The sequence below is a fragment of the Eubalaena glacialis genome, chromosome 12, assembly GCF_028564815.1.
Source record: "Eubalaena glacialis isolate mEubGla1 chromosome 12, mEubGla1.1.hap2.+ XY, whole genome shotgun sequence".
NCBI lineage: Eukaryota > Metazoa > Chordata > Mammalia > Artiodactyla > Balaenidae > Eubalaena > Eubalaena glacialis.
Window position 1 is genome coordinate 60,582,792 of NC_083727.1, and position 144,179 is coordinate 60,726,970.

Consider the following 144,179-nt stretch of genomic DNA (forward strand, 5'->3'; position numbering starts at 1 on the left):
AGTACATAAGAAGACAAAAGTAATCTCTGTTCCTTGTTGTATTCCTTCAACATATTTATTAGATAGAATATGACTTATACATTTACATCCCACAGCAGTATTAGTGCAGTTCTCACTCTTGTTTCAAATCCTGTTTGAAACAAGAGTGTAAGATCCTAGGGGCTGGGAATTTACAAATAAGTATATATGAAAACATGGTCATTGACCTTATTGATCTTCCAAGGAGAAGGAAAAGGAAACTTGTCCTAAAATTTCTGCTGTGTTCCACAATGTGTTTCCAACTCTTCATTAAAACCTGGGTGATCTCTAAAGGTAAGCAGCAGTAATACCAAAAATAAGCAACCTATTTTTTGTTTTCATGCTGAGAATTATTTCTTTGGTGACATTCTACATCTTGAACAATAATTTAGGGATTCAGGAGAATTATCAAGAGAGTTAACTAGTAGAAGAGAATAAAAGAATAGAATCTACTTATTTTTTCTTTCACATAGTACAGAATTTTGAAATTGACAATAATAATTACCCATCAGACATGAGAAATTGGGACTTCCCTGGTGGCGCAGTGGTTAAGAATCCGCCTGCCAATGCAGGGGACACGGGTTTGAGCCCTGGTCCGGGAAGATCCCACATGCCATGGAGCAACTAAGCCGGTGCGCCACAACTACTGAGCCTGTGCCCTAGAGCCCGCGAGCCACAACTACTGCGCCCACGTGCTGCAACTACTGAAGCCCATGCACCTAGAGCCCGTGCTCCGCAACAAGAGAAGCCACCACAATGAGAAGCCCTCACACCACAACGAAGAGTATCCCTGGCTCGCTGCAACTAGAGAAAGCCCGCATGCAGCAACGAAGACCCAACGCAGCCAAAATAAATAAATAAATTTACAAAATAAAAAAATAATTATTAAAAAAAAAAGAAATGAGAAATTGTCATAAATTTTAAAATGAAGCCCATCGATATGATTTGCAAATTTAATGTAAAACAAAACCTGGGTCTCAATGCTTTGCCACCAGGTGACACTGACTGTAAAGGATCTTGTCACCTAGTCATTCAGAAAAGGCATTCTTTGGGGATAATTGTGCAGACAGAAGAATGAATGAGACAAATAAAGGAACAGGGAACGGGTTTTTGCTGTTTTCTGAAGGCAAGTATCATTTCAATTTATAAGGAAATCAGTGTTAACTGAATGACAGGTTAATCTTCTTTTCAAAAGGGAAGATATTTAGCACTAAAAGCCTCATTGTTTTGGTTGAAAGAATGCTGGTTCCATCCTTTACCCAGGAAAGACTGAGCCCCTAGACCTAAATCTAGTTGTTGCTGTTTATTTCCAATAGCCTTAGGCAAAAATACTTAACCCCCCATGCCTCATTTTCTCCATCTGTAGAATGGCAGTAATGATCCTTACCTGTCTTTCAGGAATGTTATGAGGCTTAATTAGTTGTTTGTAAAGTACTTTGCAGATGAAGAACTCAGTGTAAATGCTAAGTGCCATTATTATTACGGCAATCTTATGTTCTGTGCATCATTGCATTTTTTCTTTTCAAAATATTGCAATTTTCCATCTGTCATTTGTATTTCATCAAACAAAAGCTAAATTCTTGAACTTTCTCAAATTACCTTGCTAAGAAATGTATCTAAGTAAAAGTCTCAAGACCATATATGCACACAGCACCCAAGCGCCTTGAGGCAGTCTCTCAAAACTCATCACTAAGCAACGTTGCATAGTCGGTGTATAACTATTTTCAGAAATTCTCATGGTCCTGCAAATATTATGATACCAAAAATAAACAAAAATCAGTAATGACTTGGTCTCCAAGTATGATCAGAGCTAGATTTTGATCCCATAAAGTGAAAAGCCATTCGAGGTGATGGGGAATTTGCCTCCCTTCCCTCCTCACTTCCTCCCTCCCTGTTTCCTTCTTTCCTTGCCCCTGCTCTTTTAAACATATAGTCAAACTAAAGCTGTGTAGTATGAACTGGATCTGAATTCACAAATACTTTTCTCTCATGTCTAAAGTCATGGCTCACTGTGTCTTCTTGCCTTTTTTTTTTTTTTAAAAACATAGTTTTTCCAATCCTGTTTCCCTTTTGTTTGGGTCTACTTTACCACAGCCAACATGGTGAGCATCAAATAAAGAAACATTAGTGGGTCTAAGCACAATTGTCTCCCCAATCCATGCATTTGATAAATGTCCTGTTTCAGCTAAAAAAGATGTATAACGTTTCCTTTATACTAAATTTAGGGGTGAAAATCTTTAATAACTAAAACTGACTATAATTTCCTCCTTTCGACTGTTCTATTTCAAGGTCTCATAAATCCTTTTTACTGATTAGTTTTACACAGAATGCTGTAGAGCTCTAAACAAGAAATTAAACTGAATGGCAGGTGGATTTTTTTTCATGGTCTTTCAGCTCACCCAGCAAAAAGGAATTTTAATGGGATGGTTGACTTTATGAGCATTTCTTCTTTTTAATTTTTTGTAATTCTGCTACCGTGTGTGTAATTTTGTGTCACTTAGCTTTTATTCTGAACTTAATTGCAGAAAAGAATAACAAACATCTTAAAAATACTGGCTCACTTTTATTTTTGCATCTTTGAAGTGAATATTCTGCAGTCACATGTTGATATACATCATCTCATAAGAAGAAATAATGAAATTCCTTGTCAAAATGATTGGCATATAATTATGAAACTGGCTTCAGAATGGAATGTCAGGAAAGTTTTCTTCATCAAAGTTTGGAAATAGATTTTCCACCTCTCTTGTATATGGGAAAAACATGTTAGCTTTTGGTTTAGGTAATTAATACACTCTTCCAATAATATTCTTGAACAGGAAAAATATTTTCTACTATATTAACACCCAACATGACACAAGTAGTTACAAATTTTTGACACATAAAAAAGGGATCACAGATGTTTGGAACAATTTGCAGCTCCTGCTTAGAATTTTATTTATTTATTTAATTTTATTTTATTTATTTTTTGGTCCTGCAATTGAGGGAGAAGAGCTAATTTTTCAAAGAGGAAAAGGAATAGGTGCCTTATCCCTGAGGACTCATTTCCTTTATTTCTTGGGTGCTGACGTTCCTAAAATACTCTGTTCAGAAGGTTTTCACTCCCATTCAAAATTGTGGGGCACAGTGCATACAGATAAGAGATCTTAGAGATCTCATATTTCATGGTCAATGGAGAAGACCACATGGAGAAAACCCACGTGTCAGCAACAGTGACTCTAAGAACCGAATGGCCAATAGCTGTCAAGCGTGGTTAGAACCATCAGAGGGAAAAATGACTTTGGAAATGCCTGGAGTTCCCTGCTTTGTGACCATGTGACCCAAACTCTTAAGGGACAAGGAACATATCTTTAGGAGCAGAGGCTCAAAGAGAAGTTAAGTCTTGAGGAGGAGATAGAGAAACGGAATAAGTGGGTACTGGTGACCCTAATTTTGCAACTATAAAACATAGGGAGATAGCCTAGGGGAGAAACATACAACATATGAAAAGCTAAAGAATTCTAAGAATACTCAGCTAGATGAAAGATAAATGCTAGCAGCAGCTACAAAGAAGTTAAGGAGGAAAATGTGCTGCTTTTTAATCTCGTTTAAACCAGAGTAAGTAAAATGAAGCTAGTTGAAGGAGCCATCAGTTCTTCAGAGAATATGTATGAGACATGGAGAGGACAACCATGTGAGGCCAGTACTGCGTATGCTGTTGGCTTTCTTCCCCCAGGAAAAATTTGATCCAACATTGGTAAAGTAGAAGTCCTATCTATGCTGGACCTCCTGCAATCAGTGATAAACTTGTGTATACTAACTGTTAAATCACATACAGGGAGTTCTTGCTTCTTCTTTAATAATCCCTTTGCTTTTAGAATCTCAGGTTAAATAACTTGATCTTCACACCTTCAAAATGGAAATGTTTTCGTTATTGTACTCAACTAAACACCTGGTGTTAATCCAAGAGCTCAGATACAGATGGCCTTGAAAGATGGTGCCAATCCGTTTGTTACACAGCCTCCAGTCACCAAGCCAGTACTGGAGCATGGAAGGAACGATGATTAAGCAGAGTGATCCTGGTTTATTACCTCACGAAACTGTTTATGGTAAAATAACCTCAGTGAGTAGATGATGTAAGGCTGCCTATCACTGTGTTTCATAAATGAATGCTGCTATTATTATCATTGTTGTTATTCTCATTTCAGTATTATTATAGTCCAGTAAATTTACCAATTTTCTTCAAGTTAAAATATCACAGCTTTTTGTAATATTTCTGTATCATTCCTGGGAAAACTTTAAAATACTTTGCATGATAATACTGATTAGTCTCAGAAAAGTGAGCTGAAAATCATCCAACACTTCCCAATTTCCGATTTACAGCATATGTGATCAAGGATCTGCTTTTATAATTGTACATTACTGTATTATTGTGGACTATCTTTGCTTTAAGAATGTCTTACTCACTGTCAGCTAAGGCTTTAAAGCAATAGTTCTCAAATGAGGGGGTGATTTTGACCCACAAGGGACATTTGGAAAAGTCTGTACATTTTTGATTGTCACAACTAAGGTGGGTGGTGCTACAGGAATCTAGTGGGTGGATCCAAGGATGCTACTAAACATCCTGCAGTGCATAAGAGAGCCTTTCACAACAAATAATTATCTGGCCCCAAAGATAAATAATGCCAAAGTTGCAAAAGCCTGCTTTAAATATGAACCGTTGCCCAAGATCTGCTATTTAGAAAACACACACTGTGACTTGATAATAAAAGTCAAGCTTTCTTTTCAAAAATATATGTCAGTAAAGAGTTATGTCCAAGTTTTCAAATAATAATTTTTCACTTCTGTGTTTACAGAAATGATAAAGGCAGACTAGAGCACTCAGAATCTCAGGTCATCAGATGCGTGTGTGTGTGTGTGTGTGTGTGTGTTTGTTTTACTTTAAATGCATTCATTCATTCATTCATTACTTCTTCCATTATTTAAATGTAAGAAATATTTCTTCCATTATTTAAGTTCCTTTACTAAGCAGAAGATTGGCTGAAAAATATGCATTTATCTGGCAATGGGGCAAAATACAGTCCATACCTTTTATTTACCTACTAATCTCAATATAACCAGCATCAAAACTATGGACCTAAATAAAATCCTAAATACAATCTTGCTGCTGACTCATTTGAAAGATTTTAAAAATGGATTAAATACTCACAAATGTCACTTGGGCTCACAAAAGTCCCACGCATGAGCACTGAATTGTATCCTCTTTGCTTCTCAAAGGCGCATTTAAAGCTTTCTCTACATCTAAGGCAGCTGACAGTTGCCGACTCATTCTGACTGCACCTTTTGGCTGATTTTGAGTGTGTAAGCAATCAGCCATGTGTGCACCTTTTACAGGGCAAAGTGATTGACAAAAACTTGGAAATAATCTTTGGCTCAACTGCCCTTCTCTGTGAACAAAGAGTAGTTTATCCAGTCGTCTGGAAGTTACAAGCATAAGAGCTCTGCTTTGCCCTGTTTTACCCTCAGATAAAGAGCTTGAATTTTCAGTTAGATGTTACTGTTTGCATAAAGCTATTTTTTTCCCCCCTAAGACAGGATAAATGTACATGTGTTGTCATTTTAGAAACACTGATCAGACCCCGAAAATGAAGTCCCTTTATTCCCTTCAGAGTGAAAAACAGGTTCTTGTTAGATGACTCTTACCAACTGAGCTACTCATGTTGAGAGAAAAAAAAAAAGAAACCAGAAAAAAATCATCGCCCTGACAATTGTACAAAGGACGACTTTATAGGAGACCTTCAAACACTGAAAATCAGCCACCGCTCCTGCTGACCATGATTGAGACATCTGTATTCACTTCACACTGACCCAGGCACTAATCAGCCAGGAAGTGCAACAAGCACTGGCAGAAAGTATACAAAGATAAAGTACCAAATGGTATGAATATTAAAATCATAAATACAATAAAACAAGATAATGAGTGTCCTCAATTATAATAAAGCTAAAGCCCAATTAAAACATAATCACTGACTTATTATTCAGAATTTTTTTAGAGATCAAATTTAGCTGATTTGTTACACTCATTTCCCTTTAAAAGATTTCATCATCACTCTCTTTTTTGCATATCCACTTTAAGAAGATTCATTTATCCATCTAATTGAATAATTAGGCTTTTTTGATTAATTGTTTTAAATAGTTTCATGTCATGGGTCTCTTCTTACTGAAATGCTTTTATATTATCTTCTGTGCCTTGATGTTCCTGTTACAAATTACAAGTAATAACATCTTTTCACCTCTCCCTCTGGTACATCCAAAGAGGACTGGATTTAGTTGGAGAGTTTCCTACTGGTTCTTCTCTCCATCCCTCACTTTCTTTTCTGGTTCTCACAGCTGCAAGGGTTTCTGAGCGTCATCATATGTGATAATTTTAAACAACTAAGCTATAAAGCAAGTGTGGCCCTCTACCTTCTTATGTTCATCCCTGCCATTGCATACAAGATTCACAGCTTCAAAGGTTTCCCCAGGGGTCCTAGCCCAGCAGAAAATCATGATTATAAGTGACATTTGAGTGGATTTTTAGAATTAGTTTATTAACAATTACATCCAACTCAAGGCTCTTTATTAACGGTATCAAGACAGTCGCCCAGGATAGAACTCAGTGCGGCTGTGTTATCCTGGCATGGAAGCAATTTCTCACATGGGAAATGATCTCAAAGATTATCTGAAGGTCAGTATTGGGAGATGATACCTTCTTCTAAGATTAGAGAGGCTGAAGTCATGGAAGCCAGTCTGGGGCATGGGGGTGGGCTTCACTTTGCCATGCCACCTTGCTGGTCCCTTAGACCAGAATTTCCATTTGAGAAATTAGGCAAGTCTTAGGGCTTGACTGCAGCGTATCTTTGACACACTTCTCCCACTAATCCCACTGTTACAAAGGAAGTCTGGAGTGAAGCATTTCTGTTGCCTTGAATACAAACTAGGTCGTCACTTGTCCCTAAAAGTGATTTAATTGACTCATAATCGTTTAGAATATTCCTTGAATATTGCTCTTTTACCAACAGACTGGTGCATTTGTAAATTGCTTCTTAAATATAAACAATTCATATGTGACAATTTTATAAATACGGCCCTAGTGGAATCATTTCAGCTTCTCTTATGAGCCAGAAACTGAGACATCTCAAATAGCAATGTGCTCAGGTGAGAGCATGGTACGATGTCTGTTCTGTTTTCAGGAGTAAATTTTATCTGCCCTGAAGTAAAATGCAACGAGGTGAGACCATTTATGAATCTGGATTAGAACATCTAGTTTTGGATTAAATCTAAATGGAATTGAGCCATTAACACTCTGGGAAGAGGGAAGAAAAACAGCTCTTTTTCCTAATGTTTTATCAGTAATCATGCCATCGGGGAACAAATGGGGGAGTAGCATGATTATCAAAAAAAAAAATCTGTGATTACAGAGTCCAATTATGGCTATTTCATATATTGATTAACCTGCCTTTTTTTTTTTAAAGGTAATAACTATGTTACCATTTGATTTCTAAGAAAAGAGCACATTTTCTCTTAAGGGTTTGTAATACTGAAGGTTATGGATAAGTCAAGTATCAGGACAAGGTGATTACTTAACATCTGTGACCAAGTAAAAGGCTAAAGGAGAAAATCAACCAACATCTGCACTGTCAGTAAAATACTTGGCGGAAAAAAACACAAGTGAAGTGTGATTAATCACCGTGGATGTATGATTGAGTCAATTGACTGTTACTTTTTCATGATGATTAATCAGCTACAAAAATTATAATTGTCCCACTTCTAGTGGCTGCATGCTGTGCCCGATGACATCAGCTGGGGCTATAGATCCTCAATGTGTGGTTTTCAAAAGAATATGCAAATACAGCTGAGTAAGGAGGGGTGGGGCTTCAACTCCATTGTCAGAAACACCACGGAGTCCTCACCCTCCTATTATGGTTGGAGTTTTCTTAGCAGCTTCCAGAGAGGGCAGTTCTTGTGCTATTATGAGTATTTCATAACCTCATCACCACCACAAGGGAAAATTAGAGAAACCCATTTCTGCAAATTGGCCATTGTGATCTTGTTCGGGAGATGATCAGATCCTCAGTGACTTATTTTCTTCCTTTTCACTGATTTCTTTTGTGATTAGCACAAATATATGTGCAAGGAATGATACTCTGTAGCAAGGAGTGGCTGGGGACCTGGGCTTTCAGTTCATTCACACATTTCACTCCTTCAGCACATTTCTGGAGCTAGTCGAAGGATCGGGGTTACAAATGTCCATCAGAATTTATCTAGGAACATCGGTTTACTAGCCATGACAGTGTGGTGAAGTGCGATTATCAGAATAGGCTTGCTTGTAAGTGTGAAGATGTTTGTAAAGACTATTTTCCACAACATTCCTAAAACCTCAAGGCTGTAATATGTTTTTGTCGTTGGCTTTGCACACCTGTTCCTCACAGGGAGTTCAGAGAACAATCCAGTACAGAATGAAGCAAAGCACCCATTTTCTCTACAGGTTGGGGTCTTCTGGTATCGCTGGCAATGACATGATAGTGTTGAATGAAACTCTTCATCATTCTACCTGATCCACTCTTCTTGTAAATTGATGGTTATCTTAAATTCACGGTTTACCTGAAGGGCTTAAGGTACTAAGGTCTGACACAGTAACCTGATTAATGAATTATCCCAAAGCAACTTTGTCTCATCAAGCTAGATCCAAATATACTATTGAATTCCACAGAAGGGCACCACAGGGCAAGAACCCTGGTCCTCCATGCATTGTAGTTCACTTTCACTATCTTTCACCCTGAGAAATCAAACTACTTTCAGAAAATGTAGTCCACTTAAGGCTGGAAATTCAGGCTGTTATTTAGACTTTCAAAATGGGCCGATTTCTTTGAAAAAATCCTTAGAGATAACATCTTTAGAGAAAAAATCATCTTTTACATTCATTAAAAAATGACAGGGATTTCAAATTTCTTCTCAGCTAGTACTAAGCAGACAATACCTTTCTGAGCCTTCAGCTGTACATAAAGTTCACACTAATGGTCTGTAATGAAGTGCTTCATTTTTGCACATCCAGCATTTTCCCTTTAAAGTTCAAGAAACAGCACAAATTTGTCAACACTGTTCCCCTTTTAGCACATTGACTTCACTTCTGAACTGAAGCACTAACATGCCTAGAAAAAAATATTTAGTAATTTTTCTACTTGTGGGTCTTAACATATCTACAGATTCCAATGTGGTTCAAAGACACAGCCTTTTGAACACGCATCCCCCCCAATTTCTTTCATTTTAAATAGGAATTATTAACAGCTCTCTCTTATATACACATGTTCTCAAACCCACAGAGGCCTTCAATTTTATTAATATGAATCACTGAAGTCTCTCTAACTTCTTGTATTTAGATAAGAAAGAGAAACGTGGGAGCTCCAGTCTCTTGAGCTTTCTCTAGGTACCTACTAATTGTTAATTATTAGAGACTAACTAAGTCACTGAAGTGAGTCATTTGGCTGGTGTCTCAAATGCTGTCATTTACTACTACACAAATCAGCCTGGTGATAGAGTGTCTTTAAATTAGGTTACAACCATGCCGTTATTGGACAGGGAGTAATTGATAAAACCATTAGTAACACTTGTAGAGATAACAGCTAGCAAAATCATGCAACCATAATTATTCCTAATGGATACATGCTATAAATTGTGGCAAGAAAAAATCTTGCATTATCTTTCAATCAAATCTGACAGTCTTGGAAGATTACTGTAGACTAAATGCTTGTGTATGAGAAAGTGACCTATCAGAATCTCTTTGCTTTTTCTTCTCCTTCTTTCCCATCAAATTATGGGTTTTTCATTTGTAATTTCTTTCTCTGATAGCTTTCAGTGTAAGTAAAATGTAGGTCTTTTATTGGTTGTGTTTTTTGTGGGTTTTAAAGTATCTGTATTTTTTTCAACGACACATAAGACACTACGAGGCATTTCAAAACGTTAACACAGAGACAGTTACAGATTAAGGCAAAGAACTCCAAGTTACGGTTTATTTTTCAATAGCAAAACTTACTGTTTGGCAATATATAACTTTTCTCTGAATTTTGATGTCAATATTCATTTAGCAAAGAAAGATCTCCGGTTGTAATAAAAATTTCTATTTTTGGCTTACTTCGATTCTTTGATTTAAGAATGCAAAAAGATAAATCTCTATGGGGAAAATACAGAGATAAGTCCAAACTTTAGCAAAGCTTTCTTACTCTACTGATACCCTCTATGATGTGGCATTTCCAAGACATACGAACATGGCCAGCAGTAAGTGAGGAAAACATACCTACCTATTTTCTGAGTTTAGAATTGTTTAAATGTATAAATAAAAGTTTCATGGTTTTTTAATCTATTTTGTTGATATGATAATCATCATAGGTTGAATAAAATCTTTCCAAAGACTTCAGTGGTTTTCTATATCTCTGTTTCCCAGTATCAAGAGATTTCAATTTGTAAAGAGTTAGTGATTATCTTACCTAAACTTCTCAAGAATCAGAAATATAGAGAATTTAAATAATTTTCTCAGACTAAAAAAAAAATCTTAGTTTAGGCAAATCTATATCTGGAACTCAGTTCTCATGGGTTCTGTTGAGTGTTACTTTCCATTTTCACAAAATTGTGGATACTCTTAAACATGAAATAGATTCTATGGGATCTTGTACATGATAAGTGTTTAAAACATGTTGGTTGACATACTAACAAATAATACAAGTAAAAATTTTGAAGGTGAATGATAAATATATGGTATTTTTATTTTCTCTTAAAACTGGGTTTTAAGAAAGTACTTGGAGGGGAAACAAATAAGTTATAAATTACTTACACATGCACACACATGCAGGTCTGCACAGCTGTTGGTCAACTCACTCCATTTTTCCTATTCCTCTCACATTATTCTTAAGTACATAGTAGGCCTGGATAGAACAGCCCCTTTCAAACAGGGCTAACACTCAAAAAGAAACTCACAGATTACCTTGTATACATGTCATCAAAAGAAGAGAAAGCACATAACAAAACATGCGCAGGCAAAAAAAGTACAAAATGAAAAAGAATAACTCCAGTAAATAACAAATTTCAGACAAATATTTGTCTTTATTCTCATAATTTAAGGAGAAAATTATTACTAAAAAGTCTTAAATGAGATATAAAAGCAAAAAGAAACAATGATAACACACTAGAAGAATATAACACATAAGCTAACAGAACTCAGAAGAGAAATTGAGTCAAACAATAAAACCATTTCATAAATTAAAGCTACAAGATGAAGCATAAAGACAGAATAAATACTGCTGCAAACAGTGTCATGCAGTTCAGGCTTGAAACAATTTTATAAGACAGAATGTAAAAGAACAAAGAGAAAAAAAGAATTAAAATGAACATTATAAATATTGGAGAAAGTTAAAGAATATCCCATGTATACATACTCCTGTCCCTAAAGAAGATAACAAAGCAAGTGGAACAGAAATAACAAAGTTGTAATAGAAGAAAACTTTTTTTTAAAAAAGAAAGAAAATAAAGAAAATAGAATACGGGATATCTAAATGCCACGTGAGATTTTTGGGGGAGGGGAAGTGCATTATTAAAACAATCAACACTCAGATATATTCTAATAATTGTATTTAACTGCAAAGATAAAAAATTCCATCCTATGAGAAAAAGGACCAGAAATATTAAATAATCTCTAAAAGTTATGGCCAAAAGTGTTCACAGGCACATTAAATTTCCAAAGACAATGAATGAATGTTCATTGCACACTGAAAAAACAACTTAAACAACTTAAAAAGTTGACCCTAAAAGGTTATGACCAGTCCAATTATGGTCTATGCATAAAAGCAACAGAAAGATGTTCAAAACCTTCAAGAACCCCAAAATAAAGAATATAGAGACCTTTTTGAAAATAACTATTTAATGAAAATACCTAGCCATTAATCAAAATAAGGAATTTGAGAATGAGGAATCTGTGGTGTAAAATTATTGGTATAGAGCTAAGTGGAAACTGATATTTTAAAAATAATATACCTAACAAAATATCGAAGATTGTCAGGAAGGGGAGGTGGAAGAAAATGTAAGGCTACTCATTTTCTTTATGTAAGGTTGCTGGGAAAAGATGTAAGTTTACTTAGAGTGAGGTTATATACTTGCAGGAAGTTAAATCAGTGAATAGGGTTCTATTAATTTTTGTTATTCATTCAACAAAAAAGATATTGATCAAGTTCTTTTATTTCCACTCCTCTAGGTGCTAAAATCAGTCCAAGAATAAAACCTTTGTATATACTTAAAAAGTTAGGGGGGGAGGGGGGTTTAAAAACAATAACAACACAAATCATTACATAAAATAATAAACTTAAGACAAAATATCTGCTATAGTAAAATAGAAATAGAATGCATTTACCTTTTAAAAATAGAGTCTTGCTGGATGGCATAACATAATTCATTTTTATGCGGTATATAAGACACTAAACTAACAGAATATCTCAGAGAGTTGGGAAATAAAAGAAATGACAAAGACCTAAGGTAGTAGAAGAGGAGGAAGAAGAAGAGGAAGAGGAAGAGGAAGAGGGGAGAGAAAGCCAGGATCTCAACTTCTAAAATGGTTTAAATATATGAAAAATGCATTATAAAAGACCAACTTTGTAACGATAAGCATATAAGTCACAATAAAAACACAACTGTAATAGAGAGGTGCCAAAGGACAGAGCATCAAAATGTATAAGGGAAAGATCATCAGGATTATAATAAACTATGGGAACACATCTCAGTCCCTAGCAAAACAAGCAGATAAAAAATAAATATAATTAAGATTAGCGATAGGGGTAATTGTGTACTTGAAATTACTTAGTTTTCAAGTGCCCATTGACTATATATGGATATTACTTAAAATCAGACCATAGAGAAAACCACAATAAAAAAAGGATAAATTAGGAGGTTGGGATTAACATATACACACTACTATATATAAAATAGATAACCCAAGAAGGACCTACTGTACAGCACAGGGAACTGTACTCAATATTTTGTAATAATCTATAAGGGAAAAGAATCTGAAAAAGAACATATATATATATATATATATATATATATATATATATATATAAAACAGTTATATATAAAAAACTGAATCACTGTGCTGTACACCTGAAACTAATACAACATTGTAAATCAACTATATTTCAAGTTTAAAAAAAGTACAACTAATATTGATTACATTCTATGATTACAATGTAGTAAAACTAGAAATTAATAATAAAATCATAGGCAAAAATCCCTATAACTTGGAAATTTTTAAATATGAAATCTCTTTAAAAATACAGAAAAAGTAAAAAAAATAAAAAACAAAGAAACTACATACCAGATTGGAGACTATACAGAAAATAAAATTGTATGAATATACTTTACAGCAGAACCTGTAAGACACGGCTGAAGCTACGCTCAAAAGAAAATTTAGAGCATTAATATTTAGGAATTAGAAAAAGATAACTAAAAAAAAGAAAAAAATTAATTGAGATAAAAGCAAAAGATAAACTGATTGAAATTGTAAAATAGGTCAAAAAGCTTCCCCTCTGAAAAAAGAAAAAAAATTGATCAATCAATAACTAGTCAAAGAAAAAATTAGGAGTGATTGAAACATGGAGAAAATGTACATTAGAAATAAGAATTTTGTTATAACCACAAATACAGAAAAAAGTAAGAGAATGCTTTGCCCAATTTTGTGCAAATATATTTCCAAACTTTATGAAGTAAATGAATTTCGAAAAGTTTAAATCAACAAGAATTGGAGAATGACCCTTGTCTCTTTATTTTGGCATAATACTCAGATACATTTTATCTCCATCTTATCAGTGCTGTTATTCGTGATGCTTTTGGCACCAAAATGTAAACTCTGTACAGCAAGCTCATGCTGAGAGCTACAGACCTGGGGACTGTTTCCTCCATGGTAAGAGAAGATAGACTCGCAGTATCAATTGGATAGAGAAGTCTGAGAGCTTCTTTCCTTTTGTTTAATTGAATAACTAATTCTTGGAAAATTCTCCAAGGTTTTTAGTGACAAAATAAATAACATCAGGCATTTCTCTTATTATTTAATCATAGAAATATTTTCTCTGTTCTATTTAGATCTTTATAATGAGGCAATAAATTTAAAAAATAAAGACAAAACAAAAAATAACAATGTCATACTAGGTGCTATACCATGTCCCCTTCATTCACATTTGTGCATTAATTAGGAGTTTTGTTTTCTACTTTTCCTTCCTTTTGAAAAGAATGTTTGAGAGCTTATATTATAGGTACTTAAAATACTAATCATTTCCTTTATATATGAATAGATGGTGCTGAATTTATCCCTTGAAAATTAAAATACCATTGTACTTCTATCACCCTCTATCCTGTGCCACAACTTCCTCCTCTCGTAAGCTCCTTTCTTTCCAATACCCACATATTTCATTGTTTTTAAGGCAGCAAGATTTATCCTGGTAAATATCACTATAATTTTCAACTGGTAATGTAATTATCATTTTTTTGGTGTTTTATCAACAATACAATTACAAAAAATTGTGTAAAAATTTATGTCATTTAAGTGTAACAAAATCACATTTGTGAACTTTAAAGTATCTGCAAGACAAGCACCTATTCGTTTTGTATCATTGGGTAATCCATGTTTTTTAATAAAGATAGGTAAAAAATAAGATGAGGAAGGAACCACTCATCAAGTTCAAACTCCAGCCCTGTTTGTGTGTAATTAGCAAACATCATCTCTTGAGTGTTACTGTGGTCCAGTCATAGAGGAACTGAGGGAAAGTAAAGGAAACAGGTACCCAGGCTCTGACATAGAGACTATATAGCTTGATAAGAGGAAAGAACAATTATTGGAAATAACCTTAAAACTCTTACGAAGCTCATATAGAACAAAACAAATGTAAATATTGAATTTTGAGCAACAAAGTCCAAGAGAGATGGAATGAAGTAGGTAGGGTTAATCAAGAGATGTTTCAAAGAGTAAAAAGATATGGAAAAGATTATTTAAGAAGAAATATTGTGAATATAATCTTCAAATGTGCACTTGATTTTTTTGTTTTTGTTAATCCAGGGTTCTTACAAATCCATATACATTAGCAGATTAAGTACAAAACAAGCCAATTTATTCTTATATTTACTTATGTGATAAATCTCAGAGCAGTAATCTTTTCTGGTAAAAAAAAAAAAAATGAATTTCAAATATGTTTCCATAACATGAAAGTCCTAATATATTGCCTTTTAACTGATCATTTTGATGTGTTTTATGACTGTTAACTTGTTAATTTTCAGTATACCCCTTTGAGAAAGATAGAAGAGGGAATTATTATAATCCCAGTTTATTAGTCAGAGAGTGAATCAGAGAAAGGTGAAGCACCTCATATCGGGTCACACAATTGGTTAGTAGCAAAGGCAAAAAATGAACCGTGTCAGAAGTCCCCAGCCATAGGCAACCGTGGCTGCCTTCAAAACATCAATCAGCGAATGTATTATGTTTTTTTAATGACATGTTAATGGTTTTAAAAAACCTCTCCTGGTTTAGAATATAAACTGGTATGTGAATATCACAAATTAAGTCAGTTAAATTAGTTCCAGTGAAACCCTTTGTCCTTTAAATGAAAAATTAACCAACTTGGTACATAGATCAGAGCCAGACTAGCTTTAATACACTCAAATTCATATAAACCTCACACTTCCCTGGAGAAAGTTGAGTGTCTAAAGATTTAATTCAAGTTCCAAGGTCAAGCTAAATAGATCTGAATTTCTTCTTAAAATGAGAGTTTCATTCCAATAAGTGTCTGACTTCAATTTGCTGCTTCTTCTCATATTGGGATGGCGTGGCCCAGGTCACCAAAGAAAGATCAAATCACACAGAATTGCGGAGGAATGCCCTAGAAAGGTTATTCTTCCACTGGTCAGGCAGGGGGCAAATAAGCAATTAAGTGAGCAGCTCTCTCCAAGAAGATGAGGCAAGGTGACAAGTTGTCTGCTTTGCATGGGGAAACTTGGGTGAAGAGTGTCCTACCTTGCTGTCCAGATGCTTTCAGTAAACCTGAGAGCTTTGATTGTATTTTGTGGGCTTATAGTATTGTTGAATGATATATGACAAAATAAAGCTATTATAAATAAAACGAATGAAAAAATCAACACATTTCTATTCTGCTTTTTTAAATGCCGTATCAAAAAGATCAGATATCCAAACGTGTAAACATATATAAAAAAATCTCACCTTAATCCCTAATTGATAACCATGCTTCATTTTGCCTGAGTATCCTCTAACACTAGGTTTTGTTTTTGTCTTGTTGCTGTTTTTTGTTTGTCTATTTGTTTTAAATAATTCCTCATTGTTTGGAAGTGTTCTAATAAGGCAAATGGCTGAAGTTTGCAGTTTTGTAATGGTTTTACAGATTTGAGGCAGTGGGTGGGTGGGCAGTTTCCCTGATTTTTAATTCACATTTTATTCTAAATATCAAAAGAGATAACAGGAAAATGCTGAATGGATAGAATCAGGTTTGGTTGAAATTTCTAGCAAAGTGTGGTCCTTTGGTGCACTAAAAGACTTTTCAGTAACAGTGATGGCAATGTATATTTTAGTGACAGAAAAAAGCAATTTTCAAGAACTTTATTAGTGAGGTAGTGCCATATTTTTAACGTAACCTCAGATGAGACCTTATTAAATTGAAAAAAATGATGAATCTCCATTAACAGCATAACTTTTAATCAAGCTCTTAAAAAGGAACATTTAAAGTCATAACTTAAAAATAGCAAAGTCTTGATTTTGTTACTAAGAAAATCAGAACTTTGAAATACATTTTAGAGAGACATACACTCTCAAAAATACAGGAGGACTTCTCTGTAGAACTTTAGAAAGTGATTTCAAAGACAAGCACACCTAGATAATTAGAGCACACGTAAAAAACTGTGAGACCATGAGTCGATGGTGCTCTTCAGAGACCGTGTCAAACTAAAGAAATTGCAGGAGATATTGCTGAGCTTGAAAACGTGGCAAGGTTGAAGACAGGAAGTCTAGGACCGACTGGAACCTGAAAATGTGAGGTCTAGAAAAAAAAAATCACCTGAGTAGAGTTAGTTGAAGTATTTAATATTTTAAATGGCACAGATAATAGCAACATGAACTGCTATTTTCAGGACCAGGAGAACATAAATGTCAATGAAAAGAAAACAGGTGCAGAACACACGGAAGTCTCATCCATGCCGGGAAGAATGAATGTGCAGAAAAAGAGATTTCACAAGAAGGAATATCATGGTAAAACTCCTGATGTGAGCTGGGGCAGAAGGCATGTATCCTGAGCGGAGAAGTGGGTAAGCACTCTCTGAGTGTACAGACCATGCTCTTCCCACTTTCCCTTCCTCCTAGTCCAGAACCTGGCACCCAGGAGCAACTCAATGTCCTTGTGACCTCTCAGCAACCATCACAGCTCATATGTGATGAACATTTAATGAAATCAACGTGCTGGTAAAATTAAGAAACATGACTATAGTTATCTTATCTAACTTGCTCTACTTCACTAACTCAAATTGAACTTTAAAGCTAAATTGAAAGAATCCAGCATTTAAAATCAAAGATGTTATCTTTCAATGAAAGCCCTGTGCGTTGTTTCCCACTAGCTCTGCAACCAGTTAAATGAATTCTGTGGATCGAAATGTGTTCTCATCAAATAAATCTTGGAAACTACAGACTATACTCTCCTCTTGGAGAACCACAATGCTCATGGCTTATTAAAGGCCCTGGGAAGTTTTTCAGTAAAAAATAAATGCCTGCTAATTGAGTTGAACCCGGTGTTTCTAAAACTTTTCCACACTTTTTTTTCCTTGAGGAGGTGGGATTACAACTGCTTATTGACATCTCAGGAAGTTAGAAGACAGTGTAGAATGTGATGATCTAGAGTAATTGGTCCTTAGTTACCTTTGATGCCCCAAATATGAGGGGTCCATTCAGTCTAGAAACTTCTAGAGATTTAGATCTCAGGGGATCTCAATAAGCCTGGGTGAAGTCAAGAAATCTGGACTTGCCTAGTTAATCTAAATTCCTTTGAAGTCTACAAACCAAACTTGCATTACCAGGAAATTAGCAGACCATTTTCAAAGGTCTGGAAAGGATCTGGCTCCCTAATGATAATTCCCATCTTTTCAGATCTTTCTCTTTGTTACTTTCACCAGCAATTTGACCGTACAGACACCTTCTTAATCTATCTATTTTATCCACTCTGGTCTATTTCTTTTTCCACCCATTATGGCTGGGTACTTATGTTATCCTCTGAACTGCTCTTTCCCAAGCACCTCAGTTTCTTTTTATTCCTACACTTAGCTTAATCTTCAGCCCTTCTGTATTGGATTGCCAGAGCCTTTTCCTCAGCCTGAAAACACGTTCAAGTCTCTCATCCTAGAAGGTGTTCCCTTGATTCATAACTAGCTACTGCTGAGCTTGATCTTCTGTTTTTCATAAATTTCTTTGAAGACTTGACCACCCACACCCACCATTCCCATCTCTTTGCTGCCATAACTTTAGGTCTTACCCTCTCAACTCCTATAAAATTATTCTCATCAAGTTACTAATATACCCTGAAACTAAATGCAATAAATATTCTAAAGACTTTACTTGAGTGTAGTTTTCCCTTCATTTTTTTACCTGATTGGTTATTTGTTCTATGTTGAAAGTCTTTAATCTCCCTGGAATTTATGGTACCTCACACCCATGGTTTTTCTTCTATCTCCAATTGTCCTTCTCTGACTCCTTTGTGAATTCCTTTTCTTTCCTTACCTGTAAGACTTTGTTGCCCCAGTTCCATCCTTAGCACACTCGTCTTTTTACTTCGGACACCCTCCCCAAGGATCTTAATCACACTTAGCTTGAACGGTTTCACATTGTAAACTGATGTCTCCTGCATTTACCGTTCAATTCAAGCTCCTTTCATCTCTTGTCTGGATTACTGAAACAGGAGGCTGACTAATAATAGTCTTATCTCTGGTCCTTTCCTCAGAACATCTGTCCTCCATTTGGCCAGAGTGATCTATCTACATTCAAAGGTGACTCCTCTGTTTCTCATATCTTATAGGATAAATTCAGAGGAGACAGGAAACTTGTGTCTGTCTACCTTTCCAACCTCTTTTTTCTCTAGTCCCTGCCTCATTGAATGGCTTGTTTGTGCTACTCTGCTTATGACATGTCATTTACTGCTTCTCTTCTTTGCTCATCAAGCCTGTGAAATGTGCTCAAAGACAACTACTCCCCGCTCCCACCACCTCTGTGCATCGTTCAAAACTCAGCTGATATGTCACTTCTTCATAGAAACTTTTCCTACCCCCCCAGGTTGTCTTAATTATCTTGCCTCTGTGTATGGTTTTACTACCTATAGTTTGCTGTATGTAGTTTGTTTCAGTTACTACACTGTAATATAATTATAAATTTTTGTCATTATTTCCTCTCCTAGATTGGGGATTCATTAAGGTGAAGTGTCATATCTAATTCATTTTGTATCTCCAGTGCCTGGTAACCTTGCCTGAAACAGAGCAATTGCCAGTAAATGCTGGTTGACGGTAGTGTTGAATGAATGATAAGAGCTCAGTTGTTCAGGCCTGCTGTTACACGGAGCATTGCTGCATCTTCCTGGAGATGATGGAATAGACAACTTCCATTCCCAAATTAAGATACCCGAATTAAGCATTCCTTGTTTAAGACATGTGATCATCACATTTTGTCTATCACTTTGACTATTCGTTTGAATCATATTTTAAATGTACTCTGGAAACCTACAATTTAAGGAAAATAACAGTAAATTGAATCATTTGCAAAGCCAAGAATACTCTAAACATAGGAATTATTCCATTCCTTCTTCTTTCCTCTTTCCTTCATGTATAAAAGACCTGATGTGGCTTTTCTCCTACAAATTTGTATTTCCAGGTTTTGAGTTACTTAAAGTGATATACCTTACACTAAATTGTATTTAAGAGTCCAGGCAAACAGCCCAGCTTAGAATATGTGATGAAGCTTCAGGTTCCTTGTGGTTTTTCCAGTTTTGTGCCATTCGCTCATTAGGATAATGAGGATTTCAGCAGTTCCATGGGAAAAGCTTTGAGTTCCTCTAGTGAAGGGAATCATATAAACATAAAGTATTCTTCAGAACAGCAAATGCAATATTCTACACTAACTTCTGTCTGACTGTCATTATCTTTTAAAAAAGTGAGTGGATTTTTCCCCTGGAATTATCTTCAAAGACTTCTTTGTAGTTGTATTAGTCAGGAAAAATTCAATGTCATAGCCTGAACTTTCGTTTTTCCCCACGTAGTCCATATATGTTCCATTGTTCCACAAATAAAGAGAGGTGACTGGATGATAAGGGGATTTTTTCAGTCATTTTCAATTAGCTGCAGAATGTTTCTTTACAGTAGCTTGGTTTCTGGTTAGCTGACCCACAGAACAATGACGACCACTTTACACTGCAGAGACAGTGCTGACAGGGGGATAATGAGAGAAACTGTCTCGGGGTTTCCCATTAACAAGTGTAACCAAAGCCCCCATTGGCCTTGCTAATGGGTAATAGCATATTACGCTATTGGTGAAGGCCTTTAGGAGATGGCGGACAAAGTTGCTTAATTAGTGGCATCTGAAGTGTTACCTCTACTGCTCTCCCGAATCTTCAGTTTCCCTACAGTTTCTAATTATTTTCCTTTGAATAAGAATACAGTACCAGATTTCCCAACTTCATTATGCTCTTCTCCCCCCTCATCTGAATGGGTAATCAAGCACTACTTATTTCAATCAACATACACTCAAATAGAACCTAACCACAGACGTATGAATACAAGCAGTTCTGGTATTGATATTGATTTTCCAGTAAATCATCTTAAACCCAAATGATCAAAAATCAAGACAGGTCAACATCAAAGAAACAGGAATATTGGCATGAAAGCAAGCTCCGTTGATTGGTACAAATTAAAAGATCATTTATTAGTGATTATGCTGTATAATACTGCCAGTGCCAAATGAATGCAATTAAGATGAAATGGGCCCCTGCAGCTATAGGGGTTAATAAAGACTGAATTCCTAATGATTTTTCCATTAATTATGAAGATGTCCACAAAACAGTCTTAACAAAGTGGTGGCCACCTCAGACAAATCTTTGTAATCGGGATAAAACACCTTCTTTAATTGGCACATTACTAAGATAATGTAAAGATTTCAACAGTTCCTAATCATTACTGGCTGAATACAAGGTAGGAAGAAAAAGGGTTTAGAACTTATGTGAGGAACAAAGCCAGGAAAGCTGATGTTTTGAGAAATCTGAAATAACTCTTATGAGAGTCTGATTAATGACATTGTTTCAAGCCCAGAAGACCAAATGCAAAGAGCATCTTCCTGTTTTGCATAATTAAATTACTCCCTCATATACCAACAGAGTTCTTCTCTTGTCTACAAATATGATTTCTGTAAGCCCTAAAGTGGTGAGGAGGGAAGAAGGGCAGAAAGAAGGAAGAAAGGAGAAAATAGAAGGGTTGAATTCGTAAATGATTCTGAATTGGTTGGGGAGCACATTTCGTCTTCCAGTGACTGGGAACAAGAGCAAATCCATCCAAAGATGTACATTCACTATGCATTTAAGCTTAGATTTAGAATTGAATATGTGGCATTTACCTGGATGTAACAACATGGTCCTATCCATGAGCCAGTCTAATCTAATCCTGATGGAAACAGAAAATATAAAATCCAAGTCTTTCTATTAATTAGTAGAAGTTGTTTAATTGATCTCAGAAAAAGAACATATTTTTTCTCTATTTAAGAAAAATATTTCACAACGTGCTTTTTAAACTGAGGACTTTTGCAAGCTTGTATCCCTCCTTAAAAACAAAGAGGCAGCCAGTGCATCAGCGAAAAAAATCCCACAGAAAAAGAACATTAGGAAAATGTGACAACTCACCTTGCTCAAAATGAGTCAGGGAAAGCACTTGTTTAGCGGTGTGTGTGCATCTGTGTGTGTGTGAGAGAGAGAGAGAGACTGAGAGAGAGAGAACATGAGGAAAATTGAAATCTTATTTCATACATGGTACAAGTACAAAATCTCAAAAAAAAAAAACAAAAAACCCAGTGTTGCAAGAGGCATAAGTTCCTGAACTGCAGAGTTTTGTGTCACGGTTGACACACTTTAAGAAGTGAACATGCCAGCTGTAGCACTTACTGATCGCATCCTCTCTTGTCTCTCAGGCTGCCTTTTCTGTGGTTTTCAGTTGGGCATGCATGACAGAGATTTCTGTTGGATGAACAAGTTTATACCTATTTTACAGATGCAACTTGATGCATGTGTGTGCATGGCTTAACATGTGATCTGCTACTCATAGGCTGCTAGGGACAGGTGTGCAGATGTGCCTCAGAGCCAGAGAGTCTTGAGTTTGGATTCTTTCTCTGCTACCTATAATATTTTTGACCTTGAGCAAGTCACTTCACGTCTCTGAGTCTTTGCTTTCCTACCTGTGAAATGGACAATTAATATTCCCTGCTCATGGTCTTGTTATGAAGTCTAAAAAAATTAGTATATGTAAAGGGCACAACACAGTGCCTACCACAGAGCAAACAGTCAATAAATGGTAGAAATAGTTTGCTCCTCTCCTTTAATTTTCAAAGATTGTTAGTTTGCAATCATTCACATAAAAGTTTCAAATTTATGTTGCTCAGCAAATTAGAAAGTATGAAGGTTCTAAAGAGCCTCACGAAATCTTGGGTGGGCCTGGAGTTAGTTAATCATGAAACTTAATTTTCAACCTAATTAGTTATCTAATGTGCTTCCAAAATTGTTTGTTATGTTTGCATGTACACCTATTTGTGATATACAGATGCATTCTGCTCCTTGATTTATATATTTACTTACATGGTAAATATGTAATCACGAGGAAGAAGAGAAAATTGGGGGGAGAGGTTTTTCTCTTAATTCTAATATTTTTAATGAAATTTCATTGTTACTGGTTGTTCTTCAACTCAGAAATAGAAATAGAAATATTCTCTTGGGCGTGTGTGTGTGTGCATGTGTGTGACTGCTCGACTGTGATATAAAATGTATTTCCTAGGTGGACATGAAAAGAGCTTGAAAGCTGCTAAACTAGAGTGTAAGCTTCTTAAGGACCAGACTGGGTCATTTCCACTCTTTGAAAAGCATCACTTACGCTGTCAGGAGCAGGAAAAGTGATAGAAATCACCAGAAAGAATGCTCGCCTCAAGACAGGATTTATGAACGACTAAGTATGTGTGGAGGAAGTCTTTTCCCAGGAGACAGGAAACTCAACCCCAGCCAGTGCTTTTACTTTCCAGCTTTGATAAGCAGCAAAATTTCCTGCAATATTAAAATATAAATATCTCTATGAAGATGACTGCTCTGGAGGTCATTTTCTGATTTCCTTTAAAGTCATTTAGTTCACTCAAATGTATTCTTCTGAGTGTCTTGAGTACCTTCCTATTGTGCTTCAAGGCTAACCGCAAGGGCTGTGCAGCAAGTGTGGAGATTTTTTTTTTTTGAGAAGAAGCTATTTCATGTAATGCGAAAAAGGGTTATATCCTCTCAACCTCAGGCTTGAGAAGCCAGCGAGCCTGCCTTCAACTAAGAAACTTTTTTAGAATTATTATGGGGTTGGCTGACTACTCTTTTCTTTCTTTTTTTCCCCATCATGGTTTGAATTTGTGCTTTCCCTGAGATGTGGTTTTCCAAATTTTATTTTTATTTTGCACATGTTGTTTCAGACTGGTGAAATGTTCATGAATAATGCTAGTTTATTTTCATAACTTTGTTTTATGAGAAGAAAGTTGCCGAGAGACATTTTCTCAGAATGGAGCAGATATGTGTGGTAGGTGAGGACAGACAGATGGTGTCAGGAGAATTTTTGTGTTATGGGGAAGAATAATCAGGGCTGTGCTTTCCCAGATATCCACAGCCAGTCAGGCTCCTCTGAGAAAAGGTGCAATTTGCATGTTTCTTTCATCAAATTTTTCCGATGTTATTTTAATAGTTCAAAGGAAGGGATATGAGTTCCTTCTTTATTTACTGTTATTTTAATGTTGAACGGTCTTTTTGTATAGCATTTGATTTTAGTTTATAAATAAATAAAACACCTGAAAATGGTCATTCATGATATATCTCTACACTTCTGGGCCAATTATGGAATTATCAGATGCATGATAATTTAGTAACTTTTATTGCGTGCTGGCTAATTTGTACTCATCGTATGCTGACATATGAGCAATACCACTTTTCTAGGTTGGTAAAAAGGACTCTACCTTCTTTATATTTCTGGTAATGAGTTTCATTGCATAATATGAATGAATATCTTTACCAGGTTTATACAGTTGGGTCACCCTTGACATATTAGTGATTTTGAATGTATAGGTAGACCTCGTATACAATCTTCAGGCAATAAGAAATTACAATAAGATTTAGTTGCGAATTTTTAGAGTCTCCTCCCAAGTTTTTTTGGTAGCAGATCATTTGCGAACATAGAAAATAGATAAGATCAATTTCCTTAACTACACCAAAAGAGGAGACCTAAGGAATATGATTGCTGTGTTTGGAACAGTATATTCCTGGATTTCACAAGACCTCAGGTTTAGGTTTCTCAGTCAATGAAATCATATATGTCACCCTAGGCCTGAGCGAATTTTGACCAAATACATATTGAATTTGAAACCAATCTTACTCTGTTTGCTGAGCTTGATATACACCCTGCTCAACCTCTCCACTCCTCAAAAGCAAACCTTTTCACGTTTCACAAATACATTTACACACACACACACACACGCACGCACGCACTCCTTCAACAACTGTGGTCACTCCCTGCGAAGCTTAACTATTTTTCCAGCTTTCACTCAATCAACATGAGCTCCCACCAAACCCACACCTGTACTTTCCTACTCTCCTTTCTTACACTCCATTACCCCCACAACCCTCCCCAACCCCTAGTTAATTGTATTGCAGAGTTACAGCTTTCACTCAGGTAACTTATGTTCATCACGCTATACTAATTAAGTTCCAGGTGATGGCTTACAGTAGGTAAAGCTCTGGGATATGACAACGCACAAGTGGACATGTTATTGCCCTCAGTTTGCGTTTCTGACAGTAACTAAGCAACTGCACTACAGTGGGACATGCGCTGTGATGGGCAGCAGCAGGGACGCTTGAGAGCAAGCCTCAGAGGGCCAAGAGTGTTAGAGAGGACTTGCTGGACTTGAGATTGGCTCTGCCTGTGGCTCGCTTCTCTGATCGATGCCCATCATGAAACTGGACAGCCCCGGTGGGGTCTCCTGACTCTTTGGTCCTGCTCCACACCCTTGGTGAGAACTACCCTACTCCAAAACCCAGGCGGGCCCACATCTATGACCTTCCTCTACACATGGCTGCCATGGCCACACTCAGCCTGTTTCCTTAGGTTCCCCTGGGCCAGACCCAGTTGGAGGCATCTTGCCCTTCTGAACACTGTGCTTGGATCTGCTGAGCATTCTTCTCTCTTTCCCTTCTTCCCTCTGACCTCCCTACTACTTCACAGGCCCACTTTACCATTCACCTGGGACCCTTAGCTCTGTCCTTACTCCTCATTGGGTTTTCATATATAGGCCTCATATACACCCATCAGGCATTAATAAATTGTAGTAAAATTCTGTTCTTAAATTTTGCAGTTCCTTTCTAAGTGTTCTCAATAACACCATCTTTTTACCTCATTTACACTGGACCTGATCTAGAGGACGACATTCTCATCCTTGAGCCCGAGCCCAACGCCATAATGGGCTGAGACTTTGAAAGGGTCTTGAGGAGGTGGTGAGTATATTTTGTATTTGGTAGGGATCTAAATTTCGTGGTCAGAGTGAACTGTGACAGAATGTATTTTCCAAAAATGATCAAAGCCATGTTTTTTGTCCCCCAGGTTGTTCCAAAACCTTGTGTTAAATGATGTTTTAAAAGAGTCTATCCCCCAGCCCGCCCCAAACCTGATTGGGACTTTGTGACTGCCTTGATGACTATAATGTGACCATGCTGCCTAACTTCTAAGACTAAGTCTCTAGCTTCCAAGTGCCTAACTCTCTAGCTTCCAAGTGGCTCTCTGCGTGGATACTACCACTTGGAGACAGTCAACCAGGCTGTAAGGAAGCCCAAACTATACCATGCAGAGTCCTCATGAACAGACCCACTTGAAGAAGAATTGATTGTCCCAACTGATAGCTAGCATCAGTCACCAAATCTGTGGGTGAATGAGTCTTCAGATGATCCTATCCCCTTGAAGTTTTCCATCTGAGGTTACAGTCATTAGGAAGCAGAGACAAGTCATCCTATGCCATGTCCAAATTTTTGATCTACAGAAACCATGAGTATGATAAATGACTTTTATCACACTAAACTTTGCAGGTAATTTTTTTTGCAAAGCCATAGTAATTAAAACACACATCTAATCATATGTTTTCTAATCTTATTCCCATATTTTCCCCACCTGAGATAACCACTATCTTGAATCTCAAAGTTATCATTCCCAACATTTCATGTTTTATAGCTTTTATTGCATCTATATTTTTACCATCAATGTATATGTTTTTTATTTTAGTTTTTTTTAAGGGTTGTGTGCCACCTTTGGACTTCTTTCTTGCAGTCAATAATTATTGCTAAAATTCACCTACATTGATGCTTGTCACTGTAGTTCTTTTGTTGTGACTATGGTATAACATTTTGTGTGAATATACCACAATTTATTTATTTCCTCAGCATTTTAAGGACACTTGCTACGTTTTTGCCATTGTGAATAGCACTGCTATGAAGAGTTTGGAATATATCTAAGAGTGAGATTGCTGGGTAGTATACACGCTCAACATCAGGACATAAATATTCAAATTGGTTGTACCTATTTACTGGTCCTCCAGCAGTTTATGAAAGATTTTGTGGATCCCAGGAAGGATTTGGATGAAAAAAGAACCATAAATTCAAATTCTCCTGACCCTGATTAAAATGCTGCTTCTATCACATGAGATACCTTGCCTCACTGTGTTGATGTTTCCACATCTGTCATCATCATAGTTAGACAGTGATTTTGTTATTTTAATTCTCTCTCTCTCTCACAGACACACACACACAGATCGAGAAGAACATCCTGCTTTGCAGTTGTGTACCCAATTCCTCCTTCCCACCATCCTAGTTGATGATTCCAGTAATTTCTCTAACTCTCCCAGCTCATGAAAGAAGAGGAAGAAATGGGAAGCTTCCAGATACCAAGTCCAGATCTCCAGAGAAAAAGTACAGACCAGACAAAGAAGCTATTGGCTGGCTACTGAAGATTAAAAAGTATAAACTTCTTCATAATTAAATTGACTTCTGTTGACTGATTTATTTTTGCTGTTTCAGAATTAACACTGAAGGTTTGCATTTATTTGTAAGGTGATCTTGCAACTGGCATTATAAAGTGCTAAGTAAAAGGAGGAGAAATGCTTAAGAAGCAAGCAGCTGCTGCTGCAAAACAGAGATGAAGTCAGACACGCAAAGAATGCATGTAAGTCAGCTCTGTTATAGCAAATCAGGAGAAAGGACAGTAAAGCCATCAGTGGAGAATAGAAAATACTAAAGTGTCCATATATTACTTTGAATGACCTCAGTAATGTAGCATAACTGCAGATGTAACCTTGAGGATTGAAAGGGGGAGAATTAGAAAAGTATTGAAGATTTTTTAAAGTAGAAATTGACCAATTAAAAATCCTGTGTAATATCTTTCTATATCTTTAGTAAGCTATTGATCAGATGAGAAGAATTACAGAAAAGGACACCAGATAGAAAGATCAGTCTGTCTGTCTATCTATTTTTCTATCTATCTATCTATCATCTATTTATCTATCTTTGTAATATAATAAAATAAATTATAACTTTATATGCATTATCTCACATTCTTTTTAAAACACTTTCCTCAAGTGCTAATTTAACAAAACTTCACAAAACATAAAAGATCAATGAACCCTTAATATTTGTAAAGAAAGCATATTTTTATAAACAAGTGAGATTCCCACAGGAATTCATCCAGGAAAGCAATTTATTGTATCTCACAGACAGTGACACTGCAAAAGAATGTGTTCATCAGTCTATTTATTTTAACACCAAGATATAGCATTTAATTCAACAATAAGACACCACTGACCATTCTGTTTTTTAAAAAATAACAGAATTTGATGTTTTCAAACATGCAGTTGTTGTGTCACTTTTATTTGGTTCACTGTCAGTGCATCTTTATGGAAGATGGCTCATTTTAGTACCCTAGAAATACTCTATAAATTCCCTATCTGGGTAATGTAATTGTAAACTGAAATGCTAGGGAATCACATTTGTAAATAGGGTGGATAAGGATGAAAACAAGAAGAGTTACACTCAATGCTATACCCTCACATAGGCAGGAGTCTAAAGAATATTCAGATAAAGCTGAGACTACTTTTAAGTCATTAAGAGTGGTTTCCATGACTTTTTCACCAGAAGGCCTCTGAATGATGTACCCACCCAGTAGCTCAAAACCTCTACACTTATGATGGTTCCTGGTTTCATTTATTTAAATTCAATACAGAAATAATTGCTCTTGATATTGGGTAGTGGGAGATTTATTTTGGAATCTTTAAAAATAGGAAACATTCTGTTGTAAACAAAATGGACTAGATCAATCATACTCTTCTGGGGTACCCCAGACATTTCTGCTAAAACTGCCTCTGCTAGCGTAGTAATGGGTCTGTAAGAACTTGTCAATGTTATCCAACAGCTAACAGAATCATTTGTGTTCTTGTGTTTAGACTGAAGAGGCTCAAAGCTATAAGCTTTATTTCCTTTTAGCTATAATTACTTCAAGTTAGTTTATTAATGATAAATAATATACAAGAAAAAAGTAGTTGATAGCAAGAAGATTGGTAAACAGGACTTGGCCCTATTTCTAAGTTTCTTACAGATAAGTAAGTCTATGATCTTACCTTCCTACTCAAAGCTCTGACTACAACTTGCCACTAAAAACATGAGTGTTGAGAAATTCTGCTAATCCTCAGTAACTGCTATAGTTTTCACTTTCAAGATAAATGGTTATGTTTTGTGAGGTAGTAGTTTGGAGGTAATATAGCAGTGATGAAGAGTTCAGACTCTAGCAATAGACAGTACTTGATAGAATTCCACATCTTTCACTTGTTAGCTTTGTAATCATGGGCCAGTTTCCTCATTTTTCCCCTATAAAGGATGACTTCAGTACTGGCATCACATTACAGAGGGGTCCTGAAGTTTAAACTAGATGACGCATGTAGTACCTTTCACATAGTGCCCATTACAGAGTAAGAGTTCAGTAAGTTGGGAGTTAATACAGTTACTTTAACCTGGAGGGCTCCGGATACAAAATTTATGCAATAAACTGTAAAGTTAAAATACAGTTAAGGTGAGTTTGAGAAAGTGAAACAACAAAACCTGCAGATGATTAAATAGTGCTTAACTCCAGAGGCAGACACTTTTGCACTGGAGGCATTCATGGGCAAACATGGGAAAAGGCCATTGAGTATTGTGAGAGACTCTTCCAGGGAGCACTCAGTCTGGAACATATCGTGGTTTTGTACTAAAGCCAGAGGAGTGTAGTTGAGCATGTTTACACTGAAAGCAAGCCACCTGGGAGAGTAGCACCACCTAGAGAACCTATTGTTCTGTACTAATAGAACTCAATAGGAATAGAAAGAATTACGCCAAACCATGGAATTGCCATAACTGACGTCAGTGTGGTTGGGACACAGGGCTTTTCTTTAAGGAGTAGCTTAGAGAAGTCGAGGCAGGGAGACTGAGAGCCCTCTATAGTACTTTGTGGTTAAGAGCTACGACTTTGGAGCCAGGTCAACTTGTGTTTGCTTTCCTGCTCTACCAGTTACTGGCTATATGACTTTGGCAAAATGATTTAACCTTTCTGAATCTCAGTGTCTCATCTATAAAATAAGGATAATAATGTCAATTGTAAAGAGTTGTATTAAGGATTAAACGGAAGAGTGAATATAAATTGCCTTGTAGAGTTTCAGCTTATTGGGAGTTCTGTAAATGGTAGCAATTACATGGCATTTATCACATCAGCATTGCTCTAAAGAAACAAACATCCATTAGTTCATCAGTGGATATTAATTGAGGGCCTCCTGTGTGACAGGAACCATGCATGCTAGTGTCATAAGAAAAAAAAATTCTGTTTGTACTTAAGGACCCTAGAGAGTTGTTATAGAGGATCTATGGCAACAAAGAGAAAGGACTATCTAAGCAAACTTGGGGACTTCAGGCCAGGCTTATTAAAGGAGTGAAGCTGAAATGAAGAACTGACAAATGAATAGCAGGGGCAGGAGACTTAGTTCTAGAGGGCCTTCCTCGAACTGGGGACAACATTGTCAAATGGAGCATGGGTATGTGGTGTGTTCAGGGACTGGATATTGAGCCAGACCAACACAGGTTGGAACAGAAGGAAAACACAAAAATAGATTTTAAAAGCAAAAGGAGTATAACCCTGGAATATGAGCTGTAGCAGCACTTGCCCAAAGCCTTCATTAATTGTTAGGAATAACAAATTCACATGCCAATACCCAGACTGATCACTGGCCTTTAGACTGAAGAATAAGTGTGACAAGTATTGAGAAAGAGTAGTCTTTTTGCTTTTCTTATTTTCCATGTTGTATTATTTGACCTTTATCATGCCTCCAATGTTATTCTCTTGTTCCTACACTTGTAAGAGAAAATGAGAGAAAGTCAAGGAAGAGGGGACAGTAAAGAAACATTTTATAATTTAGCAAGATATAAGTAAAGGTACTGCATTAAAGTACCAATAATAAATGTACTGTGTATATATTTATGTTGAAAATGTGTACATAGTTCATTTCATATGGGATTGATTGTCCAAGAATAATAATCTTGTTTCTGTTTTCATTTTTTAAATAAAATTTAGGAATAAATTAAACCAGTACCCAATCTAATGCTAGGGGGTATACCTATGACATCACTGGAATTTCACATAACAATGAAGTAGCTACATTTTTCATTTTACATATGTATAAGGTGAAATTCAGAAAGATAGTGTAACTTGTTCAGTTTTCAAGAGCTAAAGAGTAGAAAATTTGGTACCTGAATCCAACTGGTGTGAGTCTGAAGTCTGAGCTCTTTGCATGACATTAGGCAGTGCTGCGCTGCCCATCAGGAGGGGCCATGCCAAGGAAGAGCCCACCTGCTCTTCCTGACACTGTCTGGGTTCCTGAATCTGCCGTTCAGATAAGCTATGTCTGACATGAAAAAAACACGGCCTTATTAAACAGCTGTATTTGTTTTAAGTCCTAAGAACCATTTATCTCAGTTCATTTGACCCAATGCTTCTCCAATATTTGAAGAGTCAAAAAATGCTTTGCCGGATGATGGAATTATGTTATAAAGAGATAAGTAAATCAGTGGGGATGAAAAAATAAAGCGCTTGAGATTTTAACAATAACAAAGTGAACAAAATCTTACTCTTGTTTATGTCTCCAAATATTCTAAAGTACAGTCAAAAATGTGTCACAGAAACTCATGCCTAAATTAAAAGCGGTCACTTGCTTTGCAAATGGGGCTATCAGTGCTCCTCTGAAGATGGACAGTCACTTGTTGCTTCTGTTTTATCATGCAAGAAAGTGATGGACAGTGTGTGTCTGACTGCAGGTTTTGGCACTTAATTGTGATTTCCAAATGTCACAATATGAGGTAGAATTCTTACAGATTGTTAGGCTATTAACAGTGGTAACACAAATTTTAAAATCATCCATTAATACAAATAAAGTCAGCTATATTATTACTTAGTAAATATTGTTGTGGTGCATCTAGGCTAATAATAATGCCAGTCTACCCCTCTAATTTCATTGCTTGTGTGCTATTCCAGTCAAGACATTTACATTAGATGAATAAGTTAATAAATATCAGTGAATCAGATTTTGGAAAATATTAAACAAGTACAACTGAGCATGTGACACAAAGTAACTTCAAAAATTCCATAAATAAAGCAGGACTTAAGTGTGAAAACACTGAGTGTACTTTCTTAGAATACTCTTCAGAATCGTTCAGGGAAGCATGTCACCTGTATTATAAGTTGAGAAGAAGATAAACCAAACCATCAAGTTGCAGTGAGTAAGAAGCTATAGCAAAAGATAACATGAGACAAAAGTAACAAAGAGATTATAATAAGGAGAAGAGGCTCTCGGGAGAAAAGCCTCAAGCTGTTCGTAGCTTTGGTTAAGTGGAGTGCTCTGAACACAGTAGGGACACAATCAATGCCATGACCAATGAACTCATAAGTGTGGAGCACCTTGAAATTAATGACAACTTTAACATGTCTGATGCCTTGAACTTATCTTAAATTGGTCTTTGGAAAGAAGAAAAGAAGAAAAGTATTGGGCAATCAGGAGGTAATGAAGATCTTGTAAAAATAGCTATCTGCTAAAAGCAGGCTGAGTCCTTGGAAAGTCGGCATATCTACAAATCAGCAGGCCCAGATGATATACCTTCTATCTGCGGGATGAAAGAAACTGGCAAGCATGCTAACTGCATCATTTACAGTTATTTTTGAAAAACTGTGGGGATCTAGGGAGCTACAAGAGATGAAAGGGAAAGAAAATACAATGCTCTACTTGCATTTACAAAAGAGATGGAAATAACCCCCAGAAAACTCAACAATAATTAATGTTAAAAAAGGGGAATATTCTAATGGCCTTTATCAAGATGATATTTTGAGAATATATTCATATCCAGATGAAGTATTTTTAAGGTTAAAATACAAGAGGAACTTGAATACAAAAGGATTTGAATTTGAGTAACATTTCACAATAAAGTGTTTTGTTTGTTTATAGTTGTTTGTGAAAAACAATTTTCTGGAATGAACTCTGATTACCTAAGCAAAAAAAAAAAAAAAAAAATGGTTGGAAGATGGTAAATAGTAATTATAAGTATGGAGTTATCATTTCAAAAATACTAAGGAGATATGACAGTCTTTGATGTCATTTTTATGAAGATAAAATTATTGTGTTTTCATTGAAAAAAATGTTAATAGAATACCTTTTATGTACCAAAAACTGTGCTATGTGCTGGGACCATAAAGATGAATGAGGCAGGCTTCCTGACCAATTACACAGAAGTGTTTACTTAGCACAGGGGTTTCCACATAGTAAGAATTTAATAATGCTGACTATTACTATGACTATTTTAATTCTTAAAAAATCTTCACCTAGTGGAGAAATTCTACTAGTTTTCCTATTTGACCTAAACATCATCTTAATTACTAGATCCTGACAGACAGATCAAAGCGGGCAATCTGTGAAATTTCAAATGCATGGGGATGGCATGGGGCAATGACCTTACCCATCCTCCTCTTCCCAGGACTGGTGACCCATGGCTTCACTCAGTTCTGTGACCTCTTTTCACATTCCAGTTATAGAACCAGGATAAATCTTACACATGATATGGACATTGAACGTATAGCATTGCATCTGGATTCCTATAGGGACTGGGGAACTCTAGCATTATTTCATCATGCTATAGGACTTGTTTTGTACTTTAGACTGTGATGCTCTACGAATCTCCATTTTAGAAATACTCTTAGCACTGAATGGAATTTCTTCACAGTTGTTTTATGTCCTTCACATATTTTTTGCAACTGTGTTGACAGAAGGTATCATGGACCTTGACATCTTGTAGTAAGTGCCATCATTGACATAGAGGGTATAATATGAATTTCATTTTTTGGATGTGTCTTATTTATATTTTATTAAAATGAGTTTTAATATTTTTAACTTGCATATTTGGGAGGCAAAGGTATCCCTGATTTTAGAATATGGCAATTTTGCATTGAAATTAACAATCTTTTAATATCATTTAAAGCAGATTAAATTAATCAGTGAGTATATGAAATGTATATTTTATTCAGGAATTTTTATGCTCATAATTTTGTTGGTCATAGATAGTAGAGAACTCATGATTGTTGTTGTAAAAACGATAAGCGTTATCATTTATGGGGGCTTATATATGCCAGGTACTGTGTATTTAGCATATTACTAACTTAGTTTTTGAACCGCCTTTAAGGTTGATCTCATTATTACACCACCTTATATACAAGAAAATGTTGAAGCTCTATCTAATTTAGAAACCCAGGCTCTTAACCTCTGTGTTGCTTAAGTGTTTCATGAAGTGGCCAAGAACAGAGTCTGAGAATTAAAGTCTGAGAATTAATGTCCTGAAATACATTATAAGGTGAGGGGGGAGGAGTAGATCTGTGACTACTTCTGAAAGGACAGACACGGCAAGTGAGAATTTGATTTCAAAGAAAGATAAATTAAGTTGTATGTAAATATCCATATATCAACAGAATGGAAGCATGAGGTTCTGGAAACAAAAGGAACAAGAAAATAAATGTTAACATTTCCTGTGTGCTACACCTTGGGCCATATGTACCATCTTTATCATCAAGGACCATGCAAGATAAGCATTTCCTTATTTCCTTGACACTAAGATGCCATTGATTATAACATTCAGTAGTCTTAGTAATAGTGTTTTTGAGTAAAAAAATAAAGCTATACATAAAATATACACATGAAGTATAAGATTCATCCTGCTTATGTAACTTTAAAATGTGGAAAAATAAGTTCACAGAACTGAGTAATTACAGTATGGTCCCCGCTTTGAGACATGTAGAAACTAAAGTTCAAAGAGCTTAAGGAACTTTCTCAAAGTCATAAATCTAATTATGGTAATAATAAGAGCTGAGGTTTATTGAGTACATACTATGTACCAGGCACTGTTCTAAGCACTTTTTCTATATTAATTGTTTTAAAATCACAACGACCCTCTGAGGTAGGTACTTTTATTATCCTTATTTTGCAGATGAGAGAAATGAGACCCAAGAGAGGTTAAGGAATGGATATCTATGGAGTTGGGAATCACCACGGGCCCAAGTGCCTCCTACCCAATACCCTCCTAACCAAGCTGTCCTGGCCATGTTAGCCTTTGTTCTGCAGTCTTGAGAGACGGTCCCACCCTTGAGAATGGCCAATGTTAAGACCTAGTTCTTTCTCATTGGCCCTGGTCCACTGAAATTAACCTTTCAATGACTGGGCCCTCTTTGGAGCTATGGCAGCAAGGTTTTTCCATTTTCATTAAAAGCTGAAATATAAATCTCAATAAATCTTAAACCTTTATTAATTGTTCTTTCAATGATTTTCTATATTGCCAGAAAATCAGTCCTTCTACAGAAACATTCTAATCATTTCACCGGTATGACCCCCAAAACTTCAATGTCTCTTTATTGCTAAGTTCAAAATTTTTTAGCCTGTCATTCCAGAGACTTTGAGATCTGGCTCCAGTCTTTCATGACCTTGTCTTTAACTGCATTCTGGTGAAGAATACAAAATTTTGTGCCATGGTCTTTGGATATGAATCCAAGTTCTACCATTTGCTAGCTGTGTGACTTTAGGCAATCATGCCGCCTTCCTGGATTTCTGTTTCTTCATCTGTAACACGTACTAGCCAAAATGTGTTGAGCACTACTTTGTGCCATCCATTGCTCACTATCATATTTAAACCTTACAACAGCCCTATGAATTATCTTCCCTATTTTACCTAACCGAAACTGAGATCTGGAGCAATTTTGTTGAATGGTCAATGGCACGCATTTAGTTGAGTCTAAGATTTGAGCTTAAATCCTTGACTTCAGAGCCTGAACTTTGAATCATTCTTATTTATTGACTTCCATGACATGGGGTACCAAAGTTCCACTAGAATTCAGGTTCCAGGAGAGCAGGACCCTTCATCTTCCTCACTGTTCAATCACTACTGGGAGTCTGAGTGTGTGAATGTGCAGTGCATATTTCAAAAGAGATTCTATAATGAAAATATTTTGAAAAGACCTGATTTATACCCACCATTTGGGAGATAATCAAGCACTCTTTATATCAACTGTGTGCCTTAACGAGAGAGGAATTGTCCCTGGTGCTTAGCTGAGGTCCAATAAATGCTTGTTGATTAATTCATTGAATAATAAATTCATATCAGGTCATTTACAAAAGTATTACTCACAGACAGGTAGTGTCTGAATATTAACCTTTGTAAAAAATTCCAGGTCTATAGTTTCCAGCTTAGTTCAGAATGACTTTCATTTAACACACTGTTGTTTTTCCTCTTGTGTGTATCAGGAGATGAGAAAAAAGCAGAAGGTAACAGCCTCTGTTCTACACTCAAACATCACACTGGTTGCTTCTTGTTCCCTAATTCTGTCCTGGCTGCCAGGGAGCTCAGAGCTAAATGTGGTACACAATTGCAGAACCCAACTGTTACTCATTGTTTCTGATATAATGATGTTCCCTTCTTCATTACCTGACTTTGATGCATTTATTTTTATTTTAATGGTTTTCTTATATCTATGTTTTTCAAGCAAAAATTCTTAAATTATTTAAAAGAACACGTTTATACATAATAGGCAAATAGATCATAAAATGCTTGCCAGTACTTGCCTCATTAATGCTGACTTCTCAGACTTCAGGCTCAGCCTGTTGAGGACGATGGCTTCTACCTGAAGACTCTGTCCTTATTCAGTGTCCTTGGGAGTGGACTTGTCTGTCTAAATACTCTGTACTTCTGAGAGTCTTACAGAACTATTGAAACCCAACTAAGAGCTTGCCAGAGAATTCCTGCCTTGTTATGTTCATGGTTTTTTTTTTTGATCACTTCTCAACTACTCCTACTCATGCTAGAGATCCTTTATCCCACTCAAAACCTTAAATATCCAAACCACAAGCCACTAGGGCTGGTTCATTTTGAAACAAACCCCCTACCACTAAAGAATATAAGATTACTTTTATTCACAGACAATAAATTATTTTGATCCAAAATGTACAGAAAGACACTACATTGTATCTGGATAAGACAAACATATTTTCCAAGACAACCATTTCTGCTTTCAAATTCCAGCTTGACTTTTCACAGTATTTGACTTCTCTGTGCCTCAGTTTCCTAATCTTCAAAATGATCGAATAATGGCCTCTTTATAGGATGATAGTGAGGATTAATTTGAAATAACAGATGTGAAATATGACAGTTTTCATATTTTCTTCTCTTATTCTTTCCTACATTATCATAAATGGCCACATACATTATATTCTCCTTATGTAGAACATGAATCATCAAACACATTTTCTCTGAAAAAGAGATAAAATCTAGGGGTGGAGAAAAAACAGAAAAAGGAGATCTTATCTTCTATATTTAAGAGGTAATAGAGTTGATCTTGTTGCTCCTGTGGGAATAAAAAGAGCAGTGGATACAGTTTAGGAGGCAGATTTTGACCCCATAGAAGTAGGAAAATTCTAATAGTTACAGCTTTCCAGGCATTTAATGGCTGGCTCTAAAAGTGATGGCCTTCTTTTCATAGGACATATTTGAGCAGATATTCATCTTCCAGGACTGACAGAGGAGAGTCTTCTGAGTTGAGTGGGAGTTTAGACAACATGCCTTCTAACGGGTGTCTCAAAACACAGCTGCTGAATGTGAGAGCAATCAACTATGACGTCTTTCTGGGTTTCATGGTTCTATTTACGTCCTTTTGAAGCTACATCCTTGGTTGAAAAGGCCATTTTTCCTAGAGAAAAGAGGACCATTCTTCAGTCAAGGGCATGTCTGAAGTTCAAGATCTTAAAGATTTATTCACTTATTAAACATTCATTGGGTTCCAGGCACAGTCCTAGATGTAAAAGGGGGATTAAAAAGATATTTCGTATCTGGATATTATTTTATTCATTCATTCATCTATTCATTCATATATTTATCTTTTTTTCATCCCAAATTACAACTTTTTACTGAACTTTCTACTAAGTTTATGGCATTGTTTTAGGCTCTGGGGATATGCAGATAGAAACACTGCCTTCATAGATTTTACATTTAAGTGGGAGATACTGACAATAAAATTTTACAAATTAACAGAATAATTTTATTTAACTCTTTGGATTTTCTTCATACTTCAAAAAAAACCCAAAATATGAATTGCAAAATGTCAGCTTGAACTCCCTTCAAAAAGCAGGAGACAAATCCCTCCTAGACCAAGTCTCTGTCAAGGCTGGTAGACCACAGCTGCACCCTTGTCTTCCTCTCCTGCATCTCAAAAATTGCAACATTTGTTAGATCATTATCCTCACGACGTCTTTCTTGGTGGGATTCAAACTGTGATAATTTTATTTGAGCCTTCTTCTGTGAGCAGAAACTAACACAACATTGTAAAGCAACTATACCCCAATTAAAAAACAAACAAACAAACAAACAAACAAAAAGCAATGTATATTCAGATGGTGAAATCATCTGTCATGCTTCACCTCATCCAGGTAGACATGTTCTGTTTTTCCATTTTACTTGATAAGCATGTATAACACTGCTATCATTGGCAAGGCCCAGACCTTCATGGTAACGAGAGCTTAGGGTTTCAGTTTTGAGGGTGACAGATGATTACTGCACGGGGTCTGTTAGTTAGCTCCACTTTTTCATCTCTTTCAAGTTTGTCTTTTGTCCATACTTGGATACGCATCAGAGAACGGATAAAGAAGACAGAGAAAATGGTGCCACACTCATAATTAGACCTCATAATTACTGAGTGCTGACCACATGCCAGGCCCCACGGTGCGTGCTTTGTGTACGTTATCTTCGGTAATCCTCATAGAAACCCCATGAGGTAAGCATGATTATCCCCATTTACACTTGAAGAAATCAGGTCCCTGTGTCATACAGTGTGCTCCAGCTCATCCAGTCAGAGTGTAAAGCCTGGACAGATGCGCAAGGCCTCCCCACCCATTGCAGGGAATTTCCTCACCTCTTTCCTGCTCCAGCTTTAGGATGAAATGCAATGTGATTTAAAGGGTGACTGTGTAATGTGGCTACGGAGAGCCACCTGCCCTAGAACTGTGTCACCGCAGGTAGTTTTAGCTGTATGTGCTATGACAGAGAAGTAGTTTTTCAAAGAAGTAATGTTTCAAGTTTTTCTTAGAAAGGTATTCTTTAATGAATATGCCTTTTTGTCTCACTAGGCTGTCAATTTCTTTCTGATTTTTCTCTCTATGTTTACCTTAAAGAATAAATTCTTTCATCTCCCCTGAATTGGCTTAGTAATTTAGAAGAAAAGCTGGCTGATACATCATCTCTATATAGAAGAATGAAACGTCTCTTAATTCAAGGAAAAATATTTTAAAGTAACTATCTGCTGGCCAAAAAAAAAAAAAAAAATAGGAGAGGTTACTTGAAGAGAATTCCTGATACAAATGATAGGGTGTAAGATATTTCTAATCTCTAAAGAGCGGCTATCATTGTCTGAATGATTTTATGTTAGTAATGAAAACCCAAGAAAATCAAGGTTAGCATTTTACGTGTACCAATAAAATTGGGAAAATAAAAGTAAGGAAGAAAGAAGGTAGAGAAAGGAGAGAAAGAACAGTTAAGTCCTCAGATAAGAAAGAATCTGGAGTGAGACAGACCATCAATGGACACTTTACAGCTATCATCCTTACCCCATTACAAATTCCTGTTCAAAAATGCATTTAAAGGCGTTCCCTGACCACAGTATTTAAAGTGGTATCTGCATCTTGTATCCCCTTACCCTTTTAATTTTTTCTAGCAACTACCAATTTCTATCCAAAAAAAATTTAAATATCTTCTCATTTGTTTATTGTCACATTTCCCCATTAGGATATCAGCTATGCAATAGAGACTATATTTTATTTATCCACATATGCTTAAAAATGGGTCTTGTATAAGGTATAGACACTCAACATCTTTTGGATAAATGAATGAATTCATGAATGTATATCAGTGTATGTAAACATAAACCTGTTTATTCAAGTACTGGAATATTTTTTATCTTACATAATAAGAGGAAAGCCAATAAACCTATGTAACATAAACTGTGTTCAAATTTGTTGCACATACTCGTGTGCGTACATTCATATAAAAATCACTATGCCTTTTCAACAATAATCTGAGTGTCAGATTGTTTTATGCAACAGATTGTATATTATAAGTACACAGAAGAAGGTGCAGATAATACAGTAGTATTGCTGAATATGGATAGTATGATCACAGTTTAGAATCAATAAAATTGGGAGCATAAGGACTGTTAGGATGGAAACAAAAAAAGGGTCTGAAGGAACGTGGTCATCTTAATGAAGATGGCTTGCTGCAGTCTTTTTGACACCAGGCTTCATATTTGAAGGGAATGTCCAAGTTATGATTATAAAGATTAAACTGTAGTCATTGTTTTTTCATGAAATTTTAGTATAGACTTAATCCTATACTACATATCATGTTCTTACTGCTGTAACTTCTATGCTGTGTGAGCCAAAAACCAAAGAATATTCTAATGTGTCGTCTGATACAAACACAAGGATATGTCCACTTTCAGTCCATGAAAAAATTAAACATAGAAATTTATTATATTGCTCTTTGGTCCATGCTGTCCCTTTTTACTCCTGAATGCATTCGTTACATTGATGTGAATCCTCTGTTTCATATGTTTTGGGCTCTAATTATTGCCCTTATTATTCCAATGCAACCATGCAAATTAGTACAAGCTATAAGCTTGAGGTTTGAAAGAAACAAGGCCAAGCCAAGAAGACATTGGTGCATAAGAAGTAGGGTTTTAACAGAAAATGGAAACAGGGCTTCTTGTGCTGATGGTCCTTAGATGTTATTGCTCATTGGCATTGGGTCTGTCATCCTGACAGGACGCAGGAAGTGGAGAGAATGGAGCTTTTGCAAGTTCTCTGCATGCTCCCATGTCCATCAGAATAAGCCATGAAGAAAATCATAAAATGCACAGTCCAAATTCAGTGACTACAAAGGAACAAAGTGCCAGAGAGGATGAAGGGGATGCAACTACAGAGTGCCTGCAGAAAGACTAGCTCAGTCCTCACAGACCACAGGGCATCATGGTTCTCAGTGCCTGATCACTGTGAAACACTCGGGTCCCACAGCAAGGTGAAGTAGAGGAAAGAGCCCTGGGCTAAGGCCAGCAGACCTAGAGTGCATTGCTTATGCACTAGAAACATCTGGATTGTAAGGTCTACTTCATAAGGAGGTGGTAAGGCTTACCTAGGGTAAAATGTGGAAATGCTCTGCATGGAATTTAGCAAAAACTGATCTGCAAAAATGTCAATTGTCTCTAAAGGTACCTCCAAAGTAATGGGTATATTTGAGGTGCAATCACCAAGTAGTCAGACAGGTCTTTACGGCTTCTGGAAATCAGGTTTCTAACTGTAGTTCACACGTATGTGTAAATGTGTGCACCATTTTGGTGCCTAGGTCTCAAGAGTAAGAGAAATAGTTCCTATAATAGAGACTGTAAATCATTACTAAAATGTAAGGGTTTTGAAGGCCAGGATTATGGTGTGTCCGTCTTTGGTACCTCTCCACACCACCTAGCAGAGTATTAGGTATTTAATGATTGTCTACTGAATTTAATCAATAGAGGAAGAAACATGAGGAGTCCCTGTTGAACATTTCCATAAACTTTTCTGATTTACAGATATTTTCCAGATCCTTAGAATAACACTCAACATAACACTCAACATATGTTATCTTGCAATAATAAATAACCCCCAAAGCTTAGTAACTTACCAAAAGTTTTTCTTTCATGTTCATGTTCCATGTCTGTTGTGGGCCAACTGCAGTTCTGTTCCTCTTTGTTCTGGGACCCAGGCTGTTGGAATGTCCCTTTTCTGGAATATTGCCTGACTTGTAGCAGAGGGACAAGAGTGTGGTGGAAATATAGGATGTCTTTCATACTTCAGTTTGATGTGTCATATGCCACTCTGTGCACATTTCATTGGTCAAAGGAAATCACATGACCACTCCTGATGTATAATCCTTTTGCTGAGAGGGGGAACGCCAGTTCCATGACTAAATCTAAAGTTATGGGGAAGTAAAATCTCCTCCCAACCCCCTTGGGACAGCAGCAAATACTTTGAACAATAATAAAGTATACTACAGTTAAAAAAATGAAACCAAAATCCAATCTGAAAACAAAAGAAGATTAAAGTTAAAAAAAAAAAAAAAAGAATTCCTGTACTGCCTGCCTGTACTGTAATGTTCAAACTAAATTAACATCAAAATGGTACATTTTATACTTTTATACTTGTGAGGAGTTTCTGTGACCCCAATGCTTATTTTTATTACTAACTCAATGTCTACTGTCTTCTTATGCTATTCTTTAACCTTTCCTCACTTTACTGATAGTCTTGTTCTCCATAGTTGAACTAAGAAAACCCACTTTATAAGAGGTTCAGCATGTCATCTTGATGAATGCAGAAAGAGGATGGAAAATTCTCCTCAAATATTACTCTACTGAGCAGTACCTAACACAGATGAAGACCTGAAATCTCTCAGCTCAACCCAGTGTCTCTTTTTTGTCAACTATACCAGAGTTGAGTAGTTAGCTTAAAATTAATTGATGGTAGTAAGTAAAATATTTTTGTATCATAGAAAATAAGCAAGTTATCTTATTTCCCATTAATGTTTATCCTAAGAACCATGTCCTGTGTCCTGTCTAGGATTGTTAGCTTTGAATTTCCTTTGAATCTTCTAACCTTTTGCCTCTTCACTACACTCCATGAACCGGGTAATAATGATATCACTTATTTTGGTTTCTCTTATTAAAGTGTTTTGAAACTGGCTCACTCCTCCCCTCTGTTGTTGCTTATTCAGACCTTATAGGAATGCAACCACAGCCAAGTTCTACAAATGAGGTGTGATTGCTTTCCTCAGAAAATTACTTCACACTTTAATTATTTTTTCTGACATTTTCACCAATAAATAATCACACATTTTCAAACAGCACAACATAGAGTTTGAACTCTGAGCCTGGAGGTTAGGAAGCCCTTCATTTATCTCTGTCCACATGATCTGAGTTATTGGTTACTTGCTTTTCAACAAAGACCCATTATAGAAAAATTATATTCCAAGGTAATCATGTCTAATGAATTTTGCTTAATCTTTGCTTACATTTGATTTGCTAAATTCCACAGTCATGGCATTTTTCTCTCTCTTTTTTTATTTCCATTGATAGAAGCTACAGATTTTCCTGAAAAGCTATTGTAGTTCAATATGGCTGTCTTCCTTGACATTTACATGCATCTCAACTTTATTTATTTTTCTGCATAGTACCTAGCTGTCCAGCTGGAGAAATGAAGATCGCACATTCAGCAATTTATGCAATCCCAGCCACAGACTATTTTACTGTCTGTTGAATAATTAGCAATGTGTGTAAAGATAGAATATACAGTAACTTGCCTGACTTTGGGCAAAAAAAGATTAGAATGACAAATAGTCAGACTCTAGGGTCAAATGCTTTGCCAGTGGTTGCATATGTTTATGCCAAAATACATAAAGAAATGTCACTTCATCACATGAATGATGACAAACACTCCAAGTGGAGCTGCAGTTCATCAATCATTTCAAATGCGCAGATTGGGTTTACCTATATAAACAAAAGCAATAAAAGTACTCAAAGCCTCACCTTAAACAATTCAAGCATGACATAAACACTGTTACTGCACAGTCAAGCCCCATTTTACTTGAGAAGTAGTCAGAAAGGACCCGACAAACTATGATTTATTAAGATTAATAAAGTACATCTTTAATAAAAAAAAAGTTCTGCCAATATTTTGTATAAATATGAGAATCTCATTCGGCATCATGGCACATCAGAAAGCATATGAGGCAGGGAGTATGATTAATGAACCTTAAAACTGTGGATTTGCAGTCATTCTCAACAAAGTTCCAGGTTCAGGGTGGGGAGCAGAGAGGAAGCTTGAAGCAAGAATCCACAACAGGTAGGTTGCTCTGGGCTCAATTTTAATGATTCATTAAAAAGAAGGTGACTTAATAAAACTATTACATGTTTCCAAGTCATTATTTTTTCCCCAGGATGCTTTCAAAACATGGATCTTTTAAACTCCTGCTAATGTTTTAGGAGAATGAATACTATATTTTTGTCCCTCCTTGGTAAAGAGAAGGCCAACATCTCCAAGGTCATAGATCATAGAGCAGAACTGAAGTCAGAAGTTCATTCAAGGTTACATACCATTTCTGTTTTTTGAGAAGGTGCACTGTCATCATGAGAAATTATAATTTTCTCATTTGCCTATCTTCTTGTTTTCCTCTTCCACCTGAGTGCTGTGTCTGATACTAATTCTATGATTGGCTCTTTAGAAGACATAAAGCAGATATGTAAGATGGCAATGCCACTGTTGTATAATTAAAGAAAATTCTGCTCAGAGGAAGCAACACAATTTACTAATAATGAAAGCTCTTCTAGGTCTGCACATAGAGAAGTTAAATGTTTCAATTCCTGAAATGAGGGACTCAGTTTAGTTGAACTGTACACTCCCTCAAATTTGAACTCAAATTTAACAAAAAGTGAATATGGTTCTCTCTTCTTAATTTCATTGAACTTTTAGAATGTAATTGAATGACATGGGGAAAAGTTCCCTGTTCAAGGTATAAGTGAACGATCAGAATACTTTTGACAATTTTTTCTTCCCCTTTGGCCAATTTTGTAGATTCTGAGGGGTTTAAAGAATTCAGACAAGATATGCCCCATATCTGAAGTAAACCAAATCCCTTACAGGAAGTCATTTTGTTGTCTTGCCTCCTAAGAGGTAGAAACAAACTAGGTGGGCTTTGAGATACTTCTCTGGAGGTGTGGGAAACAAGACTGAACTGATGATAACATTCAAACAGAAAAGTTGATTAAAGTAAACTTTTAAAATACCCCAAAATGATGGAAAAAAATAAGAAATACATCCTTAGGGATGACAAAGGAATAATACTTTAAAATGGCTAATTGGACATTTGTATGTTAAATATCCCAGGCTCTCCACATTCCTTGGAAATAACAGTGGATGGGGGGTGGGAGGGGAGGTCCAACAGGGAGGAGATATATGTCTACATATAGTTGATTCACTTCGTTGTATAGCAGAAACTAACACAACATTGTAAAGCAACTATACCCCAATTAAAAAAAGAAAGAAAGAAAGAAAGAAAGAAACAAGGGACTGGGGCATAACCTTGGTTCCACCACAAATTCAATAACCAATTGAACAATTGCTGAGCAGACAAACTGTAAGCTCTGAGAAATTCAGAGATGAAAGAGGACCCTATCTCCAAAGAACTCACAGTCTACTGTGGAAAAAAAATAACCATTCCCCTCAAAAATTATAGTTTGGACTTGCCATTTAGAACAAGAAGAGCCTTGATTCATGGAAAGTTTTGTGTAAACTTTGGCTTCATCACTGTGCAGACCCAATTACTATGAAACTCATTCAGGTTGAATTTAAATTGCTGATTTTCAGCCTCTTTTTTTTTTTTTTAACAAACATCATTAGATTTTAATTTCTTTCCCCAAAACATGTTTGCATCAGATTAAAAGGGCAAGTGGACTTTTTCTTGACAAATCCAAGATGGCAATTTGAGCTAATAGCTGATATGCATACACATATGTATATATGTATATATATTTATTTTTTAAATTAAAACTACTTTGTAGTAGATATTGATAATGTAGATAGAACCCAGTAACCTCTATCTTGGTCTGGATTTGCCTAAAAGGCAGAGCCTTTTATTTGGCACCAGATAATTCTGTTGTATATATTGTAGGATTTTTAGCAGCATCCCTGGCCTCTACCCACTACATGCCCATAGCCTCTACTCCTGAGTTGTGACAACCAAAACTGTCTCTTGACATTGCCAAATATCCTTGAGAAGGGAGAGGAGAGCAAAATCACCTATGGCTGAGAACCACTGGCATAATGTGAGACTCAGAAGGAGGAAATGTCAGTCCATGGGTATGTTATTAAGCTAGTCACAACTGAGGAATCTGGGGTCTGTTTTGCTGGGGACCCTCTGTCGTGCATAAGATGTAACTCTGATTTGTTCACCTCAAGGACGGAAGAAGGCTGTATTTATCCATTTTGTAACATCTGTTGTTGGTCAAGGATCACCCTATGGGGGGCTGACTCCTTGTACTGCTTTGTGCTTGTGTCAGAATGGCTTGGTTGGTTCACACAGGTGTCTCATAAGTCATCACAGAAGTCCTGGGTCAAAAATAAGGAGGTGCTGAGACCAGCTGTTTTTGGTTACACCTGTGTGAGATTGGTTGACACAGCTATCACTGGAGTAGAAAATAGGGGGAATGTGAAGTGGGGTCCAAAGAGTGTCAAATGTAGCCCAAAGATACATTCTGCTACTATTCAAGACTTTGGAACTCTTGGAGGGATACAGTTATGGGAACTGCAAGAAAACAAAATACTTTGGACTGCAATTCAATGCTCTGGTCATTATTTTTCCTCTCTGTATGCATTTAGAGACTATTAGGGTACATATGTGGGTGCATATGTATAACCTGAGACTTCTTTTCTGGAGAAAGCAAGCAACAATTAGATGGGCCATGGAGATACAGAAAGTATCCACAGGGTAGAATGTGCCAAAAATAGAGATACTGCACTAAAATTAATATTCACCTTAGTCAGTGACTTTGGATTTTGCCCTTTAATTCATGCATTTAAAATGTATTTAAACTATGATATCAGGTAAGAGAAGCACATAGAAATTGTGTCAAATTCTTACAGAGTAGTGAAATGTGAGGTGCATAAAAATAAGACAAAAGTATAAAACCCAATTAAAATTTCACAGGAAATTTGCAGCAAGAATATATTTAGTAAAAACGCCTAATCATGAGTTTTCAAATAAAATTTACATTTGTATTTGATTTTTGTTTCCTTTTTAAAAAATTAGCTCATAAGGTGCATATTTAACTAAATGTTATATATTTGTAATGCTGAAAAACAAGAATGTATGCATATATAGGTATACACCTATGTATGCATTTGTATACGTGCTCAGAATTCTCTTCCGCTTTTCATTTAGCTTATTAAAAATGAATACAAACAGACTCTGAGCTCCAGGACCCTCTAAGAGCTTATAGCCTGTAGCAGCTTTCAAGATAACAGCGTCTTCAACCAGAGGAATTCTGACTTCTCGGTCAGACTGTTTGAAGTTCCCAAGGCTTGGGGAGAGGGTGGTCTTTTCAGAAAAAGCCAGTATTTCAAAGAAAAGACATATCTTTTTTTCCCCCTCTTTAGTGCCAAGATTTGAAAGTGCTCTGAAGAGGGGGAAAAAATATTCCCTTTAAAATGTAGTATTTCTCTAAAGAGACCCATTCCTCTGCTTGGCAGACCCCACATGTGCTGTCTGCCAAGTACTCTGTGCTCAGAGGCTCTGGGCCATACCCTAAACCAGCTATGCGAATCAGGTTCTTCTCACAGTAATGACTTAAAATCAATTATCATGAAAGAGTCTTGTACCACAGGAAGTTTATTTTCCCAACATACGAAACTATGTTGGAATGACACCCATTAATTGGTTAAAGTAGATTATTTATTCTTAAATACCCATAAACTATTTCTTCAATCTGTATTTGGCAATTCTTATTTAAAGGGAAGATGTAATTTAAGTTTGGGCAAACCATATTACATTGTAATGTAGTATTTTTCTTTCCAAATCCCCAAAGCAGCTACGAAGACAATTATCTTCAAGAAGAGGAAACCTGGAGTCTGAAAGCTTGCCTGACCTTGGTCAAGTGACTTAACCTCTTGGAGTTGGATTTTTCTCATCTGTCAGATGAAGCCATGTCACAGGATTATTGTGAAAATTAAATGATGTCATGTCTATACAGTATCTGGCACAGAGAAGACATCAACCTGTGTTAGTATCTTTCCCCAACATTCAGTCATGAAATATCACTTTAATACAGCACCTCGAGCCTCATTTTCTTTATTTGTGAAACAGCAAAGAGCACCTACCTTAGAATGATGTGGAAAGAGTAAATAAAGGAATTGATGAAAGGTACTTGGCATAACACTTGCTTGATGATAACTGCTCCATGCACATTAGGTAAGGAGTGGTATTAGTAAGAGTAGTTACACAACTTTGTTATCACCATTAACAAATCTAAAGAGCATCTAAAACATGCATGGTATTGTGTTAGGTGCTGGGGGTAGAGTGTTAGAAAGCATTGGCTCTTAAGGAGCCAGGGCATACACATATGAAAGAGAAATACTAGGAAAAATTAGCATATCTTTAACAAATGACTAATACAGACTTTAAGTGACATAGGGGTAGTGAGGAAGGAGAAATCGCTGTTAATGGGAGTACTTGGGGGAAAGAGACATTTCAGTTAAGAAGAAATGACAAAATGAGAGTAATGTATAAAGTGATTTGGGGAAATAAAGGATCAACCAGTTTGTCTAGGGCAAGAGATTGTGTAAGGGACTCATGAGCATCAAGACTGAAAGAATTAGAAGGGATTCAATCATGCGAAGCCTTGGGGCCAGGCTTAGAAGTTTTACTTCTTTTTTCAGGAACAGAATGTCAGTGGAAGGGGTTAGAATAGAAGATTGACAAGCAGAGCAAAAATTTAGGAAGACTGAGAGCAATATATTTCATTTTTTTCTTAAAATTTCTTAGCCAATTAAAAACTCATCAACAATAAATATGTGAGCTGGTAATTACTGCTATTTATAATTCCAAGTAGAGCTCTTAAAATTTAATTTTAAATATGAGAAAATTGGCTTTCCTAAAAAATACTGCAAAGCAAGCACCTGGGGAAAAACTAGTTTTTTCTCTGGCTCATATGGGGACACAATTCTCCCCTCCCTTGTCTCTTTCTTTATCTCTACTTTTGTCTTTGTGTCAGAGAGAGACAGAGGCATTTATTCAAGAAGTGTCCTCTTGTGAGTCCTGAATGAGAATAACTAATAAACTTCTGTAAAAGATTATAGAGGTTTTGACAAAATTAACACAGCACTCTAGGAGAAAAAGGAGGAGGAGATGGACAAGGAGAATAAGGGGAAAGAAATAGAACCAAGTGGAAGAACAAAACCAAGGAGAAGACATTTACAGTATAAAAATAAAACTAGCTCCATTTGTGCAAGATTAAAGCTAGAAAATTTTGAGACAAAATAAAATCAGGTGAAGTCTAAAGTTCTTCCTTTCCTGGTGCTGTCCAGTGGAGCTTGGACATAGGCAACAAGCACAATCACCAATGGTGTGTTCAGCCAGTGAACATGTATTATCAAGGACGCTTTCATACTCCATTCCATGGGCAATGGTAGAACTGGATAGCTTATAAAAGATTTGAGCTCATCATTCAGTCATAGACCAAAAAAAAAAAGGAAAGGAAAGATAGCTGTCTTGGCTTGCTTGGGCTGCCATAACAAAATACTATAGACTTGGTGGCTGAAATAAGAGAAATCTATTTTCTCACAGTTTTGGAGGCTGGAAAATCCAAGATAAAATTCCAGCAGGGTTTGGTTTCTGGTGAGGGCTCTCTTCCTGGCTTGCAGATGGCCACCTTCTCTCTATGTTCTGATGTGGTGGAGAGCGAGAACTCTCCAGTCTCTTTCTCTTTATACAAAGCATCAGCCCTCTGGGATCAGAGCCCCACACTTATGACCTCATTTAAACTTAATGACCTCCTTATAGGCCCATCTCCAAGTACACTCACATTGACGGTTAGGGCTTCAACATATGATTCGGGGGACCTGTGCAAAATTCAGTCCAGAGCAATGGACTATGAGCTGAACATCTGGTCCAAATTTCAGTTTGATAAATAACTACCAGTGTGTCTTTGAGCTGATCATTTAAACTTTCTGAACCTCATATCACTCACCTTTAGCAAGGGGTGGGGTGGAGGAGTATTGTTGGGCTAGAGACTTCGGAAGACCCTTTTAGATTTAATATTTTCAGACTGCATCATTATGAATTTTGGTATAAACTGGCTTTATAGATTTATGCAATCTATCGAATAGTCAGACTGCATAAATAAAGATTAACCTGACAATTTCTAAGGAATGATCAAGCTTAAAATAAAGCAAGAGAAAAGGAGAGAACCTTTGGTGGAACCAATAGAAGCGTGACCACAAGTATTACAGTATTGCTGCCAACAGCTGGAAAGGGGTGACAGCAGCAGCAGCAGCAGGACTGGGCTAGGGGGCTTCAAGTTGAGAAGTGATTGCTTGTTTAGTTAAAAAATGCCTGGATTTTTGTTGCCAAAATTCTATAGCTTTTGAAAAACAAAACAAACCCAAATATTCTAATCAGTCTTTTTAGATGGGAACAAAAGCTCAATGCCATCTTCCACAACTAGATTCTCACCCATTCTCACCATTAATCTTTGGATGCACATTTTTATTGACAACAACTAATTCTTTGCCACTATAATTGTCAAAGTTTGGTGAAATTCAGATCACTTTCTACCCTTTTTTGTAATTTTTAAAATAAAAAAGCTACAAAACTAAAGAGAAAGAGTTACAGCAAGCTTGTTAGAGAGACATCGATAAAGATAGGGATAAATCACGTTTAAGATAATTTAAAACTGGTAATTAAAGGAGTAATTTCTAGTTGATGGAGAAGCTTTGAAACTTAAGCATTTTGTGTCCAGGGGAAAAAATATGACAGCGACTGTCATAGTACTTTTTTGTATTATATTGAATTCTATAATATTAGAAAGCCAAGAACATATTTAATAAAGCCACTGTTATCTGTTCTATTATATCTACCAGAATTCACGCCCAGACCAAAGAACCAAGGTCACTGGCAGCCCTGAGGAAGTAGGAGAGAAAAATCCTAGAGACAAAGGTGAGAAACTCAGCAGAGCAGATGTAAGCGCTATTGGATGGATTTTCTCCACCCAGCACCCTAACTGGGGAGTAAAAATACCTTCTGCCTCTTTAAGGTAACTATTTATTTGCCCTGGTATGGACAGAGAACATTTGCTTTAGCTTAAAGGAACAAAAAAAAGAATGTGTGCTCTAATGGAAGAATCAAATTATATCAGAAAAGGAAGCACTTTAAGCTTTATTGCTGTAGATCACTCTGCCTCCAGCTGTGAAACTGATTGATGTTTAAAACCCCTGAGGCACTGGCAGCTGTGATGGCTGATTCAAATAAGAAAAAAACATGTGTGTGAGTGTGCATGTGGGTGTGAGTGAATGAGTGTGTAAGTGTGTGTAGGCAGGGTAAAAACTATATAGGTAAAATTTATTTTCATAATTCTTTGTAAAATTCTTCTAAAATAGATGGAAGGAACATACTTAGATTTGATATTTAGACAGATAAATAGAAAAATGTGTGTGTGTATACATATTCCAATGAAGAGTATACTGGGAGAGAGACATATATATACACACACACATACATATACAAAGAGAGAGAGGGAGAGAGAGAGGAGAAAGAGATCTATATGATCAATTAGATGAATGCTTTGCTTCTATGCCACTAAAAAATGAAGGGTAGATGAGTAGTTAAGGAATTAAGTGGTAAGGTTCTTGGCCTTATTTAACATACGCTAACCTAGTTTAGGACCGGAAAAGATTCAGTAAATAGTTTCAAGGTGTAATTGAATTGAATTAGAAAGACACCTAGATTAGAAGGAATGCTTTGCTCTTGATTTCCCAATGCTAGGCTTAGACCCAAGGAATATTTAATATATGGTGAAGAACAAGGCACGGCTGGGAGGGACACTATGCCCATCAAATAATCCAAATATTTGTTAAACTTAACACTTTCCACCCAGCATTACAGCTGGAAACACAAAGGCTGGGTGTGGAAGAGTTTCTGCCCCCATGGTCTAGGTGAGTGCCGAATGAGAACATTTGCATTGGTTTATGTTTGCATAAAACATGTATGGCTTTATCAATCTCCTGAAAAATCTACAGATTTCCTCCATGTGTCCACTCTTTTGTGCTCAATCCAAGAGATCGAAGCTATGATATGACAAAGATACTTTTTTTTTTATTGAAGGAGTAATGGGAATAACAAAAACAAAAACAAGAGTAGGTGTTTATTGTGTGTATGTGGAAAATCCTGGAATAAACAAAATTTGAAGGGAAAGAGATATATTCTAGAACCTACAATGTGAACTTCTTTAAAATTACTTTTAAAGATATGTTAAAAAAAAAAAAAAAAGAAAACCTCTCAACCAGGTTAGATCAGCTAGTATGAACTGGTTAGAACTCTTATCTTAGGATGAGTTCTTGAAATCTCAACTATTCATAAGAGTATAATAGTGTTTTTAATTGGACCTCTTACTACTCTTCAGTGAGCACTTTTCCCAGAGGAAAAAACCCTCCTAATCCCATTATAAACCTGCAGTTTTCCTTCCTGCTGTCTGCTGAAGGCTTTCTGCACATAACCTTCGAAATTCTTCAGCTTGCCCCTCCGCCTTTTTTTTTTTTTTAATAATTTCATTCTTGCATGGTGAGTTAAATAGTTTAAATTGATTTCTGAGACCTATCAGCCTGGAAATTAATTTTAAAATTTATTAAGAACATTTCAAAGGAATGCTTGTGCTTCTTCTTTCTCACCCACAACTTTCATATTATTTCAAGCTCCCCTCCCAGAGCTTGTAAACAGAGGACTCAGAGACAGCAGAGAAATATGCTGTTTTTATCATCAAAATAATTGTAAAATTGTATCTTGGTTGCATGGACAAATATTGCTGTCACCTTCCTAGTGGCTTAACTAAAATGGAGAAGAATATGATCATTGTGCCAGATGTATCTTTAGCGATTTTATTTTTCTGGTGAAATATTCTTTTTGCTTATACTGGATTTGTTAATATAATTTTCTTGCAGTTCAGGTGACAATGACCTGTTCCCTTTCTCCTTACTCTCCAATATGAACATGAATTCCCCATTACTCTTTGGGGTCTTGTCACTATCTGCCATGGCACATGTCTCCTGTCTCCCTTTGATTTGTAGCAGGGGAGAAATCAGACTGACTAAGCTTCAACAAGAGTGCCCTCTCTGGAGTTTCAATGTAAGAGGGTTTAGGGGCGAAAATCTAATTGCAGGGAGAGCTACTTGTCTTAAGGCTGCATTTGTTTAGAAAATACACTGTTTTAAATCTAACCTTGTGTTATTTAGCGTGTCTTTGGGGTGGGAGGTGCTGAAGCTGCATCAAGACTCTGCTAATTACCCTTAGAGACACTGCCACCTATCAGGCTGCGCTTTTGAAACTGTCCTCTTCCAAATCAGTCCTCAGAAGGAAAGGCAGTTGAGCTTCCTGACATTCAGTGACCCACAGTGATGTACAGGAAATGTGGTGATATTTGGCAAATAAGTAACCCAAATGTACTCATTATGGAACGTGGAACTCTATTATGGTACCCCTTTTGTATTATTTTTTTCGAAGGTTTCTACATACATTATTTCACCAGATCATTTGTTCCTTCAATAGATATTTCTCTGCCTACTTGATGGAAGGCTTTCTGCTAGCAACTGGATATATACTAGTGGACATCACATCAGTATTATAAGAAAGGCATGGTCTACACAGTTATGAGGTATATATTATAGCAGGGTGGACAAACATTGAATACCCAACTATAAAGTGAATAATGTAATTATAATAATTATTAATGCTTCTGAGAAGTTTGGGAGCCCTGATCTTGTTTTGTCTCTGTGGGTCCAGCAGATTTCTCTAAGGAAACGGTATTTAACTGAGATCTCAAAGACAAGTAGGACTTTACTAGTTGAAGAGCTGGTGATGACGATGATAATACCTCAAGTGAAGGGAGAGCATCTGCTGAGACCACACAGAGACCAAAAGGGACCTGCTTCTTCTGAGGAAAAGGAAGAAGGTCAGTGTGGCTGGAGCCTCAGGAGTGAGCAGAGGAAGAGAAGCCGATTCTCACACTCACCCTGTAAGGGATGTGAACATGCATCCTCTATGATGTTGTCACAGATGCAGGTGGCAAACTTGGTCAGATTTCCCCAGAACCTTTGCTCTTTCTCTCTCCCAGCCCCTCTCTTCCTTCCCTACACACCCTCTGAGTTTCAGTTACACATCAGGTAGCATTTCCGGATTGCAAGAAATAGAAATATTCACTGACACTTAAAAACAAGGACTTTATTGGAAGCAGATTGGGTAGCTTCCATAACTGAAGGAAAAGTTAAATAACCAGGACTGAATTAGATAAAGAATGAGAATGATTCCAGAGAATTCAATAGTAGCAACTCATGGCGAGTCATCAAAAGGCCCAGTTACAACAATGTTATATCCTAGGAGAGAAGAGTTTGATTGGCCTGGTTTGGGCTAAGTGCCTATGTCTGCGTTTAGCAGAAGGAAGGTCCCGGGATTGCCAGTTCCAGGAGAATTACATGAGGGGTAGGAAGTATTGGGCACACTGGGCACCAAATGATTACTTCAAAGCAGGTCTGTTACCACCTTCTCTACTTCCCATTTTGCTCCCAGCTAAACTCCCATTTAATGTTTATTGGCTGCTACATTCCGGAGTGACTGCAGGGGGACCTTGTCTACATCTAAGTTATCTAAGGTGTGAATCTCTTATATAAGTTCAAAGGCTTTGTGTCTCTGGACTTCTGGCTGAACTAGTGACTGGAGCCCTCGGGAACCCACTGTCTTCCAGAAGATATTTATGCTGAGGGACTCTATTCTGGGAAAGTTATGCTTAGATTACTAAGATTATTTTCCAATCAGTTACACAAGAACTACTCTAAAAATTATTGTAGCCATTTCTCTTTTTATTTTCAATGAATCATTCTTTTTTTTTTTTTTTAATTAAACGTGTTTTTTAAATGGTGGCTTAAAAAATGGCAGCACAAATGGCTGTGCGAACAATGACAACCTTAGAAAAGGAGATTTGATATTGAAAAAGCTGACAGTCTTATTTTTCAATACACCTTTAAAAACACTTTTAGAACTATTAAGTGTTTATTTAAAAAATTTAAGCCTATTGGAAAAAATATATAAGAAAATAAAAAATCATGCATTGTAAGATAAACACTGTTAACATGTGGCTGTACTTCTTCCAGTCTTTTTCTTTGCATATTTATGTGTGCTTTTTAAAAGTGGTTTGTATTGTACATAGCTTGTATTACTGCTTTTTTCACTTAACATTAGACAATGACCATTTCTCTAGGTCATTAATCTTCAACAGCATGTTCTTTCAGATGCCTGCTTAGAATTCTACGTTATGGATAAATCACAATTTATTTACTCATTCTTTGACTGACGAACATTTGGGAAGGTTGTAAGTTTTATTATAAGCACTGCTACAATAAGCATGCCCAATACATGAAACTCGGTATGCATGTTTGATGATTTTGATAGATTATCTTCCTAGGAGTACAATTACTAGGTCAAGGAGTAAAGACATTTTAACCAGAAAATTTTACTGATTTACTCTCTCAGCAGCAATGAATCTCTGGGGGTACAGCACCAGTTTCCCACTCCTCACAAAATTCATTGTAAAGAATTTGGAAAATGCAGAAATGTATAAGAAAATAAAAAATCCTCTGTCATCTCATCAGCCAGAGGTATCTGTGTATAGCATTTCAATTCTAATCCCTTCCAGGATTTCTTCTCTGTATCTATGGATATACACTCTGCATGTGTGAAAGTTTATGCAAAACCTGGAGCTTTGCTCTGTCCACAGCTCTATTTCCAGGTTTATTCATTTTTTTCCTATTTAAGAATAATCTTTAGGAAATTTTTCTTAATGGTTTGCAATATTCTCCCCTGTGGATTTTATGTGTTAAATATTTAGGTTGGTTACTTCTGATTTTTATCATAAATAATGCTCTGATGAGCATTCATACACAAATCTTAGTGTACAGCTCTGATGAGATCCTTGGCATTAATTTCTAGAGGTAGAACTATTTTGCGCAAAGAGCATAAGTGTTATAGAGATTTTTGATACATGATGCCAAATTACGTTTTAGAAAGGTTTTAGCAATTTATAATTCCACTAGCAGTGTATGACAGCATCCATTTCACTCTAACTTCCTTAGGTGAGTATTTTTAATATTTTCCCATCTTGGCTATTGAATATTCAAAAGTGGTACTTTGTTTCTTTAATTTACATGTCTTTGATAACTAGTCATTTTGATTTTTTATATCAACTGTCCAAATGTATTTTCCTTTTGTGGTTTTTCCAGTTTAGCATCTTTGCAATTTTTTAAATTGAGAGATTCATCTTTTGCTTTTCTTTTTTTTTTTTAATTGAAGTGTAGTTGATTTACAATACCGTGTTAGTTTCAGGTGTACAGCACAGTGATTCAGTTTTATATATGTGTGTGTGACACATATACACATATATATTCTTTTTCAGATCCTTTTCCCTTATAGGTTATTATAAAATATTGAGTAGAGTTCCCTGTGCTGTACAGTAGGTCTTTGTTGGTTATCTATTTTATGTATAAAATCTTTTTCCAGTTGGCTTATAAGAACTATATAATAAGAACACTTTCTCCCAGGAAGAACAGAAAGCAGCTGTGCTCTCAGTGATTCCTGGTCTAGCAGCAGCAACACCTGGGAACTTTGTTAGAAATGGGAATTCTCAGGCCCCAGCCCAGCCTTCTGCAAGCTGTGTCTTACCAAGCCTTACAGGTGACGCTGGGGCATGCTGAAATTTGAGTGCCACAAGTTAGAATCAAGATGCCTTCTAAACACAACAGGATGTAATCACTGTCTCCTCTGAATGCCTTTAACACCTGGTTTGCATAGAATGAACTGTACGAAATTGCTGATACGTGACTGTTCTTGAATGACAAAAATGGCAGTTTCATGTGCTCCAGACTTTTTACAGATTTAATAGTCCTTTTTACCAGAGATGATATTCAAAATATCTAAAACCTGTATCCTCATGCATCAGAAGGAGTGCCTTCAATGTGACAGGGTCCTTCATGGCCCCTTGCTGTGCAGGTTTTTAACACTTCAGTTGCCAGAGGAAGAGTTGGGAAAATGAAGGTCCTCCCTGAAGAGGAGCTGGGTGGCTGGGATGGGGGTGGGCACTCGTGGGATTTGGGCCAGTATTTATTTACCAATGTTTCCAGAAGTATACAATATTTTAATAATATATACAGCTGGACCTGTGCCTACATGACCTGGACATCTGCTCTGTTACTAGTTTCTATTCTGTATTGGTGTTCTTGATATAATTTCACTGTCCTCCTTCAATGACGGCAAACTCTGTGGAGTTAGAAATTGCGCCCTCTTAATCTTTTTTACAAGCTGTAGAGGTAAATATTATTCATTTCACATAATAAGTACTCAAAAAGTGTTTGTCGAATGAATATTGATTTTCAATTATGGCTCATTTTGAGGAGGAAGAGACGAGATTTTGAGACGATGCTACTTAAAGAGAATACACACAGAGAGAGGAATGAAGCCCTTGAGGATTTCATATTGTAACTCACCTAGCTTATTTATTTTCCTGGATCTGTATACACATGACAGAACATTCTGGTGTGATACTTAACTGCTGTCTATAAAGAAACATCCTCGGGGAATAGGACTCAAAAGTAGTCTTAGTGCTTCTTGCATCAGGAGAATAGTTTTCTTCAAGACCCCACCTTTGCCTCCAGCACCTCTGCAGGCTTCTCGCCAAAAAGTGAGTTAAGTGCTGGGCTCTTTGGTGTTTGTGTCTGTCCTTCCAACCCCACCAACTAGGCCAAGCGTACCTGTGTTCTGAACCCCACTGGAACACAGCTGTATCTTTGAGCAAACTGAGAACACTGCCAGTGACAAGGACATCCGTGATTTCAAAGCTTTTTTAAAAATATAAATATTTGTATATACTTTAAAAACATATTTCTGTATAGGATAGTCCATAGTGAAACTGTTTGATATTGAAACATGTAACCAGAGAAAAACTTTTACAAACGTTATTGAATCCTCCTAACATTTTCTTATAAGATCTAAATCAGTGCTGTTTTCCCAAATTCAGCAAGCAAGAGTTACTGCACAATATATCAGGTTGTTATGACAACTGATGATCTAGAACAAGTAAAACCTGTAGGGGTGAAGTACACCATTCAGCATAATGCACTTTATTCTGTTCAAAAGAAAAGTTATTTTTTCCTCTGCAAATGAGACAATATGATGGGGAAATTAAATTAAATGGTGATGTTATTCCCTGAGGGCAAAACAATTCCATTCAATAAATTAATTTTACATCAGTAACTCTTTCTTTTCTTGAAACTGACAGTAATAACCTGACAGCTTAAAGCTCTAATAAACTTCAAGATCAGAATGACTACTCTACTCGTACAAAAGGGAAGTCGGGAGTATCACAGGTATGATAATCATTCTCTGTTCATCACAAACAGGAGAAAATCCTCCAAATTCAATTTAACTAATTGCATTTACCTGATGAAACAGGGTACTTAAAATAGTTTTTGACAGCATGTGGTTTGAGCATCCTAACATTCCCTCCCATTCTTTGGGAAGGTCTCTAAACTTCACTGCCATATTACATTAAGCTATTCTAAATAAATAATACTTGAAACCTGGAAACCTATCAGAGAAAGAATTGTATCGTCCTAATGAAAACAAGAGGGAAGAAGGAGAGGAGGGAGAAAGGTGTGATGGGGGTCTGTGGCTTAGATAAAACCAGCCAGGGCCAATGTTTCAATCTAGTGACGTAGGGATTTGTCGGGGCCGCTAAATTTGGGGCAATTGAGCCCATCTAGAAGCTACTTTTTATATTGAACAGCAGCAAGGGGGGGACTCGAAGCTTTGTGCCTTCATTTCCCCATCTCAACCTCTGCTACCCTCAACTGAGCCAACAAGAACAAATACTAACCCCCAGGCATAGAAGAAGTCATCTCTTTTACTATTCTTCTCATAAAAACTTTATGTTTCTCTGAAAGTATTTTACAAGCGTGACAGAAAACATTATCGCTAATTCCGGTAGACGCACACTGGCCGAAACCTGGGAATTCAGCCAGAATTGAAGAACAAGTCGCCTTTGCATCCTCTCCAGGGTATGACTTCATCGCTAACACTTCTGTACCTAGGCACCAACTCTTGGGTAACACACCGGCTGCGCTGTGCCAAACACCCCTGTGCTTATCATTTTTCATTTCCAGGTGATACTGATGAGTGATTTGTGAATGTTTAAAAAAAACCCATTAAGTGGAATAATAAAGTTGCTCAGTTTCTTTGTCTCATTGAGTGGTTCCAATTAGAGGCCGAAGGATTCCTGCTGCTTTTTCATCATTCAAGTTTATGACAAAGCACATAGCCCAGAGGTACCGGGGTCCTGAAGACTCAAAGAGAGATGTCACCTGTACATCCAAATAGATTACAGAGGTTGGCTAATCTGCAAAGAAACGTGGGTCTCTCTAAAGCAGGAGGCATGTGCTGCCTGTTTTGCAGAAAGTACAATTTAATTGCCATGGTTCTGCAATTATTCACAAATCATGTTGAACAGTGAACAATTAAACCCCAATCTTAGCCCGGCGGTCTTTACTCCAGCTAGTGAGTTATATTTTAAAATGTTTAAGGCAGTTAGCTGAGCACATTTTTCAGCTCAAGCTAACAGACTACTCAAGGTTTTGTCATCTTTGCCATCAATCAGTCTAACCTAGAAACCCATGTTTTTTGAATGGAGTATGGAGGTGTCACATAAAAAGAGGGGAACACTTCTGCCTGAAAGAGTCCCAACCCCCCTTCTAAAGAGAAGGGTCTTATGTGCCAATTCCTCTGTGAATGGTTCCCTGGGAAAGAAAGGAGGCATTGATTTTGGTTTTACTACTGAAAATCTCTAGTGCCACCAGAGATCAAACAAAATACTCTCAACCTTATCTTTTCTTTGGGAGCAATAGCTTATTCTGTTGCCTAAAAGTGCAAAGCCAGAGAGGTACTATATTTTTGGCTGGACTCAAATGACCTATACCTACTATAATCTTAGGTTCAAAATGGTTTAGCTCTTGTCTCTCACTCAGTGAGTAATAAGATGAAAACAGGCCTGGAAAGGGCATGCAAGTGATTTCAACTGGCACCTTAAGGCAATTATAGTCCTAAATAATGGCTCTCAAAGGGCTTGTGTAATTGCCCTATTATAGGTGTGATTCTGTAACAATAAAATTGGCATAATAACAGTACCTCCACCAGTTGCTTTACATTTCAATTAAAGTCAACACTACGAAATGACCACTGTTACTTAGAATGAATGATATAAAGAAAATGACTTTCTAAGTTGAAAAACAACAAAAACAACTTCAACAAGACCCTCCAAAATGTCTCCTGTGGATCCCTAGTCACATGGAAATCCAATTCAACTTCATTCTCCTGTGAAGTTCCTGAAAGTGTAGGGCCAGTTGTATTCCATTCATTCATCATGTGTTCACCAGAAAGGTGATTTTTGTCAAATATCTAATATGCACCAGGCATGACTCTGAACTTTAGTGACAAAGAGGAGAGCAAAATAAACAAACACCCATGTTCTTCTGAAGCTTATATTCACAATGGTAGTGAAGCCTTTTCTTCAAAGGGCTTGAATAATAAAAATTTTTGGCTTTGGGGGCCATCTGAAAGCAGCCATAGATAATACATAAACAAATGGGTGTGGCTATGTTCCAATACTTTACTTACAAAAAGAAGCGGGGAGTTGGATTTGGCCCCTGGATGGTAGTTTGCTGACCCCCTTGCATCCAATGGGATAGTCAGACAGAATAAGAAAAAGATAAATAAGTGAAATCTTTATTAAGAAGAAAACCAAGCGATGAAATACACCAACTTGGAATTTTTTTTTAAAAGATTCTATCAAGGAAGTGAGGTGTGCAATAGATGGCAAGAACACAGTTGTGTTTTTATGTCATATTGGAATTTCAGTTAGACCTTCTACTCACTGAATTTTTGCTGATGGCTGCATTCTTATTGTGGATTAATAATAGGAGAATGCCCTTAGAAAACGTTTTAGTTTTGTTTTACATTTTAAATTAAGAGATTCTCAAATGCCCTCTTTTCCCTCATCTTAGGGTGGGATTTTTTGTATATAAGGAGTATTTATTTAACTATTCTATAAAATTATCGAGTGCCTGCAAAGGCTTTTAAACATGTATAACCTTCCTTTCCATTGTTCTTAAATGACATAAAGTAACTGTGCAATGTTCCTGATTCTGCACCCAGCAAACTGCATCCAAACTCAAATCTGTTGTAATGAGCAATCCAAAAAAATGTAGTTTGGATTACATCGCCATCCTTTGACTTTGTATGAAAGAAGTACTCTCCTACTCTCCTTTCAGTGAAGGATTAATTATCACAGTGTTCACTGGATGAGACTGACCCAGGGATCTTACTGTGTTTTACATGTGCCTATAAATTATTTTCAAAAAAGAAAAAAAAAAGAAGAAAAAGGAAAAAAAAATGGTGTCTTAACATGGCAACTACCAAACTACCTTAAAAATAAATGTTGGTGATATAGCCAAAAAAAAAAAAAAAAAAGAAGAAGAAAACCAAGGAGGAAGTGATGATAGAAGTGTTGAGTGCATGCACGTGTGTGTGTGTGTGTGTGTGTGTGTGTGTGTGTGCTTTTGGTGTCCAGTTTGCAATTTTAGATAAGGTGGCCAGGGAAGTTTGATTGAAGACCTCAAGGAAGTGAATGAATCTGGAGTAATAGCCCTCCAGGCAGAGAGAACTGCTGGCGCAAAGGCCCTAAAGAATCCTCCATCAGATGCTCCAGCCAATGGTGTCCAGTGATCAAGGGGGACAGGCAGTAGGAGAAGATGAGGTCCGAAAGGAAATGAAAAGATGGGCAGCGAATGTGGGAAGTGGGGCCAGATAGGTAATTGCAAAGACTGTTTATTTATCTGGGTGAGATGGGGCCACAGAAGGGATTTCAGTAGAGGAGAAGAATGATCACCTCGGTTGCTGCCCTGATAAAGAGATTGCAGGGAGCCAAAGGTGGAAACAGGGAGACCAGGTAGGAGGCCAGAATGGTTATCCAGGCAGGAGCTAATGGTGACCTAGACTAAGGTGATAGCAGTGGAGGTGATGACATGTGATGGGCATCTAGGTTATGTTTTAAAGCAGAGCCAGGATTTCCAGAGCATTTGTAGAGTTTAAGAGAAAATAAATGAGTTAAGAGTGACTCCAAAGTTTTAACTCAAGCAACTGGAAGAATGGAATTGCCATTTATTGAAATGACTACCCCTGCAGGAAGAGCAGAGTCTATCAGGGCCATGGTTTTGGAGGTAATGTTTCAGATTTCTTACACCAAAGTGCAGCTGTCAAATAGGCAATTAGATATATGAGTTTGGAGTTGAGGGGAAAGTTCTAGGCTGGTGTTATAAATTTGCGAATTGTCAGCATTTAGATGGTATTTAAAGCCATGAGATTGGATGATATCACTAAGGATATGAATGTAGATAGGAAGGGAAATATCTGAAGACTGAGCCCCAGGCCATTCCAATGTTGAGAAGTCAGGGAGATTAGGAATAATCAGCAAAGAAGACAGAGTCCCTTTACACTTAGGTGCTTTAGATATCAGTTTGCATCTTTGAATATATGTTTTAAAATTGAAAATTTAATTGAAAGCTGAAAATAATGGCAAATATTTTGTACAAATTTAAAGAAAAATTTTAAAATAACAATATTTTGTTCTTCATTGGGATTTTGTATATGTATATTTCTTGGCCAGAAGGCTACCAAATACAAACAACACTGGCAAGATCTATGTAAGCGGGCCTGGGTCTTTTCCATCTTTCTGCTTAGGGCCTGGCACATACTGAACTTTCATATCCTTTTCTGCAGCGTGATTGATTTTATGTTGGTGCTTGACCGAATTACTTATACTAATCTGAGAATTTCTATGTTTGAGAAAGTACAGCTAGGTCTATGACTCTTCCATTTCATATTCAGAATTTTATGTTTTATATTCCCAGTAAGTTTTTGCTAATGTCACTCCCACGTTGCCTGCACAACGCAACAGCTACCTGTTGAAAAGCAAATCAATTGTTTGTTTGATGTCAAACAATTGGACCTATATGATATTGTAGTGACAAGGAGGCAAATGACATATTCTAATCCTGGTTTTGCCATCAATGTAATCTTGGCAAATCAGTCTCTCCGGGTACAATTTTCTTATCTACAAACTGCATGCGCTAACATTCTTTCATAACCTTTTGGACCTTTTATCCTATTGCATTGATAAATTGTTTTGGCTTGGGTTAAATTTTCCAAATGATATACGCCATAATAATGGATGGTAATGTATGTTACATAATTCTTTAACTGTATTGTGAATTCAGAATTTTTGCAAAATACTCCACAAACATTTTATATTTTACACAAAATTCGAGGGGTATGTGTGGTTCTCCATTTGAACAGATGCGGTATCTCTAGGCTGAATTTACATTGTCTCTACCCAATAGCAACGAAACAAAACAAGGAGGACTTTCAAATAAAGGTGAAGAAGTAGATGGAAATGATGGTCACTTAACAAGAGCTGCACCGACTGCTTCCATCTTCCTTTTTCCTCCATGCTCTTTTTGTGTGCTGCCAGATTGTCTCCTAGCTGGAGGTGACAGACAGCCCCAGTCCAGATTGCATCTACAGACAACCCATCTGGGAATTGTCTCTGCGAGTTTCAAAGATGTTCCCTGTGGCAAAAACCACTTTATAAGTCTCTTTTCAAACTTGAGGTTCTGTTTAAACGTGTTTGAGCAGTTATGGTCTGCTGTGTGATGGGGTTGGCAGTTCTGCAGAGGCAGGGTGGACACTTCCTACTGTTGTTTCTCAGGAGCCGTGTCCTGTGGGATGCACCCTGGGGGTGGAAATAGGCTTGGGCTGACTGCCCTTTACTGCCATTTTGTGTTTGACACTCCTGCTGTCTTATTCTTTCTGTGAAGACTTATTTCCTCATTTTTTTCAGATTCTCTATTTAGGTATACACAGGACAAGGGGAGTTTTTTTTGGGGGGGACAATGTCTTTATCCATTAAACTTTTTGATTCCTCTCATACTTACCCCTGTGGGTACAGGTCATTTATGTAATGTCTTGTGAAACATTTAATATATATAATACAGGGCATTTTAAAGTTATGCTATGATGCGTAAGGGAGGTTTGGGGTGTTGGTTCTTTAAGCTGAGGAACCAGGGTGAAAAAATATGAGTTTGTCTTGGCCACATGAGATGAAAAGGAATTGCTGACTTGAACACATGGGATGACAGTAACATACAACTGGGATCCTGGGTTGGGAGGAGAGAAGAGAAATATAGGAAAGCAACGAGGTAGACAGGGAATTCAGTGTCTCCATTCAAAGTGGAATGTCCAGATAAAAACTCAGTGGAATCAGTAAAGAAATATTTTGCAGCCTCCTTTTGCCTCTCAGAGCATTTGGCTATAAATACAGCTATTTCTCCCCCCTTTCTGATAGAAGATTGGGCCTATGTCCCTTTCAGTTATAGCAGAATGGGATGACGTAGTTACATTTGTGAAGGCTAAGTTTCAAGACTATTGAATTTTGACAGTAGCACTGTTAGCTATTCTCCCAAAAAAGTACACTACAGAAATGAGCTAGTAGCACACTGTGTCATTTTCGGTGTTAGCAGGATGAGCCATGGAAGGAGAAAAGTTCCAGTGTAAACATTTATGGTATTAGCAATATTCCTTTCTTGGGAGAAAAATCATATGGGGACAAATGTAATCATAGAAGAGCCGCCAAGTGAATGTAAATTTTAAAAATGGAATGATGCTTTATTATGTGAGTTTCTTCAAAATATTCCAGTTAATGTTCTACAGGAGATATTGAGAAGGAAAACCCATAAAGAGTGATAAATTCCTTGGGAATTTTTTTTTTTTTTAAATAGTAGATTTTTGACAGATAAAGATAAAAGACCCGGGAACAATGTGGTGGCACTGGTGGAGAAATCCCAGCCAGAAAGAGATCTGGCTGTGAGGAAAGCAATAGAATAAGTGATGCTACATGATGCTCAAAGATTAGAATTTGGGGGACAAAATAGATCAGGTGCCAAGGGAACTATGGATTGAACCCACTAGGGTAACATGATAATTAATTTTATGTGTCAACTTGACTGGCCTAAGGGATGCCCAGATAGCTGGTAAGACATTATTTGGGGATGTTTCTGTGAGGGTGTTTCTGATTAGCACTTGATTCAGTAGACTGAGTAAAGAGATCTGCCCTCACTAATGTGGGTAGGCATCACCCAGTCCCTTGGGAGGTCTGAATGGAATAAAATAGGCAAAGGGAAGGGAGAGTTCTCTCTCTCTTCTTATGCTGGGATGTCCATTTTCTCCTTCCTTCTGACATTGAAGCTCCTGGTTCTTAGGCCTTCGGACTCTGGAACTTACAGCAGCGGTCCCCCAGTTCTCAGGCCTTTGAACTTCGACTGAATTATATTATCTGCTTTCCTGCTTCTCCAGCTTGCAGATGGCAGACTATGGGAGCTTCTTGGTCTCCATAACTGTGTAAGCCAATTCCCATATAAAACTTTTCTATCTATCTATCTATCTATCTATCTATCTATCTATCTATCTATCTATCACATATTGCTTTTGTTTTTCTGGAGAACCCTGACAAATACAGATCATGTTACCAGAATAGAATACTTCAGCAACTTAAAATGCAGGCAAGCATTGGAAAATGTAGAACAGTACACATTTAAAAGGGTGGCTCCTAGACAAGGCAGGCTGTTGATTCTAGAATAGACATTCAGAGTAGAAATCACTGAAGAAGCATATCCCAATATCTTGATCTCCAGGCAGAAAGAATATAAAAGAACTTCCAACTTTACATTAAGCCTAGAGAAATTTGTAACATAGGTTAGTTGAGATTAGACAAATCAGCAAAGACCAAAATAAGTTCTGGCAGTAGCTCATGAAGGGCCAGGCTCAGCTAGCCAGCCTTAGAAAGCTTGAGAGTCATGTGTGCCCTCCAGGAATCTCCCTGTTGTCACAATAAATTCTGATTGAAAGAAGAGAGAGCTAAGGCTATCAATAATCAGGAAGAAATAGAATGGTATCTCAGTTTAGATTTCTTCCTTAATAAATAAGCCAGCAGTAACTCTACAGAGGCTAGTAATTGCCCACTGCCTTATAAATGGTTGGAATTGGGAATTTATAAGCTTTTCTTTTATGAGGATGAAGGGAGTTGGGGACATCTCCTGCCTCCTCGTCTCCCCTCCTCTGTGCATGGAGCATCACCCCCCATCTGCCTACCAGTGTAGAGAGGCGCTGTATGCCGGCAAACTGTGAGACACTTGCAGGATTCCTCCCTAATGTCAGGGGGGAAAATGGGAATAGTGGAGGGCTTGGGAAACTGGTGTGGAGTTCAGGACTGATCAGATGGCAACAAGAAGCCAATGGCTCAAATCCCCACCAGCATCCCTAGCTCTGAACCTTCCAACCTGCACTGTAACATTTCAATCAGGTCTTTCTCACGGAGGCTGGGAGTTTCACAGATTTTAAAGACAATACCAACATCTGCACAAGAGATTGGTGATTCTTATCCTTACGCATACACATACGCCAAATTGCTGAGTGTGGCACAGGTGTAGAGGTTAAATTTCTTCTTGGTTTACAGATCCATTCTGATCAAGGGAGAAATTTGGAGAATTGTGCCTTTGGAAAGAAATCTAAATGGCAGGAATCAAAAGTTTAAAGTTATGAGGCTAAGAGAACTTTGGTAAATCTGCTGGGTAACCTTGTGCAGGGGCAGGAGAGGCAAGAGAGCCTGCAAATATCCATCTAGATCAGACCACATGGAAAGAAACCGCTAGTTTTACAATTTCCGTCTTGATATTTAGAAGGAACTCCAGCTGCCAACTGACCTGTGTCTTACGATTAGTGGCAAAGGAACAGATTGGGAAGACCTGACTCAAGATGCAGCTAAACCAAAGAGAAAAACCTCAAGACCCTTTGTGGCTGGCAGCTCTGGCAGTTTATCATAACACTGAACACTGTTACACCTGGGTAAGGTGTCCTGAGTTTCAGTCAGGGATTGAGATCTTGTACAAGATTTGGGAGTAAGAGATCAACAAAGCTGAAGGACTGTAGAAAGTGCTTGCTCCCTGTATATGTCATTGTGTAATGATATGATCACTGCCTCTGTACAATAGGCTCTTACAGCCAAACCTGTGGCTATTAAGAACATGCAATTCACCATGGAAAACTGTTAGGAAGGGGAGAGGATTCATGTAAATCTAGGATAATGATAATAAAATCCATGATTTAAATTAGTTATCATCAACCATGTAGGGTCAGAAAGAAACCCCATCTTCACCCTCACAGAGGAGACAGATTGAGAGAAAAAGCAAACAGAAAGAAAGGATAGTGAGTGACTTGCCTTAAAGGTACAGACTCAATGACACTCTGGCCTTTGGGGAGTGGGGTGAGATCTCCCACTGCCTTTCCAGGAGGCAAGTGCCTTCCTAGAGAATAATCTGGAAGTCTCAGGTATCAAGTCTACAGGCCCTTGTCTGTCTAGGAGAGGAATGTGGGGAATGTATTGTGTTAGAAAGGATGAATACCAATGAATCAGGAAGAGCTCCCCAAAGGAGTTTTGGGTAAAGTCACTGATACGGTGACTATTCGAAAATTAGTGATCTCCGTCCAAGAAAATATTGGCTGGATGTCTGTGGAACACTGACAGAATCCCAGTGCACTTATTTGGGGAAAAAAAAATGACACTTTACTCTGGGAGGACTCAAGTAATTTCCAGTTGGCAAGACAAATGTCTTCATCCCCTTAACCTCCCCATTCTTTCCTGTTTTCACCCACAGTGGGGAGGGTGTCTTTTAGCCTACTAACACTGCAAAGTATCATGGATGATTATTATTACATCATGTAGCTTCTCCCCTCTGAGTAACGGGAGAGCTAGGATGAGGTGGCTGGGTGAATAGACTGTGCTGACTTTGACCACAAAGGAAAAACAAAACGAGAGAACGTGACATCACCTGGACTTCCAAGGCTGATTTTTTTATATGAAAAGGAAAAAGATCATTCAGGGATAACCAAAAAGCACTCTCACCATCCTCCCACTTCACCCATGGGTTATCTAGATGCGGTTCTCTGCAGGGCTAGAATGTGCTTGCATAGCCTTCAGACATGGCCTGTGCAGAGACAGAGTTACCTGTCGATCACCCTTGTAAGCTTAGATTCCCCCATTTTTTTCTTTTCTGAGTAAAAGGGTTATGTGGTTCCAGTGAAGTAACAAATGACACTGGTTACCTGGTTGGATAACAAGGATGAGGAGGGCAGTCTCCATTCCACCCTTAGATTCAGTTTGTACCTTCACATAGAGTGGTGGTGACCTTACATCACCCCAAAGATAGAATCAGCCCCCAGAATGGACATACACAGAGGAATACATGTGCTTTTGCTAAATTAATTTTAATGCAGTGAAACTGTTTGCAAAATGTTCTGTTTCCTTGGCCATTATGAAAACTCTGCCTGGTTGGGGGCCAGGCATCTTCTCAAGACCCTTCTCTGGGGTTGTGTAACTGCAGGGAAACATGAGCTGGATTCTTCTGACAAAGACATCACCCTTCCTCCCTACCCCAATGACTCCAGGCCAGGAGAAAGACACCTTAAACTATTTCCATCACAATAGGGTTATAAAATAGTGCTTCTGATTTTTGTCATGCTAATTCTCTCTTTAAACCATCAGATTATTTCTCGCCTTAAAATAGGTAAATTCTGGTAATATAAATAATAGTATGCAAATAACAAGATATAAAATACAGAGGTATAGCACTCATCACCAGAATCAATTCAGGGGGTCTCTGAATAAAACATATTTCATTCATTTGTTTTAACTAGTTGAAAACTACATTTTATTTTACTAATTTAAAACTGAATCACGGCAGGAGGAGTGCTATTTCAATTTTTTAAAATTCTTAATTCACTAATAAAATCAATCCAAAACAAAATTCTTACCAAAGAATTATTTTGTATAAACGTATATGGCTACTAGTTCATGAATTATATATTCATGTATAATTTATAGCTACAATATTTCAGCTTTTTGTAGACCAGAACATTTTACCCTGTGATTTATTGTCAGCATATCACCTACAACTTTACAGATAGTTCCTATCAATTATAGCTTCATATATATATCACTGAAAATGAAGGATAACATTTAAAGGGTTCTACTTCAATCAATTCTTATTCACAGACTTTGCTAAGGATGGCAAACTTCCCTGGAAACATAATACTGTACATTTGTATACTACTTTACAGTTTTCAAAATGTAGTCAGACATAATGTGTCCAAAATAAATTATTTTGTAGTCTTCTTCATATGAAATGATATTTCATAGTCAAATGTTGGATTTTAAAATATTAAAAAAGTATGAGGGTGTTCAAAGTATAAGAAACTTGACAATAAGGAAATAATAATAAACAGGTAGTGCAATGGTGTGAACTCTTTCTAGCAGCCTTCAACTATTATTATGCAGTGTCCTGATTAAGTCTCTGAACTTCTCTGACTCCAAAGTTCCATGGGTAAAGTAAGACTCTACTAACTTCACCAGGGATGTTGTCAAAACACACTTAAAAATACCTGATTTTATAAGCCAGTTAAGCAGTTTTATAATAATATGGCAGGGGAGTTTAGGGGGGAAATATGTGAGTGCATATTTTGGCCATTTCCTGCAGGCTAAGGCTGTTCAAGCAGAAGCTGAAGACTTGAGTGATGCATGTGAGTAGTTGTGTGTGTTTGTGTGTGTGTGTGTGTACAGGTGGGCATGGGGGAATGTGCCCACATGGAGGGAATACTTGCTGAGAAATTTGTTGCTGGGATGAAAGGTTAATCCTTTTTGTTGACAGTATGAAGTTAATAAGGCCTACATTACCACCTTATCAAGGTGCTTTGAGAATATGAGAATATAGGTGAGACTTGGTTCCTGACTTCCAGAAGCTTAATCTCATTAGAGGGACAAGAAATTTACAGATGAAACAATTAGAGAACAAAACTTAATATATAAGTTTCTAAATTGACTCTGTGGTATGTGTGTGTGTGTGTGTGTGTGTGTGTGTGTGTGTGTGTGAGGGAAGGCAGTATTAATGAAGGAATGTTCTTGACCAGGAAGAAACAAATGCTCAGACAAATGCTCAGAGTGCCACAAGGCAGTCATTCATTCAACAAAGCAGAGGACTGAAAACCCACCAGCTCTGCGCCAAGTATAGAGGATACAAAGCACATATTTCCCTTTTCGTTATCACTTATTTACAAAAAAAAATAAGTGTATGCATGATTCAAAGTACAGTTTATAGATCCTAAGGTAACCAGTGGGCTGACAGCTCGGCAGAAACCCCACCTACTTTCCTTTCCTTAAGAACAACAAAGAAACAAATGTATAAACCCCAGAGCTCCAGCTCCAACATATTTTAAAAATCTATCTGTTTTTATTTTATTTTTTCAGAAAATTAGATTAATTATCTTCTTAGGTCTGAGTGGATCCTTTTAGAATCAAAAGGCTCTGAGGGCTTGTAACAGAAACCTCTAGAAACCTGTTATGAAATGATGCATTAACTTAGTAACCTGACAAGCCCTCTCTGTGCTTCCTGCTTTCTTCACCACAGTTGAGGCACTTCCTATTCTAGGGCTCCTTCCCCTCCTGCCTCCCTTCTGGGCTCCTTGTGTACCCCTGCTTCCCAAGCATCTCTCATACTTTCCTATGGTTCATCAATGGTTTACGTATTTGACTTCCCCACCAGACTATGAACATTTATATTTTCAGTACTTATGACTAACATCACATCTAGCACCCAGTGGGTTCCCATGAAAATCTGCTACACACTGTTAAACAATTCAGAGTCCTGGTTAGAAACTGTACATTTTCCTAGAGCTATAAGCCGTAGGGAACCAGCTTTTGCAGCTGTGGTTTTGAAGAGACAAGTTTCACAGACTCCTAGACCTGAAGGGGTAAAAATAAGGTTATAAAGGTATATATTTAATTCCTTCCTTTAGTAAATATATCACACAGGTGGAAAGGGGAAAAAGATGGTAGGCTGTGTCAACAGAGTCAAGTTTTTCACTCTTGGAATATAAAGTAAAACTGAACTGAATGTTACTTGAAATTTTGTCTTTGGGTGGATGGGGTCGTGGGGGGCAGAGAGAAGGAGAGAGAGACACTCACTACCATCTGAAGTCTAAGTGAATCCTTTTGGAAACAAAGTGCCAGGAGTGCTCAAGCTCACAGCAAGAAACAGATTCCAAGAGGAAAGATCCGGGCTTTGAACCCTGCTGTGAAAGGCGACTCTTTCCAAATCAAAGGGTGCGGGAAGGCTGTAGTTCTGCTCTTCAACTCTGGCACTGATCAAAGCCTTTATTTGCTTCTGCTCTTTCAAACCGCAGATTAGTGCCCTAATCTTTGTATTCTCAACGCATCCAATTCCAAATGTAGAGAATGAAGGTTCTCTAACTCCCCCAGGATGCAGAGCCCTCTACACCTGTATTCCTTCAATACAATAAACTCTCACTCCTCTGGTGGTCAATGGTTTATAATTGACCATCAAATGAATACTTACTTGTGATGCTCATTGGACAGAGCTCTCAAAAACACCTTTGTTGTTTAAGCAAAGCCTGATGTGTTTAAACAATAGCAAAATAAAAACAAATCCTCAGGAAGTGGGCAAAACAGAAAGATCGTCCTATTTCCCTGCCTGACCAACACAGCCCTGGGGAAGATGACTGGGATATGACCTGCTTTAAGCCTCTCTCTGACTCTTTGCAGTAGTCCTTCAGTGCTCTCTTCCATTAGGGTTCAAACTCCTCTCCCATCTCACGCAGTCTCTCTGTGTCCTCTGCATCAGATACCCAAAGCCCTCAGGCTGTTTCCATTCTCCCCTATGGCAGGCAGGTAACATTGGAGGAACAGCAAGGTGGCTAGTGTGTCTGGAGCAGAGAGCGAGGAGAAAAGTAGGAGAATAGGTCAGAGATATGGGGCAGAGGTGGGTCATGTATCACCTTGTATTCTTTAGTAAAGACTTTGGCTTTTACTCTAAGAAAAATGGGGGGTATTAACAGGGTTTGAGTCATAGTCCAATTATCTTGGAAAGGACCTCTTGGGTTGCTATGTTGAGACTAGTCTAGGCAGCCATCCATGTGGAGATTACAGCGGCTGGACAAGGTGATGGCGGTGGAGTCTGGATCTGTTCTGAAGGTAGAGCAAACAGAATTCCCTGGTGGATTTGATTTGGGATGTGAGAGAAAGAAGCAACAAGAATACTAGAAAGGTGGAGTTGTCGCCAGCTGAGACAGAGAAGACTGAGAGTATAGCAAATTTGAGACGTCAAGGGTCCTACCAGAAAACAGGTGAAAAGAGAAAGCTTTTCTTTCTGTTGCAACATGAGAAGCACACGAATGGGATTCTGCTCTGCCTACTGGCAATTAGAAGAGGTTTTATAGTTTACAAGCTTTAGGTTGGTCACAAAAAAGGGGGATGAAAGAGAGATTGATCTGGAAATGACACTTTGGGAACCACTGGCCGAAGAGCAAGAAAGTCTGAAACAAGTACATTCTACAGTTCAAGTTTGTCAAGAAAAGAAACAGTGTAGACCTAAGCCTTGCAATTCTTTATTGTAGGAAGATCTTAACCCTTCACATGGGGTAATACCAGGAGCTTAGTTTTGGACAGGCAGTTCAATCTGTGAGTCTGGAGTGTGGGACGGAGGTCGGGGCTTGAGATAGTAATTGAGAGTTGCTGTCATATACAGTTGTCCCTCTGTATCTGTGGGGGATTGTTTCCGGGACCCCCTGAAGATACCAAAATCCGAGGATGCTTAAATCCCTTATTAAAAATGGCTTAGTATTTGCATATAACTTACACACATCCTCCCGTATACTTTGAATCATCTCTAGATTACTTATAATACCTAATACAATGTAAATGTGCACAGTAAATTCAAGTTTTGGTTTTTGGAACTTTCTGGAATTAAAAAAAAAATTTTTCGATCTGAGGTTGATTGAATTCACAGATGTGGAACCTGAGGATATGGAGGGCTGGCTGTAGATGGAATTTAAAGTCATGAAAAATGAGAAACAGATGTTCAAAATGCTTAATAATGTAAGAACAGAAAGGTGAAATAAAGATTGGAGGCAAAGAAGGAATGATATTTATGTCAAATTTGATTGATACATGTATTTAATAGCTGTTCTTTTGTTATGATGGATTTGTAGAGGCCCAAATCAGGAAGTTGTCTTCTCTTTATTTCTTTTTGTTCTCCTCTTCTAATGTGAGGTGTCTGAGACTCTGAGATGTTCAGTTACATGAACATTGTTACACAGCTAGTGTAGCACATTATATTTTCAAAGATGGCCACAACATTATCTCACATTCCAAGTGCTATTCTGAAATGTGACCTCGACACCCCTTCCATTGAAATGTGAGGCCTTTGTTCCCATCCTTAAATCTGCGCAGGCTTATGATTTGCTTGTGAACAACAAAAGGCAGTGGATGTGAAGCTGCATGACTTCCAAGGCTAGGTCAGAAAAGGTGATGCAATTTCCACCCTATTTGGTGAACTACCTATGTTAAAACCCTGAGCCTCCATGTATGAGGTTCAAATGCCATGCGGCTGCCATACTGTGAGGAAGTCCAAACCAGCCCTCATAGGAAGATTACATGGAGAACTCGGAGGCTACAGTGAGAGAGAGAAATGACTGGCCAGCACCCAGCTGCTTGAGCTCTTCACTCCTCCAGTGCCAACCATTATATTGATAGCATGGCAACTGCATGAGAAATCCCAAGCTTTGCCCAGCCAGGCCTTTTCTAAATTCCTGACACACAGAAACTGTGAGAAATAATCAAGTGTTATTAAACCACTGAGTTTTGGGATGATTCATTCTAATTTGTTTAGTTTTTCAAATTTGCTTGATCACCAAACCCTTTTTTTTGGAGATAAGGGAGGACATAACACTCATTAACATGACTTAAAATTTGTGTCCCATCAAACAAATTTTGGAAAATATACCCTGTATTCATCAAGCAAATTTTGGTTAGTGATTTGGTTGCTCAAAGAGAACTCTCTACAGGAGAGAGGATTGTGCACCAGTCAACATGTCTATTTGCAACTCAGTACAAATGTATAAATTAGGATTTCTCTATCATGCTTGAATTTGGTTACCATGAATTAGTCCTCAGAGCCTCCTCACTGGGGGCAAAAATATCAAGTACTTAATATGCAAGGCTGAGCTCCATGCCTTGGATGTATGGTAGCCACTCTATGGAATGAGGCAGACCTTCTACTGATATTTTCTAAATGTAATAGACGTACCTTATTTATTTATTTATTTATTTATTTACTTTCTTTCAGAGGTAATCAGTTCTCCCTACTCTAAAAATTTGAGATTTGTCATGAATCATTAGAAGATAGTTTACCATTTAATACTTATCAGACTCTTTTTAAAAAAATTAATTTAATTATTTATTTATTTTTATTTTTGTCTGTGTTGGGTCTTCGTTGCTGTGCACAGGTTTTCTCTAGTTGCGGCGAGCGGGGGCTACTCTTTGTTGCGGTGCGCAGGCTTCTCGTTGCGGTGGCTTCTCTTCTTGCGGAGCGCGGGCTCTAGGTGCGTGGGCTTCAGCAGTTGTGGCACATGGGCTCAGTAGCTGTGGCTCATGGGCTCTAGAGCGCAGGCTCAGTAGTTGTGGCGCGTGGGCTTAGTTGCTCCACGGCATGTGGGATCTTCCCGGGCCAGGGCTCGAACCCGTGTCCCCTGCATTGGCAGGTGGATTCTTAACCACTGCCCCACCAGGGAAGTCCCTATACTTATCAGGCTCTTAATTAGGAATTTCAAAAATTTCAAGTGGAGTTTCCACAAGTGTCTTTGTTGGATTCTGGGCACAGTGCTGTTTGGAACCTAGGGAGCCAAAATTTGAAGAGTGGGTACTCACTTCAGCCCTAAGCTCTGTATGTCTCTTGCTACCTTAAGGATGATAGGTCTTGGGAGTCTCCGAAAAGAGCCCCTTTGACTCTGATAACTGACCCTCTCATAATGGACTCCATCAAAGCAATAATGCAGAATCTTTCTGGAGAGAACCTCAAAGACAAGGTTGTATAGGAATATCCTCTGTTCAAATAAAAGTCTACTGACCAGAAAATAGATACAGAGGGAGAAGTTGTTTCTTTTCATTGCAGAGTCACTCATCCATACACATGGCTTTTTCTTAACATCTATAAGCTGATTATTACCATATTTCTAGTCCAGACTTCATATAAGAACTATAAATGATATATAAAATTACCTATACAATATGTCAATTTAAGTCTCTCAGAGGTATTTCAAAACCAGCATATTCAAAACTTAAAACATGCAAGAACCCCTAAAATGTCACCCTCTTCCAACGTTTCACATCTCAGCGAATAGCACTGTCTGCCATATATATAAGTTGGCAATCTTTTCCCTCATCTCATACTTCATCCAACACAATATATTTGATCTCCTTACCATTGTTTGATTCTGCTAAGTTCTTTCTCTTTCCAGCCCCACCACTGAGTGGAGATTACCATTAACTCTTACTTGAACTATTCCAATTATCAGAATTCTGTATTTCAGGCAACAGAAACCAACTCTGGGTGACTTACTTAGAAAATTAATGTAGTCTTAATATTGGGTAGGTAACTGATGGTTGAATGCTGGAAAAGTGGTTTTAGCATATCAACAGAAACCATGGGAAGTAAGACTACAGATATCAAAGCCAAGGTCTCTTCCTTCAAAGTCACACTTCTGTTTGAAAATATTTGATTGGCTAAGACTAGGAAATATGCCCATATCCCAAGTATCAGGGGCTGGACATATCTGACTTATTTTGACATGAGACTTTCCTCCAAATTAGAAAATAGACTTTGATGAGATGACAAAAATCATGTTATTCTCATAATTGTCAACTTCCTCTCTATGGTAAATTAAAGCTGGTTCAAAATTCTTCTTCACTTATGGCAGGGGAGGGGGGATTGTGTTCTAAATCTCCTCCCCGTGAATCTGGGCTGGCTTCTCTGACTGCTTTAATTCATGCTGTGCCAATTTCCAGACTCAACCCTTAAAAAACTAGCAGCTTGTACTTCTTGTTTTTGTAGTATTTGCTCTTGGAACCTTGCGACTACCATGCTATTAGAAGCCGAATCCATGGTCAGAGACACTGGAGGATAAGATGTCTTGGAGGGAGAGAGAGGTGAGGGAAGGAAGAGAGAGAGAGAGGAAAGGGGTAGGGGGAGAGAGGAAGGGAGGGAGGGAGGGAAGAAAGAAAGAGAGAGAACGAACCAAGGCAGCAGACATTTGATTTTGGAGGCAGATCTTCCCGCCCCAGATGCCTAAACTGGCACCACATGAATCAGAGAACTACCCAGCTGAATCCTTCCCAAATTCCTGACCCATAAAACATGTGAAAAATAAAAGAGTTGCATTAAATCACTAAGTTTTGGAGGTAGTTTGTTAGGAGCAATAGATAACTAGAACAGCCTCCTTGCATTCAACCTTGAATTTCTTCTATTTTCTATACTGTAGCCAGAGAGGTTTTTAAATGTATTTTTATCATATTAATATGCTGCTTAACACTTTTCAATAGCTTTTCAATGCTCTTAGGATCAAAATCAGTTCTTCAGCATTATCTTCAAGGTCTTGAATGATGTATCCTAGCTGTGTCTCATCTATTTCCACTGTCTGTCTCACTCTCTGAACTACAATCACATTGGCTATTTTAAGTTCCTCCAAAATTCCACACATCTTTCTGTCCTACAGTCTTCACATTTGCTATCCCCTCTCCTAGAAGCCCTTCTTCTATCCACGGGCTTTTCCCTAGCTAACTCTTACTCATTCTTAAGATCTTAGTTCAAACCTCAGTTTCTCAGCAAAACCTTCCCTCATTCCCCAGATCTCTCATAGCTCCTACACTTCTCCAACAAAGCGATCATTATATTCTAATTAAATAATTCATTGTAAAAGAGTTTTTACCATGTCTTTGCTGCTAGAAATACAAACTTTATAAGATCTGTACCTATTGTTTTTCATTTTATCCTCAGTGCCTTGAACCATTCTCTGCACATAGTAGACACAATAAATGCTTATTGAAAAATGGATACATGAAAACTAACCTAATATAGATGAATCAATGCTTCTTAAACTTCAAATGTACAGATGAATCATATGAGGATCTTGTTAAAATGCAGATTCTGATTCAGTAGGTGTGGGGTGGGGCCTGAGAATTGAGTCTATTTCTAACGAGCTCCTAGGTGTTGCCATTGCTGTTGGTTCTGTGGATCACCCTGAGTAGGAAGGCTATAGAAGAATCATAATTAAGTCGTGTGGGTAACATGGAGCAACCAGTTGGGATTAGTTAATATTTTAAACCTGTGCTATCATTTTAATTTGATTCAATTAATTTCAACAAACAATTATTGAGCCAACTATTTCCCAGGATAGGCTAAACATGAATAAGATATGGTTAGTCCCCTCAAAAAGCTCACGGTATAATGGGCATAACTAAAACATAAACAAAGTAATGTGAAAAATGTACCATAATAAAAGAAGACTGAAAATATGGATTTGAGCACAAAACAGGCAGTTGCCAACTCAATTTGGGGAGCTCAGAAAATTTGAAACACATTAGTGATCTAGCATGAATATAAACCACTGTTTTGTTTTTGTTTTGTCTTTTGTTTTGTTTTCTTATTCTATATATGTCCACCTGAACTGAGTTATTGGAGAATTAGTGATTTAAACAATTGGCCTAACTTCCATATTCCATTTTCAGAATGAGCTGTGTAACTCTTTAGTCCTCCTCTGTACTACGGAAAACATGTTTTTGTTTGTTTCTGATGTCTGTTTATCTCTTTCGCTTTCAAGTTACTGTACAATCTGTCATTTCTATCTTCAACTTGGTAAATCCTTTCTAGTCTTTATAGTCAGACTTGAATTAGAAAACAAAATATGCTAGAAAAACAATACCAGAAAGATGAAATGGACAGCAGCTGAGGTGGAGTCAGTATTAGTTAGGGTTCTCCAAAGAAACAGAACTAATAAGATATATGTAGATATACATAAAAGGAGATTTATCATAGGAATTGTTTCACATGATTATGGAGGTCAAGAAGTCCCACAATCTGCTGTGTGCCAGGTAAAGGCCCAGGAAGCCTGGCGGTATAATTTGTTCTGAGTCTAGAGGTCTGAGAACCGAGGGAACTGATGCTGTAAATTCTGGTCCAAGTGTGAAAATCCAAAAACCAGAAGCACCGACTTCCAAGGGCAGGAGAAGATGGGTGTCCCAGCTCAAGCCGAGAGAGCAAATTCACCCTTCCCCCGCCTTTTTGTTCTCTTTTTTCAGGCCCTGAACAGATTGAATAATGCTCGTCCGCATTGGTGAAGGTGATCTTCTTAGTTTACAGATTCAAATGGGGCTCTCTTCTGGAAACACCCTCACAGAGGTACCCAGAAATAATGTTTTACCAGCTATCTGGGCATCCCTTAGTCCAGTTAAGTGAACACAAAGTCCTTTGTTCAGTAACTTGGTCTTTAATGAGAATAATTCTTTTTTTCTTAAACATTTTTCTAAATGTTTAAGCAATAGGTTGAGCTTTTTTTTTTTTTTTTTAAGACAGGTATTTCCTCATTCACGGGTTGGGATATAGAACCTCATTTCAATCTCTGTGCCCACCCTTAGCTTTATTGCACTAATGATCTCCTGGCTTCACTAAGGAATAGTCATCATTCTTTTAAGTTCTTCCCTTTCCAGCACAAAACTTTCCTTAAACACTTCTAAAACATCATTTCTCCTGAGAGAAAGCTAATTAACTATATCCTTCTGGTTATTATTTAATCATTATTTTTGGAGTACCCCAAATGTGCTAAGTATCAGCCATTTCTAGCACCAAATCATTATTCAGAGTTTAGTCATTTCTTAATTTGGGGCCTTGACACCTCTTTATTTATCCCATTTATTAATATTTATTAGGACCCACATTGGGTCCTAAGAAATGCTCACCTTTTTAGGAAAGCCACATTTCCTGTCCTCTAAGAGTTCTCCAGGCCTTGCTTCATCTCACTTTTCCAATCAACCCAAGGTGTTACTTCAAAATAGTCTCTTTGACCCAACTCTGTACTCTTTGACTTCCCTCCCCTATTGCATGCATCCACTAGCTTTTCACTGCCCAGGAATGAAATTTAAATTTAAATTTATCTGCGTCTCAAGCATTTATTTCTTTTAATTTTTTCTTGTTCTTTCTGTACCAGTCATCTTCTACAGTTCATGCCTTTCTCAGAATGTCTGTTGTCTAAAAGGGAGATAAACAGAGGGGAAGATACCTTCAGGCTTGGAGTTTTGTGCCCACTCATATCCCTTTAGATAGAGGCCCACTTTCCTCAAGGTTGTGATGGCAGCTATTTAACTCAGGAGTCAGTGATGAAATGTTTTTACATAATGTATGCCTCTTAGGAAAACAGAATGCCTCTGTTTAGAAGAATCAGCACATTTTCACCTCCCACTTCCCAAAATGCAGCCATAGTACTCAGCCCTGAGCTTGCTCTGTGTCAGTGTGATGGAGGGCACAGTTTCTCCCGTTGGGGTTGTAGATCATATTCTCAGGGGTTGCACTTTACTACAATGTTTTCTTCAGTTTATGTTTTTATATCTTCATTTCAATACTAATATAAATACTATTCTGGATTATCTGCTTGATCACATTATAAGTAGGTCCTGCTTATGGGATTTCAGTGACCATTATGAACTTACTGATGAATACATTGGTGCCCATGGATCTATACAGTGGCAGTAATTTTAAGCTTTGTGGTATTGATAAGTACCACTACTACAATGAATGTTATGTGCCTAACGATATGCATGTATATTTTTAAGTCTGAAAGAATTTTCAAACTTGAGGAACTTTCATCAATGGGTAGAACTTGGACTCTGAGGAAGACATTCCCATATTCTAATTCCAGTCCAATTTACTAGCTCATTGCTCTTGAGAAAGTTGCTTAGCCTTTGTAACCCTCAGCTTCTCAGTCCATAAAATGAGATTAAAAAATGAGCTACTAAGACCACAGGAATGCAGAATGAATTCAGATCATACACACATGCTTATTTGGTATATAACAGGTTTTTAGTACGTGTTATCTATGATTATGATTACATTTTGTCCTGTGAATCAGTTTAAATTCAGCACCCTCTGCATTATCTCTTTCCCTCTCAAAAGGAGAAGATATTTAAACTCATAGGCGTAACTTTTAAAACAGAACTGACTTCTGAAGTGTAGCATAAAGCCACTGGCCACATACCTTGTATAATATAGTACATTATCTACTCTAAATATAGGTCTTTGTTATTATCACCTACATAGTGTAGCAACTCTTACCCCGATTAAAGGGACCTCTGAAGGTGGTAGGAATAGAGAAACCCAATCAGAAAAAATGAAAACCCAAAAAAGCAAGAGTAGTTACCTGCAGAATAAAGAATGAGCAATTCTAACACAGTTTTGCTATATTTATCTCAATATTACTTTCTGTGTGGTCCTAAACTAGTTCTGTCGTTCACACAGGCAGCCAGAAATCTTCCACTAGGCCTAATAAAATAAAAAGGGAAAATTGCAGGGGAAAGATATATCAAAACAGTAATCTATTGGTTTAGATAGATGAAATGCCTGCTGATATTGTTTATGGGAAATAAGTGTCATCCCTCCCTGCTAAACTTCACTATTTTCTAAAATGAATCCACTTTGAGATGTGATTTTTTTCTCCCAAGTTAGACCAGTTGGATTCCATCGATCATAATTGTGATGGATAGCAAGTGATTTGTTTCATTACATTGTTAATGGCTGTAGTGGGAACATTTGAGCTATTACATGAAAAGCTGTGGTTGTGTCGTTGTGAAGCTTCCAAGGATAGAATTTTCTCTTCACTCTTTGTTTCTGCAATAGTCTCCCTTTCCCCTAACGGGGATGCACACTGAGTTTTAAATCCTTTTCCGCTTGGCTTGAGGGAGTTTGCTTTTTTCCTGTGTGTCATTGAAAAGTCTGGTATACACGTACTTTGTAGCCAGCCAAGACATGAAAGTGGCACAAGCAATATGCTGGAATTGATGTAAAAAATTACCATTCCTGATAGACAAAAGTGGAAAAGAAGACATGCAAAAAGGAACACATGCATCTGAAAAATTCTTATGAACCTCTCTACTTGGCCAAGTATCAACTCTTACCTGTGTGGATCTCTCTTATAAATCAGTGAAAAGCTGAGTGGAGCCGGGCCCGTCGAAGATAAAATGCATAGGATGATGAACAACATTTGTCTGATATATTCACAAAGCCGGTGGGCTGGTTTATGCCTTTCATGGCAAGCATAATCTAAAACAAATTTCAACCTTAACTTAAAGATATTTTAATGTATCCATTTGACTCACAAACTCAAGCTCACATTGAATTTAAAAGAAAACCCCTCAGAGCTCAGTTTTTAAAATGCATCAAGTAAGATATATTTTAAAATTAGTCCAGATGTCATCAAGTTAGTTCTTAATTAACCAGTGTCTCCCCTTGAATCAGTGACAGTGGTGGTTACCACTGGGAGCAAGAGAGGCAGAGACACCTCTGAGTCATTTTAAAGGTGATTTTAACATTCTCAGCAACCTTCATCCCTAAGGGTAAAACCCTACGTAATGCAGGCATTGAAACCCTAGCCCTTTTGAATACAGGTCAAACGTATTCACTTCCTCAGTAGTTAAAAATTTTAAACTAACCTACAAACATATCTAAAAGTTGCTAACAAATATTTACCAGAAATTCGAAGATGAGAATCATTAATTTGAATCACCTTGAATTCAACGATGCTTCTCCTAAAGTTTAAAGTTCTTTCCTATAGGTCTTTAGGTCTCTAAAGTTCTTTCCTATAATCTGTGTAACTACACCATCCTTGGGAAATTGGTAGGATAGTTGGTCTGTTTGTCCCTGTTTTAGAAATGAGGAGAGAGAAAACCAAGTTGGTGACGAACTCAAGGTTATGCAATATCAGAACAAGAGCACACACTTTCAGCCTGTTCTCTGCCTTTAGACTGCCCACTGCCCTAGTGGGTTCCTCTTCTCCCTTTGAGAACATACATATTCATGTGTTTGAAGTCAGCCGTGGATATTGACACGGACTGCAATGAGTTGAAAAGAGAGGGGCAGCTAAAAGAACGATTAAGACTACTGAAAGAAAATAAGAAATTTAATAATTGAAATGTCTTCTATTTCTTAAAAAAAAAAAAGAGAGAGAGTAGATGAACCCGATAAGATGCAAATAAAAAAAGAAAACAAAATACATGTAAAATGAAAAATGCAATTGGTTTTGTATCTTCAAAATGCTTAACTTGCAGGATGGGAGAACACACAATTTAGCTTGTTTGGGTTTAGTTCTCCTAATATATTCTACAGAGTAATTTATTTTCAGAAGAAGCCTCACTGCAGTGCTCCTATTATGATAATGGGAATTTATGCACATGAGTATTTGTGATCACATCGCAGAGCAATTTTTGGAAGAACTAAGGGGGGAGGAATTAGCATTTTAAAAATAGGGATGAAGGCTTAAAATAAACCTCTAAATTTTCAATCTTTCACTCAGTCTATCTACACACACACACACACACACACACACACACAATTCCACAGTGAATTGTCTTATTTGGGCTAAGTGCTTCTCTAGTGAAGAACAAAACTTGTGAGTGAAAAACGGCATAATGCAGAGAATGCCTGCATGGATTTGTTGATGAGAAGGTGGCCGCCCCTGAGATTGGAAAACACGGCTCCAGCAGCCCCAGACCTCTCTGACCATGTTCACTTTGCTTACTCAGGAGCAGACAATGACAGGCAGGGACTTAGGGGGAGGGGATGAATCAAAGTCCCTCTTACCCTGTGTCTCTCTGCTAGAATTGTTGTCAGCCTGGTGAGGTGACATGAAGTAGGGGATCAATCCAGTAGACACAGGATGAAAATGTAAACAGGGATAAGCTCTCTGTGCACGCACTCCCTTTCTCGCTCTCTCTCTTTCTTCCATCTCATTCTATCTTTTTACACAAAGTCCAGGCATTTGAGAGGGTAGGTGTTTTTCGCTGTCATGAACAAGACAACGCTCAGCACTCAAAGTCACTGAACAGTAGGATCATCTGTAGGGCAAAGCCACACTGCTTTTCGTGAATCGTGTGTGGTGATTTCAAGATTGTGTTACAGAGTGTGCCAATATCAGTGTGTATATTAGATCACTCCAAATACGAATACCCTCGGGGAATATTCTTGCAAAGTCACAGCTTGGGCATATTAATGAAAATAAAGCTGATCGAAATAGGTAAACTCATAGGTCCGTGCACCAAAGTTTATGGGCACAAGTCAGCTGTCACTGGGTAGGCAAAGGGAGACATAATATTCCAGTCATTTCTCTAGTGGAAGGAACATTAGCCTACTCTCTCTCTTAATTGATATTCTGCAACTGAATCAAGCTCTGCTGATTGCTGACCAGCTCACACGTTCCCCATATGTCTCCAGATTGCTAAACTCAGAAATGTGAGACAGCATCACTGAGTTAGTCTGAGGACAGCCAACCTCAGTAGTGGTTGCTAGACCATTTGTTCCTATAAAGAACAGATAGATGCAAATCAGGAGTCTGGAAAAATGTGCATTTTCACAATTTTCAATGAAATTTATTATCTCATATATAAGGCACAATTCAAGGATTCAAATTAATTTCACTGGACAAACATTATTAAATAGTGTCAATTTGCCAGAGTAGGTGAAACATACTGTACAAGAATTTTATTTTCTTCTTTTATATTTGTCCTTTGATATACATTCATGTTCTTATTTGCTTGTGAATAGTGGAAACAAAATTATGGATATAATTAGCACAGATTAACTTCAGAGCAGAAAAGCTTGTATACTTCAAGTATCAATTGTTTACTAAAAATTGAGTTGTTAAAACTGAAAAGCAGAATGCAGAATTTCCTGTTCTCATCAGAGTCAAGAGCTAAAACTGTAACTTCTTCAGTCACACATAAAGATATGCTAATATTTTACATTTTGTTTTATTTTTGGAAAAAGTATCAAATATAATGCCAAAAACCCCAAGATGCATGTTACTACTTTAAGATAATATCAGGGTGTATTCCCACATGCAAGGCCCTGAGCTCTTCTAAGTGTATTAATCATCCCAACAACCATACAGGGCAGGGACAGTTTTCATTCTCATTTTACAGATGAACAACCAGGGGTTTATAAAGAGGTCAGTGTCTTTCTCCCATCTGTGGGAGAGCTGTGGTTTGAACCCAGGCAGTCTTTCACTGGAGCTCAAGTCTTATCTCTTTGCTATAGGGATCCTTCAGCAACATTAAGTAAATTCTTAAAATTGAATCTGGCAATGTGTTTCATGCATTTTGAACATTGAGAATGTTTATCAAAATAGGTGAATGGGTACCATGTTTTAAACATAAATGCTTAAAAATGGATTGTATCTGAGGTCGCTGTTATGACAGATTGAAAAGTAACATATATACAAATATATTTAATCAATTTAACAAAAGAGACTTACCTTTTTATTAACCTACTTTTTATTATTTAAAAAAGGGAGAACATGCTAGGTTACTCACAGTAATTAGGGGTCTCATATGTGTGTACATGGTTAGCAAGTGTAAATTATGCTGACCTGCTTAGGGCTTGCAAATAGCTTAGATATGATGATGGAGCATGGTGTGACTTCCTATGAGATCTCCTTGATTTTTGCTGGGAATATTTAAAAAGTAAAGGATGTGGCCTTCCCATAGGGATTATAACACTTCTTTGACTTAATCAGTTTGCTTTATGCTCTCAGAGAGAGAATTCTCTAGTTTCACTCATCTAGAGAAAACCATACTATTCTTGGTATTTGCAGTAGTGAAGAAAATCACTGTTTTCCTCAAGGGAAGCATTTGGTAAAAACTGTAAGTAGTTTCTCGGCAAAATCTGATTCGTTAATGTAATCTTAAAAAGGAAAACCAAACAACAGAACAAAGAAGATCTTATAAAATTTAATAACCTCAGTACATAATCATGTAAACAGTAACCTCCCTCTCTCATTAAAATCAAGGAGGGCTTCCCTGGTGGCACAGTGGTTGAGAATCTGCCTGCCAATGCAGGGGACACGGGTTCGAGGCCTGGGCTGGGAAGATCCCACATGCCACGGAGCAACTAGGCCCGTGAGCCACAATTACTGAGCCTGCGCGTCTGGAGCCTGTGCTCCGCAACAAGGGAGGCCGCGATAGTGAGAGGCCCGTGCACCGCGATGAAGAGTGGCCTCCGCTCGCCGCAACTAGAGAAAGCCCTCGCACAGAAATGAAGACCCAACACAGCCATAAATAAATAAATAAATAATTCCCATTAAAAAAAAAAATCAAGGAGAAAGAGCTCCTAGTTTGAAGGTGTTACCATAAAACACAATAAATTGTTCTAAAATATTTTGGAGGAATTATGGTGAAATTTTTCAAGAGATACAAATCCCTTCATTTAATGCATTGGCTTGTGCTGTTCTTGAAATCATTCCATTTCTCCATGATGAGATAGGAGCCATGAGTCTTGCTCACTTGTTTTATACAGTAGCGTTTGAACAGAGCTATCACTTACTGCATGTTTGCTCTGTGTCTCAAGAAAATAAAGCAGCGAAATGAGTAATGCTTTATTACCACCAGAGTCTACTGAAAAGCAAATAATATTCTCAGGCCTAGAATGAAATCTTACTGAGTGTTGGTGAAGGAAAGGAAAAGAAAATGTAGAAAAAAAGATTTCTAGAATTTTCTTAGGCAGACAGCTGAAACAGAGTCACAGGAAATGATTTGAAAGCTTTGCTTGAAATAAAGTTTTTCTTTTCTGCTCATCAATTAAACAATTAGTGCACAATTCTCTCCTTTCTAGCAATGCTGAAGTTAGGAATGAGAATTCTTGATTTACTATTTTCTTCGTAATAAAGGCAGCGTCCAACTTACAAATGGATTGTTTTACCAAAATGCATTTGTTAGATTGTCGTGTGGGACCCAAATGCCCTTTCCCAAAGAATCAATGTTATAAATCACTGTTTGATTTAAAGCCTGGTCCACATAAGCCTAGTGAAAGCATAATGCTCCTCAGCTATACTACTGTAAGTATTAGCCTGAAGTCTGAGGTCTGAGCTGGGCGTAACTCATTTTGAACTAGAAGAGGGAGGAAGAGACTTTTTTTCCCTTTTCCTGGGCACAAGGCAATTCCAGGATATGGTGACCATGCCTTCTGAATTAAAAACTGGGGCACATGGCCCAACATAGGAATTTGTTTTCTATGAAAAAAATAAAATTAGAAAATAAAAAATTTTCTCCAAGGACATTCTACAGATATATGGAGATGACTTTTAAAATCAGTACTACCCCAGAAAATCCAGTAGATTTGGATGCTCCACACTAGTAACATTTGAGGAGAGAAAGTTTTGCTTTGTTTGGTTTGTTTTTGAAAGCCCAGCTTGAAGCAGAAAGCCCAGGAGGCTATTGCAGTTGACCAGAAGAGAGGTGATGGAGACTGGAATAAAGCCAAGCCAGAGGGAACAGAGAGGAGACCAATTTATTGATATGATAGATATTAAAAGTTGGAAATATCAAAACTTGGTCTTTTGGTGTGAGAGATAGGGAGGAGACAAGATGCTTGGGGGAGCTGACTGGCTGGACAGACTGGGGGTGGTGTTGGATCAAAATCATTGGCGGTAAAGGAAAATAAACCAATTAGCAGGGAAGATGAGTCTGCCCAAGGTCAGTTCTTTCAGCCACTCTTGCTTTACACAGCTCCATTTTCTTCCCTACTTCGGACTTAACACATTCTCTAAAAAGCACTGAGATTTGGGCATTTGATCTTCACAACTATCCTAGGAGATTGTAGGTGATAACAAAGAATCAGAAAGGTTAAGTAACTTGCTCAAGATTATGGTTAAATGGCACTGAACTTCTATTAAAGAGATCTTTCTGACCAGTACTCTTTGCATTACTTAATCTTGCTACCTGTGTGTACACAACTAATCCTTCAATTCAATTCAATTAATTCATAAATTTAAAAAGTGCTTGATGAGTCCTTACAATAGGATATACTTGATACTGTCTCTAGGAATAGAGAGAACAAAGACATAGGCTCTGCCCTCCAGAAGTCTCACTAATGAGGTAGGCTTACAGAAATTTGAAAGCAAGGAGACCTCTCCTGAGAAAGAACCATATAAAGAAAGAAAGGAGTAGATAAACTTGATCCTCTGACTAGAGGTGAGCAATATTTCCAGCAGAATTACTCACAGACCCTTGCTGTATCATTAAGTGGTGGGAAAACCTTGAAACTATCAACAAAACCTCTATAAATCCCTGAGATGCAGGCAGTGCTGCTTTGGTGATGGTTGTCTCCTGTGGTGAAAAGAATGTAGACATTGAAGCCTAAGGACATGGGCTTGAATTTCTGCTTAGTTAATTGTTAACAGTGTGACTTTGGGCCAGTCATTTAACCTCATGTGAAGTGGGTATAATGCTGTAAGAATTAGATGTGGTCTATATAAATAAAAATCCAACCTAGTGGCTACTCGTATTACTACTATTAATAATAGTAGTATACTACTATTATTATATTTAGTATTATTAGATACTGCTCACCCACTTCTGAATGGCAAATGGGACAATTTAACCATGTTAAGGACCCCAGTTTATCAGACACATGTGGCTGAGCAGGAGATAGCAGACATAGCAGAAGTGATGCCTTTTAAATGACTAATATGGGGGAGGGGGGTACTGGCAATGTGTGGCTGAGATGAGGTAGTTGGTAGCTGTGGCAGAATCCAGGAGAAGTCACAGAACTCAGCAACAGTTAATGGTGATGATGCCCAAAAGATAGAGTCAGGCAAAAGAGGGGCGAAGAGGGAAGGGCAGAAGTCCCATGGTAACTCATTCATGACCATGTTGGCAAATTCACTCATCTATTCCTTTAGTCCCTCAACAAATATTCACTGAACACCAGCTATGTGCTAAGTACTGCTATAAGCTGCAGGGATGAGGTGCTAAATAAGGTAATCAAGAATCCTGTCCTCACAGAGTTCACAGTCTAATGGAGGTAAGAGAGATAATACATAAGTAAACCGGAAATAGTCAAGATAAGAGAAATCAAAGTGAAGATGTGCTAAAGCACAGAGGCTCCAAATTGGAATGTATGGGAAGAAAACACTAAAACTCTCTTTATATGCTGTTTGTGTCTATAAATTCATAATATTTAATTAACACTCTCCTAACACAGAGAGTGCAGCAGCTCCTGGGCCTGGCGTGCACAGTAGATGATGCCCTGTGTCCTGAGAGAAGGATGGGAGCCCTGGTCCCTGGGGACTAGCAGAAGTGTTCTCCCTTTCCCTCTCCCCAGCTCTCTCTCTCTCCTTCTCTCTCTCTCCCTCTCTTTCTCCCTTTCTCTCACTCCTGCACTACTTACTGGTCTTCTCTGATAGATCTGAGACCTGGACCCCTTATATGGCACTCTTTTCAGCCACACTGATATAAAAATGACAACCTAAACATATATAATAAGAAATTGGCCAATATGTTTTCATATTATCAGAAAAGTCTATAGGCCCTATAGACATGGCATAGAGGTCATTTATGTAATGAAATAAAATATAATGTAATAAAATGAAAGTAATAAGATAAACAACTTAAAATCAGACTTTACAGTTGCTGTATCAAAAATATTAAACAAGATTCTCTACCATGTGAACACAATCTTCTACATAAAATCAAGAAGTGGGCTCTCATCACACACCATGTCTGCTGGCACCTTGATCTTGGACTTCCCAGGATTGTGAGAAATATATGTTTGTTGTATAAAAAAAATTAAACAAGATTTTCAAAAATAATGAAGTACAGTCAATCACAGTGTTCTCAGCTAAAAATTAAAATTAATATTATTTTGGAGAGAGCAAAATTTTATTTACTTAATAAAATAAATATCTTTAAGATATAAGCTATAATATCAAATAACAAATAATATATCTAAAACATGTTCCAGAAACATAATGTCTTAATAAAAGTGTATTATTATTTTCATCAGTTAAATTTCACTTACCCTCCACTCTGGAAATGAAAGCATTTATATTTTTACTATCAGCATTTGCTCAGCTATTTATAATCACTTAGAGACATCAACACCAGGTTTAGAGACATTTTCTTCTTTTTACTGAATTTTTAAATTTCTCCTAATTCTCCTCGTCCACCGGTGTTAGGATAAAGTGCATGGAGTGTTGAGGTAGAGCAGAGGTAGGGGTGAATTATGAAGCTGCGTATCTATGTTCTCCAGCTTCTTCCTCTCAAGTCACAGCCCTTGAACTTTGTTGGCTGGCGTAAAACGGGGTAGAAATTCTTCGCCCGTCTGAAGACAGGAGCTGGACGAGATAATCCATCGTGAAACCTGGGTGTTTAGGCTCTACCCTAAGTGGTCAGTAAAATCATTAGGAGAGTCTCCTAAAGTTGTTGAGTTATTCGTTTTTAAATTTTTTAGCTATGAATATGAGCATCAACTCATCAGTTTTGGCTTGGACTTCAGTCCTATATCTTAAAGAATAAATAATATAAATTTAATTATCTTCATCTAAATTGACCACCAATGCAGTAGTCATTTTGGTTATTCCTGGATCACTCAGTAAACCATATTTTACCTTATTAGTAATATGGAAGATTTAGAGATGAAACCCATTGGCTTTTGAACGCACAGACCACACGAATGATCCACTTTCTTTTGACATGCATTTAACCCCAGGAACAGTTGTTGATTTAGTAGTGGTCAGAGGACAGGGACGGTCCCTACGTAGAGTTCCACGGCCCTAGCAGGCCTTCATTAGAACCTTGCTCCTGAACTCACTGGCCCAGAAATGGGCAACACTTTACACTAACTGGCGAGATAGGATCATTCAAAGCGAGGGCTGGAACATAGCCATTCTGCCAGCACAGAAGTGTCGTGGCTCATCACGGCACAACCTTCCCAGGCTGTAGATCTCTGGAGAATGAATGACAGATTCCTGAGCTGCTGTTGTACAGTGGACCGAAGAGAAGCAAAGGCAGGCAAAGGAAAAGAAAATAGAAAACACTTGAAGTTTTCCTAGCTGCTCAAAGTCCAAGCACGTGGTGGGGATGGGGACCATGGGGGTAGACAGAGCAGTTTGGCAGGCTGCAGTCAGAAGCGTGTGGATCTTTTTAAATAAAATATCTGGGCAGTCGACAAGTCTAAGAGATACTGAAAAGTAAAGAGCCATCTCTATATGTGGGAAGCATTATTGTACATTGGTTTCTTCCTCAACTCTTACATTTGGAGAGCAATCATGATAAGGAATGTCATCTTCAAATACTGAGGACAGTGGCAAGCTGTGAAGTGGTTTCGGGAGAACTTTTCTCAGATGTGAGATCTGGCCTAACAAATAAACAAAAATAATGCCACTAGGTGAAATAATACATTATTAGAAATTCATCACTTTATAGCATCCATGGTTTTTATGTTGAATAATACTGTGGGGAAGGGAAGACTTCTAATGAGGGCGGTAACTCCTCTTCAGAAAATATATTTATATTTTGCTTTAAAAAAAGGGTAGTAGGCTTTTGGTTCAAAATGTAAACAGTAGCATATATCAAAGAATGGATAAAGATATTGAGATTATAGTCTCTGTGTAACTTTAAAATTTTTATCTTGGCATATTTAAACGCTAGTCTTGAGGTTTGTGTTTCATGTGAAATTTCTTCAGTCATCTCGAGGGGCTGTTACACACCTTCCAATCTTCCTGTAATTAAAGCAGTAGTTTTGTTGTCATCTTGTCACAACTCATGAGAAAAACTGTGAAAACTCAAGAGCATATTCAGTAGTAAGTCGGTATTAGACAGCTATATGTAATTTGACTTTGCATCTTGAGGCACTTCACTACACTTGTGAATAGTCAGCTATTCCTTTCCCATTAACTACTTTTTCCTTCTAAAGATTCTTTCTTTTTTCTTAAAGTTTCTAAGGGGCATCTTCCAGGATATTCCAGGAACTCAGGTGTTGGTAAATCTAGCAAAAAAGTCAATTTAATTTTTCTAGGATTCACTAAAATTAAGACTTTACTCTCTAGTTTTAATGGAATTCTAAGTAATATATTATTATAAAATTAAGTCAGAGCTCATTTGGATGAATTTGTAACTATCCCATAATGTTGGCAATCATGTACTGAGAAATTCTTTTGTAATATTTAATGTTTTTTGCTAAAAAAAAAAACAGATCCTTTCACATAGAGAAAGATACTGTGGAATTTAAAACAATAAATTACAAACTTGTATTTATTATTTGATAAGCCTTAGGCAGAGCCATGTACACATTAAAAAATATTTTCTTTGCTCATATTACTTCTAAACATTGAAAATATGCTGCAAATTTCTAGAGGTTAGATAATGACCAATAATTCATTACTAAACCAAAAGGTCCTTCAAGGAGAATCCCAAAGACCTGAATTTATTTGGTTTTATTGTAACTTAGAGCAGAGATCTCTTATCGACACAGTGAACACAGCTGGAGAACAAAATTATAATTGGAGATGTAGTAGGCAGAGTGACACTAAATCCCCAAATATAAGAAATCTCACAATGACTTCACAGATATAAAATTGGTCATGACTGGGAAGAGCACTACGGATTGAAAAGACCTGAGAACTAACCATGAGTCAGCAATGCCTGTAGGTAAGTGATTATTGGTCTTGAAAAATGTATAGATAAGGACATAGCATCAAACGCCCCACAGAGTGACTCTCCCTGTATCCAACATTGTTTGCCTGCCTTTGAACTCTATATTTTAATCAGCTGACAAGAGCATAAAGGGGAAAAGTGGAAATAACGAAAGTACTGAAAAATGGGTAACAAAAGGCTAGCAAAATGACTGGGGTTACTTGGTCTGTATAAGAGAAAGGGGATGATAATAATGTTGAGTACATATAGTGATATCATGTGTATGGGAGAGTATAAATTGTTTGTCATTAGTACCAAATCTAGACTGTAATGTAATTATTTTGAAATAATCTGTAATATTTTTCCCCTTAGAAAAAACTTTTTGATAAAAAAAAAAATGCCCTGGGACTTTTGAGTAAGTTAAGGGGAAAAAAGGAGACTGATGATTAATTTATTGTTCATGAAATGCATACAAAGTTAAGTTCTTCACTTAAAATGGATAGATGAGATTCTTGGAAGAAATGGGACATCTGATGCACTGTAAATCGTTTCCAGGCCTTTTATCTTTGTGACAGCTGTAGCCAAAGTCGAAATTTTAGTCATTCCTATCCAGCTTTTTGAGCTCTGTAGACCCATGTGCCTTTAACAAGTAAAAAGAAATATTATAATGCCCTGAGAGGTACCTGATTCAGTTTCAGTGTAATTACCTTCCCGTTTCTCTTGCCTCTTTCTGCCATCCTTTATTTCTGACTTCCATGTTATACAATGCACCTGTCATTTAACTTTCTGTGTTTTCTCAGCTTTGGAAGAGTTGGTGGTAATCCAAACCTAACAGCAAGCATCATTCTGTAAAGAACAGTGCTTTCTTCCTTTTTATCTTCTATTTTCTTTTCTTTTTTAAAAATAATTTCTAAATGAAGAAAGACAAATGCTACCCAGTTTCTGTCACCTTTTCATTTCTTACTGTTATGTCTGCTTTCAGGTTTCTCCATGGAGTATCTCTGATGCTATTCCTTCTAGAGCCAGGAAAAATCATCTCCTGCCTAAAATATTTTTTTCTGCAACATTCATTCTTGTCTGGAGATGTGACACATTCATTTTGACATTTGGTGATAGAGGAGCTGAGACCAGCAGTCACAAGACTGAGATTCTCGAGAAGGTGGAGATTAGGATCTTTGAGAGAGAATCTTAATCTTATAATGTAGGAGGCAGAAATTTTTACATTTGAGATCAAACTTGATGAAAATGCACTTTAACAATTACCGTTACGCGAAACATTGTTAATTTCATATATATGAACGTAGCATCAAGGACTCCACAGAGTGACTGCTGCTGTTAACTGTGACTTCTTCAAAGAACTTTTGACTTTTATTTAAGCTTTATTTTACCCTGGGGAATATTCTCCATCTTTTGAAGAAGTTATGCTTCTTGTGTGATCTCATGTATTATACTGGTCATAGTCTCATTCTGATCTTTAGAATGACCTGAAGATTTGGAAGTGAATTCATGAGGTTAAGAGAAAATTTAAAATATCCCCATGGATTTATTTATTTTCTCTTTTTTACCAATAAAGCTCAACACTGAAATAAAGTAATAGTTTAAAATCAATTTTATTTATTTTAAAAAGCCACATTATCTTTTAAGTTTATTTTTCACCTTTATTCAGTTTTATTTCTTATTTCCTTATTCTTCTGCTTTTGATTATCAGATAGTTTTATCATTGTCTCCCTCCAACTCAAATTGGTACCTATTTCTATTCCATATACAGTTAATATTTACTCTGTTTAAGGATGTTATCAACTTCATGTTTTCAAGTCCTACTTTCTAAAAACATTTTAGTGAAATATTTCTAAAGATGAAAAACACTGTAAAGGTCAAACTACTTCGCATACTTCCCACTTCAAAGGTTTTTCTATTTAATTCTAAGCTAAAATCATCTCGATTTTTTTCCCCAAAATGCTTTTCTGTAGTCAATATAAGAAATAAAATTAAAAATTTTAATTTATATAATGCTGAAGAGAAAACTGTCATCCGACTTGCTTATTAGTTTGCTTTTATTTAGATTCAGCTTTCAAGATGTAAGAAACATTTTCTCTGTTCTTCCTACATGAATATTTGTGAACTGGTTGCCACCAAGTAGCAGGTTGTGTTATAATGTATCATATTCATACCTTTAAGGCTTCTTTCTTCATTAAAGGAGTCACTATCTTTAATTTTTGTAAGGGGTCTTAATTATTGGTGCTTATTTCATATTTTGATTAATTTTGGTTTTTAATTTCCACTACCTGTCATGGCATGTTTTGCCATGCTCTTTCAGCTGGGTGCCATTTTAATTATTATTCCAGGGATTCATTTTCTCATTTATTATTACCTCAGTCCTTTTAGGTGCTTTCAGAGGGCTAATATCAACTTTCAAGGATAAAGTGTGAAGAACAGATTGCCTTCACACATTGATAATTTTGAAGATTTACAAACAAATTTAAAAATATGATTTCCATTAGTGCACTTAATAAAATTTGCTACAATTTAAGTAGTATAATCCTTGAAGTTTGCATTAGCAAAGTCTTAAGAAACCATATGGTGTACATCAATAGGTACTAATAATATCTACAACTAATTTTAATTTACAGAAAGCATTTTAAGTGAGAGTAATGTAAAAAAAAAAATACCAAAGCTCTTTTCTTGTAATATAGCATCATTTGGTCATGAAATGGTATTAATCTTTGGTCTTGGGTAGAGAAACTGTGTTTTACAGATTAAAAAGAAATTTAGCTATAATTTTATATGGAAGTATCATAACATAGTAAAAATAATTAGGATTTTAGAATTAAAAGAAGTGGACTGAATCTCTACTCTGACCATTATTACTTGGAAAGGTTATATAAACTGCATGTGCTTCAGTTTACATATCTGTAAAATGGGGACAATTAACTCTAGCAAGTATGGGGGTCCTCTTTAGGAAAAGGAGTACTAATTTAAGGTATATACCAGAGCAACTAGAATGACTGAATGACTAGAATGTGCTGTCAAATTACTGTTATACTACATATACAACTTATTAATTAACATATGTAGGAATTTTATCTCCAGATTTCTTCAGGCTATTTCTTCACTGGTGGTAATTTTGCATGCCATTTCCTTTGGAACCAACAGACTTTTTTTTCAGAACAAGATGTGTCAGGTAGATTAAGAAGTGATTCAGTATGTTGGGATGCCCTAAATATGAGGTTCTCCAACATAGCACTACTATAATATTTTGCCCTAAAATTACAGGAATTTGATAAATTCCATTTTATTAAAAAAAAAGAAAAATCCATGTTGGATTTATAATTATATTAGCTGTATATTTTAGCATATTTCTGACATGACATAACTTCCATTTTGACCAGGGATCAATGAGACATGAGCCTTCCACTTATACGTCTACATTTTTGATGATTGGAAGAAGTTTTCCACAGAGTAGATTCTGTGCCTGTACATTTTCAATCTAGTTTGTCCTCTATTGTACACATACTTCTGCTTCTGGAGCCACAGGACATGGTCACATCATGACCTGAACTATGCATCAGCCGCTGTGTTTGACCACTCTGGGTGAGTTGGCACAGTGAGGATACTCCTGGAAGCCATTCTTAGTCCCAGATGGTAGCAATAATTTAACTCCTCACAGAAGTGATTGCTAACCACACAAAGCTATCCTGTAAACCCAAAGTAATATATTACCAATTCACCCTCCTCTTAGCCAGAGCTTAAAAATGCTTACAGTCATTCCAAGGCTACTCAACTTAAAGAAAAGTGCTATGGAGAAGAAGTCAGTGTGGAAAGAGACAGGGAACTGAACTGATTGTGGTCAAAATATCTTACATAACAAATTTGCAAAAATATATGACTATTGGAGCCCACTGTCAGATCCCACCCAGGGCCTTAGAAGAGGAGGGGCCAGAAGCTTAAGCTTCATTAGGTTTATGTTACATGTCTTTGAACCCTACCTACTGTGTAACAAGAGAAGCCTCAGGAAGTTAAAAGGCACTAACTGGGCCAAGGAGGAAAAAAGAGTTGAGAAATGTTTATGAGGTAAACTTAGAAGGACTTGGTGAGGGTCTGTAAGGGAAGGAAGGAAGGAAGGAAGGAAAGCAGGGAGGAAGGGAGGAGGGAAGAAGGGAATTTTAGAATGACCCCTAGTACTCTGAGTTAGAAACATCCTAAGGAGCAGTAAGTTTTGACATGAATAGGGTAGCCGGAGGAAGAAATGATGAGAGAAATTTTGGACCATTTTGAAAATGTGGAAATATCTCTGGCACAGCCAAGGAGAGATATCTCGTAACATTTATATTCAATTCTGAAACTCAGAGAACACCCTAGGGCTAGAGATGGCAGATATAAGTACATAAGTTGTAGTTATAACCTTGAGCGTGGATGAGACAGCCCCCCTGCCCTCACCCCTAACCCCTACTCCCAACACACACACATATCACTATGGACAATGTGCAGAGCAGTCAACCACAGAGCGAGCCCAAGAACACTGGTTTTTAAAACGGGAGCAGAGGAAAGGATTTGGCATCGTGAGAAAGATAAGAGAAGAAAATGGAATGAGTTATGCCAAGGAATTCCTGCAAATAAAGAGTTTCTAAAAAGAAAGAGGGTTCAAAACTGGCAAAGTTAGAAAAGTTTTAGTTAAGTGGTGAGATTGAAAGCAGAGGCGGTGTAAACCACACATGGAAGAAAGCTGGCTGACTGAGAGAGTGGGAAGAGCTGGGTACTTGTTAGAAACAACGGGCTGATGAGAAGATTTTCCTTTCTTTTAGTGAGGGAGAAACTTGAGCATGCTTACAGAGTACAGGGAAAATACCAGTAGAGGAGAGCTTTGAAATTCAGGGAGAACAGAAACAGTTCCCTAAGAAGCTTTTCCTAGCACTCCATCTTCTTAATTCCCTTCTACTTGCAGCATGGATTGAGTATCCCTTCTATCTGCACTTGTGACTCTTTACATATATATTAGACAATTACCTATTTATTTGTCAGTATTTCCTGCTGGAGAAGTGGGGGCCCTATTTAGTTCGTCTTTAAACCTCTTTTGCTTAGAGCCACGTTTATTGAAGGCAGAGACGGAAAGACACAGGTTAGAGAGCAGAGAAACAGGATCTGTCAACCAAGGGGACTCTTCATAATATTTTGAAATTTGAGTGAACTGATAAAGATGGGCTTAAACCTTGAGTCGAGTTTACAGAGTTCAGACCATGCTCTTGCTTACCACGTTTGCAGACCCAGATCAATTTCACCTCTAGGGTATCTGACTTTAATATTTTTTAGACTCTTTCCTGCTAGCCCCCTTTTTTGTGTTCTTTACTTCAGAGGCACACTCCTAGCTGTACAGAGCATGTAGAGAGAATATATAACAAGTAGTAGTGGTGAATGAGACCATCAAATAAAAACATTCTGAAACACAGAAACCTATGAGTATCTGAACTAATTAAAAACCCTCCAGGTCACTTTGTACAGGGAGCAACAATAACAACAAAACAACTCTGTTTCACAATCAAGAGCCACTTGTTTTGTCCTGAGCAGCTATTTCTTAAATTAAAGCTGTTGGTCACAAATTAGACAAGGTAAGAAACTGGGGATTATAGTCTATTCATCAGCGATACTTTAACCCCCTAAAAGAAAGAAGAAGTAAATGTATGCCTGTTGATTGTGAATCAATAGTGTCATCTTCATTTGCGAAGGACAGCGCATTAGAACATGTTGATTTAGAGTTCCTTATTCCTGTTGAATAAACACACAGGTTGCTAATCATCAGCTACTAAATATATTTTCCAAAGGTGAACAAAAGAAGTGGACAATTTGATGCTTCTTAATTAAGCTCACAACACAGAATTTTTTTATACTCTTAAAAGCATTTGTTGCTGAAAGCTAAATGAGTATAGATTTCTAATAGAAAGATTCCCATCCTCCAACACACCAACAGCTGTGAGTGATTCTGGCTAGTAAATTATATGCTATCCTCTACATTGCCTTGTAGATGACCTCAAAACCCTGACCCTGATACAGCAGTATTTCTAAGAATAATTTATTCTCTGTGTTAGATGAACTAAGCCCATGGTGATTCTCAGCTATAATTCCATACTATTTACTGAAAAACTGGTCCTATATATTCAGATAAATTATAGGTGGAGGAAGAGAGAAAGACAGAGACAGAGAGACAGACAGATAGGAGACATATAGACAGATTTAAAAATAGAAGCATAGATGGATTGGAGGGAAGGTGACCAGGAGGCAGGCAGGGATAAATAGCTATCTTAGTAGCCATCCAGGTAGTGTGGTTTCATATATGTGAATTTTTTCTAATTCCATGCACATTAATTTATTATTTTTTTAATTTTAAAAATCTATTTAACCCAAGACATGCAAAATATTATCACTTTAAAATGTTGCTATAAAAATTATTGATATTTTACAGTTAATTTTTCATACTAATTCTTTTTTAAAATTTTTTTTTATTTTTTAACATCTTTATTAGAGTATAATTGCTTTACAATGGTGTGTCAGTTTCTGCTTTATAACAAAGTGAATCAGTTATACATATATATATATATATGTCCCCATATCTCTTCCCTCTTGCATCTCCCTCCCTCCCACCCTCCCTATCCCACCCCTCTAGGTGGTCACAAAGCACCGAGCTGATCTCCCTGCATGCACATTAATTTAGTGTTACTACACTTTATGTCATACTTCAAAACCTGTTTTCCATGTGTAGGGTTATAGCCACAGATATAGGTATAGATATAGACACAATCTCTGAGGACTTTACAAGGTCATAACACTAATTTACATTCATAGAATTTCTATACCTTAGATTAACATACCTGCAATGAAAATTCCACAATTGTTATACTGACCCATAAACATTTCCATATATCACAGCTCACATTAGCCCATTTTAAAGCTTTGTTTACGTGTATGTAAACCTCTACATTAATGTTTTGTATTCTGAAAATTTCACCCACACAGCACCAGTCACTTAATTGCGCTAATTATTATTCACACATTAGCGCCCATTAGTCAGCATGGGTTTCTTTCCATTTTTTAAAAATGTTTTAGCCAGCATTCAGATTGCACTTACTTGGCAGAAACGACTTGTTATAGTGGTTTTCAAAATCTGGCAGTAAGCCTAAGAAGCAACCTGTTTTGCTGTCTGAATTTCCTATTCCAGTCATTGTTACAGATCTAAAGAGACAATCTGTTAAACTCATTGAAACTTTATGGGGAAAACGGTGAAGAGGAACTTCAGAAGGTCCCCAAATGCTGCTGTCAAAGCAATGGAGAACAATTTTCTAGTAAATGGGGTTCAATTATACCATGTTTGATATGCAATTGCTGGTAGGAATTCATCCTTTTTAAACTGTTATAGATTTTTTTTAGTCAGTGTTATTTCACAGAAATCTTAGAAAAACATTTAAGCATACTCAGGGGCATGACCTGCCTAAACTGGATCCCAAATATAATGTATATTAAGATATAACATTGAGGCTTCCCTGGTGGCACAGTGGTTGAGAATCTGCCTGCCAATGCAGGGGACACGGGTTCGAGCCCTGGTCTGGGAAGATCCCACATGCCGCGGAGCAGCTGGGCCCGTAAGCCACAATTACTGAGCCTGCGGTCTGGAGCCTGTGCTCCGCAACAAGAGAGGCCGCGATAGTGAGAGGCCCGCGCACTGCAATGAAGAGCGGCCCCCGCTTGCCGCAACTAGAGGAAGCCCTCGCACAGAAACGAAGACCCAACACAGCCATAAATAAATAAATAAATAAATAAATTTATAAACAGCTAAACGTTCTCTTCTGCAAAAACAAACAAACAAACAAAAAACCCCTCTCATTTTATGGACTGAATTCCTAGAAGGAAACAACAGATTTGTAGACAATAGAAGCAATAAAACAAACCATCACATTCTCCCATATGCTCAGTTTAGTTGACACTGCATCTTGCAGAATCTGACTTTGAGGGACTTCTTTAAAGGAAATGCCAGTAGAGAAGGAGAGGTTGAAGATTCATGAGTGTCTTAGTCCATTTGAGCACCTATAACAAAGTACCATAGCCTGGATGGCTTATAAACAAAAGAAATTGACTGCTTACAGTTCTGGAGGCTGGAAGTCTGAGTTCAGGGTACCAGCATGGTTGGGTTCTGGTCAGGTCCCTTTTCTGTGTTGCAGACTTCCTTCTTCTCTGTGTATCCTTACATGATGGAAAGAGGGCAAGAGAGCTCTTTGGCGACTAATCCCATTCACGAGAGACCTCTACCCTCATGACCTAATTATCTCCCAAAGGCCCTCACTTCCATCTCCATCATATTGGGGATCAGGATTTGGTCCATTGCACTGAAGAAGAGGAAGCCATTTCCTGACACTCTGTTCCCTCAGTTAGTTCCTTACCCATTAGCTGAAAGTCTTGCTGGTCAAGCTAAACCTGGGTTAAATCCTTAGCTCACAGTTCCTGGTTTACTCCATTTAAAATAAAGTGTTAACTTCATCTCTTCAAAATATACTATAGATTCTGGAACACTTGTTCCAAGGCAGTCAGTACTGTAGCATCCCAAAAGGATTGAAATGGAAATCTCTGGGCTCTCTGAAAGCTGGAGAGAACAGAGTGGAGCAAAGCCTTCAGGAAACTCAGATAGTCACTGTAGCAGGGCTGTCAGTATAATGCAGTACAGGTGAACTAAAAGAGTTAGGGGGTAAAAGCAAAATCAAAGACAAGGCCCAGTTAGTACCCACAGGATGAAGGAACCAGTAAAAGAAAGAACAAACTGGGAATCACTTGGATCTGTTGGGGTTAGATAAAAACAAGATCGTAATATAGAGAGGATTAAAGTCAAGCCAGAGCCATTACAAGGACTAAAGATCCAAGAAGCTATGAGAGCCAAGGAGCTGCTAAGAGGTCATTTTGGTGTGATAACTTGGGGGCTATTCCTGATCTTAAAGGATTCTGTAGATGTGGAAAGGCACTGGGATGGAGTGAGAGATTATCGGGGTCACCACACAAAGCTTTTGCTGTTACCTTACATCTGGGTGAGAGTTCTTCTGGCTTTGTACCTCCATGGCACTTGGCTTGTCCTCTCTTAGGACCTGTGTTCATCCACACACTTGTTACTGCCTCTCTCCTCACACTTTAAGCTCTAGAGGTCCAGACTGTGCATTTATTCTGCAGTTCCTAGTGCATTGTTTTACAAAGTACTAGTCTAAATTAAACTATCGATATTAACTGAGATATAAATGGATTGAATGATAAATATGTCCACATCTCTGAGGTTGTGTTTCATTTCATGCAGTGTTTGTTAGACTTGTCTTTGGCTATTTAATTCAATTGCTTGGGGTGTGATGAAAATGATGCTGAGGTCACAAGTTCAGTCCTTGTGTGAGCAGCTTGCTGAGCTCTATTTTATGGCCACTGAGTCCATTGGCCAGCTGTTTTGAAAATGCATAACATTGGCCACCAGAGGATGAGAAAAGATATGGGGGAATCAGAGGAACCTTATCACTTCTGATAACAATACAACTCAGAGTATTTGATTCATAATAAATCGGTCTTTGCACATAGGGTCCTGCTGTTTCCCTCAGGAATACTATTTAAAATATTACAGTACTATCCTTTTGGAAGTCCAGGAAGGAATGAGCCCCAGATAGAATTAGGCAGCAGAAAGGAAAGAGCAGGAAAATCATCTTTCAGAGAGACCAAGGCTTGAACCTCATCTGTGCCACTTGTGGCTAATGTGATCCCTCAGACAAGTAGTCTTTCTGAGCCTCAGATTCACTATATGTAAAAACTTAATTTATAGGACTTTTGTGAGAATTAGAGGAGATAATATTAATGTCACAAACCTAATATCACTGTCACAGGTAAATACTTAGTAAATGTTTGCTGTTAGTATAATATTTTCATAACATCTTATGGAAAAACCCAAATGAACTTTTTGGCCAACCCAATAACTTACAGTTGCAAGTAGACTAAAAGAAAATGGCTGGCCACATATGAGAATAGCAGGGGTGTAAGAATCAGAGTTATCGTGGCTGTCAAGGATCTCAGAGAGATATCCAATCCTGAGTTTTACAGATAAGAAATGGAAGAATCTCAAGTTTAAGTGCCTTGCTTGGTAGTCACAAACTGGCAAAGCTGAGACTCGAACCTCCATCTCCATGTCCAATCCCATCGCTCCTTCATGCTTAGCAGTAGGAGGCAGTCTGAATTCCAATGAGGAATTTAATATTTAGAATACCTTAGTAAGTTCTCTACTGAACACAGAACACACTCTAACTTGGTTACTTAATGTAGGCAATACTTATTGAGTGCTTATCTTATGCCCAACTTTGCCCTAGGTGTTGGCATGTTTGAGATTTGTTAAGATAAACATAAAAGTGGCCCTGCCCTTGTGAGGACAAATCTCCAGAGAAAAATCACCATGTAAACAAACAAATACAATTCAGTGCAGCAAAAGCCCAAGGAAGGAGGTGTACAGTCAAAGAAGTCCTGGAACTTCCCAGGGAGAGGCAATTGAGCTATGACTCTGAGCAGCTACATGATGCTCTGCAAGTGCTATCAGAGAGCGCCAGTCAGTCATTCCTTCTCCTCCTACATTTGCCCATAGAAATGTCTGTCAAAGAATATGTTAAGAAAAACTGCCAGAATTTTATGCATCATTTTAGTATGTATTGCCATTTGATAGTAGGATATGAACTTGAGATTCAAACAGAAAACAGTCTTAAGTTTACTTATGTGGCTTTTTAATACCCTGAATTGCTTGGCAATAGCAGAAATTCTATTTTTTTCTTCAGTGTTTATACTATTCTTACTCTCAAAAGGAGGGGGAGGCATTTACAACCATCCTTGCTCACTGTATGCCGCATCTGCTCTTGGGTCTTATTCTCATGTAGTCACTTACAGTAGGAAGTCTGCACTCAGGAAAAAGTGCTGGAATCATTGTTCCGTTGCATTTGTTTGGAGGAACCAATGGTTAGATAATATTTTGCTTGGTTGAAGAATAACTCTGATACGTTGTCTTAACTTTTAAAAGTAGATTCACAAACTTGTTGAATATTTCCTCAGCATTACCTTCTGTGTTCTGCTTTTGGTGATCTTAGGCTACTCTTTGATCAAAGAAATTATCCCTTGATCAAAAATTAATACTGACAAAAATAATTTGATGGATGCTCTGAGTACTCATGTTAAAATTCAAGAAGAAAGAATTTGTATTATATTCAAGATTATGATGAATTAATCTAATTTGAAAAAAAGGATACATTTTCAATCTAAACAATTAATTAAGTAGAACCCTTAATGTTGAATAGAAGTAATGCCCTAAGTAAAATAAGATACTGCTAAAAAGATTCTTGTTTGGTTTTTTAAAAAGGGGTAAGGACTGGGGAGGAAAATAATATTTTTCTTTAGACATTCAAAAAGATCTACTTTGTCAAATGTCACAAATAACCCCTCCTGCCAAAAATAAAAATAAAAATAAAAAAAAGCCACCATGTTCAATTTCTTTAACCAAATTGAGCAGGTATCACGGTTTTGCAGCTTTACATTAGGTTAATGTAAAGGTTGTGTTCATTTCACTTACTGTATAATTAGGATTTGAGTCCAAATCCCAGAGTGCGTATGACAGGGATTTTTCTTAAGGTGACTATCTGCTCTTCTCAGAATGGTCTTCTTATTTCTTGTGTTTCTAAAATCAGAAAAGTGAGTATAAACAAACAATAGATGACCTTTGTGTGTAAAACATCTGAGCATAGAAAGATTAATCGACCTGCATCAGTCAGTCATTAAGTCAAATAGGAGCTTTTCTTGTACTTTTAAACCTCCGATTTACAGTCAGGCAAACTGTATAAAAAGGCTGGTAATACAGTGACGCCCAATGCCACTGGGCTTTAGAAAGCTGACAATTCCTGTAAAATAGTCATTAAACAACCTCTAGAAGAGACTCATCAGCAGATGCCCCCAGGTGAAGGAGAGAGAAAGCTGAGAGAACGAAGGAGAATCTAACATCTTAGCATGACTGAATTAAACAGAGCATATTATGCTGATTTTCAGAGTCAGCCCAGTAATTTAATTTTCAGAGCAGTTCCTTTGATTGTAGCAACCATTTTATGAAACATTAATAAAACTTTGTGTGTGTGTGTATAACACACATCTCTTTTCCATTTCATTAAGAAAAAGGAGTCAACATAGTCAAATTTGCTGACCATTCTGTAAATGCCAAAAAAAAGAGAAAGATTTTTGTTGTTTTTATTTTTGAAAAAGCAAAGGAACAGAATAATATAGCTCCCACTGTATTATTCCATAGTAAGCACAAAACAGGGAAAGGAAATAAAGTACATAAATTTATTACATGTTGGTCCATGGGATTTTACATTAAGACTCTGAGCTAAATCACTACTGCAATGTATAATCCAAATGTGATTTTGTACCTCCTGGATAATGATGTCTACTGTGCATCCAAATTAATTATTGTAGAATATACATTGCCTTGTATACTAAGTGTTTAGCAAAGACATCTAAGACAATAGATATGTCTGCATCAAGATACCCGGTGGAGAGTTGTTTTTAATGATTTTTGTTTTACATTTTGAATAACAGAAGATTCACAGATATGAATGTGTTAAAGAAGGAAGGACCTTTAAATAATTAATACAGATGGGCCTCACTTTACGATTACGTATGTTCTTGAAATGTGCATCATAAAACTATTTTCTTTGCAAGTTAACTTGTATTTTCTCATTTATTTCCATCATAAAACTGAAGGTCCATTCTCACTGAAGTAATTTTTGGCTCAAAGACAAGGATCACATTTAAGAATGAATCAACCCTTTTAAATCAGTGGTGAATCTTATATTCAAATCTAGTAATTATCCTTAGTCTGAGCTTTTTGGTTATAACTCTCTCTTTTCTTTCATGACACAGCCCTTATTTTAACCTTATTGTTAGATACCTTGTATTCCCCACTCCTCTATATTATTTTTTTAAAGAAATAAGCATATATAAATGATAAACAAATCAGAAAATTCTTTCAAAGTAACATATAAATACAAATAATACATTTGTTAATGAATAGTAAAAAATAGCCCACACCACCAGTCACAACAAGGATGTGGGAAATGTCACAGACTAGGCAGCTCTAGAGGACATTAGGGGACCAGAGACCTGAGTTCACTGCAGATGCTGTAGGTGACTCACCACAGATCTTGCTAGGTCACTTGGCCTCTCTGGGATTTGGTTTCCTCATCTTTAAAATGAGGAGGCCACACTAAAGGGTGAAATGTTTTTTTCCATCATTATAGCTCTGGGATCCCAATAAGGGCTATGTAGGCCTGGTTAGTACTTTCTATGATTCTTAACGTGCTTATTAATAATAATGTCTTTGTTAAACTTGGCAGTCCTTCCTCATAGTAAGATAGATACCACTACAAAGACAATGGCCACATGTTATCATATCGAAGAAAGCCATTTCCCAAATAGTGTGCGTGTTTAATGATTATTCTTATGTTTGATTTTCATTTTTTATGCTTATGGGTTTTCCCAGCTCTTCTATTAAATTATAAATTTCTATAAATATTTCTGTTCTGAGTTTACAATTTGGACCTTGATATTTGTTTCTATATTTGAGACTCAAAATAATACCCAGGTGGCACAGATAGAATTCAAGTTCTCTTGGGTATTACTATTGTATATAAAAGCCTGCAGAGGACTGTCAGAATTTGTTTCATCTCATTACACCAAACATGTTAATTAACTCTTTAAGTTCCATAATCTTATAAAATGAATAACCTGTTGGGAAAATCATAAAGATTCACATTTAAGCCCATACCTTAGGCACTTGTTAATCACCAACTGTAAAATACCCATACGATTAAGCACCACACATTCAGGGAAGGAAGGAAATGAAAATCAGTTGTTTAACAGACTTTCATCTGGGAGAGATTTTATTAAGAGCCTCTTTCCTATATGCCAAGATATGAATGCTTGAGTATAATTCAATTTTATACAAAAGAAAATTCCACTCAAATCTAAAGATAGAATATTTCTATTCCAAGTTACTTTCCACTGAATTACTGCGAAGAATTGAAAGATAGCAATCCCAAATCCTAAATGTATGAAACAAGTCTTCAAATAATTTAAAAATAACATTCGCAAATTCTTGGAGCCACGGTTGACAGCAGAATAAGGCCGACTGCTCAGTGGGTTAAGGTTAATTCCATGGTGTGTAGGAGGAATATAGTTAACTTGAATGTTGGTAGCAAACCTCCTTGGTGAGTGTGGCCAATTTCCTGTGATTCTTTTAAAAGGGAAACACAGTGTGGAACCCCAAATGCCAGCCCTAAGTTACACAATCCACTGGGCTACACTTTTTTCAAAAGTTTAATTTCCATTGTTAGTCCTATGAAGAACAGCCCTGCCCTCTCTATTTCCTTACAGAGCTGCTTTTGATGGAAAACTTTGTGGATGTTTGTGATATTGCTCAGAGCCCATTGGCAGATGAGCTTCTCTTGCTGTGGCCTCCATCATTATTTGCCTGTCTTGTCTATTAACGAGCACTATCATCCCATCGTGGGATGACAGCTGCAACACGTACTCAGGCGCAATAAACAGCTAAATGAGGCGCACAGCAATTTCACTTGTCACCAGCGCCCTCGGCACGACTGGCTGCACAGCTTGATGCATAAATTCATGAGGCTGTTGCATATGATGGAGTATGCTTGGCTGAAAGAGGTGATGGATAGCAGGGCAGCTAAAACTGGCCATCACCTTGACTCTGTCAGGACATTTTTTAAAACTACCCCATCAGCTTTCTGGTATTCAATGCACTATCATAGCAGAGAAGACTCTAAGGTACTGATTTGATACTTTTCTTCAATAAAGACTTTTTTGGGGAGTTTTCTCTAACAGGAGGTACCATGAACTGAGATGGGTTTCATTTATTCATCATTACCTTTGATGCTGCGAGATTAACTTATGTTTAAGAGTAGAATTTTCTACATAAAAATCTCAGAATAAACTTCAACCTCAATAATGGGATGAAAACAACATGGAGTTTTGAAAACATTTCTGAATTGTACTGTAGAGCAGTGGATTGGCTAATGTGAGATTTGAAGAATTTGAAAATAAAGCATAGGGATATTTAAACACATAGATTCCAGAGATGGAACTTAAGTACAACTCTTTATAACATTAAATTAAATTCCAAGACACATCATTACATCAGTGTTGGCAATTCATTTTTTAATTGGTATACAAAACACATGGACTAATATTTTATAAAAGTACCTCCATCAAAGAAGTGCTACAATGGGGACTTTAAAAATAATCAATGATACAATGCATTCATTTCTCTAAAAATATCCCTTTAACCTCTTACTTACTCAGCTGCTTGAATTTAAGCTAGAACTCCAACCCCCATAGGCAGGGCCCTGGGTGTCCCACTGAAATGGGCTATACAACCTCCATCTATGTTAGTGGAAGTCATCTAAGGAAGACAAATATAAAGGCAACAAAATCAATGAGGCAGTTTCCTGCAAAGCTTTATGCATTAATCTCTATCACACAGAGAAATATACACACACCAGTGTAAGGGAAGGAAGTCATTTGTTCTCTAATAAAAGAGAAAACCCTTGATAATAAGCAATTAATAAAGTTGTCATGATTAGTTATGCAACTATGAATCAACATGCACAGTAAAAATGACCACTTTCTATAGACATAAAATATCTATGATTCAATCATAGTGAAAACAGTCATTAATGTGGGTGATTATGAATGATTCTTATGGCTACTTTCCTTCTCTTCCTTTTGTAATGAAGTAGGAACTCCTGAGCGAGAGTTAATCTAACAACTCAGACACATGTAATCTAGATCAGAGAACAAATTTATTAGCATTTCCACTTTTGTTCTTATCTTCCCATATCCAGACTCATGTTTCTCAAACACGCATGTCCAAAATCTCCTAAACTTAGCAAAAATATTTTTAAAAGCAAGCAAGAAAAAGGTGAAATCAGTGGGGGTAAATTTTAGTATTCATATGAATCCAAAGCGCCATTCCAAATGATGAAAAACATGTCCAAGGATGTAGGAGGAAAATACTTTTGAATTGTTTGAGAGGAAGGGGAGTTTCAAAGAAGATACTGTGTTGGCCAAAAAGTTGATTTGGGTTTTTTCCATCTTACGGAAAAACCCAAACAATCATTTTGGCCAACCCAATAATTACATGGCAGGATATCTGATGATATCCTTAAGATACTGCTTTAATAGCTACTCACCTGGCTAGTCCCAGAACTAGGTGGCTCTGATGTGGGTATGGAGGTATAGATACTGGCCATTGGTGGGGAGGGCAGATGGAGAAGAGAAACTTTGAAAGAATAGGGAAGATTAAGGAGATTCCTTATCAATAAGACTAGATTGGAGGACACTGTGAACTAATAAAGATAACAACATGCATTGTGTACCTACTTGAAGTCAAACATTGAAAGATCAGGACTAGAGTAGGTAAATGAGACAATCTACTCAAGTACAAAAATTAACAGAGTACCAAAAAAGCTCAATAATCAAGATAAGTGATAATTTAATACGATATATTTTAAAATAGAAATTAATGCAAGATATTCATAATTGTATTAATTCTATTGTTGCATAAAAATCACTGCAAATTTAATGGCTTAAAACAATAACCATTTATTATTTCAATTTCTGTGGGTCAGAAGCCCATCACAGGCATGGTTGGGTCTACTTAGGATCTTACAAGGCTGAAATCAAATTGTAGCTCATGGTTCTCTTCCAAGCTCCTTTCTGTTAATAGCAGAACTCAATTCTTTGTGGTTGTAAAACTGAGGTCTCCATTTCCTTGTTGCCTGAACCTATTGATTATGCTCATTCCTTGTAGCTGCTCCCCAGTACTTGCTTGTGGCTCCCGCCTTCAAATGCAGTGCTGGTAGGTTGAATCCTTTCCACACTTAGAATCTCCCTGACTTCTGCCTTTCTTTTTCACCATCAGCCAGAGAAAGCTCTCTGTGATTAAAGGCTCATGTGATTAGATCAAGCCCACCCAGATAATTTTCCTATCTTAAAGCCAACTGTGACATACAACATAACATAACATAGCATGACATAAAATAACATAACATAGCATAACAACATAGCACAACATATCATAACATAATCATGAGAATGATGGCCCATCATGTTTACACATACTGGGGATTGGGAAGGACATTTTTGGGCAGCTATTTGAGATTCTGCCTACTACAAGGATGAATAAAATATCAAAATTTTAAATAAAAACAGGATTTAAACCTGCCCTTGTATGACCCTGACTCACTTCCTCACCCAAGCCCCAACTGGGTTTCTGATAAAATCTTTTTTTTTTTTTTCAAAAACAGGCAGCTGGCCTATGAATCATAATTTCCCACTTTGAATTTTTAAAATATTGAATTAAAATATTATTTATTTATTGGTGCCACTCTCTCCTTAAATTTTTGTACCCACAGTGAGTGCCTCAGTCACCTCACACTAGTCTCAGCCCTTTGTGTTTCACCTGCACCTTCTCATGTAATTTTCCTCACAACCTTGTAAGGTGGGCCTGACCAATCCCTATCACATATGGAGTCACAGAGAAGTTAAGTAATTTGCTCACATTCATATAGGTATTAAAAGACAGAGTTGGGATCCTAACTCAGATTCACCTGACTCCAGAAACCAAGCTACTGTCAGCACATTGTGGGCCTTACTAGGAAGGGTCGATGAACAGAGACTATGTCAGCAACTCAGATCATGGATTCAGAATACTTTACCCGGCACTCCCACACTGTTGATTTAAATCATTAAAATGTTTAAGCCTCAGATTGAGATAATAAGAGGCACATTTTATAGTCTATGGAAAGAGTAAGTGACAAGACTATAAATTCTTTAAGATTAGGGATATCTTTGATTTTATATATAGCTAGTATGCAATAGTTTTGTGAGCAAATTAATATAGAAGAAATGAATGAGATAAAATCATATAAAAACTCTATGACTGCTATGATCTGTGAAGTACCATGCAATTATGATATGCCTTCTGCAGAAACATTAGATGCTTCCGTTAGGGAAATATCCAAATTCTATAATGTTTTATGGAGTCATCTCCCATGATCAGTTTCCTTAATATAATAATTAGTTGAATCTGAAGACCTAGATTATATATATAGTATTAGACAAACATAGTGGTTTAAGGTTGGTCTCCTGTGCTCTCTAAATTGATAACATAAGACTAAGCAATGCAGTGACTAGAACTGGCTGTAAAAAATGTAAACCAAAAAACCCCTCAATGATAAATTAGCTTTTATTTATTTATCAGAATGCACGTTCTGTTAGACTGTGGTCTATGAACAGGAAGCAACCAACAACCACCTGGTTAGTTTAGCCAAGGAAAGAAAAAAAGAGAGAGGAAGAAAAAGAAAGAAAGGGAGGAAAGGAAGGAGGAAGGCAGGAAGGGGAAGAGGGGGAGAGAAAGAGAGAAGAAAGAAAGAAAGAAAAAGAAAGAAAGGGAGGGAGGGAGGGAAAGAGAGAGGAAGGAAGGAAGGAAGGAAAGAAGGAAGGAAGGAAGGAAGGGAGAAAGGAAGAAAGGGATGAAAGAAGGAAGGAGGGAAGGGAGGGAGAGAAGGAAGGGAGGGAGGGAGGAAGGGAGGGAGAAAGAAAGAAAGAGAGAGGGAGAGAAAAGGCCTTTCTTGGATAAACTCAGATAATTAGATAACATGATATTTTGAAATATGTTACCTAGAGTCATAACCAACTCTATAATTTGAACTTTAGAATCATTTGCATTTCTTAAAGAACTTACTCTAGAATATTTTTATATTGAAGTATGTTTTCTTCTTTCAAAAAAAAGTGACAATCTAACCTAAATGAACATTAGCCAAAGCAGAGTGCAAAATGTTGGCGAGGAATCAGGAGTCCATTTTATACTCAACTTTTGGCTAAGCTAGGGCTCCGCACTAGTGCACTCCAGATGATAGATTGGAGCTGTGCTTGGCTCGTTATGGATTTGGCTGATATCTGGCTGACCAGAAACACTTTCTTCCTCTGGAAACCCAAATACCTATTTTTTTGAGCAAAATTATTCCAGTTCAATTCATTTCTAATATCCTTATTACATTTTTTCTGTTGCATTATATAGCCACATCTACAGTGATATATATTTAAAATACGAAACAAATTATTAATTTGTTTCAGGCCACATGCTTTTACAAGTTTTAATAAAACTTCAAACTTTTATTAATTATATATTTTAATCCATGGATATGCAAATACTAGATTCATATGCTAAAACATGGTAAAGATGCTATTATCTATTATTCCTGTATGCATATATGTTTATAAGCAATATATGTTTCCATTCTTTAATTTTGTCCTTTCTTTCTTTCCCTACTCATTGACAATGATGCATTATGTGGCACCATTTTTATAAAAGAATACCACATAGACTATACATATGTTTCTAGATATGATGGCTCAAATGAACACTACCTTTTCTATTAGCCTCCTGCTTTAACTTGTGTTTTCTTTAGATACATTATTATCCTTTCTCTTAATTATTCTCTTTTCCTTTTACTACACAATGATGAGTCTTTCTATTTTAAGAGGTAAGAAACAGAGCTTCTCTACCAGAACCTGATCCAGATTCCACTTCAAAATGACAAATGACTAAACAGATACCCTGGTATGTTCCAGAGTGAAAAAAACAAGTTTAATAATCATCATCATAATTTCTTTGCTGAGCTTCAACATTAGTCCTGTACGATAGAGTTGATCATGTTATGTCCCTGCCTGAAACGATTCGAGGTTTTCTCCGGGTTTTTAGGATAAGAATTTAGGCCTCCAGAGCACATGGCCTGGCCCTGCTCCTGCCCAGCTGCTTCTGTGTCATCCTACTCATTACTCTCTCCCCTCTAGCTATACTTAATTTCTTCTACTTCCACACATGTGGACTGCATACTCATATGGATTAACTCTTTTAGTTTAATACTCAAAATGACTCTAGGAATTAGACAATAACGTTATCTTTACTTACATGTGAAGAAACTGAGACACAGAGAGGCTAAATCACGTACCACAATAACGTTATCTTTACTTATATGTGAAGAAACTGAGACACAGAGAGGCTAAGTAACGTACCACAATAACGTTATCTTTACTTATATGTGAAGAAACTGAGACACAGAGAGGCTAAATAACGTACCAAGGACATGTTGATAAGAAGTCACAGAGCTAAGATCTTGACCCATAGGCCAGAACTTAAGCACTCCTGGGAATTTCTACAAAGAGGAAAGTCTACAGATGTTCCTCAACTTATGATGGCGTTATGTCCCCAAAAACTCATCATAAGTGAAAAATATTGTAAGTTGAAAATGCATTTAATACACCTAACTTACCGAACACCATAGCTTAGCCTGGCCTACCTTAAACATACTCAGAACACTTATATTAGCCTACAGCTGGGCAAAATCATCTCTACACGAAGCCTTTTTTTTTTTACAATAAAGTGTTGAATATCTCATGTAATTTACTGAGTACTCTACTTAAGTGAAAAACAGGAAAGATGTACGGGCACAGATGGTTGTCAGTGTGTCACTTGTGTCCCCTCATGATCACATGGCTGACCTGGAGCTGCAGCTCCTGCTACTGCTCAGCAACACGAGAGTTTGCATTGCATATCACTAGCCTGGGAAAAGATCAAAATTCAGAATTTGATGTATGGTTTCTAGTGAAAGGGTATCACTTTTGCACCATTGTGAAGTCAAAAAATCCTAAATTGAACCATTGTAAGTTGGGGACTGTCTGTATTTTCTTGTTTTATTTGGTCTAGTTACTTGGCAAAACATCTTTGGAAAAACAAGAATAATTAACTACTTTCTAGGCAGTAAATGTCAATGTACAAGTCCTCCAATTACCTTCTCTAAGAACCTATTTATCCACACCTTGATCTAGCTTGATGTGCATTTCTGTGTAAATACTTCTAAATAGTTTACAGACCAATCCCTCAAATATCTATAATGAATTTGACATTCTTTGAACATGTGTATTCTCAAACTATTAATTAGTTTGTATAATATTTTTGAGATGAAGATATTGATTAGTTTGTATGGTAATTTTGAGACATTATGACTAAGATGATCAATATTTCTGGCAAATGCTCATCTACAGGAAATCCAAATTGAAAGATTTTCTTCTAAAAGGCTATTTGCCCAGAGATAACTCTTTAAAAAATGGGCAGGAAAACATCAAGTCAAATTTATGTATGACTATACTGTTGTAGTAGTAAATGACAATTGCAGAGATATGATAGGAAAGATAATGGTGATACTTTTGTGATAAAGTATCAATTCCTATCCCCTTCTCCAATAACAATGATATTAAATGCTTATTAATGAATTCTTTACTATTTACTGGTAGGGAGCATTTTTAGTGAAAGGTACTTGGACTTGGAAATTTATAAACCTTGCTCTATTAATTACTAGATGTGTGTCCTTGGGCAAGTTAAACCTTCTTAACTCCAATTTCTTCATTTATAAAATGGGTGATTTTACTTGCCACGTAGGTTTTAAGGATTAAATGAGATAAGATGTAAAATGTATAGCTCTGCACATTTACATATATTAGAAGTTATATACCTAATGATGTCGTTTTTACTTTTAACTCCTCTCTAATTAGATAGTCTAGAAGATGTTGATAGCAGTTATTTCTTTTTAAAACTTATTTCAGCTTTCAATATTGTTGCAAATTATTCTAGCCATACAAAATAAGAAGTGACTACATCATGGTGCTAAGATTTATAGGTGAAATGAACACCCTGATCACATTACTGTTTCTTTTAGGATATAGATTTCCCTTAAATAATTATAAATTTCAGATTAGCCCAAAATAAACTTGAGTATTGCTTGGCTGATACAAAATAGAATTAGCCAACCTAGCGTTTGGCTTGATAAAGATGACTGAAATTTAAAAATCTAGAGTCCCATTAAAAACAAACATAAATGAGAATTTCAACTCTTAATTGGAATATTTCCCAGTATATGTACATTTAATAACACATGGTCCAAATGCCTTGATTTAGGAATAGAATTTTGATACTCATGTGAATATGTGTCACTGTTTTACATATAAAGGAAGTATAAAAATAAGGAAAAGTTCAGAAAAAAGTATTGTATTTATGTAGAAATATTAACATGAAAGGATTATTCTTAAAGATTATTTGGAAGAGGAGTTTAGAGGTTCATAATCTATCCAAAATATAAGTAAATAATTAAAACTTCAATTACCCCAGCATCTACCGTAGTATGCGATATCCTTTAAATGATCAGTGAATGATATATAACAAGCAAATGAAGGAATGAATGAATACACTTAAAAAAGTTATATCCCATTCTTGTTATATACATCTTCCCCCTCTGGTGCAGGTGACAGAATTTTGTAATTCAAAATTCAACAAAAAGAAACTGTAGCAAGCTATAACTTCTAAACTAGTACAGTTTATTATTGTGTGTTGGCTTGGTATACAATAGAGATGCTAAGGGAGACTACGATAGATTCAAAACTTAAACCAAAATCATGTTTTAAATAAAAATGCACACACTCTTTCAGTTAGTGACATTATAAGTTCTCACTCATCCATTCTGAAAATCTGAGTTAGTATCTATTCTACTTCTTACAACTAGTCTTTTTTTGTAAATCAAGAAGAGTTGCTGTTTGATTTTATAATATCAAAGCCACATCTTTTCTATTCTTTAGTTACCACCTAGATTCAGACTCATACAGTCCCTAACCCCTCATTCAACCTACCCTCTCCATTTTTCCCAGTTACTTGTTTAAAGTTCTATACTGGTCATTTCATTGCCTTGTTCAAAAATCCTCGTTTGTTCCTTTTACTAATAGTTGTGTTTTTCAAGCTGCTCCATAGTTTCTAGGGGTCTTTTGAGAGGCCTCGGGGTCTTCTGGGAGTGGGGAGGAAGGAAGATCCAAGGGATGCAGGAGGGCAGGAGTCTAGACCTCAAACCTACTTCAAACAGAGAAGCATTGCTTTTATGTGTTCCATAGATGAGGCTTCTGTTAGAGATTTTATCTGATGAAAGCCTAAAAACTGTTTGAAAACCGTAGGTCTATATATGGTCTCAACTCCCATCAGAGTCCCAGCCATGGTCTTTCTCCAATGAGTGAGAGCACACCTCTCCAGATTTGTGTTATGCCATACTTTTCCAGGTTTCTTGTTTCAGCCACACCAGGACACTGATGGCTTTTGCCATGAGTTTTGTATTTTCCCTCAGGTTTCCTACATAAGCTCTTCAATCCTGAATCCCGCCCCCCCCAATCCCTCCTTGTTGAATTCCTCCTACACTTCAAAGCTCAGTTCAAATGCCACCTCCTCCTTCTCATCCTCAAAACATTCTCCTTTTGATTCTTTGGAATCTCAATTGCTCTTTCTTGAACCTCTATTGTTAACTGCTACCATATTTTGCCCATGTACTTGAATACATGTTTACTTATCCATGAGACCGTAAACTGATGTCAGAAACCATAATAAATTCAAGTTTTCTTATTGCACGCCTATGTTTAACTCTTAATACATTTTATTAAGTAATAATCAAAGTAATAAGTAATAATAACTTAAGTAAATTAAGTATACTGTACATTTATTAGATTAACTTTATTCGATTACTGAAAATAAATCTGTATCCTCTTATACTAGATACTAAGGATTGTATTCAACATTTTTTAAAATAATATTTTAATGAATATGGCTAGAATTGATCTTACCAGTCAAAACTCTTAAGTTTGCCAAAGAAGAATCATTACTTCTGATTTAAAAAATGTGGAAACTGAAGGACTAGGAGATTATAGCATTTTTTTCACTTTGGAAAATAGGCCTAGAGAACCAGAAAGCTATACTTATTTTCTCTACTTAACCACTAGGAAGCCCTTATTTCACCTTAACTTTTCATTTTTAGTTTTCCTAAGAATGTTCCCAATAAGCTTTGCTTAAACTTCCTTGAAAAGTTTCCTCCCTTTCCTCAGCGTGGGAGCATCTTCCATTTTGTGTGACACAGTCTCTATTTGGATAAGCCATACATATTTAGTTCTTTTTAATCTCACCTCACATCAGCCCTTCCAGCCCCTCAATCATTTTTGTAGCTCTCTCTGAATTCCCTCCAGAACGATGACATCCTTCTGCTACTGAGGTTTTCATAAATGGACACACTTTTCTGACTCTCGATGTGTTATCGCTGCATGTGCTGCCCAAACAGTTTTTATAAACCACTATATCATCCCGTGCAATCTCATACTAATTTTCTGTAACTATCACTCCCAGATTTCATTCAACGTTACTACTTTCCAAGTACAGAAGCTTCATTTCCCTGATTATCTGTGAATTTTCATCCAAGATGCATTACTTTACATTTTTCAAAGCCTAATCGTATTTTGATATTGCCTACTCAGAGCTGTAACCTCTCTATATTCATAAATATATTTTCAGTTATAGCTAGTGCTTGCAAACCACCCAAATTTTGTGATATTTCTAACTGTAATATATGATTCAGCTACCCTTTCTAATTATTAGTCTTAAATCAAGCTAATATATTATACAGACTCTTGCCATTTCCATTTATCTCTTTCCCAAAAGAGAATACATACAAATCTTAGGTAGTCTCACCACTCAGTCTACTGTCACATATTTTATCTTTTGCTTATATGCTTTCATGTGGATGAGTGACTGAGGCATCACATATTTCCCAGCCTACTGGGGTTAGTTTTCTAAGTCATATTTTTAATATAACATATTAAAATACACATCAAGCCATGTAACGCATCCTCTATTGCATAAAAAGTGTTTTCTTTCTATTGTTTTTACTAGACTTTGAAAACTGTAATTCAAGAATTACAGTATTGAGCTTAAGTTACTCTTTTGGATAAAAGAAATAATTATTCCTTGCACTCCCGTTTATAATGGAGAAAAGATTTCTTTTTAGGAATTATCCCTTTATTCATCTTAGGTGGACAGACAAAGCCTCAGAATTCCTTCTACACTTCCTTCTAAGGCATTCCTACCTGTAGCTCCTGCAGGGAAAGGGGCCCACGTGATCCCTTAAGCATAAAATGGATGATCTTCTGTTGTTCGGACCTGGGGTGAGGACTTGATACCAAGGTAGTCCATCTGGAGCCTACTAGGTAGTCTGATGCAAGAATTCTGTCCATATATAGATATAATGATGTAACATATATTAATATTTTTATATATCTGCAAAGGTAATGAAAGTATTGTTATTAAAATTTTATTAGTGGGGGACTTGAGATATAAAGAGTTTGAATGGCTTGTTTAACTCCAAACATATCAGTCAAAAGGCAACTTTTGCAGCACCAGGAATCCAATATTTATAACTGCGGGAAAGCCCAGAGTTAACCCAGTATTGGATTTCCATTGACCGCAGAAGTCTCTCTTCTTCTGCACATGCCCTTTAAAGCCAAAGCTTGGGGCCACCCAGGACTATAGTTTGCTGGTGGCTACAGGACTCACCCACATCCTGGACCTGGAGGATTTCTATTACTATCTTGTGAGGTCATTCCTCACAAGAGGATGCTATATGTATTTTAACTGGAGTATTTAGATGTTTTGTAGTGGGAAATTTTCAGGACATCTAGCTTGCCATTTTGCCAGGAGGAAAAGACTGCAATGGCTTCATGCATCTGTGTGTATCCCTGATCTGGAAAGTCCATGAGGCCTCCTCTGCGTGTATGCCCTCTGTCAAGCCATGTCCGCAGATTGAAGGTGGCAACACATTTTTTTTTTTTTAAGTAATTGAACAAATGAATTCATCCATTTGACTCATTAGTTGACTAAAACAATAGATCAATGACAATTCATTAAAACCTCAGCCTATTAAGCATTAATGTCTTGTGGAGATATCTTCTAAGGAATAGGTGGAACTCAGAAATGGATAGGGCATCTCAGTAATGCTGACCTACTCAAAGGCTCTTGGCACATCCTGGGTCATGAAATCCTTTGCCTATCTGAGGAAATCCAGGGATTCTTCTTAAAGAAAAATGCATGTATGCAGAGAATATATGTGGCCTATGGTTTTGTTTGGTTCATAGCTCTTGGACACTCATCCACAGACCCCAAGGTATGTATGGCACAGCCAAAATTCCTCACAAGAAGAGCTTGATTAATTTGTAGCTACTGGCATTATTACCCCTGGACACATGACCATACCTCTGTTTTCCATAGTCACTTAAATTCGCCCACTACTCACCCCCGAAGTCTCAGAGTCACGGACAAGAATGTCTAATGCGCTCTGCCTATGTCACACTCCTAAAGGATTAGATGCCAGGCTGCTGGGGAAGGTACCAGTTACCCCTTCTCAGCATCTGTTGTGGGAGACCCTACCTCCCACTTATTCTGGGATATTCTTCCAAAGAGGAAGGGTATTTGAATCTGGGTAGTCAAAACCACAAATATTCATTGAATCCTCAAAAACAAACAAAAGAACAAAATTCTTGCAAAGCTGAAAAAAAACATTAACCACATTCCACTACTCCAATCCAGTGTTAATATGTTTCAGTATTTCCTTCATTTTTCCCTTAATTAATTATTTTTCTTATCATTGCCTTATCTTCAATTTTGTTTTGCTTCTCACTATCAGTATTACACAATAAACAACAAACTATACACTCTATAATTACAGTTATGTTTATATTTATGCAATATCTGTTTATATATCTGTGTATCTATCTAACTATCAAAAAATCTATCCATCTTTTCCTGGAACAAAATGCAAAATAATACTAATAGCATTTATGTCTGGATAGTACAATTTTAATTGTTATATTTTACTGTGTTCTATGGCTTCTAGAGTGTGTTCTAAGGTCTCCTTTTTACTGGGAATTCCCTGGTGGTCCAGTGGTTAGGACTTCTGGCTTTCACTGCTGAGGGCCCGGGTTCAATCCCTAGTCAGGGAACTAAGATCCCGCAAGCTGTGCGGCTTGGAAAAAATATATATATATTGCCAAAAACAACCAAAAAAAAGACTAAGGTTTCCTTTTTACTAGAAAAAATGCAGGAAAAGTATCAAAATAAATCAGTTTCCATATGTCCATATTTTTCATAGCATGGTATTTGTAATACTAATTTTCAGTTGTAGCATAATTTCCATTGAGTAATTGAGGGCAGTAATATTAGCTCTTATCTTTTTTTACTGTCATAAAAATGCATATTTTTTCTATTTTTGGATTACTTTTCCAAAATAATTTCCATAAATGCAGTTATTGGCTCAAAGGTTGCAAACATTTTGTTACCCTTAGCAGATATTGCCAAACTGCTTTCCAAAATCTTGTACCAATTGATAATGCCTCCAACCAAGAATGAAGGGTGATAATTTCATGGCCTCCTTGTCTACATTTGTAATATAATTAAAAATTTTTGATAACCCAATATAAAAAATGGCAATTGATTTTTGTTTTACTTTGTCTGCCCCTGATTATCTGAGCAAGGTTTTACATGTTCCATATTTATTTGCAAACTTATTGCATTACTCTGCATATTCTATTTTGTGTAGTTTCTATTCTATATATACTCAAGTATTTCACATACTTAAAAGTGTAGCATATACTTTTAAGTGCTTCATTTACCTAACCATCCATTTTGTTTATAAACAGGGAATCACATAGTACACGCATCTGCAATAAGCAAGCAAACTTATATTTTCAGATTTGCTCAAATGGGTCTATTTTTCTTACTATGGCTACATCCTCCTTTTCTTCCCAAGCAGAAAAAGTAAGCAAACACAGGCACACACAAACACACAAAATCAAAACAAAATTGTCAATAGATAAATTCAATGATTTTTTAAATGTTAGTTTTTCTTATTGACAACTCCAGATCACTCATTCTCCCAGATAACTTTTTTCCCCCTGATTTTGAAATAATTTTCTTTCTGTTTGTTTGATGAAAGCAAGTTTGCTTGCCTGATCATGGAGTATCAGGTGAGTCAATAGGGTTGGCTACTGGAGAATTTACAGCTTCAGATCAATCATCTGTATTAGTGACAGTGGGGATTTATGATGAAGAGTTATGGTGGCAAAGGGATAGATGAGAAAGATGTTTGTGACCCTGGGGATTTAGTCCGACCACAATGAAGAGAATAGAAGGAAAGAAATGTGTGCTTGTCTGGCATAACAAGAGCAATGGATTTGGAAGAGAAGGGTGAAAAGAATTAGGTTTGACTGAAAGTCTGCTCCATGCACGAGGTGAGTATTTGAGCTGTTCATTTGCTCCAAACAAAACATTTTCTCATTTTTACTCCCAGGACAGCAGGAAAAGAGGGAAATGAAGAAAACTTAGTGATAAGTTGGAAGAAGCAGATAAATAATTTTGGAGTAGTCTGGTTATGACTTAACAGCAAATATGAATAAGAGAGGAAAACTTTTGCATATTATAGAGATGAAAAAATCAGCATGAAATTTTGAGAAATAATGAAGTCTTCAGTGCATAAGCATGCCCTGTGAAGGTATTAGCAAAACACAGAAAGGCAAGACTGGCAGAGGAGACAGCGATGAAGACAGAGACTGGGGATTTATCTACACAGACAAGGTAGTCAAAACTATCTGTGAAGCATAGCTCTTTAAGAGAAAAAAATTGCATCTATCTCCCCAAATACTATAGGACACAGGAAGGTACTGTGAGAAAGCTGAGGTGTCATCAGAAAGGATCCATAGAATCAGGGAGCAATATTTATGGAAAGGCCATTTTGTGGCATGCGCTAATTAGTTATATATGTAGAAAGATGAATAAGATGTATTTAGTACGAGATTTCAAAATTTTGTTCAAGGAATAGTAAGAAAATAAAACAAAAGGAAGAAACCAGTTTTATCTAGTCATATTTTAAAAATCCTTTCAAGGAAGGAAAATAACTATGTTATGTTTTATTTGCCCTGAAATCCTAAAATGACAACTAACAGCCAGAAAGCCACAATTATGCTTTGTGCTGAGGTTTCATCAAATAATTTAGTTTTTATAAAATCTAGCATACTGTGTGTTTCTATTATGAATATAATAATAAATATTTTAGAAATTTTGGAAATTACTGAGAAATAGAAGAAAGATTAACAAAACCCTCTATAGTCACATCATTTGGGGGAATTGCTTGAATGCCCTTCCACTATTTTAGCCTTGCATGGTATTTGTTTTTTGGTTTGACTCTTTATTTTTTTGGTATACTTATTTTCTCATAGCTATAGTCACGTGTGAAAACAATATTGTGATGTCTTTTTTCACACACTTTACAAACGAGTGCTTTTTAAGTTATTTCTGCACTTCAAAAATTTTCTAAATAGTCAAGCAAGCGGTTAAAATACAATTTACCTATTTCTTTAATACTGAACATTTAAATAATGCTGAACTAGGTAGCTTGATAAATTTTAAGTACTTTTATTATCATTAGTATTATCTACTCCCATGAGAATTGCTATTTTAGGGAAATCATCAGAAAGTACATAAATAACCTTAATATAAAGCTAATACCTTTTTTCATTTATCTACTTGCTGCATAATAAACAATCTTAAACTTAAAAAAAAAAATAGCTCCCAAATCTACAAATTGAACAGGGCTTGGCAGGCACCGTTCAAGATGACCACAAGCTAAGTCATCATCATTAGTATCCAGAAGTATCTATTGAGCCTCTGTAAGACTTGATGCTTATCTCATTGAAAGACGTGAGATGGTATAGAATTTTCCCAGAGGAGAACATGTGGTATGTATTCAGGAAGGGCTGTCTGTATTCAGGTATGACTGGACTTGAATGCCTTGAATGAGATACCAACAGGCGGAGAACAATTTCAATATGATGGTAAGGGGCAACTCTGAGACATCACCTTAAGTCTTTCCAAGGTCTTAATAAATGATATTACCATCCTTGATTTGATCTTTGGCCAGGATTAGTTTCTTAATTTGAGAATGGTTTGCCTTCAGGAGAGATGGGAATGAGAAACAGTTTTATTTTGGGACCCCCATAAGTCCTGGATCATTTATATTTCCTCAAATTTTGCCTGTAAACAGATCAGTTCTTAGCTCATCTCTGACCTCTCAATTTAGTCTAGGTAGCTAGAAAAAGTCAGGTGGTACCTGCAATATTTTTTCTGGAAATCTTTTTAACTAGCTCATCGAGTTCATTAGACATTTCTTATTTTCCACATTAACTCAAGCAAGTTTTGTCAAACTTTCTGGTGCTGCATAAGAAGGGTCCTCTTCCCTCCAGTGTCCAATAACACTTTTTCACTGATCTTTAGGGTCTAATTGATAGCCTCCTCTAGTCTCGTTAGGCTTCTGCTAATACTCTCTTCGAAGCCCTATGAGCTTTCACTAACCGTCCTTGAGACTTTTGCAGCTTATAGTTGCTGTCTGATCCCAAAGGCAATGCCACATATTTTAGGACTTTTGTTATAGGAGCGCCCCACTTCCGGTACCCGACTATATTTCAGCTATCTATTGCTGCATAACACACCACCCCCAAACGCCATGGCTTCAAACAACCACAGTCATTTAATTTGCTCAAAGATGTGTAATTTTGAACTCAACTATTACAAAGTCAGCAGGTACAGATTATCTCTGTTGCATTGGGGTGTTGAGGGTAGATCAACCCGGGGTTAGGGGATCCACTTTCAACTTGTCAGAGAGATTGGTGCTGGGAAATCAGCCAGGATGTGGACCAGGACCCTGGTGCTTCTCTACATGGGCTGCTTGGGTTTTCTCACAATATACTGGCTGGGTCTTGGGAGCAAGCATCCCAAGAAAATCAGGTGGAAATAGTACCATCTTTTTTTTTTTTTTTTTTTTAAATATTAATTAATTAATTTATTTTTATGGCTGTGTTGAGTCTTCGTTTCTGTGCAAGGGCTTTTTCTCCAGTTGTGGCAAGCGGGGGCCACTCTTCATCATGGTGCGCGGGCCTCTCACTATCGCGGCCTCTCCCGCTGCGGAGCACAGGCTCCAGACGCGCAGGCTCAGCAATTGTGGCTCACGGGCCCAGCCGCTCCGCGGCATGTGGGATCCTCCCAGACCGGGGCTCGAACCCGTGTCCCCTGCATTGGCAGGCAGACCCTCAACCACTGCGCCACCAGGGAAGCCCAATAGTACCATCTTTTACAGCGTATCCTTGAAAACCACACAGTGTCACTTCTGCTATAGACACAAATCCACCCCATGCAAGGAGAGGGAACCTAGCCCGTGCCTCTGAATGGGAGGAGTGGTAAAATCACATTGTAAGAAGAGCATGTGGGAGGACAGATATAGTTGTGACCCCTTTTTGGGTAATACTATCTGTCACATACCCACCAATATTCTTGAGGAAAATTAAAAATTCACTATTGATAATATGAAGTATTCTGGTTGGTAATGTAGCTGTGGCCATTTGTATTTTGGGTGGGAGTGTGTGTGTGTGTGTGTGTGTGTGGTATTATATGCTTGATTCGGGCATGTTGGGGTGGAAGTTGGAAAGAAGTGTGAGGAAACATTTCTTTGTAGAGCATAAACTAGAATAAACAAGCAACAGTCAGAACTGTTGCTTGTTGCTTGTTCCTATGGAAATGGGCAATGTGGGAGGTGGGGGCAGGAGAGTGTTTTCTTGTGTGTAGGGCAGGATGAAAGTTACTTATATGAGAAAAAGAGCAGAGCAGAGCATAGATGCTGAAAGAAATAATCTTATAATGGTCAGGTGACAGCCGGAGTTGCTTAGAAGACCAACTAATTAAATATGGCTGAGACATTAACAGAGGGGTATTTCTTCTCATTTCCATATAAAATCTAGTAATTCTCTGGAGGGTTTGAGAACACGGAGATCTTTGCTTAAACATAGGTGTCTTATGACTGCCACATCAACAGGACCACGGTGAGGTTTCTCTAGATGGATTTGAAGGTAGAGGATGGACTTGAACATGGAGGACCTCAACTGGGCATAGTTGTAGCAGAAAAGAGGAGCATGGCAGATGCCCTTAGGAATGGAATTTGACAGAACTTGTTTGTGAATACATATGATATATACCCTCTCTGGGGGTTCAAGAAATAATTACGGAATAATTCTGGTGGGATAATTTCTGACGGAGGAATTGTTTTGACATTTGACAATTAAAAGAAAGCGCTTCAAGCCAATGTAATGTGGGCATAAAAATTAATGTGATGTCATTTTACACTCATGGGCTGGAGTGGCCTGGACAGCTCTTTCCACAGCTACCATAAGGTCAGAGACTGTGACTCACCCTCTTCCTGGAGAGTTGTTACCCAGGAACTGTTTTCTCTGAATGCAAGTGAGACAGTACCTTGGGTGGAGTGGTACCCTGACCACCTCAGTCAGAATAACAATGCCAGTTTGGGTTATTTTATTTTAATTTTAATTTTTTTTTTTGGTGAAGACTAACATTTTTTTTTTTTAAACATCTTTACTGGAGTATAATTGCTTTACAATGGTGTGTTAAGACTAACATTTCTGAAGTGAGATAGGGATGATATGATTGTGAAAAGAAAGTGGGGAATGCATAAAGAGGCTTCCTATCTGGTGTGTGTGTGTGTGTGTGTGTGTGTGTGTATGTGTGTGTGTGTGTTTGTGTTTCAATGTCTTCTTATGTCCTCTAATAGGAATTTGGGGAAGGCTGCTAGCCCAATGACATTTTAATTGAGAAGCATCATCTAAATTTTATGAAGAAAACAGAGAAGAACATTTCTGTCATCTGTCTGCGGAGATCATTTTCTATGAATGATAACCTGGTACAAACAAAAGACACTTTTTAGACCAACATGAAATATTATGAATAAATAATTACAGTGGTACTCTATTGGTTATACTATAAACTCTGTTTTTCATGATTTATTTTTCTCTACTCTGTGAGTTATTTAAAATCCAGGATTTCAGTAATTCCAATGTTCTCTCATATAATGCCCTCTGTTCTATAAACAGTGGGACAAATATATAAGAGATAACAAAACACCTGAAACGAGGGCACCTCAGGATGGAAGATGTTTGCTGTGCAAAGCCTTTGAAGAAAGACACTGCTTTCAGAAAGAGTTATATATTTGCTGTGAACAAGGCAAGATCAGCACGAAGTTTTAAATCACTTCTTACACACAAGCTCTCGACAGGCATGCAAGGAAGTGAGATAAAGAACACTTGAGAAAATCTAAACTAGCTACCTGAAAATTGTACTTTTAAAGAAAGCATCACTGAGAAAGAACACACCTCATCACCTCTTAACTTCATCAGATGCCAGCACTTGGAGATTTTTAAGTGGACATGCCTTCTCTAACCATTTATGGTCTCCTCTACCTACTCTGACCCTCCTCCTCTTATCCAGAAAGCTATTTCCTACTCACCTTTTAAGATTCAGCTCAAAAGTTGACTCCTAATGGAAGCTTTGCCTGATTCTTTTGCACAGCCTCCCCGCTCCAAGCACTAGCTTTGGCCAAGTGTCCTTCCTTTGGCACCCAGTTAGAATACTTAATCTCCATTTTCTCTTTGTTGGTTTACTTTTCTGATCTGCCTTCCTGCTCTGACCCCAACATACATCCAGTGACTAAAACATAAAGTCTTTTAAGCAGAAGTGATATAGTCTCTACTTTTCTATCATCCATATTCAGTATAATATCTGACACGAAGCAGATGGGTGCTTAATCACTCTCCCATAAATGACTCAGTGGGCAAGAAGCAAATCAATGGATACATTCAGGATACAAAAAAAGTCTGCTACCTCTTCTTTCTCTTCTTCTAGGAGTGTTTTTTTTTTAGACAAATGCTGAGCAAAAAGGATTTTTCAGACTCTACACAGATATTATATCATTCTATTACTGAGGAAAGAGATTGACTTGACAGCTGACACAGAGAAAGGAAAACTACATAAGTATTTTGCTTTTGTCTTTTTCTTCAAGGAGAATGACTTGCAAACCGGAAAGGCTAAAAATGATGAAGAGGTAAATGTGAGAAGACAGTAGGGAAGTACTGAGATTCTTTAAATGAACCCAAATCTCTAGGCTAGGTGAATTTCATGCTACAAAACCGAAGTAAGTTACAGGCATGACTGCAGAGCCTCAACTGATAACCTTTGACAAAACCTTGCTAGAAAACCAGAAATGGGAAAGCCTTTTCTGATTTCCAAAAAAAAAAAAGGAAAAGAAAAAAAAATGTAGAAACTTCAGGGAAATGAGTATGACCTGTCACTGATAAAATTCTGTAAAAGTTTTAAAAAAGGTTATTAGCTTAGCATTGGGAAAATAAAGTGACGCTCATTACTATCTTGAAAGGATTCACCTAGAACAAATCATTCTAAACAAATCCATTTTTTTCATCCTTTATCCTTTTCTTTTTGGAAAAACAAATGAAAACAACATAAATGAATGAAGAATTTGCAGTGGACATCAAATATGTGAATTTTAGAATAAAATTTGATCAAAGTCTCAATATTTCCTTCGTGATAAGAGGATTTGACTTATCTTGGTGATAAGAAATTTGAGCTGAACTGGTAAGTAGATTTATAAACTGGTCAAATGACCATACCCCCCAAAATCATGTGATATACCATTGATACCATGGAGGGACAGGGTCTTATCCTTAGCTGTATCTTATAGTAGCTATTTATTTGGATACATATGTAGAAAGGACAAGATCTCAAATTTGTAGATCAAAAACTGGTAGGTAAGTTGGTTATCATCACATTTTGAAAATATGTGAAAACTTTGAAAAAGTTGTCCAAAAGTAATTAGGTTAAAGATGAGTTGAAATAAATGTAAATTGAAGAATGACAGCATGGAAAAGAATAGGTCTGGTTTCAGTTCACAGGCAAAAGAGCCTAGAATACAGCAGGCGTTATAAGGGAACACTTATTCCCCCTTCCTCATGTTTCCATGTGGAGGGACCTCCACTGGAACAGCACTGCTGGTTTCCACTCCCACCTTCACTCACTTGTCTCTGGAAGAAGAAAGTGCTACTAGATTGGTGGGTGACAGCCATTGGTATGTCCCCATCCCCTCACTGGGTAAAACTATTCAAAGAAAAACTTGTAGTTACTGGAGATTTGCTTTCTTTGCTTCTGCCTCAGATGAGTTGACCCTCCTGGGTCAGCGCATTGTGCCTGCTCTGCAGATGAAAAGGTTCCTCCATCTGGTCTCCCCGGTGTCTGGACTGGGGGGGTCTGTGAGTGGTAGCTAGCAAAGTGTCAGCAAGCCCCTTCAGCTAGACCCTCAAGACGTGTCCTCCAATCTAACTTCTTCAGGAAAATAATTCACATCATGATCTCCTTCTGTCTGATTCAGTTCATCTCACATTTGTTCACAAACCCCAACAGTAGGGGCTTAATCTATGTTTACTGATTATTAAATGAAAACCAGAGAGTTTAATAGTGACCACATCACTATTTCCTATTATGTGGTGCTCATAGCACTGATTGCTTTATTTGGATTGTTTTCTTTGATCTCCCTTTCCCATTAGAGACTTTTCTCAAATATCTACTGATATCTGAGTGGCCAAATAAAAAGCCAGGTAGAACCTCTGTATATGGAGGTAGGCATTGTCAAAGTGATTTTTTTTGAGCCATTTTGGGGTTTGGGGATAAAAACTCAGATGTCAGCAGCTTTAGCCCTTTTCTTGTGGGCTGGTTAATAAAGTCAGATTCTTCAGAAAAATTCCTTCCAGCCTCCTGCTTGGATGGCATAATCATGGGTGCTAGCATTTCAGGACTTGGGTGGGAAATAAGGTTGGAGATTCCGTATTCACGATGAAAGCTTTCACCAACACCTCCAGTTTCACTGTGGTACTCCTGACCTCAACTGTGCTTAGCTCCCTTGAGTCCAGTGACCTCAGTTTTATTCTTTCCAGAGAATAAACTTCCAGTCATTTGCCAGCTGGTAAGGAGGTATCGTGGGGTTCTGATTGCTTCCTAAATAATCTTTTAACCATTCTTTAAGTTTTTAGCCCCACCATCATCCATGCTTTCAGAAATATTTGCTATCACCCAGTTACTGAGCCTTCTGAGAACTTTTCAGGGCAGTGTAAGTCAGATTGCTTCTTGGCTCCTTCCATTGCAAGGTAAGGATTCATCTTTTCAGATCTGTTAAATCAGTTAAAAACTTTCCATTTACTGTCAATTGTTGCTGTTCTCTTCTTTCCCATTTTCTTTGTTTCCATGAGTGCCTTCCTCCTCCACTCCCTTGCTGAGGTTATACTAGGGCTTTTCTGGGGAATGGTGGGAGCAGTAGAGCACATAATGCATGTGTCCAGCCTGCCATCCTTTGGGGCTGTTTTCATTTCACAGGTTTCTTATGTTTTTGTCTCCTGGAGCAAGAGTGAAGGCTAAGTTCAATGACTAGAAAATGATGACCAAGTTTTTGCTTTGCAAATCCTTCCCATTGATCAAAGGGCTCCCTATTGTCATTAACCATTTAATTACAATATAGCTAATGTTTTCATCACTTGTTGGTCTAGGGATATATATGAATAAAAATTCAAGAAGATAATTAATGTCAAAACCAAATATATTTCTTCATTTACGTAGTGCCTCTCTTCATTATAAAGTTAGTGATTAGTAAAAATAGCGCCATTCTTTTCATTGAGGACCTTTTTTCTTAAAGTAGGCATTTAAAACATCAATTATATTTATTGACACATAGTTAATTTTGATTTTGAACTGTAGTAACATTTTCACTGTATTTATTTTATAATTTCTTTCCATTTATAAAAAGTGATAGTGGTGTTTTATTGATGGCAATGACATAAAAACTTAAAAAAAAAATTTTAGGTACAAAAGGAAGAAAATTTAAAGAAAATCATCAAGTTGTACTGGTAGTATCTAAATATAGCAAAATTGTGATGAAGATATGAGTATGACAGGTTTAGGAAATGCTAGAATACATGGTAACGTACTGTTCAACAAATGAGCTAACAGAGAACATTATTTGATGTGTACTGTCCACATTAAAGGACCATAAGGTCTCAAAGTGTGCAAAAGACAAATTGCTGATGCAGCATACTGCAAAATTCTAGGATTACGGAAGGAATGGAAACGTTATTTTAGTGCCAATCCCAGTATCTGCCAGGTAGTAGTAACTCAAATATTTGTTACTTAAATGGAAGAAAAATAGAAGGAAGTGAAGATATTTAGCCCAAAGAATAGAAGGTGTGGTGGGGAAGGTGTTTGACGTCTTTAAATATGTGAAATAGTGTGAAACAAAAGACTTAGAGAAGTGTTGAGGTATACGCTTACATTTATGAGTAGAATGAGAGGGTTCCAAGTTCATGGGAGGGCTAATTTCAGTTAAATTTTGGAAGAACATCAAGATTTTATGTATCTAAAGTCAATACATGCTTTTGAAATCCTGAGTTATTGATCATTAGAAATGTTGGAGGAGTGTCTAGATAATGATCCTACAGGGATGTTGTCAGAGAGAACTGTAGTCGGAAGCTAGCTAGCAGAAGAGTCTTCGGGAAACTTTGGGAAAGCAGGTTCTGGTACTCAAGCCAAACCTACTGAGATAGAACCTGTTGACAACAGACCTCTCAGCTGCCTTCCAACTCTCATCTGAATCTAGAATTGGGACTGACTTCTAGGGCCTGTGTGCAGGAGTGCTCCCAGCAGTAGCCAAAGTTTCCAACTTTGTTTGGACATGAAACCTGATCATCAAGTCTTCGATGCCTCAAACCTAATCATTCATCCATGGTATGGACACCTAATCACTCTCACAGTTACCTCATACTCAAAGGTACAAAATATAACTTATTATCACATTATATCATCAGATTGTTTTAAGTACTGCAAAATAAATAAGTGAGGTTCTCTGACCAAGAGTGATGAAAGAGGACCACTTTAGGAAGAAGGGTCATGGAAGGCCTTCCTGAGCAGGTGGTGTTAGAGTTGAGTCCTGAAAGATGAGAAGAAGCTGGCCAAGCACCCTGCTGGCCCAAGAGTGTCCAGGCAGAGGTAAGAACAGATATAAAGCTGCTAAGCTCAGAGTTTTCAAGAAAAGGATACATCGTCCCGATGTGGTAGGAGAGAAGTGAGCAAGGGGAAGAGTGGAAAGAGGTAAAGTCAGAGCTCAGCCTGGAGCATATCATGGGTGCCTTATAGGCCATTGTTCCCTGCTTCACATCCCATTGGGCTTTATACATAATTTTATTATTGACAATCTATACTTTGTAATTCCCTTACCTGTTTTCTTCACCTGATTCTATGTATAAGATATAAGTTCCTTAAGGTCAGGATCCATTTACTGCTCGCCTGAATGTCCTTCATTCTAGCACTAAAACAATGCCAGTATCCTCTTAGAGGCAGTGCTCAGAATAGCTAGTTGAGTGAAAACCTTAAGGGAAACCGGATAAAACATATTTTCTGTGCTGATCCAAAGTCTTTAGAATGGCCACTGATGGCTTGAGATTCTGGCCGAAGTATCCTAACAACTAAGATGACATATTGCTATTATTAAGCTGATACATTTTGCCAGTATTAAAACACCATAAATGATTTCAATTTGGTTTTTACATCTGTTGATTTAATCCACATAGACTTAACACAATGGATAAATCCAATTGCTATGTAACTTACCAGAGGGTTTGAGTTTTCAGTTTTTCTTCTGTACCTCCTATAATACATGATAGTGTCTCATTATCCTTGTTCTTCCTGCTCTCTCTGACTGTTTTGACTAGGGCTATGCCAGAGGCTGTTTCTGAAGGTGGTACCACTTTTGAGTGAGCCTGGAGTCAAAAAGGCAGGGTGTAGGAAAATCTTGGCTCCATCACACACTAACATAGTAGTTCAGTGCAAATTATTTAATCCATTTTAGAATTAGTTTCTTTACCTATAAATTGGGGATAACAATTATACTTCCCTCCTAAGATTGTGGCACAATTAAGAGATGATGTGTATATAGCGTTTAGCCCAGTCTCTGGCATTTTGGGATCACCACATCTATGTCAACTGCTACTATTTTCATAATTATTGTAACATTACAATATTCAAGCTTGGCCCCAGGTTTTTTATTTAAAATGATCAAAATTTATACAAAAAAGTCTTACAAAATCCTGGCAGATCAAGGATGAGACAACTAGTAGGCAATAATACAGTAATTCATTTACATCATGTCAAAAATGACTGAAAATAAAACTTTACGGAAGAGTATATTTTTATAAAAATCTTTGCTTCAGAGTTTTCTGATAAATATTCGTTTTGGCCTGAGAACTACATAGTTGATTTCTCTATGAAACTGAATATTTTTTGAAAGTTAGAACTAAATTAGTTGGGTTATTTTTGCATGATGAAAGCGTGAAAACAAAACACCTTTTTTGCTAAAATATTATCTGGTCCTCGTTTCAGCCCAGAGGACTGAAAATACTATGAAATTAAAATTTCAAATGTGGGAAGGAAATTCTATAATATTTGTTAATTCTAGCCCCAAAATGTTCAAAGTTATTTTTGCTTCAAAATCTGGAACTGAACATGCACTTAACAATTTATTTCAATTCATACTGTTAGAAGCTTGCCCTATCTGCAGGTTTGAAGGTGTATTTGAAGTATTTCTCCTTTCTTTAGAGAAAGTTGCATAAAGTGGTAAGAGGAACAAGTCAGAACGGCTGTCTTTTAACATTGCTACGGTATGCAGTTGTAAAATTTTTAAGGAAATAATAAATTATCTATATTTTAAACCAGGACATCTAAACACCATGTCATTGGTGTTCAAGGTGAAGTTGTGCATGATCAGTGACATTTTTCAGAAAAAGAACAAAAAGCATCTCATTATATATCACCCTTAAATAATTGTCTGAGATCAAATAATTTTACCCTGGATTCTCTATAGAACACTAGGATTATAATGGGCTTTATATATCAGGTGGGATAAGGAGTTAATACTGCAAAGGTGTTGGTTGAGAAATGCCACAGACACATATGCCATTACATTCCTGGGTTTGGGGGCTCTGCAGCAGTGACCATTTGAGTTTTCCTATTAAAGGAAAATGTACTTCATATGCCTACATGGGATGGCACCAAGTAATTGTGCTAATGTGGCTTCACTTGTTCTACTTTTCTATTTCCTTCTTTGAGAAGCTTAAATTTCAGTAGAACATGAATTTAGCATATATCTTGCATTTGATTAGATCACATTTTATATATTTTATGCATTTTAATCCAAGTTTGGCTCTGTGAACCTTACCATCTGTCTGGAGTTGTCATTGCATTTTATTTTTAATTTTAATTTACCCCATTATATTTTTGACTAAAAAGTGGTTTTATTTTTGGCAATTTCCTCACCTAGTGTCTTCTCTCCCTCTCGTCCAGTTTCCACAATGCATCCAAAGAAGACCTTCTAAAACATAAATCTGATCACATTATTCCCAATTTAATCCCATTGTCTTTATAATAAGTCCAGATTCTTAAATTAGACTCATAAGACCCTGTATCATCTGGACCCTCTGAATATATCTCTGCACCTTCCTCTAGCCATACTCTCTTTTGCCTCTGAGCCTCTGTACAGGCTCTTCCCTCTACCTGGAATCATTTCTCCCACACTCTGCCTCAATAGGTCCTATTTCTTCCAAGAAGTCTTCACTTACAATCTTACCTTTCCCCCACACTATACACTATAGCCTCCCATCTCATAGATTAAACAAATTGCATAGGTCATGTAGCACTATGTGTCTGCCATACTAGAATGTAAACTCCAAGAGGAAACAGATACCATCTACCTTATTTACTGTTGGGACTCCCACATTTAGTCTAGGGCCTGGGACATGACAGTGGCTTGGTAAGTGTTTATTAAAAGCCTGGATGGATGAGAAAGAAAAGCTACCACAGAAAATACTATACATATATTATTTATGATTTTTACTTATTAAATATGTACAAATTAAAAAATAATCTGTAGGTATAACTGAAATCAAAAGCACTTGTAGACTTTTATTTTATTTTAATCTTTTATTCTGTAGGAGAGCAGCTAACTGGAACTGCTATATTTTGTGGGCTAGTGGATGGTAAATGCAATAAAAATTATCTCAGATCATAAGATGTTCTTTGTAATTAGACATTGTTATCTGAGTTTCAATTATTTATGATAATGCTTCATTGCATCTAAAATAAATAGTTATAGAGATTTAAAAATCAATACTCCAATTAGAAGCTTACTACACATAAATCTACAAAATTGTTTAAGTTTGTGGCCAAAACACCCTATAAAAATGCCTCTAGGAATCAAGAAGTTTATGAGATACAATTCAGATTGCTGCTAAATCCAAAATGAGAACTGCAGTTCCAGTCATAGGTAAGGTCTTTGGAGAACTTTACTATGCAACTCTGCTGATATGTTGAATATGCTGATTATGTTGACAGCTGCCAGCTCTTTCTCTTGACAGAAAACAAAAGGTTGCTTAGCCATGGACACAAAGAAAAAATAACTATAAATTCTAGAGTTGTTTTTTTTTTTAATTTTTCATAAGAATTTATTTACTAATTTAGTTTAGTGTTTTTTTTTTTTTTGGTTTTCACTACTCTTTATTTATTTATTTATTTATTAACATCTTTGTTGGAGTATAATTGCATTACAATGGTGTGTTAGTTTCTGCTTTATAACAAAGTGAATCAGCTATACGTATACATATATCCCCATATCTCTTGGAGCCCCACGTTTAGTAATATCACATCTAGCAGAATCAGGTGGGGAAACCTATTCTCCTGGATGTGGATGACCTTGTTGATATCATTTCCATCACTGTGCTGCCGGTCCTGTGGGTTCATAGTTTGCAGGACAATACACTAAGCATTAAGGAGTTTATAAATTTAGTAAATATTTACTCATCACATATTTTGTGATACACACTATGTTGGGAATACAGTGATGAATAAGACAGAGAAAAAATTTAACAGGTAGATTACAGATTGTTACTGAGGGCTATAAGGGAAACAAAAAAAGTGATGGGGGGCGGTTACCAAAAGGGAGTATAAAGTGGGGACCAAATTTAATACAGCTGGTCTGGAATGCCTCTTAGAGGAGAAGCAATCAGTGAAAACGCTGGGACACACGTTCTAGGCAGAGAAAGTGGCGAGTGCAAAGTTTCTGATGTAGAAGAGGCCTTGCTATATTTGAAGATAAGAAAGAAGACTAATGTGACTGGGGAATAGTGTGCATGAGATCAAGCTGGAGAGGTACTCAGATGTCAGATGAGACAGGATTTGCAGGAGTTTGGGCTTTAGTCTAAAAACAAGGGAAGCCCTAGAAAGGTTTTATGCAAGGAGATAACACAATCTGATTCACATTTCTAAAACTCTCATTCTGGCTACTGTATGGCAAATGGATAATAGAGGAACGAGAATGAAAGCAGAGAGCCCTCTTAGGCGGTTATTGTAGTCCAGGTGTGAAATACGGCAGCAGAGATGATCAAAGATATATTTTGGAGACAGAATTGATAGGACTTATTCAAGGATTGGATGTGAGAGGTGTGGCAAAGAGAAGAATCAATAATGACTCTCAGATTACCTGATTTAAGCAACTTGGTAGAGAGTGGTCTCAATTATTGCTGACGAGTGAGTCTGGGGAAAGAACAGAATCCCGGATAAAGGAAAGTTCAACATCTCCACATTGGGCATGTTAAGTTTAAAAGACATACACACCTGAAGTCACTTGCTGACTCAAAGACAGTCTTACCACATGGGAGAAACTTGGTAGCTGAAACAAATCAGGGAGTCAGGTAATAACTGCTTTGTGCTTACTTGTGAAAGATATGTTATTTGCCTACTGGTAGGAGACAGAGACAAGTGCTTTGGATTATTTGTTATGTGAAAATGACATACTAAACTCTAAAATCCCTCATGAACAACATCTGCACTCACAAGACAGAGATCAGGGACTTGGGGTGTTATCGTGGTGGTGACATTTTAAGCAATGGCTGCGGAATCCCTCCAAGGTCTCCGACTACACTCTGCTGGCAATAGTCATTAGTGAAAATCAATCTGAAATTCTCTCACTTATTTGCCTCTTTAAAAAATAAACTCCATTTCCTTCCAGTGCTATTCCAAAAAAGAAAAATCTATTGCCTTTTTAAAATCATAGATTTTTAGGAATATGTTTTTAAAAGAGCATCTGGTTTATTTCTCACTGAAAGCTGGTGATAAGAAGTGAGAAACATGGATCAAGTCAGCACCAAACACAGAGACTGTGAATAATTTACTTCATAATTGGCAAAAAAATATTTTATTCAAGTTATGCGCCACCATTACCTGTTATTAAAAAGCCTTGGTATTCATTGAAGGACAAAATTTGGAGGACTTTCTCTCCCCAAGCATTATGTTTCTTACCTAGACATTTCCCACAATAAGAAAGTCAAGGTTATGAGAAAATATCTCTTTTGAGCTATTAATTCAAGTTTTCACCTGGGGTTTTCCCCTTTTTCCTTCCCCCATTAGCCACGAAACAGAGCTCTGTGCTTACTGCTTCAGGGTTCAGTGAAAGCAGAATTTGCCTGCCAACTATTTCCTCCCTAGTTCACTTTTAACGCCTAAGCTTAAGTCAGTTTTGCTAAGGATCCTGGAGAGACAGTAGGGCTGGAACAGAGAGAGAGAGACTTCTATTGAAATAGGGTGTCCAGATAAGATACAGGAAACTCAGTTAAATTTGAATATCAAATAAACAACAAATAATTTTTAGTACTTCCCAAATATAGCATGGGATATACTTAAATTTAAAATTATGTGTTATTTATTTGAAATTCAAGTATACCTGAGCATCTTATAATTTTTGTTGTTGTTAAACTGGCAACCTTACCCTGAAAAAGACTTAGAGAGGGAGGGACCTCCTCTAACTAAAAACAAAGAGGGGGAAAGTTTGGGACTTTGGCTCTGTTCTAGCAATATATGACTGTACATGACAGGGAGGTAGGAAGACCTCTAAGGAGAATGGCTGGGTGTAGTGCCTGTGGGACAGAAAATTTGATACGTATTTATAAAATTGATATTTTAATTATTTATAGTATTCTGATTCTCTATACTCATAATTACTCCCCACCCAAATGAATAGCATGTCATTTCATTGACAATATATTTCTATCACATTCATACATGAATGACAACTTCACTGGATATAGATCATTTGTATACAAACTTTTATACCTTAAACTCTGAAGATATTACTCTATTGTCTTTTTTCATCTAATGCTATGAGCAGGCTTAGTGTAGGTATGACTTTTCTTCCTTTATAAGTAACTTTTGCCTGACTGGTTATTTTCACAATTCATTCTTTCTCCTTGGAGTTAATGACATTCAACAGAATATGCCTAAATATCCATCTTTTCTAGCCCTGCACAATGACTCTGCTTCCTAGGCCTATTTTGACAAAGATCACTGCTTCTCAAGCACTCCCCCTCCTGCCATCACCTCCACCCTCAGGGACCTGCTCAAAGGTGACTGCTCAATAAATATAACGGTTTGAATCTCTGCCTGTTCCAGCAGCCAGTGTTCTCCGATGCTCTGCTTTCTTGGACTGCCCCACTCCCTGAACATCAATTAACATTAGTTTTCTTTACTTCTCTTGACAATATGACCTCCCTGTGCCCGTGGTAGCCAAGGAACTCTAGGCGTACCAGCATGAAAGAGGCCACTTGCTTTTTTTTTTTAGTAGACTTTATTTTTTAGAGCAGTTTTCAGTTCACAGCAAAATTGAACAGAAGGCACAGAGATTTCCCATATCCTCCCTGTTCCTACACATGCACAGCTTCCCCCATCATCAATGTCCCCCATCAGAGTGTGCATTTGTTCAATCAATAAGCCTACATTGACATTTCACTATCACCAAGGTCCATAGTTTACGTTAGAGTTCACTCTTGGTGTTGTATATTCTATGGATTTGGACAAATGTATAATGACATGTATCCCTCATTATAACATGATACAGAGCACTGTAACTTCCCTAAAAATCCTCTGTGCTCCACCTATTCACCTCACCCCTACCTCTACCCCTAACAACCACTGATCTTTTTACTGTCTCCATAGTTTTGCCTTTTCCAGAATGTCATATAGTTAAAATCACATAGTATGTAGCTTTTTCAGAGGCTTCTTTCACTTAGTAATATGCATTTAAGGTACCTCCAAATCTTTTCATGGTTTGATAGCTCATTTCTATTTAGTGCTGAACAATATTCCATTGTCTGGAAGTATCACAATTTATTTATCCATTCACCTACTGAAGGGCATCTTGGTTGATTCCAAGTTTAGGCAGTTAGACTAAGACTGCTGTAAACATTTGTATGCAGGCTTTTGTGTGGATGTAAGTTTTTAGCTCTTTTGGGTAAATAGCAAGGAGGGAGATTGCTGGATTGCATGGTAAGGATATGCTTAGTTTTGCAAGAAACCACCAAACTGTCTTCCAAAGTGGCTGTACCCACTAGCAATGCATGAGAGCTCCTTTTATCATCCTCTACAGCATTTGGTATTGTCGGTGTTCTCGATTCAGGTCATTCTAATAAGTGTAGAGTGGGCCACTTGCCTTTTATGGTCGCCCGTTACACCCTAAGTTGTCATAAAAGAGACTATTGATTCAAATCAGCTTGAGGTGGCCAAGAGCACTAATTTTCTCTTCTCAGCAGGAGAGTCCAGTCAGATTACAAGAACAGAAAAGCATTAGGAATTCCATCTCTAGGTCCTCATCGTAGATTTGTTGATTGAATAAATGAATGAGTTATCGAATGAATGGATGGATGAATGAATAAATGAACTTAGGTAGCACCTAGTTCTGGCCTCAGAAGTCCTTATAATAGATTATCTTTAAGTTTCCTTCCAATTCTGAGATTCTATCATTCTCTCCTTACTCAGAGAAATATGATAGGCATTTTGATTGACCTGCCAAAGAGATGAGCCACTGCAAAAGCTTGTGCCTCATCGCTGAAGCGAAGGTTTTCGCTGAGTTCCACTAAGCCTTTAAGTAATCTCTGTGGAAAGAGCCTGCTTATGCAGGACTCTCAAAACCAGCCTGAACCTACTTCATCAAACACCCAGGTTTGCATATCTTCCCAGAGCCCCAGAAACACACATGTGGGTTTGGGGTTTTTTGGTTTCGTTTTGTTTTTTAGTGGTAAAAGCCTTTCTATGTTGAATAAACTAACAATATCTACTTTTCTCCTTCGTGGCCATCTTGATTTTGAGTGTTTCTTCTAAGTCCTGTGGAACTTTACTTGTAGGGTCCTAAGGACTGAATGTTTGTGTGCCCCCAGAATTCATACATTGAATATCTAATCCCCAATGTGGTGATATTTGGAGATAGAGCCTTTGGCAGTAATTAGGTCATGAGGGTGAAGCCCTCATGATGGGATTAGTGCCTTTATAAGAAAAGAAAAGAGAGAGCTTGCTTCCTCTCTCTCTGCCATGTGAGGATATAACAAGAAGACAGCCATCTGCAAACCAGGAAGAGAGCTCTCACCAGAATGCTACCATGCTGGCACCATGATATTGGACTTCTCAGTCTCTAGAACTGTGAGAAATAAGTTTCTGTTATTTAGGCCACCCAGTCTATGCTATTTTTGTTATAGCATCCTGACCAAGACTTAGGGCTTCCCTTATATTGTAAGAATATCTCCCTTAGAGTTCAAACTCTAAACTGTGCCCCTGATCCCTGAGGGGTGAGTGGGGCCAGCTTATCCTGCGGAGCCTGGTGTGATGGAAATTGTCCCACTAAAGACTCAGAAAACTTAGCGTTCTCCACAGTTTCAAAATCAAAGCTATGTGACAAGGTACATTGACAGATGTTGGCTTCTGTCTCTACCCCTTTTATCCTCTTTTTTACCTTGTCTTCCACTTTCTTACACAAAATATAGCATACTATAAACTGTTCTATATCTTGCATTTCCCTGTTCCTCTGAAAGAAAAATGACGAAAAAAAAAGTTATTGAATGCAAAAGGAAAAAAAATGCAGCATTCTTGTTTTAACTTTGGAACAAAGACTGGGCATTAAACTACACTGACCCATGCCAAATATTAATTCTACTGAGAAACCGTATTATGCCGAACATCAATTCTCTTGAGAATTTTTATTGAATCAACAACTTATGCCTATTATACATATTAGCAACACTATTATTTAATTTTATCATAAGAATATTCAAATTCTTTTTTGTTGGCATCCAATACATAGACCAATATGTTTGAAATGAGTAGAATATTTTCACTGCCAACTAGTTTATCAATAGTAAAGGGAAAGCCACATTTGGCTAGCTATTTTGACCTGAGGCCACAGCACTTTTCAGCCAAACTTTGGACACATCACAATTTCCATTTTTTCAGTTTGACATTTTTCCCCACCAAAACCACATTTAAAACAAAGAGAAAACTGACATAGAGGAAGGAGGCTACACAGTCATAGTTATGACATGCCACTCTTTGGGAATCCGAAAATAGTAAAACTAGCACCACTTGGACTTGTCCATTTGACCATGAATGGAAAAAAACAAAACAAAACAAGCAAACATATTTTTGCCTACAGAATTCTATTAGTCCCATGAATATTGTTGCCAAGATGGGTGATTTTTATACATTTTATTTCTGCACCATGTGGAAAGGTTTTTTTTTTGTTTATTTGCTTTTTAATCAGGTAGACCAAATTTTTCTTGCTGGCATAATTCTCCCATAGCTTAAACAACTCATTCTTATTGGATTATATAATAAAATATAATATGCTTAAATGCTGCATTTTTTAAAACATTTTTAATGGAAATTTTCCAATATACACACGAGAATAGAAAATCTTAATGAACCCTCATTTACTCATCATCCTAGTTTCAAAGCATTATCAATATATTTCCAATTTTGTTTCATTTCTACTCCACCCTACTTCTTTTTCTGGAGTTCATTAAAGCAAATCTCAGACATCCTATCATTTTACCTATAAACACTCCAGTATGTATCTCTACCAATAAGGACACATTTCTTCTAATCTATCACATCATGGTCCCATCTCACAAAAATGACAATAATTTCTTAATATCTAATACCCAGTCCATATGCAAATCTCCCTAATTGTCACAGAAATCTGTTCACAGTTGATTTGTTCAAATTGTGACTATAAAATGCTATTTAAAATGCTAGGTTTTATACAACCGTACATTGCTTTCAATGTTATGTTTCTTAAGTCTTGTCATTTTTTATTAGTGCCCTTCCCCCTTTGGTTTTAATTTTATTGATTTCTTGGGGAAAAAAAAAACAGTTTCACGTTAAATATTTGATTGATTACTTTCTTGTGATCTCATTTAACTTGTTCCTCTAACTCAAGTGTTCTCAGTGGGGGTGATATATGCCCACAGGGGAGATGTCCAAGGGGCCACAGTGCAAAGGCAGATGTACAGTATATGGAGAGTATTAACATTTTACAGGTGGGACAATTAGGAAAAAAATGCCCTAAAGCTCTCCTTAGTGGGGATATAATGAAAAAAAGTTAATAAATACTTCTCTAACTTCTCTACTTCTCTTAATTCCAATAAAGTTGTGGTGAGATTTAGAGACCTGAATAAATTCAAGTTTAATTTGAAGGGAAAGGAAAAAAATAAGTGATACTGTGTGCATTCTATCACATCCTATTATGAGTCACATAATATCTAGATTTCCCATTTTTAGTGATGACAAGATTGGGCAGTGGGTTCAGGGGTTTTTAACCATCAACAAGTCCCCAATTAATTTTTCACCTAAAGAATTTAGCTTTCATTGGCCAGCAAGACCTACCACCATTATTTCATTAAGGATCAAAAATAACAATTTTCCACTCCTATCTTTGCTTCTGCATTTATTAGCTGGAATTCTTTTCATAACAAAGAACTTTCCCACATTGACTATTAGGCTACCTTGGAATATAGTGCATACAAGAAAGGTAGGTCAAATGCTTAACTCTTTTTCTTTATTTATAAAAATTAAGAGAATGTATTCATGTGCTACTAATGGGTACCAATGAGTTTTGTTTTAATGTTTTTATACATTATGAATTCATGTATTTTAATGTATTTGATATGTTTTTCTTTTCCTTCTTGACACTTGCTTTGTCTCAGGCCAGAGGGAAACTCTTCAAGAGGCTTTTGTGTCCTTTAGTCTTTGAATCCTTTTTCACTTTCTAGAATAAGCTTAGTTTGCGTATTGCCTGACCAAGACCTGGAATTAGTTGTTTTTCAAGGAGTCCTGATTCCTTTCCCTAGCCACTATGGGTGCTTTATATAGATTTTTCATTGTTCCTAGGCCTTTTTCTTAAACAGAGGTACAAACTATATTCTTTTTCAAAAGACAGAAACAAGTCAGGAGTTCATCACAGTTTTTAGCTAACCTCTTTGATTTTATAACTTTGTGTATTTTCTATTACTCAGAAAGCTTGATTCCTAATGATAGTAACATAATTTTTCATTAACCCTATCTACCTATTTATCTATCATCATCATCTATCTGTTTCAAAATAACAAGGTCACTGTTATAATTAACAATAAGTCTAGCAAACGTAGTTGAACATATCTTTGCTGGTCCTCTTAGATTCCCATTAGATTATTTCTTATGATGGATGTGCCCATAAAACACTATTTTAATGTCACTTAAAGTGATTATCTTCTTTGTGTAGTTATGATAGCAACATGCTATATGGTTCGATTCATTTTTAGTTTGCTTTCAATTTTTAGGAATTCCTTTTTCCTTTGCTTTTGTTTTTTTAATCACACCAAACATTTACATAGTTTCAAAATCAAAGCTGTGTGACAAGGTACATTCACAGATGTTGGCTTCTGTCCCCTTTTATCCTCTTTTTTACCTTGTCTTCCACTTTCTTACACAAAATATAGCATACTATAAACTGTTCTATATCTTGCATTTCCCTTAACAATTTATCCTGTAGATCACTCCATGTCACTATGTAATGATCTTCCTTGTTTCTTATTTTTACTACTATATCACCATATAGTATCATTGTTTACTCAATCAATTTCTTGTGGACGGGCATGTGGAATGCTTCTAGCCTTTTGTTATTATAAATAATGTCAGAACAAATAGGCTCTGTATATAAGATTTCATATTTTTGCAATGAAACTTCAGGATAAATTCCTAGAAGTAAAATTTCTAGTTCACAGTGTAATACATAGGCAATTGCCAAATTCCCCATAGGTGTTATACTATTTCATCTCCCACCAATAATGTGTGAGTGCCTGCTTCTCCAAGGCCTCATTGACAGAGTATATTATAAAACTTTTATTATTTTATTCAATCTGATAAGTGAGAAAAGATAACTTAGTATAGTTTTAATTTATATACTTCTGTTATAGGATGAGCATCTTTTCATATGTTAAAGGGCCATGTGCAATTACTTTTCTGTCAATTTTCTATTCAATATCTTTTGACCATTTTCAATTGAGCTTTTGGACTTTTTCTTCTGTTTATAGGAAGTATTAAAACTTCTAACCTTAGGTTGGACCCAAAGTGGCTCTGGGCAAGTTACCCTCTCTACCTCCAGTAAAAATGATGGTGGCCTTTGGGAATAAACAACTATTTACCAGGTTGAGAAATTGATTAACAATAAAATAAACAATTTCACTTTTATAATTACTCATTTGTAGTTGCAGTGGTGTTATGTAATACTCAAATAACTTTATCTACTTTAGTACTGAATGAAATTGTGCAAATGGAAATCTACATGAAGAATCAATCAGGGAAAAACTGATGATATAAAAATATATTATTTTTTAACCTTCCCCATGGAAGTGAGGGAAGACCATCACTACTCTCATTTCACATCAAACTCTCACATACAGAAGCTAATTTATGAATGTAAATCACTTGGGAAATACAGTGCAACAGTAATGTAAAATAAGAATGCATTTTTGATTACATGATATAGGAAACACAGATGTAGGGACTTAAATTAAATAATTCTGTAACCATAATTACAGCTTCCCAAGCACAATGCTGTTTATTAGATAACTCTACCTTTTTGTTATAATAAAGCCAGATTTTCTCTTTTCCCCTCAGGAGGACACAAATTACAAGACTCCTGACCTCCAACCAATTGAATCCATTAGCATAGCTGTGCCCCAAGAGCATACCAAAGAGGACTGAAGCTGAGGAAAAGCTCCATTATGTCAGCTAAAGGGAAGGATCAATGGAAAAGTATAAACCAGACTTCTAGGATAGAACCATTTCAACCTAAAATGTAAGTGGAAAAGATGAAAATTAACATCTTATGAACCCTAGATACAATGAATTCTAGATTATTTTGTATTTTATTTTCCCACTTTGTTGTGGACTGATCTAAACTAATTTGGTCATACAAATTGTTAGGTTCTTTTTAGTATATCTGGGAAGCCACAGAGAGATCGAAGTAGGTGAAGGGTTAAGGTTAGCTACTTCCCACAAGTTGCTACCAGGTTTATAACAATAGTAACATACACAGATCTTTACTAATAAGAAACAGTCATATAGTCAGTCCAACAAGTTTGACATCTCCATCACCTCTGAAGCTCTGAAAAACCCTTGCATAAAAACTTTACCTAAGGCAAGCACAATACACCTCTAGTAGCAGAATTCAGCTAACCCTTTGTCAGAGTCAGAGGACCAAGAGTCCTCTGACCTAGCAGCACATAAGAAAGCTTAAAGAGAAGCCCACATTGCACTCATAAAGGCATAACCAAGGACCCCTGACTTTGACAGTTTGTCCACACAAGGATGGAGAAGTGTCTACAATATTCCAGAGAATGCATTTATATTGAATAACATTAATTTTACCAATATCATTTATAATAACTGTTATTCTAATTAATAAGCCACCAGTATCACCTGTGAAAACCCATTTCTCCTTTAGCCTCTACACAAATTAGCAAAGCCTCTGGTCTTGATGAAAGATAAAGATACTCAAAGTACTTTTAATACTACCTCTGGACAGTGGTCTTCTTTCTGATTAAATACTTGGTAATACCCGTGGTGTAAGATTTTCTGGTTAGATAATTGTTTGCCCCTCGAGAATGCCTTAAACATTATCTCAGACTGTTTATGCTGAACTTTTTATAAGTATATCACAGATGTTACCATGGTTTTATGAGGAAGATACAGTAACGCTTCTTTTCTTCATTTTCCTTTTTATTTTCTATTTTTAAAGGAAATTTCTTAAATCATCCATTTCAATAGAAATATTTCAATCTTGAGAACAAATCATCAAATTTCATAGTAATACTTTTATCTTGAGAATAAGATGTGCAAGAATTTCAAGGTTTACTTACACAGAAATCTATTGCAATTTCTTGGCAATTGTGATTTCCTCTCGTAAGTTTCTGGTGAGTACCAACTGACACAAAAAAAGGCAACAAGTCTTCAAACAGTACTTAAAATAAGTACTTTTCTAAGTGCACAGACAAAAATTCAACCTGCCTTAACTGTCTCAAGTCAGGCAATGATCATCTGATTTCTTGAACCCCAGGCATCAGAGCATTATAGGCACAATAGCTCTGAGTAACTGTGTTTATATGTGCTGAGATCAAGAGGGGATGGAGGCATGAAGAGGGCAAGA

The 144,179-nt window shown here is 37.0% G+C and overlaps 1 long non-coding RNA gene across 1 annotated transcript; it reads right to left on the reverse strand.

The window, feature by feature from the left end:
* Positions 1 to 37,546: 37,546 nt before the first annotated feature.
* Positions 37,547 to 107,063, reverse strand: LOC133102614 (uncharacterized). The gene is made up of 4 exons (XR_009703019.1): positions 107,010 to 107,063; positions 103,214 to 103,318; positions 99,736 to 99,834; positions 37,547 to 37,686 (listed from the first exon to the last, which is right to left on the reverse strand). It is a non-coding gene; the product is annotated as an uncharacterized LOC133102614 (long non-coding RNA).
* Between the last annotated feature and the right edge of the window lie 37,116 nt (positions 107,064 to 144,179).